We start from the raw sequence: 144,179 nt of genomic DNA on the forward strand, positions 1-144,179 counted from the left end.
ATAAGCACAAAAGGGCCATTCAAAGGAAAATAGAGAGAAGAAGAGCATCCAAGTGAATCCCAAAGCTTCCTCTCCATCCGTGTGCTGCCTCGGTGATCTTCTACTTTGGGCAAAATCAGAAGAGGGTCAAGTAAAGAAGAAGCCGAGTTCCTCCATCTACAAATCTGTTTGAGGGCTTCTTCCCTTTACTTTACTTGTTTATATTTGCTATATTCGCTTATTTGAGAAGCTTGTACTTGATTTAAACTCTTGCTCTAAATATCTTGTAACTTGATTCAATCAAGGGATTGAATCAAGGGGTTAAGGTTTGTTGGTGAGCCAAAGGGAAAAAACCAACGTTGTAAGGTTGTGGTTGGTGAGCCTTTGGGAAAACCAACTGGGTTGATTGTGAACCCGGAAAACAATCGTTGTAAGGTTGTGGTTGGTGAGCCTCTGGGAAAACCAACTGGGTTGGATTGTGAGCCCGTGAAAACAATCGGGTGGTTCTAGTCGGTGAGCCTGGAAAAACCGATCGAGTTCGTTGTGACCTCGTAAAACAACAAGTTGGGTTGTGAGCTTGTAAAACAACCGCTGTAATCTGTAGGATTATAGTGAAATTCCCAAGAGGTCTTGGGGAGTGGATGTAGGTGCTGGGGTGCACCGAACCACTATATGTTTGTTGTGTTTGTGATGCTTTTTGTCATTGTCTATCTTGCTCACTTACTTACCTAGATAAATTGCATGCTTAACTCTTATCCGCGCATCCTTTAGTTGCAAGCATATTAAATTTACTTAATCAAGTCTCATTCGATAAATCAACCTATTGCTAAGTTTAAATTCCACTGTGCAACTATACAACTTAGCATAATTAATTGAAAAGTGTTAGAAGTAGCTTAAAAGTTTTATAAGACCCAATTCACCCCCCCCTTGGGTTGTATCTACTGGGCAACATACTCGGGTAGGATTCCTAGAGTCCTAATTGGATTAGGACTGGGAATCCTAGTTGGAGTAGGACTGGATTCCTACTTGGAATAGGATTCCTAAATCCTAATGAGATTAGGAATTTTGAATTAAAATTGGATTCCTACTTGGAGTAGGATTCCTAGAAATCCTAATTGGATTAGGACTTCGGATTCAAATAGAGTCCTAATTGGATTAGGACTAAAATTAAACATCCTAATTGGATTAGGATTCCTTAAGTCTAAATTAATTATTAATCTAATGAATCAACATGACTCCTAATTGGATTAGGATTGAAGAGTTCAATTGAGTCATGGTTCATTCAAGTCCTAATTGGATTAGGACTAGCATAGATTGAACCCAATTTGGCTAATCCTAATTAGATTAGGATTAAACCATGAAGAGGCACCTAATCCTCTTTGGAAGAGGATTAGGTTAACCAAGTAAGAGGGGCATCAGCCCCTCTCCTTGTTAGGGCGACATGAAGAGAGAGGGGCCGGCGCCCCCTTTGGAAAGTTGTCAAGGGCTCCTAACTTGTAGGAGCCCTTGATCTTATAAAAGGACTAGGGCCGGCGCCCTAGGTGTCCTTCTTCCTCCTTTGTGCCGCCACCCCCTCTCCTCCTTGGTTCAGCCGCAAGCAAGGGAAGAAGTCTCAAGTTTGGCGGCCTCCTCCCTTCCCTTCCTTCATCCAACGCAAGGAAGAAAGAAGGCTGCAGGGGTTTTCTTCTTCCTCTTCTTCATCCTTCTTCTTCCTCCTCTCAAGCACAATCAAGAGTTGATTGAAAGAGAGGAGATCAGCCATCAAAGCTATCTTGCAAGGGAGCTAGCACCCCGGTGAGACAAGAGCTTGGATCGGATCCTGCTTCGTGTGGATACCCGTAGAGGCCGGACGTTTGAACGGCTTCAAGCGAACCCTCTTCCAAAACCACGAATTCAGATTTGCGGTGATCATCTACCCGCGCAAGGTGAAGATTTGATCTTCCTAATAGTTTTAAAAGTTTTAATTCTTACCTAATTACGAAAGGTCTCGAAACAACGTTCATGCGATGAACGTCGAACCCGTGCATGCCGATTCCGCTGCCATCTGATTTTTTTTGAAATATCAGCGGCATGGGCGGGTTCCCAACAGTGGTATCAGAGCCTAGGCTTCGTAGATTAAGGTAAGAATTAAATATCTAAAGGCTATTAGATCTGAAAATTGAATGATCATGCATGCTGAAAAATTCTGCATGCAGATTTTTCAGGGGTGCTGATTTTTTGCATGCTGATTTTTATGTGATAAAAAGATGATTCTAATTGCATTGTTAATGGGATTACAAAGTTTAGAATCATGATTAGCATGATCAGCGACCTATGTCATGATATAATCAGTTAGTTTTCAGATCTGAAAATTATAATTGTTGCATACGGTGATGATCATAGGATTCAAACCCTTTTGGTATCAAATGTAATGACCTGCGATGTGATCTGCGATGTCATGTAATTTTTCAGATGCTTGCATGCATCTTATTTGATGTTTTGAGAGGCCTGCGTGCCTCCTAAAAGGAGATGTAATTTATTTTTATTTTTATTTTACATCTGGTTGTATTTCTGTGATGTGATGTACATCAACGATCAAGTTGAAGCAAAGGCATGAGATGAAAGGTGATCTAAGCGGTTGATGGCGATGGGATCAAGAGTTGATCAAGGATCGAATCAAGGAGGCTTGGAACCAATTCAAGAGTTGAAGACCACTTGATCGATTGATGTGCATGTGCTTGTAATACGACCTAATTAGAATCCATGATCATCACCTATTAAAGTTTAGCTTTAATTTGATGCTGCGATTATAACTGCCTGTGATGTGCCGTTTGCATGTGATGTGAATGCGAGTCGGGTAGATAGGTTTACATGTGATGTAGCAAACCCAATTGAGACCTAAATCAAAACCTCCTCAATCAAGTCGAGAGTGAACCGACATGAGCAAGTCATATTAGATTAATTGATCTAATTGGTGTCTAGGAAAGCATGAAAGGTGGTTACTTAATTAGGACCTTACTCTCTGAGTAAGGGGAGCCTCCCACCTGCTTACCTGGCCAATTGTTCGATTACCTCTTATGAAGGGCTCAAGTTGCAAACACTAAGACCTGATTAACCAATATTAAGTCAATAGGTCTTCCACTGTAGTAGAGCTGCTAAGGCCTTTCTGATGTTGATTTGTCTCGGCTGGACACAGTGGTCAAGTTGCATCGGGGGGCTGGACCTCTCTATAGACATGAGATGTTGTAGGGTAAAGGTGGGGTTGGGCACCAATAACTGTTAGGTGAGGACCCAATGACGACTTTATTCCTACGGTTATACGGTGGGTCTGACTTAACTAAGAAATGGGACCAATAACTGTTAGGTGAGGTCTTCATGGCTTAGAGACCAAGTTGCACTGCAACATGCTTGAGAAGCATTGTACAAGAGTTGTACACTCATCCATCTATGTGTCACCAATAACTGTTAGGTGAGGTGGCATGTAAATCGGTGGGACCGCAGTACCACTAGAAACCCTAGAACCCTAGTCGTGTGGGATTTCCGTTTTCCTACCAGGGGAGTGTGAGAATTCGAGAAAATAGTGGGAGTTACATTTGTTCTAAAAGACCTTAGAACAGATTAGGATCAAGTACAAAAGTCTAACTAGAATCTTTACTCTCTGCAGATACAATGTCGCTTCAAACCCTTTGACCCGTATTCTTGAGACCAACCGACTGACCGGAACCAATTACAAAGACTGGCTTAGAAATCTCAAAATAGTTTTGGACTGTGAGAAATAGGCTACATACTCGATTCAGATATCCCCACACTACCAGCACGTCCTACTGATGTTCAGCGTGAGATGCATAAAAAGTGGTTGGATGATGACATTAGAGTAAAATGCTATATGATGGCATCCATGTCTAATGAACTCCAATGCCAGCATGAAAATATAAAGACTGCTAGGGACATACTGGCACACCTGCAAGAGTTGTATGGTGAGCAGAGTCGCACAGCTCGTTTTGAAGTGTCCAAGAGGCTTTTCAAAGCGAAGATGCGCGAGGGCAGTCTGTCCATGATCACGGTCTGACCATGATCAAGGACCTAGAGGAGCTTGAGAAGCTCGGTATGGACATGCACAAGGAATTACAAGTGGATTTGATCCTACAGTCACTTCCTGATTCATTTGGTCAGTTTATAGTAAACTACCACATGAATAAGATTGAATGCACTAAGACTGAACTAATCAACATGTTGGTAACTGCTGAGGGAGCCTTGAAAGGTTCAAGGGGCAATGTCCTTGCTGCTGAGTTGACTTCTGGTTCCAAGAGAAAGTCTACTTGGAAGAAAAAGAAGCCTGCTAAGAAGCAGAAGAAAGACAAGAAGCCAAAGAAGGAAGTTCAAAAGAAAAAGGCTAACGACAAAGGAAAATGTTTCCACTGCAATGTCGAAGGCCACTGGAAGAGAAACTGTCCTTCATACCTCGAGAGCCTGAAGAACAAGAAAGGTGACACACCTTCAGAAGGTATAGACTTGCTCATAATTGAAACTAATCTAACGGTTTCTTCTACTTCTAGTTGGGTTATAGATTCTGGTTCTAGTGCTCATTTGTGCACTACCATGCAGGGTCTAAAGGAAAGTAGAAGGCTGGCGGAAGGTGCGGTAACCCTTCGGGTTGGCAACGGGGCAAAAGTTGCTGCTGTGGCTGTGGGCACCTACCATCTGCGACTACCGTCTGGATTTAGTTTAATACTTAGAGACTGCTATTATGTACCTGTTGCTAGCAGAAATTTGATTTCTGTTTCATGTCTAGCACAGGAAGGTCATGTTTTTACATTTGACAAAGACTGCTGTTCTATTATTTAAGAAATAAAATAGTCGCACGCGGTTTCATGATTGACGAGTCTCTATCATTTAACATATGGATGTATCTGTGAATGTTACCGAGCAAGATGGTGAGTGCAAAGGATCCAAAGATCCAGAGATGAGATAAACAACAGATATTTGTGAACACCTCAGGCTTGGCCATATAGGAGAGGAAGAATGAACAAAATGGATAAAGATGGGCTTTAGGCTCATTGACTTCCGAGTCATATCCAGTTTGCGAGTCTGTCTTCAAGAGAAAATGGCAAGACTGCCCTTTGTAGGACATGGGGAAAGGACCACTGAATTACTTGCCCTACGTACATACAGATGTATGTGGCCCATTCGATGTGTCTAGCCAGGTGGACGTTATTCTTACTGTCATTACCTTTACCGATGATTATTCGCGTATGGGTATGTGTATCTTATGAGACACAAGTCTGAGTCTTTTGAAAAGTTCAAAGAGTTAAGAATGAAGTAGAAAAAACAAACTGGAAGAACCTCTAAGGCTCTTCGATCAGATCGAGGAGGAGAAATACCCTTAGTGGGGAATTCCGGGACTAATCTCAAAGAAAACGGCATAGTCTCACAATGGGACACCTCCGGGTACACTCAACTCAACGGGGTGTCAGAGAGGAGGAATCCGACCCTATTGGGATATGGTCAGGTCCCATGATGAGCTTCACTGATCTAGCCTATGTTCCTTTGGGGAGATGCCTTAACTCACAGCGATTTTATTTATTGAATAGAGTTCCCTCTTAAATCCGTTCTACCACAGCCGTAATGAGGATATGGCATGGTAGAAACCAAGTCTGTGTCATCTCAAGATTGGGGATGGTCCGGCCCACGTCAAGAGACTACAGGCGGACAAGTTAGAGGCTAGGGACCATAAGTGCCGCGTTTTAATAGGCATATCCCTAAAGAAGTCATTAGGTATACAATTTTTACGTCTCAGAGGATCCACAAGTGTGTTTGTGAGCCGTCATGCGCATCTCCTTGGAAAATCAGTTATCCCTTGATAGAGGCAGTGGGAGGAAAAGTTGAGCTTGAAGAGGAACGTTCTGCTGAATAAGCAGACGAGTCCATGGATCCTAGTTGACCCATTCAATAAGAGAACCAAGTACACGATGTCCCTCGAACGCACTCCTCGTAGATACTAGTAGGGCTTCCCATCTCCCTGATAGAGTAATCTTTAGGTATACTAGAAGAGGATACCGAGGAAATGTCCTAGTGGGAGATAGTGATCACATACAGGATCCCAAAACCTACAACGAGTGGCGATATCTGATATCGATTCCGAGAAAATGGCTGGAAGCTATGAAGTCAGAGTTAGACTCCATGCATTCCAACCAAGTCCTGGACCTTAGTATATCCACAGAAGGTATTGTACCTATTGGATCAAAGGATCTACAAAAGGAAGATAGGTTCGGATGGAGAGGTAGAGACCTATAAGGCAAGGCTGTGCGAAAGGGTATAGTCAGCGTGAAGGCATTGACATCAGGAGACCTTTTCACCTGTAGCCATGCTAAAATCCATCCGAACATTGCTGCCATTGCAGCATTTCATGATTATGAATTCTGGCAGATGGATGTGAAAACTGCTTTCCTGAATGGATATCTTGATGAAGATTATCTAAGTGGAACAGCCTTTGGGGTTTCACTTCCAGTGATAGAGATCAAAGGTTGCAAGCTGCAAAGGTCCATCTATGGACTAAAGCAAGGCATCTCGGAGTTGGAACACTCGTTTCGATGACGCAATCAAAAACGTTGATTTCATCAAAAACGAAGAGGACCGTGTGTTTACAAAAAGGTTAGTGGGAGTGCTGTCGTTTTCTCGTACTGTACGTAGATGACATTCTCCTGATAGGAATGATATTCCCATGCTAACCTCGGTCAAGGTCTGGTGTCAAAAGAATTCTCCATGAAAGACCTTGGGGAAGCATCCTATATTTTGGGAATAAAGGTCCTATAGAGATAGATCTAGAAGGATGCTTGGCCTTTCACAGAAGGATGGTACATAAAGGAGGTGCCTGAAGAGGTTCAGCATGGAAAACTCCAAAAAGGGGTCTCTTACCCCTTAGGCATGGAATCATCTCTCAAAGAAGATGTGCGCCAACACATCTGAAGAGATTCAACGCATGAGCAAGATTTCCTATGCATAGGCAATAGGAAGCCTCATGTATGCCATGCTATGTACACGACCTGATATAGTTCTTGCTGTGAGTGTCACAAGCAATACAGTCGAATCCAGGTGAAGAACACTGGGACAGCTGTGAAGAATATTCTTAAGTGCTTGAGAAGAACTAAAGATTTATTCTTGTCTTGGGAGAAGATCAGTGTTGAAGGTAGAAGGATGCACACATATGATTGATGAGGAAAGTCTACATCAGAATATGTTGCGCATGATGGTTCAGTAAATTGGAAGAATTCCAAACACCGATCATTATAAATTCTACCTTAGAAGCTGAATGTAAGCCATATCTAAGGGTGGCATTGGAAACCTTCTGGTACAAAGTTAATTGCAAATTAGGCTGTAAGTCATGAGGATGCCATAACACTTTACTGCGATAACATTGGCACATAGCACTAGCTATGGAGCCATGGTCTCATCAGAAGTCCAAGCACATAGAGCGGACGCTTCCATTTCTTACGCGACTATGTTGAGAAGAAATATGAGAGGTGCAGAGAGTAGACTCCGCGGATAACGTGGGCAGACCCGTTCACTAAGCAGCTAAGTCAGTAAAAGACTGAAGCCCACCTTGAGAAGATGGGCCTAAGATATATGACCAATTGGCTTTAGTGCAAGTGGGAGATTGTTAGATGTTATGCCCTAGAAGCCAATTTTGGCTGACACATTGTTGATTCTAGGACATATTTTGTACTTGACTGTTTATTATTGAATAAATAAAAGGCATCTTTTTTCATTCATATTATTTATGTGTCTATGAATCGTCCAAGAAATTAATAAGATGATGATACATATTCTCAAGAGTTGAGAATTTGAGCCATGTTATCATTGGTGATTAATTTCTAAATGCTCCTGATCAATGGATCATCACGAGGACGGTGATCGATCCGATCAGTGCACAGATCACTTTCCTTATGGGATGGACGAGACTTGAGGTCCACAGTGTAGGGACCACTGAAGTGATAGTGCAGTGCTTCGTTAGAGAACAAGGGTACTGAGCGTGACCAAGACAAAAGTCACTTGGATGTCTATCCACTCGTCAGTGACTTGCTTGATGTGCAGTAGTGTGACTGGTCCTTTGACCTGCGGTGCTTCGGCACTCACAGTGAGGTTATTGTAGTTTGACTGCACACATACATGGTCTCTAGCCCATATGGGTCCATGCAGTGTAGATGGCTGCAGTAGGTTCACTGTAGAGTAGGGTATGCACCTATAAGGAATCTATCGACCTTGATAGAAGAGGAGTGATCCTATGTGATTGTTAGACTGAGTTCTAAGACCTTGGCCAGGGCAGTAATAAAAGTGGAAAAAGAGTTTTCCACTATCGAACTCGAGTCGAATAAATCTTGACAATATGACAGACGATGGGGTTTTGACGAGTTGTCCATGACCTCCGTCCTGTAGGGATCCACGATAGTAGGACTGTATCACATGTTAACTGCACCTAGAGGTTCATCATTCCATTCTGCTGGGTAGCCACTACATGCTGCTAGGTGTCACTGGTGGATGGTGGGACTCATAGGGGATTATCTTGATGATCGATAAACCCTAATGAGTTGAGTTAGAATCGTTCCAACCCATTGAAAGGAGTTTCAATGATATTATGATAGAGATCATAATATATCTCACTACCAGTCAGAGTAGAACCTATGGGTCACACACACTAGAAGTATTGACCGATCCGATGGTTGAAAAGTGATTATGAATCACAAAGTAATCAATTCGATTGATAAGAAGCTGAAGAAGGAACAAAGGGAATTAATTAATTGGACTTAAACACAAATCCTACTTCGGTAGGATTCGTAGAGTCCTAATTGGATTAGGACTGGGAATCCTAGTTGGAGTAGGACTGAGATTCCTACTTGGAATAGGATCCTAAAATCCTAATGAGATTAGGAGTTTTGAATTGAAATTGGATTCCTATTTGGAGTAGGATTCCTAGAGTCCTAATCGGATTAGGACTCCGAATTTAAAATTAGAAGTCCTAATTGGATTAGGACTAGAATTAAACAATCCTAATTGGATTAGAATTCCTTAAGTCCAAATTAATTATTAATCTAATGAATCAACATGACTCCTAATTGGATTAGGATTGAAGAGTTCAATGAGTCATGGTTCATTCAAGTCCTAATTGGATTAGGACTAGCATAGATTGAACCCAATTTGGCTAAATCCTAATTAGATTAGGACTAAACCATGAAAAGGGCACCTAATCCTCTTTGGAAGAGGATTAGGTTAACCAAGTAAGAGGGGCATCAGGCCCCTCTCCAATTGGTTAGGGCGACAAGAAGAGAGAAGGGGCCGCGCTCCAAAGAAAGAAAGTAGTCAAGGGCTCCTAACTTGTAGGAGCCCTTGATGCTTATAAAAGGGACCTAGGGCCGGCGCCCTAGGGTGTGCTCTCTTCCTCCTTTTGCTGCCGCCACCAGCCCCTCTCCTCCCTTGGTTCAGCCGCAAGCAAGGGAAGAAGCTCTCCAAGTGTTGGCGGCCTCCTCCCCTTCCCTTCCTTCATCCAACGCAAGGAAGAAAAAAAGGCTGCGTGGGGATTCTTCTTCTTCCTCCTTCTTCATCCTTCTTCTTCCTCCTCTCAAGCACAATCAAGGGTTGATTGAAAGAGAGGAGATCAGCCATCAAAAGAAGTCTTTGCAAGGGAGCTAGCACCTCAGGGAAAGACAAGAAAGCTTTGATCGGTCCTCTGCTTCGTGTGGATACCCGTAGAGGCCGGACGTTTGAACGGCTTCAAACGAACCTTCATCCTAAAACCATGATCATCAGTTTGCGGGTGATCATCTACCCGCACAAGGTGAAGATCTGATCTCAAAGGTTTAGTTTTTTGCCTAACTACGAACGGTTCATGAAACAATGTTCATGCGATGAACGTTGATCCCGCACATGCCCCCTTTCCGCTGCCATCTGATTTTTGTTTTGAAATATCAGCGGCATGGGCGGGTTCCCAACATTCCAGAGAATCTTTTCTGTTACTGTTCTGCCATTACCTTTGGGTCGACCCTCTCAGGGTTTGGGTCGACTCAAGCTTGGGTCGACTCAACTTCATCTTGGGTCGACTCTCTCAGTATTTCTAGAGAACCATTTTTCTGAGTTGTTGAGAAGCTTGAAGTTTGGGTCGACTCATGCTTTCCTTGGGTTGACCCAACTTACCTGTTCATTCTGTGCCATTTTTGCAGAAGTGTGCCAAATGCTTTCTTGATGTGCCGGGGTCGACCCAATCATCCTTGGGGTCGACTCAATCCACACTTTGCTGCAACTCAAGGTTAGATTCATTCATATAAACAATGAAATGCATATTTATCTTGTTATACAAATATACTGAGAGTAACAGACTTATAAATGAAGTATCGAATTAGCTTATAGCATACTCTCGATTATTGCTTGTTAATCATCAAAATAACACTATCATCCTCAATGAGCTTCATTGACTTCTTATTCAATTATTAATGCTTTATTCACCATAGTTGTATAGGTAGTTAAGTAATATGGTGCCACTTCTTTCCTAATTTTAGCCTTTAGTCCCATTTTAAATTACTCAGTCATGCTCATCCCCAACCTCAGAACTAATTTGGCCAGCTCTATAAATTTAGCTTCGTATTTTGCAACTGTCATACTTCTTTATTTTAAATGAATAAAATTTTTTCTCTTTCTGCATCGTCATACTTTGTGGGAAGTACTTGGCATAAAATGCTCCTCGCAATCTTGCCCAAGTGAGTAGCTCTCTATCTTGTTCATATTTTCACTCTAGCATCCGCCACCAGTTAAATGCATCACTTTACAATATGTAGGATACATAAAGGAATATCTTCTTGTCATCACAGCATGTTTGAATAGCAAATGCTTTCTCTATCTCTATGAGCCAATTTTCAACTTCTAAATGTTCTGTAGGCCCCTTGAAAGCTAGTGGAGCCAACTTCTTGAACTCTGCAATGTTACTTCGCTACTCCTGCTACTCCCACATCCTTGCTATTGCTATGTTTGCTGCTGCTGCTGTGTCTCTTATTATTGTTGTATATGCTGCTGTTGGAGCAACAATTGCTGCATCTGCATCATCCCAACTAAGTATCTTGTTGTTCTATCTGAGTATACCTCATAGGATTAATGACTCCCTTCTGCTGAAAAGTACCATCGACTTGCTGGAGAGTGCTTCCAACCTACTAGTTTGATGCCTATCTAGTAGCATCTTTGGTAGCCCTATTCATCTAATGTGGAGGTATCTTAACCTATATCCATCAAATGCCAGCAAAATCCTTATTAAGATTATTAATTAAGTAGAAGAATTATTAAGATAACTTATGTTGAATTCATCAAAAAGTAACACCCCAATGCCCTTAGTGTCTAATCACGTACACTCATCCAATATCTGAGTCTGTGTTATGTCTTATCCACTTATACTCTTATACCATATTAATTGCCGCATCCTTGACCTGAAATTATGAGTTGGGGATAACTGCCGCACACTCATAGAAAACTCTTTTCATAAGCAGACAGGGTATCTTATCATAATATCATAAAACAAATCGTGGAATTAAATAATCTGCTAAATAAGTCTAAAATTTGAATAGATAGAAAAATCCAAACTTTAATGTCTTAAAAATCCAACAATATTTAAAGTTCTTACATCTGAGTTTAAGAAAATACTACTCTAAAATAAAGATACTAGACCTTGCTTCTAAAAGCTCTCCCTAGAGGCATATTCCCATGCTATCTTAGATCTTAGGATCTATAAAAATAGTAAAATATTAAAAATCAGCTAGAGAGCCCAACAAGAAATAATCACATTAACTAGATAAATCAAGTAATAAGATAATTAATAACTTAATAAAGGTAAGTATATGGAATACAATATGTTCAAGAAACTAGATCTAGATATACAACATCATCAAATTATCATTCGTACGAATCAAATCTTTCTCAAAATCCCATTTTTGTTCATAAATCTAATTTCTTTCAATATATCAAGTTTCTCTCGTCAGCCATAAACTGTGATCATATTTTTTTTTTGTATAGTAGGATTATTATACTGCGCATCTTCTTGCGGTGTGCTGTGTATCTTCTAGCAGTGAAGTCCTTTGGGATTGGGCATCTTCTTGTGGCATAACCCTTAAGGACTAATAAAGTACCAACTTATAACCCCTACTAGCAAGGTCTTTAACATAGTTAGACTAAAAGTCCAAAACAATCATGCATTTCCATATTCCTATTCAGCAAAAATGTATGTAATCATACAATATCAAAATTAATCGAGCATAATCCATAACAAGATCAATGCTTTTGATTATGCATCATCATAATAATAAAACATATTCAATGATAAAGTATCATTTATGAAATTCATGCATCATGAATAGTATGATTCAAAGTTTATTAATGTAATACTTTATAATTTACTGATAAATCTAGAAAAAATGAAATGTTACTTACCTTGCAAGTGGAATCAACTGACAAATCTAGTTAACCCCAAAAATCTTCCTTAGAGCCTAGTATTCAAAAATTATTTTTTTATTAAAAAATTAGTACTGATTATTTTAAGAATAAAAACTTTAAGTCTTAGCACCCTCATAGTGTTGGACAAACAAGAATGCCTGACATCTCGATCGGTGCAATCAAAGTAATTTTATCTAGTCATATCAAACTAGGATACAAGTGGCTCAACAAAAATTGAGAATGACCAAATCTAGTAATATCGTATAAGGACTAAAGTGGAGGTTGGTATGACGTCCGGTAGCATAGGTCAGGATCCTCTTCACTAGGATCGATCAGGGTCATTAAGGAGAGGCCCTTCTCTAGGATCCAACAAAACCCTAGAGAAATAGTACATAGTGAACCATGTAAAGAAAGAAACAAGATAGAGAAAGTAGGGAAGAGTAAGAAAAGAGAGAGAAAGAAAGAAAATGGAGCCTCTCTCTCCAATAGAGTAAAGGGAAGCTTGAGGGTGGTGACTATCGCCCTAAAGATCAATGGTCGGCTACCATAAATGACGACTGGTGTTGATTGATGGCTAGCAAGGAGTCAAATGCAAAAATCAACCAATGTAGGAGCTTCGGTCCCAAATCCTGAGATCCATGGCACCCCAACAACTAAGACTTCGGCCATGGCCTCGAACTGATGCAACAAATTAGACAAAGGCTCTGATGATGGGTGCTAATTGATGAAGATGGCCGAAAAAGTGAGAAATAGGGTCGGAGGTTCAAATATAGGGAAAACATGGCATCTTCTATTAAAACAAAACTGGAATCCAAGTTTCATAGGCTGAGGAAGAGGTGGAGGGTTAATCGAAATATTCTGGGCTCTTACCTGGCTTCTGGTGGTACTTAGGCTATGCCAGTCACGGAAATCAATCAAAGGCTGACGAACTCTACTCAAGGCCGAGGTATCCAATTAGGGATCAAAGGGGAGGTGGGAGGGGCTTTAAATAAAGCAAAGGGAAGCATCGGAATCCATGTTGGCATCAGATTCCCTCGGATGAATTGGAAAGTAGGATGCTCCAATCGGGAGTCTGCCTCCCTCACTACACATGCACTTTCCCAGCATGTGCCAAGCTTGTGCCAATCCTTTTTTCTTTTCTTTTCTTTCAATTTTGGGCAAATTCATCTATTTGAGCCAGTCAAGTGGACAAGGCCTAGTTTCCCATTATGGTGAAATGGGCTGGGTATTATAGAAATAGTGGAAACACCTTTTGAGGTTTCTACAGATTGCTTGGAGGTAATCCCAGCTTCTAGATGTGAAAGCAGACTCTCCTTTTAAAATGCATGGCCTAAAACAAATGAGGGGCATAGTTGCTAGTGGGTAAGGATGGGGAGGGGTTGCTTGTTTGGTTCAGACATTGTAGTGGGGCTCACTTTAGTATAGTTCTCATGATAGGTTCATGTGGGGAGGAGGAATGGGGTGTCTGCTTGTTTTCTGACTCGAGGTTATGGATGTCTTTTCTTTCTATCAGCGTCAACACAGCTTCTTTGAACTTGTCTCATATTTTTTCATATGTATCCCAATCCATTTTCAAATACTTCAATTTCCAAAGCTAGATACCCCCACTAACTCATCATTATGTTGGAGATATTGCACCATTTGTCACTAGCGATTTATGTCATTTGCCGCATCCAATGACTATAGTCTAAGCTCCTCTAGTGTTTTGTCCTGCCTCGCTAGCACGAGCGACCACATAGCAGATGGCCACATGCCTTGTAGGGTTTGACCTATAGGACATGCAAGGCCTAAGGAAGATTTCAGATAGTATCAATCCAGGTAAACTAGGATGCTTAAAATTTCTTAAAATGATAAATATCCATAATACAAATTTCAACATTATTTTCAAACTCCAACAATGTTGGCTACATAGCATTTAGTAAATAAAAGGGATAACTCCTAGGCCCTAGTCCTTTCGCTCATAGAGAGCATGAAAATCCATTATAAGAGTATTGTAACGTGCTTCACTCTCGATGGCATAAAGTTGTTCGAGAGCAAGGCAAACATCTCATGCATGTGGCAACCTGATGACATGAACTATCATCTGATCGGATATGTTGTTGAGAAGCCATGCCAGAGCGATCTGATTACGAAGAAGCCATGACTTATATGCTGGATTAGAGACTGGCTTCTCTGTTCTTCCATCATCTAAAGTTGTGACAATCGTTGGAGGTAAAGGTGAGGTCGTGCCATCTATAAGATTCCATAGTCGGTTGGCTGTTAAGAGGGGTAAAATACGTGCCTTCCGGATAATAAAATTATTTCGGTTAAGTTGAACAACAATTGAAGGCACAGTGGTAGATATAAACATGTAGTTAGAGAAGGATGCCATAGAGATAGCTAAGGTTGAAGGCTCTAATGCCACGTAGAAAAGAAGAGCATGTGGGAAAGAAATATTATGGGAGTCGTTTCCAACCTCAATCTTATGAGGCGATAAGTATGTATATTTGTAGTTGAGAATATATAAGATATTACAACTAGGACAATACAAAGATAGAAAAAAAAATAACAAGTGGATCCATAGGATAAATCCAAAATTTATACTATTCAAAATTCAAAATTTAAATTCAGAATTTAAAATTCAAAATTTCTCAAATTATGGATTCTTGATATATGGTTTGATATGGGGCTAAGATAAAAATACCGCAAACAAACGAAATAGATAAAAACCTGGTTGACGATTCTCAATATAGAGTATAAATAGGTGGAAGGCGCTGCAACATACAGTGCACTTCTGCATATAATAGTTGCGCCGAAGTGACTGCGCTATTGCTACAATTGATATGGATCCAACACTTTTTTTTTTCTCCTCTGAATATTCAGCGATTAAGACGGAACGGAAAAAAGGTAGTCATTCTTTTTACAACTTACCTTCGCCCGTCAGCACATGAGGTACACTTTATTGCAATAACTTTTTCATTTTGGCCGCAGGAGCGGCTCAACCCTTAGGTAACTAAGGCCTAAGACCTGGACCTAAAGACTCTTAGCTATAAATGCATTAAGGCTTCTAAAAGATTCTTAGCTATAAATGCATTGAGGCCTCCAAGTCTAAAGACTCTTAGCTCTATAAATATAACACTGAGCGCCCAAGCTTAAAGACTCTAAGCTATAAATATAGCATTAAGGCCTCCAAGCCTAAAGATTCTTAGTTATAAATGCATTGAGACCTCTACAAGATTCTTAGCCATTGAAGCTTTCAAATAATTTTTAAATATATTTATTATTATTATTATTAGTGAGTTCGGCCTTCCAAATTTATCATGCTGCTCTTGATTTTAGATATGTTTTGCAGCTTTCCTTCGGCGGTCAGGAGGTCAGGTGCACCCTAACATCAATAATTTTTTTAATTTGAGACACTTATTGTATATATATATATATATTATATATTATATATATTATATTATTTTAGGACACTTATTATAATTACTATTTTCATTTTTTTTCCAATCTAACTGGTTAGTGTGTCGCTGCCAGAGAATAGGCACCATTGCCTTTTAATTTTCAGCCAATCAAAGCCAGGTACATTCTACGATTAATAATTTTTTTATTTTGGACACTAATTGGATATATAATATTTTTTTAGAAAAATAGGCGCCTTTGCGGCACCCTGACAGGAATGCGGCCGCGAGCAAATCTGACACGCGTGGCTTGTAGATTTTTTATGGATCGCTCTTTACTGAAAAACGATAGATATGGATGAGACATAGCAACAGTTGATCGTGGAAAGTCTCGATCGCACACGTGCACGATCGTCTGTAGCCTTCCGTGTCAAAAAAAAAAAAAAAAAAAAAAAAAAAAAAAAAAGAGGCACGATTGCCTGCACGAGTAAACAAAAAGAGAATTAAAAAAAGTGGATGATGGGTCTGATTTCTAGTTTCTTTTGTCGGTGCATGCAAGATTCTGTTTAGCTTCGCGAATATCTCGGGTGCTGCCCCCAAAATGTCCAGAGAGGCTGGCTGGCTCGTCCAAACGAGCCCGAATGAGACGGAGAGTTCCAGAGACGAAGAGTTGAAAAGCAAGCAGCGGACTCGGAGCAACGCTCTTGTCGGTGGTCTCCGTCGAAGACATCATCCACCACCGCCGTCGTCAAAAAAAAAAAAAAAAAACTGAAAAATTAGCTCCTCCCTAGGGTTTCGATATTGCCCTTTTCTTCCCTAACCAGTTCCATGGAAATGCCCGGGAGGAGATCCAGCTACTCCCTCCTCAGCCAATTTCCGGACGACCCGCCGCCCCCCAAATTCGAGTCGCCGCCGTCCGACAAGAGCCGCGGCCGATCCCCCTTCGATTGGCCATTACCATCGGACTCCATCGTTGCCGGCGACCACCGCGCTGTGAGGATCGGGCCGTCGGCGTTTCCTTCGGTGGGGCTACAAAGGCAATCCAGCGGAAGCAGCTACGGGGAGAGCTCGCTGTCAGGGGATTATTACCTCCCCACTACGCTCTCATCGATCACGGCCACCATCGACGAGGATGCCTTCAATCGGATCGCGACCGCTGGAGAGGCACGGGCGAAGGAGGGGGCGGAGGTGACCGGGTCGTCATCATCATCCAAAAGCTGGGCGCAGCAGGCCGAGGAGACGTACCAGCTCCAGCTCGCTCTGGCTCTTCGGCTCTGCTCGGAGTCAGCCTGCGCCAGCTATCCGAATTTCTTGGATGCTGGTGATCAGATGGTCCCAGCAGAGCGTGCCTCGGCGGAGTCCATGTCCCATCGTTTCTGGGTAGGCATATAGACATTACTTAATATTATTTCTGAATTAATCTATGAAGATGAGGAATTGTGGGTAGATATATCTAGATAATGGATCCAGTTTTTTGAATTCATTCTGGTAGTGTTTGCACTAAAAATAAGAAATATCGATGGACCAAATAAATCAACCAAAATTCAGTTAATTATTCATGCATGACACAATCAAGGCTCATGGTTGACCACTTGTCACTTGTATACGGGTCTATGAAATTGACTTTCTAAAGAAAGTTATTTGGATAAAGGAGTACCAAGGGAAGTTATTGCTGAAAAAAACTTCCTCTTTCATGATAAAAGAAAACGAGAAGACTTCTTGAACTCTCTGATATCCTTATGCAAGACTATGATGGATCTACTACAGTGTCTATACTGAATGGGCTATTTCAACCTCTTATCTTAGAACGAGGATTCTTTTATATAGTGGAAGTGTGACCTTCTCTAGAATGCATCTTAGTGTTTTTGTATAAAGATGCTTGAAATTAGATTGAATGAAAGTCGAATGTTCTCTCTCTTTCTAATCTAACTTGCCTGTTTGGTGCTTATCTTGCTTTGTTCAATCATATGTATGAAATGGATCAGTATTGTATAAGTTCAGATTAAATGAAGATTGATTAAATCCCTGTCTTTTTATCTTATTCATGTTTTGGTGCATCTTTTACCTTATTCTTCATTCCAATCTCTTAGAAATATTTGGTCCTCTTACTTAAGGCGTGAAAAGAATATGCGCTCCTTTAATCAATCTAAACCAAAGATGATTATGAGAGGAAATTTAAAATATGCAAACATTTTTTTGGTTTGATTGCTAGGATGATGAGTGATTAATTTATAATGCTAACTATGGCTACACTTCCATAAGTGATTTGGCATCTACGAGTGAATGAAGCTGAGTATGACTATTTAGTAAAAGACTATTAGGATTCAACTGCTAAAACAATAAAAAGTTTCAAATCAGACATGATGTATAATGGCTAGATTATCTCAGATTGCGCAAAATTACTGTTAGACCAACACGATTATTCACCTAATGATTAGTCTCATATAAATGGGAAGATTGGAAATGGTCAGTTTCTTGAGAATACCAGATTTGTGGTCGTTATCAAAATACACCATCTAATCCTAAATTCGGGGTGGCATGGCCATTCAAAATATATGGTTGATTTACCTAAAAATTGACTCTATGAATATAGGACTTGTAGTCCTAAATTTGGAAGGCATGGTTATTCCAAACATATGGTCGGTTCACCCAAATATAAAAATCAAGATGTTTGTTACAATCTTGAACAAAGTATGCTGAACCGATCGGAACCAGTCCGTTTAGCCTGTACCGGACCGGTACCGACAGGCACCGGTCCGGTACAGCCCTTGAAATCGGTTTCGACCCCAGCATCGGTCTGATATAGCCCTTGAAATCGGTTCCAAGCCCGTATTGGTGCGAATCGGGTCGGTTCGCACTGGTACGGGTTACAAAAAAGAATTTTGCCGTGCTCCATGGCCTTTTTGAGCATAGTGTGCAGCCTTCTCCGCTGCCATGTGGCCACGCGTTGTCTTCGCTGTGGCCGAAAGTGGCACAGGTCCACGCATTTTTTCGACAACGCGTGGTTGTCCAATCACTTCGAATTTGGCCTCTCCTCCGCTCAGCTATAAAAGCTGAATGAGGAGCACATTTCAGATGCGAGGCAAGGGAAGGAAATGGATTAGCCAAAAAATTGAGGAAGGAAAGGAAATGGTAGGAATTAGCCCAAAAAATATTGAGGAAGGGAAGGGAAGGGTAGGGATTAGCCAAAAAAGACGGAGGAAGGAAAAAAAGGCATCCAGCAGAGGAAGGGAAAGCAGATCGAGCAGGGATCTTGTAGAGGCCGCGTGAAAAATATTGAGGTGAGAGAGCTTCATTTTTTTTAAAAAAAGGCAGATAATATGTATTACAAGTTTGTCATTTTCGCCATATAAGCTGCCGGTTCCGGTGTTGATCCTTCAGATTCGAAGGACATCTACGGTGAGCTACTTGACAACAATAAGAAGTTAGAGAAATGGATTGCCTCCTACAAGAGCAAGTGGCCTACATATGGGCTTACTTTGATATGTGATGGTTGGACCGGTCCAATAAGGCAGAGCATCATCAACTTTCTGACATATTATGATGCGAAGATCTTTTTCCACAAGTTAGTTGATGCTTTGGATAAGGTGCACGATGCCTCATACATCCTTAGACTTATGGAGGAGGTAATTGATCAGGTAGGAGAGGAGAATATCGTGCAGGTTGTCACTGATAATGGTCTGCAATATGAGTTGGCCGGAGAGATCTTGATGGAGCGGCGACTACATATTTTCTGGATTCCATGTGCTGCATATTGTATCGACCTCATGCGGATATTGGAAAGATCTGTAGGGTGCAGTATACGGTGGAGATAGCCTAGCGCATCACCAAGTATATTTATAACCATACATAGGTTCTTTTGCTGATGAGAAAATTTGTAGGAAAAGAGATTCTGAGACTAAGTGTCACACGATTTGCTACGAACTATATTGCACTTGATAGCCTTATTGAGAAGAATGGAGCCCTATGTCGGATGTTTGTTAGTCCGGAGTGGCAACAAAGTAGATATGCCCAGGCTGGCACTGAAGGAAGCAAGATGGAAGACTTGGTTACAAAGCAGTTATTTTGACAGCGGGCTACTGCGATAGTCAAGGTTATCAAACCATTATATGAAGTGCTGCGGGCCGTGGATAGCGAGAGATATTCCAGATGGGCTTTCTGTATCACATGATGGAGAAGGCAAAGGCTCAGATTATGGAGGTAGATCCAGCCCATGTCTAGGAGTACATCAACATCATTGAGCTGCGGTATGAAGCCCAAATGGGTAGAAAATTGCATTTAGTAGGTAAGCGATAACATTGATAATTCCTGATGGATGTATTTGTATAATTATTCTAAGACGGTCTTGTCTATGTGTAGTATACTACCTGAATCCTCGGTTCCAGTACGAGAGTCGAATTGGTATGGATGATAAACTTTTAGATGTTTTGCGTAATGTTATTTACAAGATGGAGCTTGATCCAGAAGTCGCTGCATCATGTATAGAAGAGGTAACTATGATTTAGTAGCATGTGTAAGTTATCGGATATTCTATTATTAATATAGTACAGCACGCTTCTTTTTCACAGACCAAATTATTTAGAGAGGGTAGCTACAGCTTTGGACAACAAGCAGCTGTCGTGAGTAAGACAACTATAAATCCAGGTATAATACAAATCAGCAAGATATTTTTACAGCTGAATTGTCTTCAACTATAAGGCCATCATATATGTAATTATCTTCAATATTTTTACAGCTAAATGGTGGATTCATTTTGGCGGATCTGCAAAAAATTTCAAGTAGATAGCTATCCAGATTCTTTTTCAAACGGTGTCCTCGAGTGGCTGTGAGCACAATTGGTCCACCTTCGCCCTCATTTATAGCAAACAGAGGAACCGTTTGACACAAAAGTGCCTCAATGATCTTGTTTATATGTACTATAATCTACGGTTGAGGCTAAAATAGATTCGGAAGGAAGTGAAGCTCAAGTATGCAGATCCCATTTATAAGACTTTCACAGATGATAACGATGATCCTATGCTCGGCTGGCTTGTGGGTCATCAGCAGGAGTCTGAGCTTGACGAGCTAGGATCGCTTCCACGACCAGCCGGCTTCATAGCCAGTGAGGCTAGGGTCGATCTAGAGTAATGGGCTGAGCGCAACATTCCACGCACTTCCACATATGATCAGCCACAGCCAGAGGGGAGCTAGTCACCACATGACTAGTACTACACACCTTCTCGGTAGATGATCGAGAGATGCTCAGACGAGGATGCTCTGATACCTAGTGGACTCGGTCAAGAGGGCGTCAATCCCAAGCAGAGAGGGGCACGAAGTGTAAGAAGGCACCTGGCCAGCAAACGAGAAAAGAAAAGGAAAGAGCCTCAATGGAGAGTGTCGAGAAGGAGACCTGGACCAACAACGATGAAGGTTTTGGTGGTGATGGGCCCCTCCATAGCCATGTTATCAACAACAAGACACCTCTCAAAGCTAGAGCTTCAACGAGAGATCCAAGAGTTCTTATGACCCGATGCACATTCCTCAGGAATTGAGCATACAAGACTACAACACCGCTTGGTTTGAGGGATGGGTTGATCTGCCTCCTTATTATGCTGATGATGCAGATATCGACGAGAAGCATCGCCACTCGACCCGAATTTAGATATCCGAGAGTGCTTTAAATGTATGTAATTGATTGTATCTTAATTTGAAGATATTTTATGTTCTTCATCTCATGATTTGAATCATTTGGAAGTAATAAGATGCATCATCTAGTTTTAAACCTTAAACCTAAATATAGAAACATCAAAAAAAAGATCCAAAAGGGAAAGAACTTCCCCCCCAAAAAAAAAGACGCCCGAACTAGCCGAACCGGTACGTCGGTACGGTGCCCACTGGTACGTCGGTACGGTCGGTACAGCGGACCTTACTGTCTTGAATTTAGAAGGTATCATTTAAACTTGATCGAAAAGGCCAATTAACAAATGGCAGAAATATTTTAGGAATGTATATTGAATTTGATTGGAAAAAAAATCAACTGAGAATTGTTGTTCCACCAAATTCAAAATAAATACATCAGCCAAGTATGGTCAAATGACCAAGACCAATAAAGGCCAATTAACCAACAATGACAGATCAACTAAGGCCAAGAAAGACTGATCAACCAATAATTGTGGATCGACCAAGGCCAAGATGGGTCAATCAACAAAAAAATAGTTGATTGATTAAGGCCAAAAGGGCCAACCAATCAAAAATATTAAATAGATTGAGATGAAGAAAGGTCAATAAATCTAAAATAGTTAATACATCGAAAAAGAAAAAAAAAACTATTCAGCCAAAACATTTCTTCATGCCAGCCACATGTAATAGCATGAATCATAGCAATCATCCATATACAATCGTTTTTCATGCTATTAGTAATTTAAACTATTCGGCTATTTGGAGCCTATTTACTAAGAATTAAAGGTAGGTGGTTGGTATTCATAGCACATATATTTGGTACTGAATAAAATAGTATATGCTTTTCTAATCAGCCCAGGCCATGGTCGATAGATATGAATATAGTTGATTGACCATAAGTAGTGGCCTATCACTTTGCATGACTTACCATATACTTTAGCTGGTTGATAAACATGATCAGTAGATGTTGGTTAGTATTTCTTATAGTTGATCGATCAAGTATTGGCTTATGTTTATCTAGCTTAACAAAACTATTCATTTTCATTGAGCGGTGGGGGCATTTGTTTATACTAAAACTAAAAAATATTGATCAAGCAACAAGATTCAATTAATTATTTATGCATGACACATGGAAGCCTCATGGTTGGTCACTTATCACTTATATATGAGACCATCTTTGTGTAATTTTTCTTTCCTAGAATTAACTTCCTAAAGGAAGTTCTTTGGACAAAGGAGAAGTTAGTCATGCAAGGAACTGCCAACGATCACCAAGAGAGTTACCAAGACAAGAAGCAATCATCCAAGGGAAGTTAATGCTGGAAATATCTTCCTCTTTCGTGTTAAAAGATAAATTGAAGATTTCATTTGGATTCTCTCAAATTCTTACACAAGACTATGACAGATCTACTAGTGTCCATATTGAATAAGCTTTGTCAACTTCTTATCTTAGAACTAGGATTCTTCTTTTGAGTGAAGGTGCAACCTAGTCTAGAGTGCATCTTGATAGTGGTGTATTAAAGATGCTTGTAATCAGAATGAATGAAGGACAAGTGTTCTCCCTCTTTATAATCTAATTTCCCTTTTTGGTTCCCATCTTATGTTGTCTTGCTTTCCTCAATAATATACATTAGATGTATCAATATTGTATGAATTTTCTAATCTAACTTCCCTCTTTGGTGCTCATCTTATATTTCTTGCTTTTCTCAAATATATGTATTAGATGTGTCAATATTGTATAAATTCAGATTGAATAAAGGTTGTTTTGATCCCTTCTATTTATCTTGTTCGTGTTGTTGGTGCATCTTTTACTTTTCTTTTCATTCAAGAACTGAACAATATTAAGTCCTCTTACTTGAGGTGTGAAAAGAATCCGCATACGTCTAAGGGCGACAAATTAGTGAAACAAATTATTTCTCTTTTTAAGTGAAATTGTAGATAGATATATCTGGATAATGGATCCAGTTTTTGATTCCTTTTTAGGGCAACAAATTAATGAGTACAATTTGATCAACTAATGCTACCTAAATGCTGAATTATGCTGAATTCACACTAAAGATTGTAATGGAAATTCCATATTTCTCGATATGCAATATAAGGATGAAGGATAAAGCATTATGAAGTTGGTGTAAACAAACTAGATTAAACCAAAAGAAATAAATAAAACCATGGAATAATTTACAAGTTCTACAGAAAAGAAAGAAATGGCAGCACATGAAGATGAAGAATTAAAGGAACACATATTCAGCATGATTTTTATACCTCAACTTGACATGTAATTATAAAGTTCAAAGCTGATTTGAAGAATGTAGTATACATTGGAGTGCAAATGCAATATTAGGTACAAAAATCATTAGATTTGTTGATGATCAGAATAAGTTTGTTGATGGAGTTTGTTAAGAAACAAGGTCTCTAAGAAAGTATGGTAGTGGTTGTTAAAGAATTGGATTTTTTTTTTTTTTAATATTTAGACTATATGGTACTATAACATTTTTGTACAAAGTCAGATGTTCGCCGAGTTGGTACTGGAACTCGTACCGGTCGGCAGGCGGGTCTGTACGGTCCTGGTTCGGTACTGTATTGAGTACCAACACATGGTATACTTGGGGAACCTGCATGCCTAATTTTTTTTAAGCTTTTCAAGTTTGATTAATTGGTAATCAATTTTTATTTAACTTTTTCAATAATTTGAAGTATAATTTGATGTTTTTTAATATTTTTATGATCTCGGTATAAGCTAAATGATACAAAATATAAAATGGATAGTGAGATGTTGCTTGCTACAAGAAGCAATATGAAATATTTTAAAATCAACTAGTGAGATGAAAAATATAATATCATATTATCAATTATATGTTTTAAAGTACAATATATATATTGATATTTAAAATCTCATCGAGTAGCAATGCCTCTCGTAGATATTTGGATCATTAGTATAGTTAGAAAACATATTAGCCCACCCCTCTAACCAAGCAGCATTGTAGTCCTGCATATTCATCTCCTAAGGAACGCGCTCTGGGTTATAAGCATTCTTGGATCTCTTGTTGAAATTCTAGCTCTGAGAGGTGTCCTCTAGCTGATAATACTGATGTGGAGGAGCTCATTTGAATATGCCGGTAGCAAAATTCGATCTGTAAGATGCTCCGAGTTGCGTAGGATAGTAGCCATCGAAAGACGATGCCTCAAATATACCGTATTCATATCTATATCCGTATGGATCGTAGTCTGCCTATGGCTGCGGGTAATAGGATCTAGTATATGACTCAAAATTTAATACGTCTATGGATTTTACTTCACGTCTGAGGTCATCTACAACTGCATCGTATCTTTTTGAATGACCTTGAGGAGTCCATCTTCTATATGCAATCGTATCCTCGTGGGTTATACTAGATTGTGCACTGTAGTCCCTATTCTGTATAGCATGCGTAAACTAGGACTCACTGGTAAATAGAAGACCACCCTCCGGCTGTCTCATAAATGGTGGTCGTATATCATCCACTCCCTAACTAGCAGATCTATGACCACTAGAATTGTCATTGATGCTGCCCGTGGTCTCTAAATCTAAGTAAACTGGTTCCTCCACACTCTCTATAGAGCATGCAGGTGCCTTTTTTTTCTTTTTTGGTGCACTGAGCAGCTACCTATTTACCCTTCATGCCTCTCTCTGCCTGGATATGCTAGAAGGATGGATGTTGCCCTTTTGACCGAGTTGATCGAGTAACGTGGTGGCTTCGCCTAAGCAACGTTCGATCATATCTCTGAGAGGATATCTCGGACAAAGAGTCATGTTATGATCGGTTTTTTAGTGATTTCTGTGGCTGTGGCTGATTAGCTGGAAGGATACGTGGAATGTTGCAATCTGCCCATTGTCTTGCATCGATCCTAGTCTCGCTTGCTATGAAATTGGCTAGTCGGATCACTCATCAAGCTCTGATTTCTATTGTTGGCCCACAAGCCATCTGATTATAGGATCATCCTCATTGTCAACGAAAGCATTATGGATCGGATTTGTGTACTTTAGCTCAATTTTCTTTTGAGTGCACTTCAGCCTTAACCTCAGATTGTAGTGAATATATAGAAGATCGTTGAGGCGCTTCTGTGTCAGACGATTCCTCTGTTTGCCGTGGATGAGGGAAAAAGTGGACTAGTTGCGCTCACAGCTACTCGAGGAGACCATCTGGGCAAAGATTTGGATAACTAGCCACTTAAAATTTTTCGTGGACAAACTAAAATGAATCCACGATTCAGCTACAAAAATATTGAAGAAAATTACATATAAGATAGTATTATATTAGTAACATCTAACGCTAAGTAATAGTTATCGTTGATGTGTAATATACCTGAATTCATACTTTTCTTACTTACGACAGCTGCCAAGACTCCAAAGCTATGCCCTCTCTAAATATTTTGATTTGTGAAAAAGAATCCTGCTGTAATATATTAATAATTGAAGAAATCAGTTAACTTACGTATGTCTCTTTTAGACATTGTGCTGCAACTTCTAGAATAGGCTTCATCTTGTAAATCACATTACGCAGAGCGACTAGAAGTTCTTCATCCATATCGATTTTAGGTACGGTGTACTGAAATCTTGGGTTCAGATAGTATGCTGCAGGTAGAGTTCGTAATTGTTTTAGTAAAATTGTACAAGTACAGGAGCAGTCTAAATTTCAATGTTCTTGTTTATCTGCTAGATGCATATTTCTACCTATCTGATAGTCCCATCGTCGCTTAATGATGTCGATGTACTCCTAGACATACGTCGGATCTGCCTTTCTGATTTGAATCTTTGCTCTCTCCATCATGTGATACAAGAAGCCCATTTGGAGGTATCTCTCACTGTCCACGATCCAAAACACTTCGTATAATGGCTTGATAGCTTTCATTATCTTCTCAGTCTATTGTCAAAATGTCTATCTCGTCCCCAAGTCCTCGACAATACTTTCTTCAGTGCCGACTCTTGCAAATCTATTTTTTTGTCACTTGAGACTGACAAACATTTGACGTAGGGTTGTTTTTTCTTTGAAGAAGGCTATCAAGTGCAATGTAGGGTCTTATGTTGTGGCCTATTATCAATGATGACCAGTATAACATTTTTCTCTCCTACTTGATCAATCACCTCCTTCATCAATCCGAGGATGTACATGGCGTTGTGCATCTGATCGGAAGCATTAACCGACTTATGGAAGAAAGTCTTCGTATCGCAGTATATCAAGAAGTTGATCATGCTCTGCCAGGTAGGATCGGTCCAACCATCACACATTATCGTCAGTCCATATGTGGGCCATTTGCTTTTGTATGAGGCAATCTACTTCTCTACCTCCTTATTGTTGTCAAGAAGCTCACCGTAGATGTCCTTCGGTCTTGAAGGATCTACACCGGAACCGGCAACCTGTATGACATAAATGACAGATCTATAATATGTATTGTTTACCGTATTTGTTGGGATGTAGCTAAAGTAAAACTAGGATTCAATAGCTCGCGATATATATTTCTTCTTATCCTTCTTTTGATTGTATCAACCTTTTGCTGCTTTGAATTCTTGTTCGAAAAGACATGCATCTAAATCATTGGTGACAGCTCCTGGTGGAATCTTTCTGGAGGACTTTTTTCTGCTACTAAAAGCTCCCGCGTAGATGTAATACGGACACCCTCTGGTGATGGCCTCTCTAGTTGAGGAAGTCCTCTTGAACTTTAGATCTGCTTTGTTGCTCGTAGAATCGGAGCTTGACTCGTAGTATGAGGGCCCAAATTGAGCCATATGCCTGGCCACTTTATTCTGCTGCCATTAATCATCCGAGTTCGCCTGAATGACAGCCTTGATCTATGCCTTCTTGTCGTCTGGAGCGGACGCATCTTCAGCCTTCTTGGAGTGTTAGGAAGGTGCTTTTGCCGTTTGACGGTCCACCTCTGCCTTCTTCTTGGCAATCCTCTCCTTTGCTGATATGAAATCAGCGAAGTACTTCTTCATTAGCTGCCGAACTTTCTATAGACTTTTTCAATACATAGATATGCCGGTGTAACCATTAGCTAAGTGCTGCTTCAACTTGGTACCTCTTCTCTTTTGAACTTTGTATTGCATTAGTTGTACTTCCAGCGGTGCCGACTTGAGAGCATTTACCCATGATCTCAATCAATATCATGCTCTGGCTCTTTTTTTCTTAATGATTTCATTCGTGTAGGTTTATCAAGTACGTAGTTTATCAATTATTTAAAAATAGCAAAATTTCGTTACGATTAAGATAATATTTTTTACTTCAGAAAATACCTCTGATTTATCTAATATATACTACTAATTTTTCATATTTTTTATTCATTTATATATTTTTAATATTTTTTAAATTAAGAAATATGTTTAAATATCATAAATTCAAAATATATATTTTTTACTTCAAAAAATACTTCTAAAATATGTATTGCGTATTACTAATTTTTTATAATTTTTTATTAATTATGTATTTTTAATAATTTTTAAATTTAAAAATAATTTTTAAATATAAATATTAAAAAATTAATTTGATTTTAGATTCATGTAGAACTCTATCATGGATGCTATATATATTTTTCTCGGTCCGAGAGCATGCATCAAAAGCTATTTATTTTTTAATTTTTTTAAAATTTAGGTCTAGGCCACTATACTCATGATCCTATTAAAATTTGAATAAGTGGACACCAAATTTAGCTGGAGAGTAGCTTGCATGCTCCTAAATACGCTTCTGATTTTACATTTTTTTGAATTTTATTTTATTTTTTATTTTTTAGTCCAAAAATATTTTAAATTTTAAAAGGTATATATAATTCAAAAATTAAAAATTTTTATGTGATTGTATAGATCATCCATAGATCTACAATATACCATGAAATCACGTGAAAGTCAAAAATTTTGGTATGATCTCTTCTTGTTTTGCAAATTTCAAGATATTTTTGGCGTCCGAAAAGGGAGAAAATGAGAGGAGAGATGAAGTACACCTTATTTAGGATTGAATTCTTCTTTAATCGTGCTGAATCAGCATATTTTTTGCCGTGGGGCAGGGGGTTATTCGGATAGATTGGGAAGGCCCGAGAAACTCTTTAGGCAATTTATATTTAAAATTAAAGGAAGAGAGAGGGGAGGGGGACTATTTCTGAACCGGTCTGACTCGGTGCGAAATAGGCTGGTTTGGACCGAGTCTGTGTGTATCGCGACTGATCCCAACCTGTTCCAGCCGGTTCCGATCGGTTCGGGACCGGTTTCGGCCAATTCGGAGTCGACTTCGAAAAAGTTAGGTGAATCAACCCAGCCCCCCACCGAGTCGGCTCGGTAATGGTTCGGCAAACCTTAGTATAAACAATGTTTCATTTGAAAAAAAATAAATGGAAGTTTTGGTCCAAAAATGATATGCCTACAGACTCAACATTGCTCTTACTAACATCATACATATTTAAGGAGCCAAGAGCTAGACAAAGATAGCTCCATACCAAGAAGACAGGCGATATACATTTTGTAGCTCCTTTAATTAATAATAGTAATTTTCATCCAATTTTGAATTTGAAAAGTGCAATTCTTTCACTTCTTTTTCTCTGAAAACTGGTAATCGTAATATACCAAAATCAAGTGAAAGCAACAAGCAAAGGAAAGGAAGCAAAGAACCTTTGATTCATTACTTAGATGATTACTATGTCTTTCCATCTAGAAAGAAGTTATTAAATGAGTGGTATAGTGGGACATATACTTTCTTGGGGAGAACCAAAGTAAAAATTGCAATGACTAGTAAAATCTGAAGCTTCTCAATTTAATGTTTCAAATTAATATAAAATGTTTTAGCAACAATCTGCCGGACCTCACCTGTCAGGTAACTTCTCCTTATCCAGTTTAGTTTCTCCCGTTCTTTACCGCCCACCATACAAATGCAGCAAAGTTTTTTGCGTATGAATACTTCTTTAGTAATGAAAGGATAATTGCAACTCATGAATGATGAATTCTTCAATATAATTTTTGTTAGGAAAAAAGAGTTAATTATGAGATTTTGACACCAAGTGTTTCAATTTACTTAGACATGTTTTAGCTATTTTTATGTGATATTATGATATGACTGCATTGACAAAGAGGCTAGTGTTTAAAAGGAAATAAATGGTATAGTTGGATTAATGGTAACATTCCATCACTTTCGAGCTCACTAAGCATATACAATCTCTATGCACAGCGTTGCCCCTTTTGCCTCTCAATTAAAATTTCCTCCACCCTTCGCTTTTTCCGCAACTTGGATGACCTTCCTTTCTACCCTTTGTAGAGTTCCAAACCTCAAATCTTCTAGGAATTCTTGCACCTTTTTGTATCCTTGTGTAACTACTTATTTGATATTTTTCATTACTTACTCCTTTAGTGCGACTATTGATCTTTTCCAGATATACTCATCCCCAACTATGTACTTGTTTTACTTTTTCCATATTAGCATTCCCCTCCACCTAACACTTATCTTATTTGCTTTCAAGTTTCCACTTCCTTTCAATTCAAAAAGAACAGAGGATATACCTGTTAATTAGCCAGTGTGTCATTTGGTTCCTTGCTAATGGTGTAAACTGGATATTTGTCATAATGGGCATTAGCTAATCCATTTGATGGAATGACAATGTTTCCTTAGCATCGCGTATTACTTTCATTTGTGAAAGTATTTCTTGCATTTGTAGCATTTTGTAGCTCATTTTTTCTATTTATTTTGAAAATTTTTCTTACTTTGTATTCCAGTTTTGCTTGCGTATTTTATTCTGCTTGTACTGTTATCTTACATCATAATTCATTGTCTCTACCAGGTAAATGGCTGTCTGTCGTATCATGATAAGATTCCAGATGGCTTCTACCTGATTCAGGGAATGGATCCATTTGTATGGATTCTATGCACTGATGTGCAAGAAGAGAGTCGGATTCCATCACTTGAATCGCTAAAAACTGTCCACCCCAGTGATTTATCTATTGAGGTGGTTCTCATAGATAGAAAAAGTGATTTGGATCTATGCAAGTTACGGAATTTGATAGCTGACCTTTCATGTAATTGTTCAACCGAAAAAGATATGGCGGAACAGCTTGCAGAGCTTGTATGCATGCAGATGGGGTGAGTTATGCTTAGTAGTCTGCATGTGAATGTGTGGAAATCATAATTTTCCTACCTGTTGCTTCCGTAATTAACTATCCATTTGTCTCACAAGGGGTGCAGCTTTTGACGAGGAAGAGAGTCTGATCCCTCGCTGGAAAGAATTCAGTGAGGTTCTCAAGGCTAGTTCCTGTTCGGTTGTGCTCCCGATAGGAAAGCTATCTGTTGGTCTTTGTCGGCATCGAGCCTTGCTGTTCAAAGTAAAGTGGTGATCTCTTTTTTTCAGATTCAATTTAGGAGAGTTTTGTAGGACATATACCCTTTCCTTTTTTATTCTGTTTGCTACGGATGGTTACTTACTTTGCATACAGTTCTAACCTCTTTTTCATCATGTGTTGAAGATGTTAGCTGACATGATAAATCTTCCATGCCGAGTTGCCAAGGGCTGCGCTTACTGTAGAAGTGATGATGCTTCCTCATGTTTGGTGCGCATTGGTCTTGACAGGTGCATGGTTTTCTTCCTCCATCCAACACATTAGAGAAGAAGGGAAAAAACAATGCCAATTTAATGCTTTGATCAGCATTTAGGGACTATAAAGCAAGTGTGCAGTGTACAGTGACTTGGAATAAGAAAAAGTAGCTGTAACTTCAGGTGCATTGGGCATTTTGTTGAGTGGTGGAATAGACCTGCTCACCTATGCATGCATGCATGTAGCGTAATATACTAAAATGCTTTGTTGACCTAGACTTGCATCCTATAATATTAGGATGGCTAGTGTGGATGGGGTATCACCGAATCAATGCCCATCCATCCCAATTCCGAAGGTTCCGCCAATTGGCTGTTCCCCCTGTTGCTCATAGCATAATCTTTTATCTATTTTTCCAACTTGTTTGCTTCATGGGGGGTTTTAATATGTTAAAGAAATTTAGTCCTAGACAAAATGTGATCAATGACATTACATCCATCTACCACCTGTATGCTATTCAGCCTACCTCAGCATATGTAGCCTTCTTCTAGCTTCAGCCTCTATAGGCTAAACAACAGATTAAGAGCCTCCCTTCCCCTCCCCATTCCCCATCTTCTGCTCTCTTTAAGAGAACAAGTTGGAGATGTATTCTCAAGTCCTCAACATAGAATACCTAAACCAGAGATACTGCAAAATGATGGAATGGTGTCTCTTCCATTAATAATCCACAATGGGCACTGCCACATATGTATACCTATGTTCTTTTTGCCAGTCTTCCTTGAACTGATAAGCTTTCCACGAAGTGAAAGGAATTAGGTCCAAATTAAACAGTATATATGAATTTTTATCTTTGCCGGACACTTCTGTGTATTTAGTTTTCACATTTAGTTCTCTTTTCTTTGGAAACTTTCTTCATGAAACAAAGATTTTGATTTTTGAGGGAGTTAAACATTCGTGTCTATGTTTGTAGGAATCAGAGCAGTCTGTATCATGACATGTCTGTGCATGATTTGCCCTATGTTTACATTGGTAGCTGCATACTTGTCTTAGTTCAAATGTCAAAACCAAGTGCAGAATTTTTTCTAAACTTTGATATACTTTTTTAGCTGATTATTGAAAAGCATAAAACTTCTCTGATTTCACAAATTTCAATTGTGGCAGGGAATATTTGGTTGATTTGATTGGAAAGCCAGGCCAACTCTGTGAGCCTGATTCTTTGCTTAATGGTCCTTATTGTATTTCAATTTCTTCACCAATGCGTCCTCCGAAATTTAAATCAGTTGAAATCTCTGGTAACTTTAGATCTTTGGCCAAGCAATACTTTTCAGATTGTCGATCTCTCAATCTCATCTTCAGCAATGCTTCAGCAGGTGACTCCATCTATGCCTTATTTATTAATCGTTGAACACACCATTATATGATCCTATTTATGCTTGTCATTTTATGTTGGTCAATATGTTAGTCTTTACTTGTTGAAATGTGAAATTCTTTTGAATGTGATTACTAGTATAATTCTTGGCTTTACACGATATAAAATTGATCTTTCCAGAGCAGATCAATTAAAGTTCAATTTTAGAATTGCCGTTGACAACTCTTTAACCTCAAGAACAAATGTTAAATGCAAGGTTTTAAGTGTTGGCCCTGTTAGTCTTGATTCACATTGTTGACCCTTTCCTAATCAGCTTAAGCTTTAGAACTGTAGTGGTAAGTTAACATGATATCATTGCTTAGGTTTGCTAGAGGTCATGAGTTCGAATTCTCGAGTTCAGTTATTTATTTAATTATCCCTGGTTATCTATTAGTCTAATTTTGTCCTGTTTTGACTCAGTTACCCTCCACGTGCGTTGTCCGGGCCACATGTGGAGGGATGGTGTTAAGCCTGATATGCATTATTGACCCTTCCTTATTAGCTTAAGCTTTGGGGTCTAGTGGTAAGTTAACATGCCCATGCTGGTCCATATTGGGCCAATACAGACACCATTACATGATTAGTATGGCACATGAATTTATTTTTACAATTTTTAACCATAATAAAGTTTTTCTTAAAATTTTTATCTTTTTTCACATTTTTTGTTTCAGCATGGCTGCAGCATGTATAATGGCATGGCAAGGTATGGGCCATGCCAGCCAATGACTGACACTCCCATCTGGTACCAATACTTATTTGTTAAATGCATATAATGCTAAGTAATCATGTTCTTTTGTAAGTATTGAATTTACTTTTGGTTTAGGAGTTTGCAGCTGTAAGGACCAAACATTGCTTAATGAGGTTCCTGAATAGCAGACAAAGGCTAGAAACCTAGAACTGTAAAGCAGATTATTTTCTGGTTATCAGGTTATTGCTGATGGGGTTTGATTGGATGTCTAGGGCCTCTAGGCTAACAAATCCTTATATTTTGGTTTAGTATTCGTTTTCTGAATGTTGGCTAATGGAAAAGCTTTAGTATCTGTTCTGTTTGTGCTTTCATTTGCTTTAAAATTAATTGAATCTTTTTCTGTTCTAGAAAAAGCTTGTGTCGTAAAATAAGGAACTTTCTTTTCTTTTGAGATGAATTTAATGTTTGATGGAGATAAATCCTACTTAAATTCATTGTTTTGGAACTACAAGTCCTATTATTTCTGTTATCTCATCTTTTTTATCTTTCTTTTTCTTTTCTTGAATACAAATAGGAACTTCAAATCATTGTTATTTTCTTTAGATGCAGTCCTTAATAATATTCATTTTTCTTGTTTGAAGCCTGATTTGAAATTGGCTACCTGAGTTTCTATACCACATAGGCTGTAATCTCTGAAATTTCAGACTTGGAAGAGGTGTCATGATACAATTTACTTTAGTCCTCATAAGATCTGCTTGAAGAAAGTGATGCCCTTTAAGAAGACAAAGGCTCAAGGTGCTAATTCCTATTGTCCCATGATGGAAAATTGTAATAGACTTAAAGAAGCCATGCAAGGGACCAAATTGCCAAATGTCATGTCAATGGTTCGCTGAAGGGATGGATACTACAATCTTTCACATGTATCAAGTCAAAACTCTGACAAATGAAGTCCTCTTTATTACTACGAGAAAATGTCAGGGAAATGTGTTTCAAGTAGTACTTCAAAGTAACATGTTTCTCCAAGATCTGGCCAGATACCTAAACACTTCTTAAGCCTTCTATCTATCATAAAGACCGACCCTTTGAGGCCTCTCTTTTAAAGGGCTGGTGTGGAGTTTAGTGATATGACTTGTATTCTTAGTTCCCTGTCTCCATTAAGTTATTCTGAATACAAATTTTATCAATAGTTTTGTGTATGAGGTAAAGTACTGGATGGTTGTCCTATGTCTACTGCAAAGATACTGTTATGCTCATTTATTGGAAATTAGTCTGGTAACTGTGCCCATCCTTTTGTTTACTGGTTCTCGATATCCTTTTTTGCTTGATAAAAGTTCTGGACATCCATTTTAACGTTGCAAAATTACTGTATTTGTTCACTGTGGATATCTCAAATTGTGCAACTGATTCATTTGGAACTGCTGCCTTGAGGAGGAAGTCCGCAAGTCTGTAGGTGAAGAATTTACCTCAGTGAACTCCAAAATCCAACAAGCATTTGCTTCTTGATGACATTTTTGCATTGGCTATCTCATGTTATGCATATTCTCCTTTCCCATAAATTCTAAAGGCAGCAATTTTCTCTCTTGATTTTTCTAATAAAATTTTTTGCCATCCTTCCTGCAGCTTGTGTTATAAAATCTCCTATTACCTGCCCATTAAGGTTTCATGTTAACAATTCTATATGCTGTTTGTCAGGTTGACTGCGAGAACTGCATTTACTCTCTTTACCTTATCTCATACTTGATAAAGTTTTGTATGATACCTGCAGATTGGGTTTAGGAAGCTATTTGTTTGGAAGCAAGTTGGTTAGTCATAACTACTGTAGTTGATGCAGTTGTTGATAGTTTATTCAATAATAGTTTAATCTGTTTTTACAGATTTTGATTTGACTTTGGTTATATATAGATTAAAGAGTACATTTAAATCTGTTAATTTTCAACATCTGAACATATATTCAAACCTACAAGAAGATTATTTATATTAATTTTTTTAAGAAGTGCACTGTCTGTGCCTCTATGGTGTTGGTAACTTCCTTTGGTTACATCTTATACGAAGTTATTGATTTCGAATGAGGGAACAAATCACACGTTTCAAATTTTAGCAGTACTTCCAATGAGTAAAATGTATATCCAGTACAAAGCTTTAACAAGAATTGCATGTTGCATGGTTACAGGTACCATAGTCGGTCAGGAAGATGCTGTGGAGCCATCTTCCTCTAAGCATTCTGATGAGAAGTATGGAGATGTGAAACCCTTTTCACCAGTAACAAGCAGTAAAATGAAACTCCCTGAGACACAGCCTCATGTCCAAATTACTGCTCGGCCAAATGGCCAAGAAGGGATTTCTCAGTTACAAAAGATGCACAATCTTCACCAGAATGTAAGAGGCTCAGAACCTATGAGACAAGAAGCAGCACAACAAAGACTCATCCCACAAGATGCACGTAGAGATGTTTTACCATTTATTGCCTTCTCTGATTCAAAATCTGAAAAAAGGAAAGATTTCTGGTTCATGGAGGAACATCAGCAAGGGCGAAATAAACCCAGCAGTGATATAACTCTTGCTATGGATGATCTGACCATTCCATGGGGTGATCTCGTTCTAAAGGAGAGGATTGGAGCAGGTAAATGTGTATATATTTTGAGTTTGGATCCTATCCAGTCACTGGAGAGGCCCAGTTCAGTCACCGGCCATGTGCGATACAGGGACTGAGGGTGATGTGGAACTGGACCTCCCCAGTTCAACTGTGAATTGGAGACAGTCTGGATTCATAATTTTTATCTAGCAGTATGTTGGTTCATCAACAAGCCATTTATATAGTTAAGACCTAGATGGTATAGAATCTATAGATAATGTTTGTCTCTCATGCTTGTCATAGAGTTCTGTCCTTGATTTTGTAAGCAGCTCTCCTTGAAAATGCTTAGTGTGTTCATTTTCAGGTTCTTTTGGAACAGTTCATCGTGCTGATTGGCATGGTTCGGTATGTAGCCAACTTCTTTTTCCCCAAGTTCAGAATGTTGTTTTTGCACTTTATATTCTAAAAATATCACCATAATATGTTATTGCTTCAAAAACTGCTATGCAGATTCAAGATGTTCTTTCTTTGCACTTTTATTGACCAAAATGTTTCCAAACATTACAATCAGCAGAAATGATTTGATAAAATGTGTTTTCCATTGGCCATGTGATTTGCATATAAGGTGGCTTAACGAGTTTTCTTACTTTGATGAAAGCATTTGAATGTGGATCAGAAGATTGTGTAACTATTACAATTTTGTTACTCCATGGAACTTTTTTCCTTTTTTCTCATGGGCAAGCTGGATTGCAGCCAGAACTCAGGCAAGTTCAGCTTCGTGAACCTTAATCTTGATCCTCAACCCTTGACATTTTAGGGTTGGCTTTGTGGACTTATTTTATCCAATCCTTCCTATTCTAGGTTATCTCTGATGTTCCTGTAAGCTTTTCCAAATTTTTCCTTACAATTTTCATCCTTGTGCTAGCAATGATACAGTTCATAACAAGATCTGTGGAACCATCCCGAACGCTTGGTTTGGGGCGTTCTGGGCCGTACCAGCGGCGGACCGGGACAGTTCCGCCATTGATATCGAGATGGCTCGCCGGAGGGGAAGAAGGAGAAGAGGAAAAGAGAGAGAGAGCGGGGAAGGGAGGGAGAGGGAGAGGAAGCAAGAGATGCCGACCGGCGGAGGCTGGGGAGACAGAGGCAGGGCTCTGCCGCCGGGCCCTGTTTCGAACGAAATGTTCGAAATAGTAGCCCAGAGGGGGCTCCTTTTATTTTTGCTTTTTTAAGTGAAGTCGGCAATGGATTTGCCCTCTCCGTGTCTCCCCAGCCTCCACCTCCTCTGTGCGGAGTCGCCCTAGCTTCCGCCGGCCGGCCCCGGCCACCCTCTCTCTTCCCTTCTCTCCCTCTCCCTCCCTCCTCCGCTCTCTTTTCCTCTCTCGTTCTTCCTCTCTCCCACCGTAGAAGATGTGTCGATACAGATCCGGCACGGCACGACGCGGGCCCGTACCGGCTCGTCCCGCCGGGCAACCGGTACGGTGTCTGATATCGGTTCCACTGTCCTTGGTTCATAGTATTATATTTTGTTGTCACTTTTAGATTCAATTATTTTTCCTATTACCATCATACTCCTTTTTTGTTGTTATTAAAGTCTGATGTCCTTAGAGTTAGTGGTGAATGGCCTATGGATATTGAAAGTTGTACCAAAATGTGATTTCTGATATAGATAAAGTAATTAGAGATTTATTAGGAGAACATAAAGCTGTGGGATTTATGTGAAGTATGAATCCAAAAAGTAATGATGTTAATAGTTACAAAACAATGACAACATAGATTGCTTAAAGGATGCATAAATGAAAAGATGGATACTAGATAGTTAACAATAATGATGTGCAGTTGGTGAATAGTAGTGTATTCGGCTTAGTGATTACCGAACCGACCCGAATTGGATGGTCCAGCCCAAGGTATGCCCTAGGTATCGGGTTCCATATAGTTGCCACTCTGTTACTATGTTGGTAGCTCGGTACGGAGGCCAATTCGGTGTATCGGTATGCCCCTCATACTGCATTACTGCTATCGAGCCGGTGCGGTATGGTACGCTCTATACCGTCCGGTTAGGTACAATATGCCTTAGTTCAGTTTGTACCGAACTGAATCGATGCTAAGTCGGAACGGTTTAGTTGGTCGGTTCGGTTCGGTTATGAAACCTTTCCTACACCCCTTATTCGGTTATAAAACCCCTCCCCCACTAGTTCGGTTATAAACTCCCCTCCCCTATGTTGGTGTTCGAGAGCACCTCTCCCCTCTCTCTTTCTCTCTCTCACTTCACTAGGGTTAAGGTTAGGGTTAGGGTTAGGGTTCAGCCCTCCCCCTTCCCCCCCCTCTCTCTTCACTAGGGTTAGGATTTAGTCCTCAGCCCTCAACCTCTCTCCTTCCCTCCCCCTCTCATCTTGACTACTTGTAATTATTTCAATATACCCTCTATGTTCACATTTGTTCATTGATGCCCAGTAAATTACCTATAATGGCACTCAATTGTACGCTGCTTCCAGGCCAAGAAAGACCGAATGTAGATTCTCTCCTTTTTTATATCATTTTGCTAATTGTTTTAGTAAGAAAAAGAGAACTTTATTTTGTTTACCTAGAGTAAATCTCAATTGTTCTCTAAAGTTTTCATTTTTCTCATTTTTATTCCATTACAGATATCATTATATGAAATATCCAGGCCCTTAAGGGCCAGATATTGAACTTGGCTTAGTCCACTTGACCTGCCTAGTAAGTGCACCATAGCCCAAATGGTTCCCCAAAGGAAAATTCTAAACTCAACACATGCGCGACATGTGCTTTGGTTGGGGGGGATATTTAACTGCACGTGCTTGAGGAGGGATGGACTCTCGAGTCATCTCCTTCAATCCGAGTGGGAGTTTGACATTGAGAAGGTCTCGAGCGCTTGAATTTGCCTCTATTTAAGTCCTCCGGCATCCGTCTGACGACCACCATCGATCACAGGTTCTCAAAGTCAAACATCGTTGGGGTTTCTTCATTTTCTTCTAGATGGCCGCCCACCCCCATCACTATGGTCGCAGCCTAACGTCGCGGGAATCAAAGTTTGATTCCTTAAATCTTCTAATTGATTCTCTTCCCTATATTCTTTAGCCCTAGAATCATGGTTTCTGGCAGGATTAGTCATTGGATTTAGCTGAGAAAGGGGTGCTCTGTTTTCCTTGTATTTTTTGGATTTATGATTTACTTCTTGCTTTTTTCGATCGTCTTTGTTGCTGGCGCTAGACATCGAGGCCTTGTCTGGTCCCTCGTGGTGACTTGTAGCTATCGTCAGTGCCTTAGCCGCCGAATACCACGGATTTCTTGGGTTTTGAGACTGAAATCCTTGTTCGAATGGACCCTTTTTTGGTTGTTTCCTTGCTGCCGACCATCTGCTATGATCAACTGTTGCTCACGGTGGTCAACCGTTGGTCCTCCAGCCAATAGTCACCACATCCCCTTCAAGGTTCGCCGGTACTCGTACCACTTATTATAGTGTGGGTATGCGATACGGTACAGTAAGGTTCAGCATACCGAGTGTTGGTACGGTATAGTTCCACATACTTATTCGGTACCGGTATGGTATGGTACTCGGTATGGTCTGGTACTCGGTATGATACAATACTGACTCGTACGACAAACCTTATTCTTCTTTCTCTGTTGGAGAGAGATTTTGTTCTCTTCTCTCTTTCCCACTACTGTTTTTCTCTCTTCCTCACTATTGTTTTTCTCTACATGGTTTCTCTCTACTCTCTCTGTGGTTTTGTTGGATCCTAGAGAAGGGCCTCTTCTGAATGACTTTGATTGACCTTGGTGAAGAGGTCTTGATCTATGGCTGTCGGGCAGCATATGCTAGCCTCTACCTTGGCCGTTGCCGGACACCATTGGTCACCCTTGCTCTCTATTGAGCCACCCATATGCTAGTCCAACCTTGATCAGAAGAAATTATCTTGATCGGACCAACCCAAGCTGTCGAGCACTGTTGCCGGGCCAGCCCCTGTTCCTCCAAATTTTTCTTATACTTTTCCATCATTATTATGCATTTCCATGAATGTTCTCTAATTGTTAGAATTGAATCTATGTAGGGGTAAAATTGTCTAGACAAAAAGATGTCCAGCGAGGGGATACTATGATATGGTCTCTAAATTAAGAATTTTGAGAATAAGTATTTGGAATTATTTGAATATATTAGTGTAATTGTGAGGTAAGTGATATAACTCTTTTTCTAGATTTATTGGTAAATTATTAATATTTTTTGAGTCGAATTATTCATGATTTATGAATTATTGCATAGGATTTTATTATTAGATATGCTATAGTCTAGAATATTATATGATGCATGGTCAACAAATTTGAGTTTGCTTTATTGATTTTGATGCCACATGGTTTTATGTATTTTTGTTACTTTGAAATATGAAATGTGTTTTCTAAGAAGTCTTGATTCTAGATGGCTTTGAATTCTCAGCATGTCTGTAGAGAAGATCTCGCCAATAGGGGTTGTATGTTGGCTCTTGATTAATCTTGAAGAATTTACGCCGTAAAAGAGACGGCAAAAGTGGCACGACACAAGGACCCTGCCAATGGTGGTTAGACACTAGCAAAGGACTTAGCCAATGAGGGTTAAACATTGCCATGTATTTTATCTAGAGGGATTATACCGCAAGAAGATGCATGGTATCATGACCCTGCCATCGGAAAAATATGGTCATAGATCATGGTTGATGAGATAAATTTGATGTTTTGAAAAAAAAAATTGAATTTATGAATGGAAAGTTGAATTTTGAGAAAGATTGGATTTGCATATATGATGACTTGATAATGCTGCATATCTCGTTTTGGTTTTGAATTGATGTATTTTGCATGTTTATTTTTAGTAAATTTTTATTTATTTTAATGCTTGATTAATCTAATTAAAGTGTTCATTACTTACTGAGCTATCTAGCTCATTACTCGATAACTTATTGTTTTTACAGATCCTGAGAACTAAGATGGCATGGGGATTTTTTTGGGAGTCTTTAGAAGCGGAGCTCTAGTTTTTTATTTTGGATTAGAATTTTATTAAAGTCTACATTAAGACTATTGGATACTATTGGAATTTTGTAATACATTAAGTTTGGATTGTAGTTATTTAAATTTTGGATTTACTTGATTGATTATTTATTTTGTTGTTTGCTTTATGATATCGTGATGAGATGCCTTTCATGCTTGTAGGAAAAATTTTCTATTATTACGTGGCGGCTGTCGTGACCTTAGCTCACAATTTTGGATTAGGGGCATGACAGTTTGTATGGGATTAGAGCATAAGTAGATAAATCGTAAGACAGAGAATCGGATATAGGATGAGTGTAGGCGGGTAGACCCTAAGAACATTGGGATGCGAATCTGTGTCGATTGCACTATAAATTATATTAGTGTTTTTTCTATTAAGCTTTTTTGATTATGAATGAAAAGATCCAATATGCATAGGGAGCCACTCAGTGGTGATAGATTCTGTGGAGTCTGTTATGATAAATACCTCCCTCGAGGTGCAAGGACTTAAAAAAAAAGAGCTTGGTGTAAGATCACTAGGATATTTTGGCAAAATTGTTTCATACATTTTTGATATATGAGGATGGAAAGCTAGACAATCTTTGTCAAATTATGACTAGTTGAAGTGACCTAAATTAAGTACAAGAGGATTAGCCATGGAACACTAACGTGTTGTGATTATTTGTTCAAGTGAATTTGGAAGCTCAAATTTGATATGAGGGTTTACTGTGATATCACTTCTAGTTTTGAAGTTAATTATTGGCAATTAGTATCCATTCATAAGAAGTTGTTTGAGGCTTGGGCTAAGAAAAATTGTTATGATATCTGAGTAGAATATTTTTTGAAGTTTAAACTGGTATGTATATCATGTGTGGAACCGGTATGGAAGAAAAATGTATTTGGGGATATTGCAAGTAGGTTTATTTTCTTGTTGAAGTAATTAATTTTATTTTAATATTGTGGAGTATTTTCTCTGGTGGAATTTTGATAATTTTAATTACCATCTTTGGATATATATTTTTGTCGGAGACTATGATGTGTGTGTGAAATCTAGTACTATATGGAGAATTTGATTTTCAGAGAGGCTTACATGATTATCATGGAAGGTGTTTGATGGATGCTAAAGATCCTGATGAAGGAAACTTTGAGGGAAATAACTGAGTTGATTTTCACTCATCTATATAGAGTTAGGGCTTTCTAACTCGGTGGAGCATCAAGAAAATTCTTCTAATTAATTTTGCTTATAGAAATTGATTTGGAAACATCTAATTGAATTGACAGGAAACTCAAGATTTAACTCATGTTTAGGTTGTAGTAATTGGCTCATATGACTGTTTGCAATGTGGCAATTGGCTCAAGGGTTAATCAAGATGGATGTGCTTAATGTAAATTGGGGATGAGACTTGTTGCTGGTGGTCCAAACCGAGAACGATTGGCACAGCGGTGTGAACGGGATTCCGTCTGAGCTGCCTTGGTCGATGTTGATTGTGCTCCACCTTCCACCGGGAAACCTGCAAGCAAGCCTCGCACCACCACTGGGGTAGTGGGGGCCCTCCGACGATCAAGTCAGAGGAGATTGGAGGAGGAGGAGAGATGATAATCGCAAGCAAGAGAGTGCTCTGGAAGATATTGCTTACCCCCCCTTCTCCCCCCAGCCGCATATATACCTGGCTGGGGGGTCTCTCAGGGGGGTTTGTCATCGTGGGGCGCGATGGAGTGGCCACTGACATGGCCGTTACAGGGCGTCGTGGAGCAGCGCTGGGTACGGCCATGACAGGGCGTAGTGGAGTTCCGCTTTGTACGGCTGATACAGGAGATCGTGGAACAGTATCGGATACAGCCGTTGCAGGGAGTAGTGGAGCAGGAGGCCTCGGCGTGCCTCTGGGAAGCAGCCTGTCGTTATCAAGAGATCTCCGACTCGGGGTCGGAGTGCTGGATCAGGGGGCAGCCGACTCGGGGTCGGGCTGCGGTGCTGAGGATACCCGACTTGGGGTCGGATTGCTAGATTAAGAGGCAGCCGACTCGGGGTCGGGCTGCGAAGCCAAAGATGTCCGACTCGGGGCCGGACTGCTGGATCGAAGGGCAGCCGACTCGAGGTCGGGCTGTGGAGCCGAAGATGTCCGACTCGGGGTCGGATTGCTGGATCAAAGGACAGCCGTAGTCTTCATGGGCGCGCGTGCCGGTCACGTGGAGCATGGCGGCTTAGTTCCCCCGTAACAGTAGCCCCCCACTTCCGAGCCTGGAACCAGAAGGGGAACGGGTGAAGGGAGTGATGCTTCGAGATTGCCGCCATCCCTCGGAGAGGCGCGCGCGCTTCGAGCTCCCCGCCTTCTTTATGGCGTATGGCGGTTGTTGCTGACCTGGCAGTCTGGGGATTTCGGCGGACATCCTTCCTTAATGGTGTCGATTCGCCTTTGGGGCGCGAGCGACCCTTCGGCGGCCAGGCGTCCTCTGGCGTCATCGAGGCATCACCCGCCTTTCCGCCTATTTAACCGGGGGCCCTCCCCCGTCCGTCTTCCTCTTTACAGACATTTTCGAGTTTCTCCTTTGCGCTGCCGTTGTTGCCGTCGGACTGTTCGCTTGCTTCTCCTTTGACGCTCTCGGAGCCGTTCTTCCTTCTCTTCCGGTGAGTTACCCCATTCTTCTACTTAGGGCTCTCCATACTTTCTCCTTTTGTACTAGTGTACCCCAGTCGTCCCGGTCTTTCCCCCCTTCTTGTCCCCGTCCTGACCGTAGGTTTATTGGCCATTAGGAATGGGCGAGGTGAGAGCAGACCACATTAAGTCGGAGCTGGTCGCCGAAGACTTAGACAAACTCGTGGCTCGGTACCACCTTCCCGAGGCCTGCAACGTTACGCTCCCGGGGCCTGAGGAGAGGATGTCCCATCCTCCTCCAGGGAAGATCGCCATCAATGAGGGCATTCTCCAGGCCGGGTTCCGCTTTCCCCCTTCGGACTTAGTCGTGCAGGTACTCCGGGGTTTAAGAGTTGCGCCGACGCAACTGGTGCCGAACTCGTGGCGTGCCCTGACGGTCTTCCAGGTTCTCTGCCGCATGCACGAGATTCCCGCCACTCTGAATGTTTTTTGGGAGTTCTACAGCCTGAGTGGCCACCCCCAGGACAAAGGGTGGTGGTGCTTTGCGGCGCGGCGAGGGTGCGGCCTCGTCAAAGAGGCTCCTTCCTCCATTCACGGCTGGAAGGAGCGTTTCTTCTTCATCGATGTAGATCTCTCTTGGGAAATCAGGGCGACCTGGGAGACGCCGATGAAGTCCCCGATCGGCCTATCGAGACTGTCGAGGGAGGAATTCGATGGCTTGGCCGCCTTGAAGGGGTTGGTTGCCGAGGGCCAGCTCCCCCCGGTGGCCCGCCTTATTTCCGAGGATACCTTGGTGAATGTCGGTCTGAGCTCGGTCCCCACCGACCGTGAGCCCGCCACCATTTCTTTTTTGACTCTTTTCTCCTCTTTCGTCTCGTTCTTTCCTTCGGTTTCTCAGCCCTCGACCATCTCGTTCTTGTTGCAGAGATTGACGACGTCATGCGGTCGGACAAGGGACCGGCTGTTGGTAGGTCGTCCCTACTGGAAGCGGTCCGGAGGAGGAAACGAGCTCCTCCGAGCGGGGCCCCGCTGGCGAAGAAGTCCCGCAAGGAGGTGCCTCCGACGCCGACCGACGAGTCCGGGCCCACCGATCAGGGAGACGCCGTGGGCACGGACCGGCAGCTGACGCTGTATCAGCCCTCCGGTGGTGAGACTGCCGCTATTCCGGAGGTATCATCCGAGCCCGCTCGAGACGGACGGGTCGGACGTGATCGGTCCCCGGCCCGGCCTTCGACTCAGCTGGCTCCTGATGATTCGAGGGACGCGCCGAGGCCCCGGCCGAGCGGGGCCCTATCAATTCCTGGAGTGACCCCCGCCCCGAGCACAATCAGCAGGACTCTTCCCCAGGCGATGGATAAGGGTAAGGCTGCAGAACCACCATCCGGCTCCGGGAAGAAATCGGGGTCGGCCTTCACTACCGATGGCGCCCGAAACCTCATCGAAACAGTGCTGCTGGAGAAGGACCGTCGGCGGGTCCGGGAGTTGGGGGTCTCTGACGTCGGGGCTGCCAGCTGCGTCTGTCTCATGTCGGTGAGTGTTCTTCTGGCCGCTTTTCACCATTTATTAGCTCTGTTGTTCTCCGCCTGACGCCCTCACTTTTCCTATCTCTTAGCTCGCCCAGTACATGATCCGTCTAGAGGAGTGCTACAAGGAACAGGCGGGGCTTCTGGCGAAGGCCGAGGACCGACTGAAAGCAGTGGAAGAGGGAGGCCAGGCTGTGGCGGGCAGGACGACCGGGGACCTCGAGGCGATTCTCCGGGAGGCCGAAGAGCGGGCACTCGGCTTCGCCGCCCTCGAGAAGCAACTGTTGGAAGCTCGGGAGCAACTCAAAGTCGCCTCGGGCCTCGAAAGCAGGGTTAAGAAGGCGGAGGAACGAGCTGAAAAGCAGTCCCGGAAGGTCGCGGACTATCGAGAGAGGTGGGAGAAGGCTCAGCGGTCTGCCGACAGCGCCCGCAACCGAACCCGGTCTCTTGAAGCCAAACTGGGCGAATTGGAGTCAGCCTTGGAGAGGTCCCGCGCGAACGACCAAGAACTCCGTTCGCGCCTGGAGGAAGCTGAGGCCGCTCGCACTGCTGCCGAGGCGAAGCATAAGGAGGCTCAGGCTAATCTGCTGAGGGTCTCCTCTGAGGCTGAAGACCGGATTGTGGCGAAGGTCTTGGAGGCTAAGGCTCAGATTACGGAGCGAGCAGAGGCGGCGCTGGCCGAGAAGAGTGCGGAGATCGGGCGCCAGGCGGTACAGGCTTATCGTCAGTCCGCCGAGTTCACCCGTGATATGTCGGAGGCGGTGCGGGCCTATCGTCAGTCTGACGAGTTCGTCCGTGACGCGTCGGACGCGGGGTCCGAATCCTTCATCTTAGGCTTCGAGGAGGGCCTGGCAAGGGTGTCGGCTAAGTACCCCGAAGTTGACCTGAGTGGGATTTCCCTTCTCGACTCCTCTCCGGCGCCATCGCCTGCTGATTCTCCTACCGCCTCCCTACCCCCTGCGGACGAGCCCGACGCTCCCGACCCGGGGGTTCCTCCAAGCTGACCTCTTGTACCTTTCGTTGTCCTCTTTTTTTTGTATGTCGGCGTTTTGCCAAATTGTATGGGCCTTGGCCCTGAAACAATGAAAATTAATACAAGTCGAATGTTTCTTCATCTCGCTTTCGTCCTCCTCTTTTTTTTTCTTTTTAACTCTTGGCAGCGTCTTGCCGACTCCTGACTCTCGAAGTTCTTCCGGCCCTAAGCCAGGCATCCGAGGGTTAGGCCTCAGGAAATTCATCCGGCACTAAGCCAGGCATCCGAGGGTTAGGCCCCAGGAAATTCTTCCGGCACTAAGCCAGGCATCCGAGGGTTAGGCCCCAGGAAATTCTTCCGGCACTAAGCCAGGCATCCGAGGGTTAGGCCCCAGGAAATTCTTCCGGCACTAAGCCAGGCATCCGAGGGTTAGGCCCCAGGAAATTCTTCCGGCACTAAGCCAGGAAATTCCGCTCGTTGGTCGGCCAAGGCTAGCGCAAGCCGAGGCGACCGGTCGGGGCTTCAGGCTAGTCTGGTCCCGGGATGGTCATCGGGTTAGCCTGGCATCCGAGGGCCGAGCCTCGGGAGATTCCGCTCGTTGGTCGGCCAAGGCTGGCGCAAGCCGAGGCGACCGGTCGGGGCTTCAGGCTAGTCTGGTCCCGGGATGGTCATCGGGTTAGCCTGGCATCCGAGGGCCGAGCCTCGGGAGATTCCGCTCGTTGGTCGGCCAAGGCTGGCGCAAGCCAAGGCGACCGGTCGGGGCTTCAGGCTAGTCTGCTCCCGGGATGATCATCGGGTTAGCCTGGCATCCGAGGGCCGAGCCTCGGGAGATTCCGCTCGTTGGTCGGCCAAGGCTGGCGCAAGCCAAGGCGACCGGTCGGGGCTTCAGGCTAGTCTGCTCCCGGGATGATCATCGGGTTAGCCTGGCATCCGAGGGCCGAGCCTCGGGAGATTCCGCTCGTTGGTCGGCCAAGGCTGGCGCAAGCCAAGGCGACCGGTCGGGGCTTCAGGCTAGTCTGCTCCCGGGATGATCATCGGGTTAGCCTGGCATCCGAGGGCCGAGCCTCGGGAGATTCCGCTCGTTGGTCGGCCAAGGCTGGCGCAAGCCAAGGCGACCGGTCGGGGCTTCAGGCTAGTCTGCTCCCGGGATGATCATCGGGTTAGCCTGGCATCCGAGGGCCGAGCCTCGGGAGATTCCGCTCGTTGGTCGGCCAAGGCTGGCGCAAGCCAAGGCGACCGGTCGGGGCTTCAGGCTAGTCTGCTCCCGGGATGATCATCGGGTTAGCCTGGCATCCGAGGGCCGTGCCTCGGGAAATTCCGCTCGTTGGCCATGCGCCTGTCGCTTGCAGCCCGACGGGGTTTCTCCGTGGCCAGCTGCGATCGTGTTTCTCCTCTTCTCCAAGCGTTGCCTGGGGAACACCAGAAGGGCATTAAACGCTAATTGATGCGTTACTTGGGAAATCGGATCGCCAGTTGCTGCTTGCGAGGAGTGTCAGTTAAGCGGCCGCGATGCGCGCGTTCTTCGAGGCGGATGCGGCCTGGGCGCGAGCGGAGATATGTGGACCTAGGGGTACGTGCCACCCGGAGTGTCCTGCACAAAGAATGCGATTAAGGAGAATGACGCTTAGGAAATCGCGGGAAGATACGCCTCGAGAGCCAGAACGGCTCCGGATTCAATGCGTCCGCATTTATGGGAGCCACCCGCATCGGAACGACCGGGGGGCTGCAGTTTGGCTATAAATACAGGTGCAGGTGCGATGGAGTTTGCCAAGCCGGAGCTGTTCAAGTTGCCATGGATCGTGGACCTTCTCTCTGGCGCATGGCTGAGAGACTCCTGCCGAAGGAACGGGAGGCGCGCCCCTCGCGACTTCAGCCAACTAGCCGTTTCATCTGGGATCAGCAAGGAGGGTCTCCCCGGCGGAACTCCGCTCTAGGCGTTTCATCCGGGATCACATCTCCCCTCCTTGAAGTTCAGCCTCCCGATTGAGCTCTGCACCAGACGCCTGATCCGGGACCGCGCCTCCATATGCTCTTCCCCCTTGTATTCCTTCTCTCCCCTAACACTGGGGAGGACCGGAATATCCCTTGGAGGTGGCGTTCCTCTGGAGGCAGCGGGAGCTTCGTCGGCGGCGGCTCCTCATCCTCTTCGTGGGGCGTGGATGGCGCCTCCGGTTGGAGGCAGTGTGGACTTCTCCTTCGTCCACTTCTTCTTCATCCGCGCCGGCTCTTCGTCTCTTTCGTGAGACGTCGATGACGCCTCCGGTTGGAAGCACCCACTTCCGACGGGATTGCAACCGCTTCAGATGGAGGTTTCGGGATCCCAGATCTTCAGCTCCTCGGAGTCTCCACCTCTTCTTTACTTTCTTTACACCCTAATTCCCCTCTGGGAATTCCTTGTAATCACACGAGCACGCCGTTGTAACCAGAAATTATTGAAATGCAAAGTGTTATACATTTTTGAACTGTCTTTCTGGCATCGTCGTTCTACTGGTAATACATCCGCAGGTTAGCGGAATTCCAGCTCCTTAGAATTTCTCGACCATCTAGGGCCTCCAACTGGTAGGAGCCAGGTCGGTTTACCCAGCGAACCTTATATGGGCCTTCCCAATTTGGCGCTAGCTTCCCACCTTCCGCAGGTCGAGATGCTTTAGCTCGCCTTAGCACCAGATCTCCGATTCTGAAAAGCTTCGGTCGGACCTTGGAGTTGTAATATCGGGCCACCCTCCGCTGATACATCGCCATCCGAACCTGCGCCATTTCCCTCGCTTCTTCCAAGAGATCCAGGTTCCCTCGGAGTTGTTCCGAATTGGCCTCGGGTCGGTGCGCGGCCACCCGAGGTGAGGGGAGTCCGAGCTCCACGGGGACAACGGCTTCCGTGCCATAGGTTAGGCTGAAAGGCGTCTCCCCGGTAGGGGTCCGATGCGTGGTCCGATACGCCCAAAGGACATTCTCGAGTTCTTCGACCCAAGCTTGCCCCGTCCGACCGATTCGCGCTTTGATTCCTTGGAGGATTGTCCGATTTGTGACCTCGGCCTCGCCGTTGGTTTGGGGATGCGACACAGATGTGAACCGATGCTCGATCCCGAACTCCTCGCAGAAGTCACGGAAATGCTTGTTGTCGAACTGTCGCCCATTATCCGAGATGAGGACCCGAGGTACCCCAAATCGGACAATGATGTTCTTCTTCACGAACTTCCGGACTTGCACCTCCGTGATAGTGGCCAGCGGCTCTGCCTCCACCCACTTGGTGAAGTAGTCGATTGCAACAATCAAAAATTTCCGCTGAGCTGAAGCGACGGGGAATGGTCCGAGGATATCCATTCCCCACTGGACGAAGGGCCAGGGTGCCGTGATTGGTGCCAAGGGGACAGAAGGGACTCTCTGGACGTTGGCGTGGCGCTGGCAGGCGTCGCATTTCCGCACATGATCCTTTGAGTCCTTCAACAAGGTAGGCCAATAATAGCCTTGCCTCATGATCTTATGCGCTAAGGACCTAGCCCCCAGGTGCGATCCGCAGATGCCTTCGTGGACTTCGCTGAGGGCGTAGGCCGCTTCCGAGGGGCGGAGACACCTTAAGAGGGGGGCGGTGAACGAGGTCCGATACAGCCTCCCTTCATAGAGTACGTAATGGGCGGACTTCATGACGAGTCGCCGAGCTTGATCTTCATCCTCTGGGAGGATCCCTTCGGCGAGGTAGGCGACGAGCGGATCCATCCAAGATGGCTCCGGATCAATCGCCATCACCGCTCCGGCCTCGCCGATGCTCGGGGCATCCAGGGTCTCCAGGTAGATCGCCCTCGACAAGTTGTGCGCGTCTGCGCCCACCAAGCGGGACAGCCTGTCGGCCCTGGCATTTTCGCTTCTTGGGACCTGCTGAATGTCAACACTGCCGAGGTCGGGAATGAGTGCTTGCACCTTCCAGACATAGCTCTGCATGGTCGGGCTCCGAGCCTCGAACTCCCCTCGGACCTGCCCGACCACCAGCTGGGAGTCGGTGAAGACCTTCAAACGCCGGATGCCGAGCTCCTTGGTGAGTTTGAGTCCTGTGACTAGGGCCTCGTATTCCGCCTCGTTGTTGGTCACTGGAAATCCGAACCTCAAGGCATACTCGGCTATCACTCCATCGGGACTGGTAAGGACCAGCCCGGCCCCTCCACCTTCGGGGTTCGACGACCCATCAATGTGAAGCATCCAGATTGGGAGGTCGAGGCTGGGTGTTTCCGGCGGCCTAGGTTCCGCCTCCTGCACAGTGCACTCAGCGAGGAAGTCCGCGAGCACCTGGGCCTTGATGGCGGGTCGGGGCTGGTAGCGGATGTCGAACTCACCAAGTTCTACTGCCCACTTCACCAGCCGTCCCGCATTCTCAGGATTGCTGAGGATCTGCCGCAGTGGTTGATCGGTCAAGAGGGTGACAGGATGAGCCTGGAAATAGGGGCGAAGCCTCCTGGCCGCGGTGAGCAGCGCGAAGGCGATCTTTTCCGCCTTCGTATACCGCGTCTCGGCATCCCGTAGGACCCGGCTGATGTAGTACACAGGCTTCTGGAGCTTTGCCTCTTCCCGAACCAGTACTGCGCTAACTGCGGTTGGGGAGACCGCCAGATAGAGGTAGAGCATCTCCCTCTCTTGCGGCTTGGACAGCAGGGGAGGAGACGCCAAGTACTCCTTGAGTTGGTCGAATGCCACTTGACATTCGGCCGTCCAAAGGAAGTCTTTCGGGCGCTTCAACACCTTGAAGAACGGTTGGCAGCGTTCGGCCGACTTTGCCACAAATCGTCCGAGCGCGGCGACCCTCCCAGCGAGCTCCTGAACCTCCTTCACTTTGGTCGGAGGGGACATATCTTGGATAGCCTTGATTTTGTCAGGGTTGGCTTTGATCCCCCGCTGGTTGACAATGAAACCGAGGAACCTCCCGGCCGAAGCGCCAAAGGCGCACTTCGCTGGGTTCAGCTTCATGCGAAACTTCCGCAGGGTGGCAAAAGTCTCCTCCAGATCCGCGATGTGCTGGTCTGCATGGCGGCTCTTCACCAGCATATCGTCCACGTACACCTCCATGTTCCGGCCGATTTGCCCTTTGAAGATTTTGTTGACGAGGCGCTGGTAAGTGGCGCCAGCATTCTTCAGACCGAAGGGCATTACCTTGTAACAGTACAGCCCCCGGTCTGTTATAAAGGCAGTTTTCTCCTCGTCCTGTGGAGCCATCATTATCTGGTTGTAGCCGGAGAAGGCGTCCATGAAAGACAGCAGCTGATATCCGGAAGTCGCGTCGACCAGTTGGTCTATCCGCGGAAGCGGAAAGCTATCCTTGGGGCATGCCTTGTTCAGGTCGGTGTAGTCGACGCACATCCTCCACTTTCCGCTCGCCTTCCGGACAAGTACGACATTTGCCAGCCATTCGGGGTAGCTGACCTCCCTTATGAATCCTGCCTCCAAGAGCTTGTCTACCTCCTGGTCGACCACTCGGATCCGATCCGGGGCACAGTGTCTCTTCTTCTGCTTTACTGGTCGGTGGGTTGGGTCGACGTTGAGGGCGTGAGAAATGACCTCCGGGTCGATCCCAGGTACATCGGCCGCCGACCAGGCAAATACATCGGCGTTGGCTCGGAGGAATTCCACCAACCGAGCCCGAGCTCCCGGGTCGAGATTGGTGCCGACCCGGACCGTCCGGTCCGGGCGACCTTCCTCGAGGGGAACTTCGATCACACCTTCGGCCGGCTCTCCGTGCCGCAAGGCCACCTCGTCTCTGGCGTCGAGGGACTCGACGCTTAAGGCTTCTACGGGCTTCTTCCCTTTGAGAGTTGCTAAGAAACATTGCCTTGCGGTCGGTTGGTCACCTCGGACCTCTCCAATCCCGGCCGCCGTGGGGAACCGCATGAGCAAGTGGTACGTTGAGACCACCGCGCGAAGGGCGTTCAGTCCGGGTCGTCCGAGGATAGCGTTGTAGGCCGAGGGAACACGGACGACCAAGAACCCGAGCCGCACCGTGGCCTCTGCGGGTGCAACGCCCGCAGTCACAGGCAGCTCAACGACACCTTCGGCCGAGATAGCGTCTCCAGTGAATCCTATGAGGGGGGTGGATGTTTTGTGCAACAATTGTCTGGACAAGCTCATCTTTTGGAAGGCCTCGTAAAACAAAATATCAGCTGAGCTTCCACTATCCACAAGAACACGCTTTACATCATAGTTTGCCATAGTGAGGGAGATCACCATGGCGTCGTCGTGGGGGGTCTGAACCCCCTTTACATCTTCATCACAAAAAGTGATTACATTACCGACCCTCTGCCTCTTTGCGACGGCTGCCCTTGATGCTTCAGTCGAGCCCCCCGCGTTCCTCTCGGGCCGGGGGCAGCCCCCAGTGATAGTATGGATCACGCCCGCGACGGGTCGATTCTGCTCCCGAGGCTCCGGAGGGGCCGGGTCGGCCGGACGCGGGTCTGCGGGGGGACGTCGGTCGTTTACATATCGACCGAGACGCCCTCGGCGGATGAGAGCCTCGATCTCGTCCCGAAGCTGGAAGCAGTCTTCGGTGTCGTGGCCGTGGTCTCGGTGGTACTCACAGTACGCCCGAGAGGGCCTCCTCCCAGGGATTTTCTTCATCTGTCTCGGGACCGGGAGGTTCTCCCGCCCCTTGACCTCCATAAGGATCTGGGCCCGGGGGGCCAGGAGTGGGGTGTACCGGTTGAAGCGTCGGTGCGGAGAACGAGGGCGTGGGGCGCCGTGGTTCCTCGCCGGTGATGGGCTTCTGCGCCGATGTTGAGGCGTCGGGCTCCTCCTCTGGGGTGCCTCTTTTCGCCTTTTCTTCCCGAGCTTTAGAGGGGCCTCGGCGGCCTCCTTGTTCCGGTGGGCGGCTGCCTCCTCGGCGTCTGCATACTGGTTCGCCCGAGACAACAGCTCCGGGAAGCTCCGCGGCAGGCGTTTGTCCAGGGAGAAGGTGAGTCTGCCCTTCCGGAAGCCACGCTTCAGGGCTGAGAGAGCCACCGCGTGGCTCAGGTTCCGGACCTCCAATGTAGCCTTGTTGAAGCGGGTAAGGTAATCCCGCAGGCTTTCTCCCTCGTTTTGCCGGACATCAAAGAGGGAGTCGGAAACCAATCGCCGCCGGCTACTGACGGCGAAATGGCTGATGAAGAGGCGAGTGAACTGGTCAAAGGACTGGATAGAGTCAGCCTCCAGGCCGGCGAACCACGCCCTGGTTGGGCCACGGAGGGTCGCCGGGAAGGCCTTGCAGAGGAGAGGATCTGATGCTCCATGGAGGAGCATAAGAGTCCTGAAACTCTCCACGTGATCCCGCGGGTCCGCCGCCCCGTCATAGGGCTCGATCGCCGGCATTTTGAATCCCGGCGGATTTGGGGTCCGCAGGATCCTCGAGGCAAGCGCCGGTTGGGAGGAGATCTCCAAGTCGGCGAAGAGATCTTTGGAGTGGCCCTTCAGGACCTGGAGTTGTCTGTGGAGATCGTCCACCCGCCGGTCCAGGGAGCGCGACCGGTGGGTGGGAGACAAGGAGCGGCGCGAGGGGGACCGACTGGAGTGCGGGCCCCTCGAGGACTGGGGGGTCTGAGAACGCGCCCGGGTCCGCCTCTCGTACCCCGCGTAGCTTCGATGAGAAGGTCCTGGCAGAATGGACCGTGCTCGAGAACCTTCCTCGCGCCGGCGCTCCTCCCCATGGGAGAGGAAGGAGCGCGGGTTGAGGAAGACAGGTGAGCGCTCGGGGGGCAGCGGCTCCTGGGCCCGCTGTGGCGCTCGAGACATCACACCCTGCAGGTTCTGCACTGCCTCCGCGAGGGTGCGAACCTGCTGGGCTAACTGGTCGAACTGAGCGGCTTCGACCATCTGAATGGGGGGTGGAATGGTGGAGTGTTGCTGAGAATGTGTTGGAGACGTAGCGGCCTCCCGGCCGGAGGCGCGAGAGGCCCCGCGACCGGAGGCATTGGAAGCTCCACGACCACCTCGCCGTGCCATTACGATCGCTCTGAGATCAGGCCCTTCCTCTAGCGCCAACTGTTGCTGGTGGTCCAAACCGAGAACGATTGGCACAGCGGTGTGAACGGGATTCCGTCTGAGCTGCCTTGGTCGATGTTGATTGTGCTCCACCTTCCACCGGAAAACCTGCAAGCAAGCCTCGCACCACCACTGGGGTAGTGGGGGCCCTCCGACGATCAAGTCAGATGAGATTGGAGGAGGAGGAGAGATGATAATCGCAAGCAAGAGAGTGCTCTGGAAGATATTGCTTACCCCCCCTTCTCCCCCCAGCCGCATATATACCTGGCTGGGGGGTCTCTCAGGGGGGTTTGTCATCGTGGGGCGCGATGGAGTGGCCACTGACATGGCCGTTACAGGGCGTCGTGGAGCAGCGCTGGGTACGGCCATGACAGGGCGTAGTGGAGTTCCGCTTTGTACGGCTGATACAGGAGATCGTGGAACAGCATCGGATACAGCCGTTGCAGGGAGTAGTGGAGCAGGAGGCCTCGGCGTGCCTCTGGAAAGCAGCCTGTCGTTATCAAGAGATCTCCGACTCGGGGTCGGAGTGCTGGATCAGGGGGCAGCCGACTCGGGGTCGGGCTGCGGTGCTGAGGATACCCGACTTGGGGTCGGATTGCTAGATTAAGAGGCAGCCGACTCGGGGTCGGGCTGCGAAGCCAAAGATGTCCGACTCGGGGCCGGACTGCTGGATCGAAGGGCAGCCGACTCGAGGTCGGGCTGTGGAGCCGAAGATGTCCGACTCGGGGTCGGATTGCTGGATCAAAGGACAGCCGTAGTCTTCATGGGCGCGCGTGCCGGTCACGTGGAGCATGGCGGCTTAGTTCCCCCGTAACAAGACTCAAATGCTCTTCTTTGGGTTTACCTGGAATTTCAAATTTTGGATCTTATTAGTTTACAATATAGAGTAGTATTTTAATTGAAAGTCATTTAGTGAATCCAAAGAATTTTGGTGGTCTAAATTAGAGTGCGCAACCGAACTGTGGTGATCTGAATTATTTTTTTATGCTAATTAGAAATATTAACTATCTGATTTGAAAAGTTCTATTATAGGTGCCTTTATTTGATTTTTATTGTAAAGGAGGATTTCATTGATAAAGGAAGGGACAATGTTTTTGGTTCTTGGCTGTCTGGATGTCACTGTGCCCATTTCATTAGTAGGTTCTCCTATCTTATGTTGTGCTAAAGCAATTTTTGGTATAAAAAATCTAGGGTTAGTGGATCGTTGGTTCTTGGGTTAGTTGTCCTCGGACCTAGAATGTTTTGGTGTGGATATCTTTTCTCCTAGTTTTGAAACTTATACTCTGCAATCAATATTGTCCTTTTATCTATTTGAAAGAGTTTGTAGCTATCTATCGAGAGATTAGGATAGTGTACCCTAAAGTTTGAAAATCATAGATGCGGAAATTTTGGGGATGAAATTTTTTTAAAGGGGGAGAAAATAATACCCAGGCTTTTTAGGCCCTGATACTGAACTAGGCTTGGTCCACTTGACCGGCCTAGTAGGCACATTATAGCCAAAATAGCCCCCCTCCCCCGCCCCCTAATTAAAAAAAAAATCTAAACACGACACGTCATAGCACGTGCTTTGGGGGCGCGGGGGTATTGAATTGCACGTGCATTGCATGTGCTTAAGGCACGGACTCGTGATGGGAGTTGTCTCCTCCGACTCCGAGTGGGAGTCTAACATTGGGAAGGCTCGAATTCCTGATGGGAGTCGTCTCCTTCTTTGACTTCGAGTGGGAATTTGATATCAGGAAGGGCTTGGGCGCTCGAATCTGCCTCTATTTAAGTCCTCCGGCATCCCTCTGACGACCACCATTGATCACAGGTCTCCAAGTCAAACATCGTCGGGGTTTCTTCTTTTTCTTCCTGACGGCTGACCGCCACCATGAAGCACAACCTAACATTGCTGGAATCAAGGTTTGATCCCTCAATCTTCTAATTAATCCTCTTCCCTATCTTCTCTAGCCCAAGAATCATGGTTTTTGATGGGATTAGTCGCGAGATTTAGCCAAGAAAGGGGTGCTTTGATTCCCTTGTATTTTTTGTATTTTCTGGTTTTCTTCCTTTTTTCAGCTGTCTTCACTGTCGACGCACGTTGCCGAGGCTTTTGTCTGGTCCCTCACAATGGCTTGTAGCCATGGTTGAGCCCCAACCATCGGATGCCATGGATTTCTTAGATTTTGAGACTAAAACCCTTGTTCAGACGAACCTTTTTCGGTTGATTTCCTCGCCGTCGGCTATTTGCTATCACTTGTCACCGCTCCCGATGGCCAACCATCGATCCTCTAGCCAACAGTCACCACCTAGGAGCTTCCCATTTTTTTGTTAGGGAAAGGTTTCGTTCACTTACTGTTTTCTCTCTTTGCCACTCTTGTTTTTCTCTAGATGACTTCTCTCTCTACTTTAGTGTTTTGTTGGATCCCAAAGAAGGGCCTCTTCTTAATGACTTTGATTGACCTTGGTGAAGGGGGTCCTGACCCATGGCTGTTAGGCAGTATGCCGGCCTCCACCTTAGCTTTTGTCGAATACAATTATATTTGGTCACCCCCGATCTCTATTGCCACTTGTATCCTAGTCCGACCTTGATCAGATGAAATTATTTTGATTTGACCAACCCGGGCTGTCGGGCACCGTCGTCGGGCTAACCCCTGTTCCTCCAACTTTTTCTCATATTTTTCTATCATTGTTATGATTTTCCATCAATTTCTCTCTAATTATTAGAATTGAATCTATATAGGGATAAAATTGTTTATACAAAAAGATGTCCATCGAGGGTATACTATGATATGGTTTGTAAATTGAGGATCTTGAGAAGGAATTTTAGAAATTATTTGGATTTATCATTATACTTGTGAGATGAGTAATGTCATCCTTTTTTCTAGATTTATCAGTAAATTATTAATATGTTCCAAGTCGAGTTATTCATGATCTATGAATTGATGCATAGTATTTTATTATTATGTGTGCTATAGTCTTGAATATTATATGATGCATGATCGACAAAATTGAGTTTGCTTGATTGATTTTGATATTGCATGATTTTATGTATTTTTGTCGATCTGAAATATGAAACATATTTTGTAAAAGAGTTTTGATTCGAGATGGTTTGAACTCTTAGCTTGACTATGTAAAGGATACTGCCAATGGGAGTTGTACATTAGCACTTTATTAGTTTTGAAGGGGCGGTTTGCTGCAAAAGTAGCATGACACAATGACTCTGCCTATGAGGGTTAAATGTTGGGATATATTTTATCCTGAAGGATTGTACCGTAAGAAGTTGCACGATATCGTGAACTTGCCATATGGAAAATATGGTCATATCTCATAGCCGATGAGATGAATTTGATGTTTTGAAAGAAAATTGGATTCATGAATGGAAAATTGAATTTTAAAGATTGGATTGTATTTATGATGCCTTGGTAATGTACATATTTGGTTTTGGTTTTAAATTGATGGATTCCGCATGTTTATTTTTAGTAAATTATTATCTATTATATTGCTTGATTAATTTAGTTAAAGTGTTCATTGTTTACTGGGTTGTCTAGTTCATTTCTTGATATCTTACTATTTTTATAGATCCTAAGAGCTAAGATGGCATGGGGATTCTTTTGAGAGAGTGGTTAGAAGCAGAGTTCTGATCTTTTTATTTTAGATTAGAGTTTTATTAAAGTGTAACATAAGACTATTGGATACTATTGGAATTTTGTAATATATTAAGCTTGGATTTTAGTTATTTAAATTTTGGATTTACTTAATTGATTATTTATTTTGCTGCTTGCTTTATGATATCATGATGAGATGCCTTGTATGCTTGTGGGGAGAGTTTCCTATAAGTATGCAATGGTTGCCATGACCTGGCATGTGATTTTGGGTTAGTGAGGTGACATTATGCTTCTCACTTTGCAGTTTTATTAATTCTCAGGAACTCGGTAAATTAACTAGTTTAACCAAATTAAGTTTCCTCCATGATTTTCTTTTCGAACTTTCCCTAGATTCAGTGGTGGGTGTATGATTGACATCTAGCAACCAGAGGGAAAGGTGCAAGGGAGCGAATCACAGTGAGATAGAGACTAGATCTTGTATGAAGCCAGGGGATACAGGAGAGGAAGGAGGAGCCATATATGGATAAAGAGATCAGTGAGATTTGGTTGGAAAGATGGAATCTCTCACTATTTGCCAGTTTTTTCTGGGTTTTTTTGATGGCATTGTAAAACTAATGTAGAGGGCAGTACCTATAACTTTTGGGAGCCAATAAAGTACCCAGGGGAGGGAGGGGGTGGTGGGTGACAGAACACTTATTGGGGATCCACAGGAGATGTCCATTAAGGTATTAAGGGATGTTTCAGGACTGGCGGAGGAGAGGGGGGAGGGGGTGTTTAACCGACCCTCATTCTCATGTGGCTCCGCTGCTATGATTGGGCTTGCTGGGGAAGGCCTATCCTTTGTTCTGTAGCCCCCTAGAAGCTGGCAAGCTGATCTAGTCTAGCGCACAAAAATGTAAAATGGTTCCATGACATAGGGTTGATACATGTTTGTGTCAAACCATTGCCAGTACCACTCCCAAGCCCTAATGGAGTTGGTGGACTGGCATTTAGTTGACATCTAGTTGTTAAGGAAGACTTGTAGCTCTGAACTGCATCCTCATTTGCTTATCCATACTTCCGAATTTAACTGTAGTACCCCTAAAACTAAGAATTAATATTTTTCATCAATACCTGGTCATTTATGGTTTAGGATAATTTTCATTTATAAAGCTGGATATGTGAAATTTGTTTTTTTTATTATCTATAAAATGAATATAAACTGCAGGATGTTGCTGTGAAGATACTCATGGAACAAGATTTCCATCCAGAGCGTTTTAAGGAGTTTCTGAGAGAGGTATGCTCAAGATAATCTTTCTGCAGGTTATTTTAGATACTTCCCCTGGCCTTCTTCTATTAAGCTGGTCAGGTTCAACCTCCTGTGGTCTTTTTGGTTTACCAGGCCCTTGTTAACAAAATATGCATGCATTGAACTTGGAGCAAGTTGATGAACTTAAGTTATTAAGTACATTAGTTGTTTCAAATAATTTAGCTGGTTCCAGCATGTACATAAGCTTTTTGCTGATTAACAGCCTTGGCAGTGTTGTAATTATTGAACTTGTTAATGTTCTGCCTGGCTCGTGTTTATGGCCATCTCTAGTATGGTCATACTGCTGCAGTTCCTTAGCATCTCAATTTCAAAACATTGTGTTTGCTTATTCAAGTTCTTAGGTAAGCAGAGTGCTGTAACTGGCTGAGTTAAGTTTATATTATTCTTTGGATATCCAAGTGTACATCTAATACTTACAGTCAGACTTTTGTTGGTTCTAATTGCTCTTCATACAGAAAATTGTCAATGCAATCTTCTTAATGATTTGTTTTTCTGATATTCAAATATTATTGTATAAACCATATTTTACAGACATTGAAGACTACATGCTAGAAATTCAAATACTACTTAGGATAGACAAGTATGTACCTGGAAGCTGGAGCATGAAATCAATTTATTATAGATATCTCAAACCGTCTGATGTGCCCCTACTAGGGCTTATCAAGTGACTCTAGCAGATTCAGTTTGGGTCAAATATAAGCTCAATCAGGCTGCCACACCAAGTTAATTAAGCAGAAGTTGAAGCTGGTTGCTCGAAATTATTTTTGAAGAGCCTAAGAGAAACCCAATTTGATAAAAGCTTGGCTTGACAAGGCATGGAAATGTATGTCTAATATACGCTTGATAAAGTCATGATATATAAAAACATCGATTGATGGCTTAATTAGAATATAATGCTCCATAAAGTGATGATATAGTTGATCAGTTATTTATTTATTTTTGAATTTATGATTTATGATTAAGGGTCTAATTAGTAGATTATTTGAATTTTGAACTCATAGGATCAGGTTAAACTTTAATACAGCTTAAATCGATCTCAAACCGAGCTTGGTTCGAGCTTAACGTAAGCTTGAGCGGATATTGGCTCTGTTTAAGGTTATGAACCAACCAAAACAGGCGTGTTAGCTCAGCTTGAAATTGAGCTCAACTAGGCTCAGTCAAATAATTAGTGAGCTAATCTTGATCTTAAACTTCACGCTCAAAATAAATTTCAAGCTGATCTTGATCAAACCAAGACCAAATCAAGCTTGGTTCCCCCAACTTCATAAATGTAGATCATGGCTGTATGCACAGTGAACTTCTAGGATGGGGATTAATTTAAACTAGAGCAAAAATTTGTGATTTATCAGAAAAAGGGAAGGCATCATAGGCTCGAGCATATCGATATATGCAAGCATTGTGTTTAACATTGTATTGGGATAACTTAAGTAGAAAGCTTTTACCAAAGTGTCATGACCTGGAACCTAGCTTTGCCAAGTCCCTGGGATGAACATGTTGAATACATGAGAGCATTGCTTTTAACATTGCATTGGGATGAATTAAGCAGAAAGTTTTTACCAGAAGTATCGTTACTTGGAACCTGGCTTTTCCAAGTCCCTAGGGTGACTACAATCTTGATAAATCAATAGCCTGAATTCTATATTTGTTGATGCAGAAGCACAAAATTATCAGTTGAAACCTTGAGGCTAAAGGCCATTTGTTCAAACAAAGTAGAGATAAATCTCATCCATTTTTTTTTTTTTACAACACATAACTTTGAAGTCAAACCAAGATTCACTACATTCCATCATCTCGTAATGCACGAACTAGTGCAGCTAAAGACACATTTCATTTCCTTTAAAAGCCCCTCCACACTTTACTAAAACGACCACTTCTATGATTACAAGCCTTACCTTAAAAGGCTCAAAAGGTTCAAAGTCTTTCTAGTGGCAGCTTCATTATATAAGCTAAGAACACTCCAACAAGCTGCCAGCAGCCTAACATCGATAATAAATAAGTTGGTGAGCTAGACATCTTTGTAGGTAGTCAGGCATAGCAAAGAGTATAGTATTAGTAAAAAAATATGAGTATGGTAGGGGTAAGGGATTCACACTTCTTAAAAGTTAAAACTAAATATTTAGTAAACAAATCATATAAGAGATATCAATTGGGTATATTTACCACTGCCACTTTGTTTGAAAACACCTAAATGCTTTTAACATGATTACATCACTAAGATAAATGCCTTTTTATATAAAATTATTGAAAACATTCATTTGGGGAAACACTGAAATACCCTTAGAAACAGTTGAAGACACTGGGATACACTTAAAGGCACTTGAATACACTGAAACTTTAAAACACTTATTACAATAATTCTTATAATAACCGGTCAGTAAGCAGCTATTATATCTGTTGATCAAGGATTTCACTGAAACCAACTATTATATCCACTGCAGGGGTTTCATTGGTCAATAGTGATCATAGCTAAGAGTTCCCTCAGACCAACTACTATACCCACTGGTCAATGGTTCACTGATACCAACAATTGTACCTGCTGGTAGGATTCACTGAAACCAACTATTTTACCTGTTGTTTGGGGGTCCACCGACTGGTCAGAAGTTTTTATTTCAATAAGGTCACTAGCTTGTAGGCAGTACAATTACTGAGGAACATTTTGAATGACTCTAGTCAAAAGCAATCTCTTTGATACATTATCATGATAACTTAACAGTTGATAAATTCGTATGCCACACAGTCATTCAAAACATATATATTTCAAAATTCACTTGCTACTAAACATTTGGGAAAAGATCAGAAAATCATCAAAACTTTGTTCATTTACAAATAGCATACAATATAATATATAATAATATTAATGTAACTGAACACATCTCAAAAGCCCTCCTTTACTAATACAACCGCTCCTCTGATTACAAGCCTTATCTTAAAGTACACACAAGGATCAAAGTCTTTGTAATTGTAGCTTCAATTATATACACGAACAACACTTCGAGCTTGCTACTAGCCTATTGTCGATCCCTCTTACACTCTGAAATATAATAAATAAGTGGGTGAGCTACATAACTCAGTAAGTAGTCAAACATAGCTAATAATATAGCATTAGAAAAACTAGAAACTAGAAGTGGTCTAGGATTCACACTTGTTAAAACTCAAAAAGTCAAACAATATCATATGAGAGAGATCGGTTAAGTACATTTACCGATGCCATTATGTTTAGAAAATCATCGAATGATTTTGAAATGATACATCACTAAGATGTATACCCCTTATGTAGAATTATTAAGAATACTTCTTTGGAGAAACACTAAAATACACTTAGAAATACTCAAATACACTAGGACATGCTTGAAGACACTTGCTTCATATGATCATTTCAATACCAACTGGTCAGTAACCAACTATTATACTCACTAGTTAGGGATTGACTAAAACCATCATACTTGCTGGTCAGGGGTTCAGTTATCAATAGGCCCAATAGCTAACGCTTCACTGAGACCAAGTATTAAACTTGCTGGTCAAGGGTTCAATGATACCAACAATTAAAATGGATGGTTAGTGGTTCACTGGCTCGCCACAAGTTTTCATTTCAATCCATAGCAAAAGAAACTTTTAAGTTTTCGGTGATATAATGATTAATGAACATTTTGAAAGACTCGAGTCAAAAGCAATCACTTTAATACATTTACATAAATTTTAAATCATGATAGCTCAACACTTGATAAATTTGGATGCAAATAGTCATTAAAAATCATACTTTCAAAATTCACCTACTATAAAACATTAATGAAAAAAATCAGAAAATCATGAAACTTTGATCTTTTACATATAACATATATGGATAATGATACGCCTCATAACCGACCATAGTTAATATAGAAGCCCGACCCATGAGAGCTTGCCACATGGCCGAAATCCTAGGATCAAAGATGACCTAGAGTTCTCGATCGAGCCGCCATTTGCATAGAAGATCATGGAGGAGCCTCTTCCACCGTGATTCAAAATGCCGTAGTTGGAGACTTATGATAGGACCTTGGATCCCCTAGACTACTTGGAGAGCTTCAAAGCTCTTATGATGCTTTTGGGGACCACCAACATAGTATCATGCGCTTGCCTGGACACACTTCAAAAAATGGCTTGGCTTTGGTATATCGGTCTTCGGCCAGGTTCCATCCACTCTGCCGAGCAGCTTGTCTGGCAGTTGCAGCCCACTTCATTTGCTGCTGAAGGCAAAGCAAGGGCTCGGAGTGTTTGTTCACCATGAAGCAGTAAGGGCGATTTCTTCAAAGACTACATTTCAACACGGCGACCTAAGAGCTCCGTAACTTGAATCCCTTGATCGCGATGACTGCTCTGAAGAGTGGATTGAGGCGTGCTTGGTTTCTCCTAGTTATAGATGTACGAGGTCAGGTGGTTTCTTGAGCCTCTGCGGGTACTTCTGGATTCAAAGGCACAAGAAGAGGTACACCCTATGCTGGTCAAGCCGCAGCGGTAAATGCTATTCGTACAGTAGTTGATCAGGGTATGCAACGGGCATTTGGAGAAGTTTTTAAGGGATTTCGTTGAGCTTCTCGCCTGAGTCAAGAAGTACATGAATGTCGAGGAGGCAACGACTAGCAGGATTAAGAGGATGCTAGGTGGGACCGATGCACTCTTGAGCAGTAGATCAACAACCGACCTACAACAAGGGTTATCAACACGATTTCTGACGGACCTATGGCTGAAGGGACTAGCTCGTTGGCTCGGAATTATGCTTGGGCTGCTCAAGCAGGAGACACGACACTAAAAAGCCAAACGACCGGAGACATTCTCGGATGCCGACCTTGGGGGAGTGCAAACTCCCCACAATGATGCTGTTGTAATCTCCCTCAATAGTGAACTATGATATAAAAAGATTCCTTCTAGATAATGGAAGCTCGATAGATATGATTTTATGATGCTTTTTGTGAATGGATCTACTAGTAGATCAGCTAAAGAGGATCAATTCTCCTCTGATTGGATTCTTGGGAGATCTTGTTTTCGTGGAAGGCACCATCACTCTTCTGGTCAGTGTCATAGATGGTTGAGAGCCTCGGCTGATGGTTGTAATGTTGGACTTTTTGGTTGTAAAGGTCCCTTCGACGTATAATGCCATCCTAGGTTGGCCCAGCTTGAACACGTTGCAAGCTGTGGTGTCGACCTATCACCTCCTGTTGTGGTTCCCAACTGAGTGTGGAGTAGAAGTTTGAGGTGACCAGATACTAACTCGGCAGTGTTGACCACGCTCTGAGGAAAGAATTCAATCGAGATCCTGCCCATTAAAGGCTTTGATGCTCTAGACGAGCAGAAGTAGCAACAAGAAGAATTGACTGAGCTGATTCTCCTCAACGACTGAGATGTGAGTAGAATGGTGCAAATTGGCTCCCTAATGGACAAAGCAACCTAAGCTCGGCTCTTCGACTTCCTTTGAACTCATGGACATCTTCGCTTGGTCGGGCTCGGATATTAGTTCTAATGTTATTGTTTATAGGCTAAATGTGGACTTGATGTACTGACCAGTGCAGTAGAAGAAGAGGAGCTTCGCCTGGAGAGGTAGTAGGCCATTGACGACGAGGTGGACAAGCTCTTGAAAGCTGGATTCATCCATGAAGTCAACTACCCCAATTGGCAAATGAAGGGTTTGCATCAACTATGCCAACCTCAATAAGGCCTACCTAAGGATAGCTTCTCGCTGCCGAGGATTGACTAGCTCGTGGATCAACTTCAAGGTACTAGTTGCTGAGCTTCATGGATGCATTCTTGCGTTACAACCAGATCCAAATGGTCTCCGAGGATGAGGAGAATCTCTTTTATAACTAACAAAGGTCTATACTGTTATAGGATTACACCCTTCGGCCTAAAGAACGCAGGAGCGACATATCAATGGTTGGTCAACAAAATTTTCAAGAAGCAAATTGGCCGCAATATGGAGGTCTATGTCGATGACAAGCTAATGAAGAGCATAGAAGCCGAATAGCATGTGGCCGATTTGGAGGCCTTCACTACCTTGAGGAGATACCACATGAAGCTCAATTTGAGCAAGTGCATGTTTGGGGTCAGGAAGATTCCTAGGGTTTATGGTGACCTGGCATAGAAGAGAGGCCAACTTGGAAAAGATCTGAGCTATGCTAGAGATGTCACCGCCGAAGATGATGAAGGTGCAACACTTGGTGGGTTGGATCGCAGCGCTGAGCAGATTTGTGTCGAGGTCAGCGAATATGTGCCTTCCCTTCTTCAAGGCACTTAGATGAATTTTTAATGGATTGAGGAATGTTAGATTGCCTTTGACCCGCTTATAGAGTATTGGTTCGCCACCTTTCCTCACCAAGCCAAGCTTTAGAGAGATGCTTTACCTTTACCTCGTAGTATCTCCCACAACTCTAATCTCGGTCCTGGTCTAAGAAGGAATCTAGAAGCCGATCTACTATGCAAGCAGAGGCCTTCGAGATGTTGTGGTACTTGAAGTTTGAAAAGATGGCCTACGCTTTTATCATCTTGGCTTGAAGATTGCGACCCTACTTTCAAGTGTACTCCATCTTGGTGCTGACCGACCAACTGATAAGGCAGATTTTGTAGAAGCTAGACATGCCAGGGAGATTGACCAAGTGGGCGGTTGAGCTTGGGGACTTCAATATTCATTATTGACCTCGGCCCGCCATCGAAGCTCAGGCATTAGCGGATTTCCTTGTGGAATGCATTCTTGTTGAGGCAGGGGCCGAGGATAAGCAGGAGGAGGATGACTTGGAGGACTTTTGGATCCTTCACGTTGATGGATCCTCCAGCTCAGGCAGAAGTGGGCCAGGCTAACCTCATAAGCCTGGATGGAATCTTGGCAGAATATGCTCTGGAGCTCAGCTTCAAAGCTTCCAACAATGAAGCGGAGTATGAGGCTCTCATCACCCATCTCAAACTTGCTAGGGAGCTTGAAATTCATCATCGGAGGGCTTTTAGTGAGTCACAGCTTGTTGTTGGCCAAGTTCGAGGAGAGTACAAAGCAAAGGGCCCTACTTAGCAAATTCTCCAAAAGGTGAAGGATGTCTCGGTTTTTAGCAAATTTGATATTCCGTAGATCCTAAGGTCCGAGAATGCTTGGGCCGACTTACTATCAAAGTTAGCCACCTTGGAGTGTGTCGACCTGAAGAAGATGGCCTACTTCGAAGTGCTCGAGAACCTAGAATCAAGGAGTACTTTGAAGTGCTCGAGAAACCTAGCTTCACAGAGGAATCAAGCTTGGTGTTGTAAGTGGATTTCGAATTAGATCCTCTTGTCAACTACCTCTAGGGAAGAAGCTCTCCGAGGACAAAGGAAGCTCGAAGACTCAAGTACCAAGTAACTCGTTACATCCTCCTAGATGGAAAGTTGTACAAAAGATCCTTTTCCTTACCTCTTCTCAGGTGTCTTCGGCCATCTAAGGCGAACTTCGCTCTTCGAGAGATTCATGAGGGGTTTTGTGGCAATCACCTGGGGAAGAGCACTGGCCTACAAAGTATTATGACAAGACTATTGCTGGCCGACCTTACAAAAGGTTGCAGCCGACTTTGTGAAGAGATGTGACTAATACTAGCGATCTGCGAGCATCCAATGACAGCTAGCGGTGTTGCTGAAGTCGATCACCAACCCTTGGCCATTTGCCCAGTGGACGATGGATATCCTCAGGCCCTTTCCGCCAACAATCGGGCAAAGAAGATTTTTGATATTTGCCATTGACTACTTCAGCAAGTCGGTTGAGACCGAGCCCTTAGCTCGGATACCCCTATGTTGACTTCCCTGGATTGCTCTTGAGATTACCCCTTGCATGTCAAGACTCGAGCAATGTCCGGGATTTCATTTGGAAGGCAATCGTATGCAAATTCAGGCTTCCTTCGACGATCATCATGCACAACGGCCGGCTATTTGACAATGTCCGCTTTAAGGAGTTATACATCGAGCTTCACATCGACCATCGGTTTACCTTGATTGGTCATTTACAGATCAACGGAGATGCTGAGGTCACTAACAAAACAAATTTGTAAGGCTTGTAGATGAGGTTGGACTGAGCAAAGGGACTCTAGGCGGAAGAACTGCACAATATCTTTTGGGCATACCGAACTACATATCGGATCCTTATAGGAGAGATACCTTTCAGCCTCGCTTTCGGCATGGAAGTAGTGATCCCGATAAAAATCAGCCTACCATCTCTTCGAATGGACACCTTTGACGAGCAGAGGAAACCACACGACCTTTGAGCAAATCCGAACTTGCTTGAATAGACAAGAAAGCGAGCTCAAATACGTATAGCGGCCTACAAGTGAAGAGAAAAGGTCAAAGGGAATCGAGACCTAATACTTAAAAATGCTGAGATGGCACAGTCAGGAGAACAAGGAAAACTTGCTCCAACTTGGGAAGGGCCGTATAAGTGACCAAGCTCGTCTGTCTGGGAACTTATTGCCTGGAGCATCTTCATGGGGTGCTTGTACCTCGGACATGGTATTCTGCTAATCTTCGAGCATATCACCAATAAGATGTACAGTTATATCTTGTAGACCTGACTATTAATGAAAAAAGCATCTTTTCTCCAAATTTTGTCTTAGTGTTTCAGGTCGGGCACCCTACTCTTAAGTGACTCAACATGCCAAACGTCATTGGTCGATGCATCTTGTAAAGACCACCAACCTCCAAGAGAGAGGACAACCTAGAAATGCATGGGACCTTCGACTTATGAGCCCATGAGGCTAGAGAGAAACCTTTGGGTACTCCATGGAGATACCCTAGAATTGGCTAGGACCTCCGTTCTACAAGCGTACATGGCTAGGGAGGTAAACCTCCAGGTACTCTCGTGGAGACAATCCAGAAGCAACTGGGACTATTGTTATACTGGCCAAGAGTTGATAAAAAGACCTCGTAAAAAGCTAGGCTCGGATGGGAGGAAGCACCCTTGGCCTAATCACGATGTTAGCTCTCCAAAAAAACCCAATTGAATAGAAGATCCGATAGACTAAATTCCTAATGCCCACGTCTTCAGTTTAGGAACCGAGACCCTGGGACAAGGAGCTGATCTCCAAGCGATGAGTTGAAGGCCATGATGACCTAGGGAGGAACAAAGTCTGAGCTAACTGCAAATGCTCAGCCTCATGCGTAGTTGCTATGGCTCGCCACCTTGACCAGCAATTATATGATTTTTGATCTCCATAGCTTGGGAGTTAAACCTTCGGGTACTTCCAACCTACATGGTCATGCTAATGAGGATCCAAGTCCTCTACCTTGGCCTGGAAATGGTGGGGAAAATCCCCGACAACCTCCCGAAAAGATCTCTTACCTCGGCCTTAGGGAGAGCCGACTTGAATGACCACCGAGACAACTGCACCTAAGCCTTCTGAGGCACTCCAGCATAAGCTCGATTGATCAAACATCTGCTAGATGACCTATGCTACTTAGCAAGAGAATAATTATTCATTACAGGCAAATCTGACAAAAATGAAGTACAGACAAAAATACTTTCATTCATAACTTCGATTGCAAGACAAAGTTAGCTCAACAACTAAGCTATTTTACAAAATTGGTACAAGGAGACTAGGCTTAGGAAGACACCCTCCATCTCGTCTAGCGCCTCATCTTCACTGGAAAGTAGCTCAAGGATGGACAAACCCTCGTTGATTACAAAAAGGGTCTACTTTGTTTGTTCTGATGAAGGCTTGTTCACTGAGCTTCACCCCCTGGCTTCGTTCTCGTTGGGGATGAAGTGGATAAGCTTAGGATGGAGCTTCGCTGCTCCTTTCTAGCACTTCCAGAAGCCCTGGAGGAAGGACTTGGTGATCTCCCACTCGAACTCATTCTAGGACTTGTATTCCTTCGCTACTCAGAGAGCTCTTCCTTCATCCTCGATGACTTGCCACTTGCCCACCTGCAGCTTCTTTTCGATCTATGAAGCCCGGGCTTAGCTTCCTTTGTCCTATCCTCATCGCCTTAGCTCGGGTTCCATCTCTGACATCCTCTGATCAATGCCCATGGGAACCATTTCGGCCCCAGCCTACTCCGGAGGAGGCCTAACTCGGCCTCAACCTCAGCCACCTTCTTCATGGCCCTTTGTAGAGCTAGTTGAAGAACTTCAATGCGGTGATGAAGCCCTCTTTCTAGCGAAGAATCCAAGGAAGTTTACCTTGAAGCCGAGAAGGAGAAAGGAACAGGAGGGACATTCAGAAGTTCTCCAAGAATGGATGAAGAATGTCTAATGTGGGGGGAATATGCTCCTTTCTATTTATAGGGCTTTGGACAGCCTGGATCGCCTCGTCCGCACAGATCGGCGGACACTTGTCACGACCTCTTTGCTCCAAATGGTTGGCATCCCTTTGAAACTAAAAAAGTCAACCTGAGGTCAAGACTCATCAAAGTTCAAAGTTTTGTCCTCGGAGGGACAACCCTCTTTAAGGCAACACAGAAACTGACAAAAATATGTTAATTCAGCCATTGAGTGATCAGAGTCAAAGTTCGTCTGTCGAGGGACCATCGTTCGAGGAAGGCACCATGGAATGATCAAAGTGACATAATGTGATGAAGTTCGTCAAACCCACTATCCATGTGGTATCCATTATGAAGATGCTCCAGAAAGGTTAGTGGATGCCTCAAGGCAATAAATGCAGACTCTAGAATCTTCCGAAAAGCTCCCAAAATGTCAACTTCAGCTGGTTGGCCTTGTGGTTCACCCCGACTGGTCAGCTCGGCTATTATGACAACTATTTCCTTCGCTCGAGCCAAGAAAGCTAGCTCGGCCTCGAAAGTAGGAGGCAAGTGTTATGCCTCAGAACTGACCATAGTGGCCGTGACAACCTGATCCATGAGCTCGCCATGTGGCCGGAATAAAAGCGCACGGAGGTATTTAAATTTCGAATTCTCTCTAGCTGGTTTGTTATAGCTTGCCCCAGGATCGTGAATGGTTAATCTGTGGCGGTGAGGTGCACGGCTTAACACATGGGCGAGGTGAACAGGGTAACGCATGGGCGAGGTGCACAGCGTAACGCATGGGCGGGGCGTGTTGGCATAACTTGTAAGCGTGATGCTCAGGCGAGATGCGTGGGTCGTTACCAAACCATTAGCATGTATGCTCGTTTTGCTTAACGATGGGTGCCGACCCTCACCCATATAAACCACATCCGGAGGACCTCCAAATATGTTCTCTTGACTCCATTGTTACCTCGAACTCTGCCACTCCAAACCTCCTCTGTTTTTTTGAGATCACCACTTGATTTAGGCATCAGAGGGTCCCCCACCGGACACAATCCGACAACTTGACTTCTTTTTTCCTATTTCATGTTAGATTCGATGTAGGAGTTGTTGTCCGAGTATAATCACCGCCATCCAACCCTTCTTCCTCAGCTCGGAGACCTACAACAAGCCCCAAGACGACTTTTCCAAATCTAAAAACCCTTGCCAACCTGTCCAGCAACCTTAATGGTTCGGTGCCTAAGGTCGGGCCATATTTCAGTGGCAATAGATAACATATAAAAATTTTCATATAACCAAATGCATTGCTGAAGTTAGAATCGATAAGCTACATAACTTTAGTTGGAAATAGTTAACAAGGTTCACCGTCTCGGTACCAAATCTCGTACTACTGCCACACTAGCATTGTGTTAATATGGTATGGTATAGAGTCTTTTCGACGTATCGAGGGTCAATACACTTCTTGTACTGGATGCCGGTACCGAACTGATATGGTATGGTACATTCCAAGGTCCGCCGTACCGGTCCAGATCAGCGTACCGGTGGCCGGCCGGACCGGTACGGTACCGGTCCGGACCGGTACCGTACCGGTCCGGACCACTTTCTTTCCCATCAAAAAAAAAAAAAAAAACCACAGCGAGGCGCTGTGGTTCCCCCCCCCCAAAAAAAACACCGTACCGGTGCGAACCGGCCGGTTCGCACCGGTACGAGGCCGGTACCAAGCGGTACCGGCCAGTACGGTCTCCGTACCGGCCGGTTCACAGAAGAAAACCGGAAATACCGGTTTTCATCTGTGTCCGGTACCGGTCAGGGACCGGACCGGTACGTACCGGCCCGTACCGGCTGGTACGGACCGGTACGTACCGGCCCGTACCGGCTGGTACGGACCGGTACGGCATTCCTTGGTACATTCTGTACTGCCCGGTTTGGGCTGGTGCAACGAACCCTAGAAATAAAGATTCTGGATAGTTCAGTAGATAGTGAAGAAAAGAAAATAAATCTGAATCCATATAAAATCTGTCAATTTTTTGCCAAAATATAGGTCATCAACTATGTAAGGACACTTACGAGAATATATTCCAAAGCTTCACACTGCAGCTTCTCTTTTTCCTCTAGCTTGCTGCTATTCTCTACTGTATTTCTTTTCCTCACTAGCTACTTGCTACAGTTGGCTGGGGTTTCTATAGTTGCAAAACAGTAGAAGGGGGCACCACCATTCTATTTATAGATGGCTTCTAAGCATGAGGTTTCTAGCTTTCCCAATTTAGTAGCTAGGTGTCAAGTCCAGGTTGAGCTAGTTGGCTGAATATCTAGCATGAGGTTGCTTCTTTACCATGATGTGTAACAAACATGAGATGGCAGCTTAAAGGAAATTAGCACGAGGTGGCTGTTCCTAAGAAAGATGAGGTAGCAGCTCAAGCACAAGATGATACAAGCTGGAGGTGGTAATTTTATGGTATACATAAGATGGTACCTCAGTAAAGAGAGCAGACGTGCCAGCCACTAGACAAGAATGAGGTGGTCATAAGCATGTGGTGGCATTAAGCACAAGGTGGTCATTAATATATTGGGAATTTAGTCCTTAAACCTTTTTAATTCATGCTTAGGGTCTTATCAATCATTAAATTCAAGTCTTTGCTATTAAAATTTCCATATGAAGGATTTGTTTTGATGATCTCATTTACAAATGATCATATAATAGGCACTAATATTTTTGGGTATTACAAGCAGAGTCAAGATTAGTTGGAGTGTTTCAGTTGGTAAGTTGAAGAACTTGGTCTCTAGGTTTATTTCTTGGCTTCTCATATTAAGTGATTTCAGAATAAAATGTCTTGTGCTGCAGGAAGCCACAGAAACAATGATTCTCATTTGGCTTCTATAAGCATTAAATAACACTGACTGAAATTTGTACTTTTGTTCTTTTCTGTTTTGATTTTAATGCTATGACGTTATATGTCAGGTTGCGATAATGAAAAGCCTGCGGCATCCTAATATTGTTCTCTTCATGGGAGCTGTTACTCAGCCTCCAAATCTCTCAATTGTCACTGAATATTTATCTAGGTATTTTTTTAATCTAATCTTCTTATGCTTCATTTCTTTATACTACACTTTTTTTCAGCACTGGAGCAAGTCCATTCTGCCTCTGGAGATTTTTACGTGTAGTTTGCTTCTCTACAAATTGCAGAGGCAGCTTGTATAGGCTTTTACATAAACCTGATGCCAAGGAAATTCTAGATGAGAGGCGTCGATTGAATATGGCATTTGATGTGGTATATCTTTCTATGAATAATATATCTTGATACTGTTTATTTTAAGAAATTTCTAATTTATATAATGTGCAGAATGCTTTGTCCAAAATTTGGACAATTTAAACAGTCATCCAAACTTGGTAACGGCTTACATCTTATGAGATCATAATGAAGTTACTTGATATATGTATATGTAAATAATTTCCTTTTACAGGCAAAGGGAATGAACTATCTTCACAAGCGTAATCCCCCAATTGTTCATCGAGATTTGAAATCTCCAAATCTTCTTGTGGACAAAAAATACACAGTGAAGGTAAGACTTGTAAACTGCTTCCACTTGCGATATTGGAACTGTACTTGCATCTGTTTATTTTTTGCTTTGATTTGTTATGCTTTCTCATAATCATGATGCCTCTGCACCCTTTAAATAACTTCTGGCGATGAAGTTTAAGTATCCAATAATTCTAAATGTAATTTTAAGGAGTAGCCTGATTTTCCTGTCTTAGATGGGCTTTATATCATTTATGAGTGATATAAAGAACTAAACAAATTATTATTCAGGTTTCTATTGTTCAACTGGTTCAGTGAACGGTCTAGTATATATATGAATAACAAGCCTCATCCTGTCAATTTGGGCTCAGAATTAATGATCTTAATTTGCATTTAGTGTTCTTCTAAGGTGATTTTAAGGATTAATTTTGATTCTGGATTAACTATTTCAAGGTCCGTGTTTTACTACATGGAGAAAAAGGGAAAAGGTCTGTGGTTTTAGTTACATCTTTCTTCCCCCCTTCTCTTTTTTTTATAGAGAGAGACGAGGGGACCCATCTAGAGTATAATCACCCAATGTCCAGATTCTTTGAGGCTGCACCACCAAAAAAATCAAACCCAGAACCTTGGGTGTGACCAGTAGAGCAAGCCCCCGTTCACTTTCCCTTCTATATTATGAAAGCACTTTTAGCTAAGCTGTAGGGTCTTTTAAATTCCCGTATGTCTCCTATATGCTGTTAGCCTTCTATATCTTTGGAATTAGTGTTATCATTTGGTAGCCTTAGGGAAAAATTTGATGGTTTGTGTATCAAAGTAGATTTGCTTCTTGTAGTGTCTTAGAATTTCAGTGCCATTTTTTTATTGAACTTCGTTTATCATCGTTTGCTTGTGTGAGCAAGCTGGGGTTTTTATCAGTTTTAATTAGAAATTAATTTCTGATAATTAAGGTATGCGATTTTGGTTTATCACGATTGAAGGCAAACACATATCTATCCTCTAAATCTCTGGCGGGGACTGTAAGTTATTTCAAACTAATTGTCGTTATATCTTTTTCCTTTATTTTATATGTTTATGCGTTATTGAATTTTAAAGTTACCTATTATTTTATGAATGTTAGCCTGAGTGGATGGCCCCAGAAGTTCTACGTGATGAACCATCGAATGAGAAATCAGACGTTTACAGCTTTGGTGTGATCTTATGGGAGCTTATGACGCTTCAACAACCATGGAGTAATTTAAATCAAGCTCAGGTTATAAATCCAAAGTTGGAGTTCATTAGTTTATGTATAATGTATGATATTTGAGACATATAGGTGATTGATGGCATATAGTTATACATCAGAAAAAATGCTGGTTTATTGGAAAATTATAATTCATAATGGCAATGCCCAGTGCTTTTTCTTGATATGAGATTGCTAATAGCATGCCATTTGGATTGCTAGTGGACTTCTTTGCAAAGTTTATATAAACCTGGACTATCAGTGAGCTGCTTTGAATGACCAGTATGGTAATCAATAATAGTATCACATTTAATCCATTGACTTACTGACAATGGCTCTGATTGTGGTTACTAGGATGCAGCCCATGCAATTTTGTGTTTTTTATATGCAACTTGCAATGTTGAATCATCTTGTCAGTTTAACTGTCTTGGTATCCTCTTGCAGGTGGTCGCTGCTGTTGGTTTCAAGGGCAGAAGGCTTGAGATTCCGAATGATGTAAATCCACAGGTGGCTGCCATAATTGAGTCTTGCTGGGCCAAGTATGTAGGAATTCATTTATTTTAACAGTTCTGCTTCAAAATGTTCCCCTCATTGTGCTTTCCTTAATGTGAGATAACCCATCAATCTGCAGTGATTCATGGAAAAGACCTTCTTTTGCCAGTATCATGGAATGCTTGAAGCCTCTGATTAAGCTTCCGCCAACTCAACCAGTACGTGCTGAAATGTCACGGTTTACCTGAAAGAGCATATGTTGCAAGATTGTGCATTCTGTAATGATATAATTTGGAGGCAGAGTTTGTAGTGCTATCATCTAAGGTGCTGGTCTCTGATCTGTGCTGCTTAGTCCTATTCTTTCTAATTATCAATATTCAGTTGATGGCACTAATGTATACTAAAAGTCTAAATATGCTTTAAGTTTAAGTTAAGTTTATAATTCAAATTTTTTTTTATCGTTCAGTATGGTTAAATAAGGAAACAAAGTACATGAACCTGGAACATCCTTGCGATATAACTTCAGACTTTACTGCTGTAAAATCAATAATAGTTAATTTTTTTGATGAGCTATGATGACTGTAGGGAATAACACTCTTGATTTGGTAATACTTTTCAATCATGAATCCAAATATGCATGTATTCACAAGTTTACTTCATACTGATGTGCTTCTATGTGGCAGGTACTTCACACTGTATGATGATGATCATCATTCCTCTAGTCTGCTCCATGGGCTGGATATGAAACCAAATGATGAAAAGCTCATATGGCTGAATGTGTGTTATTGTACTGGTTTTGACTCTTGTTAAGGACCAGTTTGCTTTGATTCATAAGACTCAATCTCTATCTGTGGATGCTTAATTAAAAAAATGCATAGTTTGATCTATTAACTTAACAACTGAATATGCAAAGATTTCCTTTTTCAGTTAATAAGTTGGTTTGATGCCATTATCCGAATAGCTATTAAAGCCAATGCTATCATCCCACAATGGTGGTGATATTAATTAAAGGCATGTTAAATTATTTCAGGAAATGCTGGTCAAGACTGAATCAATTGATTAATAGATCCATATCCTTGAAGGCCAAAGTACAAGTTAAATTGCAGCACTCTTAAAATACATTACATCTCAATTTATTGGCAGGATCATCAGCTTGCTGTCGTTTCATGCTAAGATTGAGAAGACAGATTTCCAATGCAATGGGAAGCTACCAATGGTTATTGTGCTGCTGGACTGGTCCCCCACCAATCTTATGTTGATCAAGTAAATTCTAATGTTTATCTATTTGTGGTGCATTCACGTACATTATCTTGTAGTTAAATGCAAGTCATTGTAGAGAATGAGCTTATTTGCAGGAATCTGACTGTTTGAGCTTCAAAGCAGTTAAGGGTATGGGCATGTTTGTACGTTGTCTGCACACCCACCAGTCTTCTTTAATTTATATTTGTAAGCGGTTCCTCATTCAGCTTTATGTGTAATGATAATTTGCTCACTGGTATAGCACATCAGCATTGTAGAACACATTTGTATGGTAAAAACGACTGCATCATGCTAAAATCACTGGACATTTGATGTTCATTGGGCATGATTACTATTTATGGGTGTTAGAGAGTTATTTTTGATGTTTTTATTTTTGAAGTTTCACATTTTATACTAAAATCTTGTTTTTCGTTTCTTGTTTTCATCTCGGCTAAGATCTCAATTTGTATCGGTGTTAAGCACGTCGTGATATGAAAAATCTCAAGTTCTATTATCTTGGCTTATAGGAACAGATAGCTTCCAAGGTAACCTATTCCAGTCATTCTTTTTTGTATTTATATGAGATTAATATTCATTTCAGTAAATTATAAATGGTAAATTTGAAGTTCTTTTTTTGATAAAAATAATTTTGAAGTTTTTAATATTATGAAACAAGATTGTGAGTGATCGATACATTCTGATATAGAACTTTAGATTGACCTCTAATTGAATATTGACACTTTATTATAAATAGTAGGGTCATTACTTTCAACCATGCTTGAGAAGCCTTTATGGTCGAGGCCCAAAAGAAATTGCAAAGTCAATGCCTAAAGTAAGTTGCTAATCTTGGCATTACCATGTGAGTCGAAATTTTGACTCGGTTCAAAAATATTGGTCGAGCTGCGAGAGATTGGGCTTTCAAAAGATTCCATACTTTCTATCTCAGCTAAGGTGGATGGAGGTCTGGGTTCATCTGTGGTTTTAAGGAACTCGTATTTCTCTACCTGACAAGGACGTATGTCTTTGTGAATGCAGGAATTAGAGCTGCATTTGGTTGGGGTTAACAGAGGGTTAAGTGGAATAATGCTCGTTTAGGATGCTTATTCCGTTTTAAGCTATCAAATACTAAAGAAGTGACTAACTTATTTCGAGAGAAAACGAGACATTTTAAAAGGATAGTTAGAGTAAAGTTCAAGGGAATCAAGGTTCCTTTAACTGATTTATTCCACTTTGATTAACCAAAACTAGAAAAGCATCAAAGTGAATGTTTTTAGAAGTTAGAAAAATATTGATCCAAAATAAACTATTGGTCTTATAAAGTGAAGTTGTTTATTCCGAATTAAAATGCCTTAACAGTGTGTTTACATATTGAATTTGGATAAACTTGTTTGGCAACCAAATGTCAAGCTGGTGCTCAAGATATTATTTTGTCAGTGACAAGTACTTTTTAACATGTCTCGGTTTCAAAAATTAAAATTCAGATGTAAGTTTGAGGGGAAACTAGAGAGTTAATCTATTCCACAATTCATATATGTAAATTATTTTTGAAATGGGGATAGACCAGTTAGAGAAAATGTATAGCATTTATTGTATACCAAATTTTGGGAAATATCTATTATGTCTTCTTGAACAAGTAATTTAGGCCCTCTTTGAGAGAGTTGTTGGCCGTAAAACTGTTGGAAGTAGAGCTTTCTGAAGTAGAACTTTTATAAAAAGCTATTTGCTGTTTTGTAACTATAGTCTAAAATGCTGTAGCACTTTAACATGTGCTTGGAAAACAAATTAAGAAAGCACTTTTGTATGACAAAATTACTATAAACGACATTGCATAGTATTATACCATAAAACATAATAAAATATAACATATATTTTACATAAATATATGATATAGTATAATAATACTGTACTGTAATTTAACATTATTATAATATAGTAATATAACATTGTATACTATAGTATAATAATTTAATATAATATTAAATTATTTAGCATAACATATCAATGTATTATGATAAAGTAATATAATATTATATTTATAGTATAATACAATAATAGAAAACAAAAATACCTTTTCTTGCATGGAAGGGAGTCTGATCTACAGTTAGGGTTATTTGTTAGAGCTCTAGCAGATTTTTAGGTTTATAAAGGAACAAAGTATGTAATTGTTATATTTTATTATGGATATTTTGGTTAAAAAAACAGCTTTCCGATAAAGCTCAAAACAGTTTTTTTGGAAAGCTCCAAAATGGAGCTCTCCCCCAAAAGTTGTTTTTAACTTTCTGAAAAAGCTAAAATAGCTTTCCGAAATTTTTACCAAACACTTTTTTTTATCCAAAAATATTTTTGGAGGGCCAGAAAGTGCTTTTTGGCTCTCCAAAAGCTTCCCAAATGGGGTCTTAATTTAAGAGCTTAATGCTGGAATAGGCGGGAAGGATGCCCCCTAAATGGGGGGATATCCTGCCTAACATCCTAAAACCCACTTGAATAATTTATCTGATCAAGAGAGAAGAAATGATGTCAGACAAGATAAAGATATTAGACCTTCTCAGTCGAATCGTTTTATTATGTGGAATTGGTGAGCAATTATCTCATCCAATCACCATTTTACCTTAGCCTTTTTAATACATAATAAAGGGCAATTTGTCAATTACCTATAAAACAAGAATTTATCCTCCCAACCAAATAGCATTAACTTTATTTTCAATGGAATAACCTGTGCACAACCAAACACACAACATCCTATCCCACAGAATATTTCTACAATTATCCGAATAAAATCAAATTTATTTGAATCAAATTCTATTATGTTGTCCCCTCAGTCTATTCTTTGATGAAACACAATCTAAACCAGTGTTTGGCTGAAAATGGAATAAAGGGTTCAAAGGCTTTTACTTCTTTCTGTTCTCCAGCCAAACACGCTGAGAGTCTAGCGAGAAAACTAGCCACTAGTAATGAAAGTGAAATTGCAGGTGTCTTGCCAAGCATATGCAAGTGTGATAGCTTTGGTATGTGAAACTATACTAATAGTGAAAGTTTCATTACTTAATCAAGTAGATCTCTTATTCCAAGTCATTTCACCTGTATAAGACTCCCACAAATACCATGTATCTAGCACCTCATTAAAAGCATGTCAGGAAAATCCGATCTGGTCTGCAGGATCCAGCAGGAGAGGCTGAAGAGAGGGAAGGGAGAGGATGGATCATGGAGCCTAATCCCCATGGAATGATAAAAATGTTTTGAGAGTTTTTTTAAAAAAATTTGTATTTTTTAATGTTGTTGGAATGCGCCCTCCCTTTCTTTATAGGACCGAAAATAGATCATATATGGAATGAATATTAGGATATCCATATTTGTATCCATTATTTTCATCATATATGGATCTAGATATAGATATTAAATGGATATCAAAATTAATATCTATATTTGTTATAAATATATATCTGAATCAGAAATTAATTATATTCATTTTTGTTCTAAACCGATATGGATACAAATATGAGATTAAGCATATTGATATTTTTCTATCTGGATACGAATATAAATCAAATATTATTTCAATTATTAATCAGATTTTTAAGCAGAATTTAATAATGAAACTATAATACCTGAACCCTTTTAGTGCTTGATTATGAATTGGGCCAGGTCCATTTGATTGGCCCAAAAGTATGCTTCGGCCCAAAAAGGAAACCGAAAAAAAAGGGTCGCATGTGCTCAGCATGTGCGACAAAAGAAGAAGACTCCCAATCCTCCTAACCTCATCGGAAGGAATCTGACCAAGGGCCGGATTCCAGCCTTCCTTAACCTTTTTTAGAGCTCCTTGGATCCTCTCTTTGATCTCACCGAAAAGATTGGGTCCCCTAATCGAAGTCATTGCCAAAATCTCCATTTTCTCCTCTCTAAATGCTAGCTGCCTTTTGCACTATGTGGCAGCCAACGTCGTCGGAAACCAGTTAAGGGCCCGACCCCTTCGATTTACTGCTCTCCACTTTCTTTCGACCCCTTAAACTCTTGATGCTGGTGCTGGATGGAAGCCACGGCCGAAATACCGGCCACCAGGATGCCATGGATTCATGATTTAGGTGGAATTGAAACCTTTGTTTTTGTGAGTTTTATCACCGTTGACTGCTCGCCACCACCGGCCGTGGTTCTCCGGGCCTCCTGTCTTCCCCCAGCAGCAGCCACCTCTCCTCTTCTTGGTTAGAGAGAGAGTTTTGTTCTCTTCCCTCTCTCATTCCATCCTTTCTCTCTCTTATTTCTCCCTCTACAAAGTTTCTCTCTCTATCGGACTTTCATTTTCTAGAGTTGATTGGATTCCGTAAGTACGACTATTAGTGATTTTTGCATCAACTTAGGTGAAGGGTCTTGATCTAAGGTCGTCATGCAGCATGTCAGCCCCCACCCTAGCCCCAGCCAAACACTATTATATTTGATCGCCTTATTCTTTGTTGAACTATTTGTGTCCTAGTTCGAGCATGATTCGATGAATTTTACTTTGATTGGACTGGTCGGGATGTCGGGCATTCCCACTTGGTCAACCCTACGAGGGTATTAGAATTTAATATTTTTATTTTTTAAAAATATTTATGATAAAAATTTAATAAAAAATATAATTTTTAGATATTAAGCTCAGAAGAATTTTTGGGATTAATTAGATTTGTTATTTTTTGGTAAAAAACTGTCACTCACGATAATTTGGCGTGAGTACAACCAATTGAGTCAAGATACAAAACGTGGCCTAAAAAAGGGGTACAATATCAGCCCATATCCATGGGACCTATTCGGACTGATGGGCAACAAAGGGTGCCACCCAGTTAGCCGCCCTATTTATTAGATTTGTTAGTTGGATAGCATTCGCAAGATAAGTAATCTTTCATTTTTTTTTCAAATTTATCTGCGATCATTAAATTATTATATTCATAACTTTTGAATGGTATTTGTCATGCTCCGGATCCGGATCCGTGACACGGTCTTGCTATTGCCGACTACCGTGCACAATAGCACGAAGCCTCATACAAGGGTAATAGGCAGCCAAAAGTAGTCAAACTTTCATGTATTAAAATATTTGCAATACAACCTTTAAGGCTGATACAAAATGTAGAACTTCCATACTATTTATGTATATAAAAGTATGTATGCTTCACCCAAAAATAAAGAAGCCCTGTTGCAAAAGAAAAGTACTTCTGATGGCGATCACTAGTGATGATCTGAAAGAAAATGTAAACAAACGGGTATGAGCTACACGGCTCAGTAAGTAATCCTGCATAATCTTATCGGATCAACTAAAATGCTAAACAAGTTTAAACAAGGTTTGAGAAGCTGACATGTATATTATCTAACAATTTATCATGACAACATATTTATACTGAGTAAACAAATCAGTATTTTATGTTGTTGTCGAATTCCTGTTTACCTGAAAATGCACTAAACAGATCGTTGTTAGAACCGACAAACAAAGTTTTAAATTAATTATACTCTTACTTTTTCTACTCGAAGAATAGTGGTCGTAAGAGGTCGATCCACAGGAAGGCGATTGGAGTTGCATAAAGATCAAAACATTCACTCGGATTCAATGCCTATTTTTGAATAATAAGAAAAAAATATTACTTCGGGGATGTTGAATGATTCTCTAGTCTACCAGAGAATGTTTTCAATTTGAAAATAACGAAAAGACAGATACTTGGAATCGAAGTCTAATGCAGAGTAGCGGTCAAACAACAAAAAAAAATATTTAAATAAGATTTCCAGTACACATAAAATAAATTGCAGAAACTGAAACTTATAATATAGATTGCATAAAAAGAGATTTATGGATTGCATAAAAGGACAAGTACAAAAATAAAGTGAAGATTGGAAGCCTAATGCTTCCTCCTTCTACAAAATAAAATATAAAAACAAAGGAAGAAAGAAAAAAAAATTAGAAAACTCCTCCTGTGGCATGCTCGGTGGGCTTTTTTTTTAATATTTCTCTTTCTGTCAAAAATAGAGCATGGCTCTGTTTTCCTTTTTCTTTCGGATATCCTCCCCTCTTTGGACCAGCCGGGCACTCCACCCTCCCCCCTTAGCCCCTGCCGATGGCCCTCTTTATATAGCCAACTCTCACTCGGTGATGGATACCCTGGGAGCGTGCTGGTGGATGGATGCGAATCCAGAAGAGGGGGATGGCTAGATGCTTGGGCTCATGCCTGATCTCAAGGGATGCTAGAAGCGTTGATCACGGAAGAGATTTGGTTGCGGTTGGAACGGCTCCAGAAGCTTCATCGATTTCCCTCTTTGGACCACGGAAGGGGCGCTCTGGGAAGGAGGCTAATCCGGAAGAGAGCTGGCTGCGGGATGCTGGGAGGAACGGGATTCGGATGAAGTCGAATTGGAAGGAGTGGTTGGATGCTGGGCAGATCGCTCCGGACGACTTCCTTCTTTGGACCACGGGAGGAGCGAACGTGGGATCGTTGGGATCACAGAATCTTGGGCACCGTGGGATGCTGAAACAGGAGGCTTGATTGCGAGCTGGCCGTGGGATGCTGGGAATGGAATGCTCGGAACGGCTGCGGGAGGCTGGGAGGAGGACGTGGATCCACTAAGGAGGATGGCTTGGAGGTGGCTGGAATGGGGAGGCTGATTTGGAAGCCTGGATGCGGTGAGATGTTATGTCAAGATGGGTTGATATGGAAGGGTGTGGATGCCGGTCCATGGAGATGCGGGCGCATGGAATGCACGTGGGAGGACTCCGAAAGGTTGTGATGAACTTGTTCAATTGGACACACGGGATGCTGGATCAAGGGTGCTTCGTGGAAGATAGACGGCTCGGCTTGGGTTGGCATCCTTCTGAAGTCAATTTGTACTCAATGTGCATTCCATCTCTAATTTATGATAATCTGTGCCAAACATAAATATAATATTAATCCAGTGAGTTTATCATGATATGTTAGCAGTAATACTAATTTAAGCAGCGTGTAGATCGTACTTTTGTGCTCTCATCACACCCCCCCAACTAGCTTATTGCTAGTCTCTAGCAATTAACAAGCAAATGATAAAATGAGAGTACAAAAGATGTAGTCTAACCCATGACTTTTTATTGAAGCTAAGTACAAAAAAAACTAAGATTTGTACCTACTTTCGTAGAGCATCACGATTGTACTTAGCACGTGCAACAAGCCTTTAAACCCCTACGTTATCCTAGTGGACGAGTGTTGTCTCGTGAGGGTTTGCAGTGAAGTTACCCACAAACTTCATCAGTCAGGAATTTCCAATTTTTGACTCGAAATTTGAACAAGTATTATTGTATGAACCTAAAATTGCAAGGACAATAGAAACTTATTGCTATCATATTTAGGTAGATTCTAACTCAAGTTTCATTACAACCCATCTATCTGCTAACAAATCAGAAATGTAGTGAGGTGCAAGATGGTATCATATGAATGAGTAGCTTTCACCTACTTCCAACATGATCACTCTAATTTTCAAGACTTTCTAGAGTTAAATGGTAAGGAACGCCCGAGATTTAACTTTTAATCAGACTGAATGCTAAGAAGAATGACTTGTGCAATATCTAGCCTCATTAAGCTTTCTAGCTGACCCATGTAGCGAGTGTTAGGCCAATGACTCCCGATCCAGATAGCTTAGGGCACTAGGTGCAGAAACACCTTAACAGGCTTGATAACTCAAGTCAACTAAGCTCCAAGGCCGAATTAGTCACTCGGAGTTTAATCTAAGTCATCTTCACCTTTTTACGCGAACACTCGCTGCTTGCCAGGCAAGAGGCCCGGTTACTCAGTGAGAAGACTTAAAATAAACCTTTTTTTTTAGGGTGTTCATCACACATAACTTTAAATTATTCAGAAGATTAAAAGTATTCATATTAGTTGCAAGTTTATATACCCCACTATTCATGTGCTTACATGTAGGTGCTAAATCATCTTCTATCATGTTAGCATAAGATAGGTAGGACGAAAACTCAAGCTAGAACTGTTATCATATTCCTTAACTCAAAGTTATTGTTAAAACAATTCCTAGTTTATACAGCCAAAAAGATTAGATTTTGAGTTAAAAATTTGAAATCTCCTTTTTTTTCTCTTTTTTTTGAAATCTTTTTAGGTAGAAAAATCAAAAATGTTCTCACCCCCATACCTAAATTCAGCATTGTCCTCAATGTTGAGAAAATTAAAACAGTAATAGGATAGAGGAGACATTACCTGATTTTAGACCTTGATATGGCAGGATAACTTGAAGATTGGGGAAAATACCCCCAAACCTATATATTAGTAAAATTTTATAATTTATATAAATTGGGTTGCCTCCCAAGAGCGCTAAGTTTTATGTCTTCAGCCAGACAATCTTAACTTAATTAGTATAAACAGGATCTACCAGAAGTGTTTCTTCAACTTTTGGATTCAGATAATCGAGGTATGGTTTGAGGCGATGTCCATTAACTTGAAAAGATCTGCCATCCTTGGTATTGCCACAGTTTTTTCAAGGATGGTCTTGATTTCTCGATTGGAAATTTCGACTTATCCACTTATTTGTGGATGATATGGTGTACTGACCTTGTGATTAATGTTGTACTTTCTCATAAGGGCTTTAAAGATTTTATTACAAAAATGTTTTCCCCCATCACTAATGATAGCAAGAGGGGTGCCAAAACGAGTAAAGATAGATTCTTTAAGGAACTTGATCACCACTTTGTTATCATTGGTCTTACATGCGATAGCCTCAATCCATTTTGATACATAGTCAATTGCCACAAGAATGTACTGGTGCCCAAACGACATAGAAAAAGGACCCATAAAATCAATACTCCAAACATCGAAGATTTCTATAATTAAGATAGGGTTCAGGGGCATCTCATTCTTTCTCGAAAGTTTTCCTAATCGTTGACATCGATTGCAAGATTTACAATAGTCATGCGCATCTCGAAAAAGTGTGGGCCAATAAAATCCGCACTGCAAAACTTTTGTAGCAGTTTTCTTCCCACTAAAATGACAACCACAAGCATGGTCATGACAAAAGAAAAGGACATTCCTTTGATCGTGTTCAGGGATGCATCGTCTGATGATTTGATCAGGACAATATTTGAACAAGTATGGTTCATCTCAAAAATACCATTTTACATGAGCTAGGAAGCAGAATTTCTCTTGTTTGGTCCATTAACTGGGCATTCGTTCAGTAACTAGATAGTTGACTACATCAACATACCATGGAACATTGGTATGGAAAATCATCATTAATTATTCATCAGGGAAGGTCTCGGACACAGGCATGGATTCTCCAGATGATTCAACAATTAATCTGGACAAGTGGTTAGCTACAATATTTTCAGATCCCTTTTTATCTCATATTTCAAGATCAAATTTCTGGAGCGATAGGATCCAATGAATGAGTCTTGCCTTGGCATTCTTCTTTGTGAGAAGGTACTTAAGGGCAGCATGATCAGAATAAATAAGGACCTTGGATCCTATCAGATAGGGACGAAATTTGTCAAGAGCAAAGACAACAGCCAACAACACTTTTTCAGTGGTAGAATAGTTGAGTTGGGCGTCATTCAGAGTTTTGCTCGCATAATGAATCACAAGGGGAAGCTTCCCTACTAGCTGACCTAGGACGGCATTGTTGCCCAGATAGACAACCCAAGAGGGGGGGGGGGTGAATTGGGTTTTAAAATAATTTGAATAATTAAAACGATGTGGTTGACTAATTAAAAACTATTGCAAGTTATTTAATTAATGCTAAGTGCTGTGAGTGATGTGAGGGGAAGAAGAAGAGAGACAATCCAACGCAAACACAAGGTTTTATAGTGGTTCGGAGCTAACCCTTGCTCCTACGTCCACTCCCCAAGTCTCACTTGGGAATTCACTATAACCCCCTTGGATTACAGCCGGTTGTTTTCCAAGCTCACAACCAAACTTGTTGTTTTACGAGCTCACAACGAACTCGGTCGGTTTTCCCAGGCTCACCGACTAGAACCGCCCCGATTGTTTTCCCGGGATCACAATCAAATCCTTACACACGTTGGTTTTAACTCGGCTCACCAACCAACCTCAATCCCCTTGATTCAATCCCCGATTGAACCAAGTAAATACAAGTTGTAGAAAGAAACAGAAAATGAGCTTCTCAAAAAGCAGATGAAAACAATATGAACAATAAATGAAGTTAAGAAGCCTCAAACGCTTTTAGATTGGAGATGAGGAATGGCTTCTTAAACTTCTGGTCTCCTCTTGAAAGAGTAGTCGACTTGAATGCAGGAGAAGGAGGCTTTAATTGCTGGGAAGATGTAGTTGGAAGCAGTAAATGCAGATCTTCCTCTTTTTCGTTGAAGAGCACGTTGCAGAGCTTGAATGCTTGATTAGTTGGAGTGGAATGGTTGTTCTCTGCCTTGCTACAGTCCTCTGTGGCTATTTAAGCCAACCCCCACGGAAACTAGCCGTTAGAGTGCTTTTTCTGCCCGTTCTGAACACTCTGCGCAGCCTGACAATATGACCGTTGGTGGGTTGGAGTCGACTCGCGCGATCAGGAGTCGACTCGGCTGTAGCGGGAGTTGACTCAAGCTTTTCCGGAGTCGACTCGGCAACTATTCCAAATTTGAATTAAAGTTGCCTTCACGACTGGGAGTCGACTCGTCTTGACCTGGAGTCGACTCGCCAACTTCTGGAGCTGACTTGGCAATTTTGGAGTCGGCTCATCCACTGAAGTCCGTGGATCCAATTTTGAATTTTGTCCACTCGAGTCGACTCGACTGTCCTGGGAGTCGACTCGAATCTCAGAGCCCGAACTCCCGATCCTCTGTCTTTTGGCTCGTCCAGTCTTGGAGTCGACTCGAACTTCCTTGGAGTCGACTCGGCTCTCAGTTTCCGAAAGATGGTCTTCTGCCTTTTGACGTGAAGCTGTCTTGGAGTCGACTCGAGCTGTCTGGGAGTCGACTCGAATCTCAGAGGCAGTAACTTGGTTTTCTGTCTGTCTTGGGGTCGCGGTGTCTTGGAGTCGACTCGCGTATTGCGGGAGTCGACTCGAATCTCAGAGTCCATAAAATGCTCTCTGACTTTTTCTTTGTGTACCGCTGAGAGTCGACTCTTGCTTTCTCTGGAGTCGACTTGCCACCTATCGGAGTCGACTCGCGTTCCACTGGAGTCGACTCGAATCTCAGACCCGAAAACTGTTCTCTGACTTTTCTGCCTGTGACTGCTTGGAGTCGACTCTTACTTCCTTGGAGTCGACTCGGTGAACATCGGAGTCGACTCGCGCACTTCGGGAGTCGACTCGCTGACAGGTTCTGAGTTGAAGCTTTCTGTCCTTCTGTCTGTTCTCAGTCGGAGTCGACTCGTACTTATCTGGAGTCGACTCGAGCTCGTGCCAGTGAACTTGATACGCTTGGAGTCGACTCGTGATACTCGGGAGTTGACTCGAGTCTCAGACATTGGTTCAAACAGACTCCTTAACTTATCCAAAAATTATGAACCAAGTCTTGGGACACTTAGACAGGATTTTCACTGAAACACTCAATTGAATTCATTAGTAATCAAAAGATATACTCAAATGCTTTGAGCTCATCAAAATCAAATGGGGTTTTAATCAATCACTCCACAATCTCCCCCTTTTTGATGATGACAAAACTTTGAGTATATGTAAAATGAATTGCTCAATAAATAATGAAATAAAATCCATAAATGAATTCAATGTCTGGTAATTCAATTTATCCAAGCTTGAAAGGAGTGAAACAATAAATTTCGGAGTTAAAGCTCCCCCTTTCATTTGGAATTATACAAGCCTTCATATTATGCAATCAATTGTTTGGCTTATATGTCATTAATGATTTAGTTTGATTAAAATTCAGATTCTCCCCCTCAACATATGCATTCAACTATGTTTTGATTCTCTGAATTTCCTTTTAATGCTTTGAAGTTTTTGAACTGAATTTTTTGTATTTAGAGGGAAAATCTGTCAATTTGTTCTTGTGTAGGATTCAGCTAATCTCCGAATATCCCTTGAATAGATTCTGGAGATTACTCCATTAGGAGCCCCAAAAGAGAGATAATGAGCCTCGAGGTACCGAATCCACTTAGAACAAATTTGTGTGTTTTTAAGAGTTTTATGTTTTTATTGATTTCCATTGATTTCTTTTACATATTTCGCCCCTTTTACATACTTTATACATATTTTATTTCTCCCCCTTTTTGTCATCATATCAAAAAGGAGGTAATCACACACAATCAATGGCACAACCAATCATCAAATGGCACATAATTAAAGATAAAATGTCTACTCATTGTATTGATATGAATGTGAATACATGTGAGAATACAATAAGTAAAGTAAAACAAGACAAAACACAAAAACATCTATGGCCTCCTCGAGGATGAGGCACCTCCTCTCGAGGATGTGGGTCCTCCTCTCGTGGATGTGGCTCCTCCTCTCAATCGGCTCTGCTCCATGAGGAGGGTGACTGCATCTGTAACATGGCCAAGCTGCGTGATAATAGACGTAGTGGCTCTGCTATGTGTAGTGGAGAGCTCAGTCACCGACGTCTGAAGCCCAGTCACCGACGTCTGAAGTGCGTCCAGCTTGTCGATGAGTACATTCGACAAGCGCTCGGCCCCCTCGGTGGTGGTGTGCATGTCACGACCTATGTCCTCTCGCATCTGTCGAGTGGTGCTCGTGACCTCACTCATGCTGTGGAACTGGGCCTGGACCAAACTCCGGACATTGTAGATCTCTTTCCGTACATGAGCCGTCATGTCAGTCACGGCTGTCAAGGAAGGGATCAACTGAGAAGATACGGGTGCAGGAGTGGGAGCAGGCACCGCACCTCGGAGCTCCCGAAGCAGCTCATCCCTCACATCTCTGACTATCTCCTGTCGCAGCTCCCGGAGCTGCTCAGGATCAATCCGGACTTCCATGGATGGTGGAGCCGAGGAGGAAGGTCCGGCGGAGGTGGTAGGAGCAGGAGGAGTGGATGGAAGGTCTGGATGGTCTGGAAGGTCTGGGTAGTCTGAATCAGGCTTAGGACTGGGTGAAGGTCTGGTGGTCTGAGCGGTGAGGGTAGACTTCCTAACCCATACCCCCTCTCTCTTCCGAAACCCCATCCTGTGTAGGGTCCCCGCACGCGTGCGATCAGTCCATCGCAAAGCGCGAAAGGGCTCCCCCTCAGGAATGGAAACCTCGTACTCCCTAAAAAGAAGGGTGAAAATCATGCCGGATGGGAGGGTGAGCCTAGGTCTATCTAGGGGCTCACACATATACCTATAGATGAGCTTAGGGAAGTTGATTGGGGTGTCCTGAAGGATATAGAACATAAGAGCTAGGTCTCTCTCATTTACAAAATCAAATCTCCCTGTCTTAGGGAAGATGGACCTAGACAAAATACTCAAGAGGATCCGCACCTCAATCGGTAGTGAGCTCGCGGATACCTCGTCTAGAGGTGACTAGGGTGGATGTCCTAGAACGGCCGTAAGGGCCTCAACCCTATCCTCAGGGTGTGCGGGAGCCACCCCTGCTAATGGAAGGTGGAGGATGTGGGCAATAAGATCCTCCGTGACACGCAAAGGGACACCGGCTACTGTGCCCTCGATACCTCCATCTCCCCGATGGACGGTACCATAGAACTCTCTAATAAGGCCCGGGTAAGTGGGGAGGTCCAGTGTAAGGAAGTACTCCAGGCCCTGGGCCCTAAGTCTATCACCTATGGTGAACCCTTTCCGGGAGAGGAAGTCGAAATCGACATACCTCCCGATGGAGACGACCTTCCCGGCCAATGGCCCCGCGGGACCCGTCCTAGGCGGGGAACGAGCCGGAGGTGGTTGCCTCGCGGGATCGTGCCGTGCCTTGGAGCGCCGCTCGGGACCGGCCTCGGGTCGGGACCTCTTCCTAACTACGGTCTTACGCGGCATTTTGACCTAAACTGAGAGGAAAAACCTTGAGGACGGTGAAGGACCGACGGAAAAGACTCGGAACCGACCGGGAATGACCTAGGAAGGGAGGAGAACTCAATGTCCGGCGAAGAATCGACGGAAAAATGGCTTGGAGACGATCGGGGACGACCTAGGAGTCGGCTCTAGGGCTTTTTGAACAGTGGCGGCTTGAAAGAAAAGTGTTTTCGAAACGACAAATCTAGGGTTAAAAAGTCGGATCCCGACTGCGAGTCGACTCGACCTCGAGTCGACTCCAGAATATGCGCGAGTCGACTCTCCTTATGCGCCTGTGGACCTCGAGTCGACTCCCGACAGTATGCGAGTCGACTCCCCCTCTGCTGCCATCTTTGCGAGTCGACTCCCGCCAATGCGCGAGTCGACTCCTCCTTAGGAGCCGGCTCTGAAACTTACTCGAGTTGTCTCTAACCTTGGCACGCACCTAAAAATCATGCTATAATCGTGCCAAATGAGGAAAAATCACCTAATTAAGATCTGATTTGATGATCATTGAAAAGGAACTCTATTTTAACCACATTGTAATCATCAAAATCAATGAATCTAGTGGAAACTACCACTAGGATGGATCAATCACTCCTAATCCCCTCCTAAGCACACTAAACCTCTCTTCACTTCGGGGTTTTGTAAAAATATCTGCTAATTGATTATCAGTACAAACAAATTGGAGTGTCACATCACCATTCAATACATGATCTCTTATGAAGTGATGTCTTATCTCAATGTGTTTAGTTCTTGAATGTTGAATTGGATTTTTAGTTAGGTTTATGGCACTTGTATTATCACAATTAATGGAAATTTTATCTTGTTTAATGCCATAATCTTCTAATTGTTGTTTAATCCATAAGATTTGAGCACAACAACTCCCGGCTGCAACATATTTAGCTTCTGCAGTGGATAATGCAACCGAGTTTTGTTTCTTGCTAAACCATGAGATAAGGTTTTCTCCTAGAAATTGACACGACCCGCTGGTACTTTTTCTATCAAGCTTACATCCAGCGAAGTCTGAATCTGTGTACCCTATTAAGTTTAGGCTAGATTCTTTAGAGTACCATAGCCCTATGTTCTTAGTTCCTATTAAGTATTTAAAAATTCTCTTAACTGCAACTAGATGTGATTCTTTAGGATTAGCCTGATATCTAGCACACATGCACACACTAAACATAATATCAGGTCTACTTGCAGTAAGATACAGTAAAGATCCTATCATATCTCTATAAAGTTTTTGATCTACAGATTTACCTGATTCATCTTGGTCTAACTTGCATGATGAGCTCATGGGGGTGCTGATTGACTTGTTTCCCTCCATGTCAAACTTCTTGAGCATCTCCTTGATATATTTGGCTTGATTGATGAAGATGCCTCCTTCAGACTGTTTGATTTGAAGCCCGAGAAAGTAGTTCAGCTCTCCCATCATGCTCATCTCAAACTCACTCTGCATCAAATCAGCAAACTCTTCGCAGAGGCGATTGTTAGTAGCACCGAAAATAATATCATCAACGTAAATCTGCACTAATAACATATCTTTGTTTTGCTTTTTCAGAAATAGTGTTTTATCTACATTACCCCTAGAGAACTCATGTTCTAATAGGAATTTGCTAAGCCTCTCATACCATGCTCTAGGTGCTTGTTTCAAACCATAAAGTGCTTTGTTCAATTTATATACATGATTAGGGTATTGATGATTTTCAAAACCAGGAGGTTGTTCTACATATACCTCCTCATTAATATACCCATTTAAAAATGCACTTTTTACATCCATTTGAAATAGTTTGAAGTCTTTAGAGCATGCATATGCTAATAATAATCTAATAGCCTCAAGTCTAGCTATAGGAGCAAAGGTTTCATCAAAATCTATACCTTCTTCTTGATTATACCCCTTTGCTACTAGTCTAGCCTTATTCCTTATAACAATTCCATTTTCATCAAGTTTATTTTTATAAATCCATTTAGTACCAATAATTGGATATTCAGAAGGTCTCTCTACTAGATTCCACACTTTGTTTCTAGTAAATTGGTTTAGTTCTTCTTGCATTGCATTTATCCAATTTACATCATTTTCGGCTTCTTCTATATGTTTGGGCTCAAAGTGTGAAACAAAAGCTAGATGGTTATTCAAATTCCTAAGGGATGCTCTAGTCCTAACGGGTTGAGATGGATCATCTAGAATTAGTTCCTTAGGATGCCCATGAGCATACCTCCAAGCTTTAGTTAGCCCATGATCCATAATAGCCTCTTGGCTTGATGATTCTCCTTCAATCAACTTTTGATTATTATCTTGTAATCCCATCTTATCTATCTTTTCTTCAAGTATTTCAACATCATCATCAAAATTAACCTTCTTACTAGACGAGATGTCACTAGAGTCATCAAAAACAACATGTATAGATTCTTCTATAACTAAGGTTCTTTTATTAAAGACTCTATAGGCTTTACTAGTTGTAGAATAACCTAAGAATATTCCTTCATCAGATTTAGGGTCAAATTTCCCTAGATTATCTTTCCCATTATTATGCACAAAACACCTACATCCAAAAACATGAAAATAATTAACCTTTGGTTTTCTGTTTTTCCACAGTTCATAAGGTGTTTTCTTTATAATGGGTCTCAATAGAACTCTATTTAGTATGTGACAAGAGGTATTAATGGCTTCTCCCCAAAAGTACTTAGGGAGGTTACTTTCACATAACATAGTTCTAGCCATTTCCTCTAGTGTTCTATTCTTCCTTTCCACCACTCCATTTTGTTGTGGTGTCCTAGGTGCTGAGAAATTATGGGTTATCCCTTTCTTACTACAAAATTCATTAAATGACTGATTTTCGAATTCGGTACCATGGTCACTTCTAATGGCTATGACTGAAGACTCTCTAGCATTTGTTACTTCCTTATGGAACTTCTTAAACATAGAAAATGCTTGATCCTTATGCACTAGGAACATGACCCATGTGTACCTAGAGTAATCATCTACTATAACTAGACCATATTTATTTCCACCTAGGCTTGTTGTTCTAGTTGGACCAAATAGGTCCATGTGTAATAATTCTAGAGGCCTAGAGGTAGAGACACATTTTATGGATTTAAAAGAGTTCCTAGATTGTTTGCCAAATTGACATGCTTCACATATTTTGTTCTTTTCAAATTTTAATTTTGGCAAACCTATCACGGAGTCTCTTTTAACTAGTTTAGTTATTGTGTCCATGCTTGCATGACCTAACTTACGGTGCCATAACCAACTAGCATCATTATCTTTAGTTTCATTTACAACTAAACATTGGTTATGTTTTGCAAGATCTTCTAGGTCTACAACATATACCTTTCCACGTCTAATCCCTTTAAAAACTAAACTATTATCATTAGGGTTTGTTATAATGCATAGTGATGGCTTAAACATAACATCATACCCTTTATCACATAATTGACTAATGCTTAATAAGTTATGCTTAAGACCATCAACATATCTAACATTATCAATAAAAGTAGAAGGGATGATTTGAACTTTACCAATACCAATGATGTGACCTTGGTTGTTGTCTCCAAAAGTCACAGCACCTCCCTTCTTAGCTTCAAGGGTGAAAAATTGATCTTTGTCACCCGTCATGTGCCTTGAGCAGCCACTATCCAAGTACCAGCAGTTTTTGTTGACCTTGGCTGCAAGACACTCCTACACAAGCAAATCATGTTGTTGCCCAAGGTGACAAGCCAAGAGGGGGGGGGGGGTGAATTGGTTTCTTCTAAATTTTGGTGCTTTAAACGTTTTCTTAATTAAGTGCGGTGGATGCTTCCTTAAACTATTTGAATGATTTAAACTAGTGCAAAGATAGAAGATGATGCAAGAATAAACGTAAGCACAAGCACAACACAAACACAACAATATATAGTGGTTCGGTGCTCTCCTTAGCACCTACGTCCACTCCCCAAGCGTCCCCTGGGGAATTCACTATAATCCCGCGGATTACAGTTGGATTGTTTTTCGGGCTCACAATCCAAAAACCTTTGTTGGTTTTACGGGCTCACCAACGAACCTATACACTTGGTTTTCCGGGTTCACCAAAAACCTTTGTTGGTTTTGCGGGATCACCAACGAACCTATACACTTGGTTTTCCGGGTTCACCAAAAACCTTTGTTGGTTTTGCGGGCTCACCAACGAACCTTTACAAAGTGTTTAACAAATAAAAAGAAAAGATTCAAACTCCTAAATGAGCATATAAAACAATATGAACTACAAAGAAGAGTTAGAAAGTATTTATCGCTTTGAAGTCGCTTTGCTCTTCTTTGTCAAGGATGCTTCACTCTTCAAGGGAGGATGGAGCTCTTGATGACTCTTTGAATCTGCTCAACCCCTTTCTTTTGACTCTTGAATGAAGCACTTGGATGAAGCTTGCCTTGCTAGGGTTCTCTCTTGAATGCACTTGATGTATTTTCCCAAAAGCTTGCTTCCTCTGATGAATACTCCCTCTTAAATACTTCTCCAACCTCCAAATAGTCCTTTCTGACCGTTGGATTGAAGAAACTAGCCGTTTATAGCCGTTGGGAGTCCAAAAAGCATTTCTGCACAACTAGCCGTTATGTTCAGCCCGTGTTTGGGTCGGCTCAACCTGTCCTTGGGTCGACCCAACCTTTACTTGGGTTGACTCAAACATTCCTTGGGTCGACCCTCTCAGAAACCACAGAAACCTCAATTTCAGCCTTCCTTCCCATGGGTCGACCCAACCATTCTTTGGGTCGACTCAAAGTTCACTTGGGTCGACTCAACTTCTTCTTGGGTCGACCCTCTCAGTAATTCCAGAGAACCATTTTCTGTCTGTCTTTCTATCTTGCCTTTGGGTCGACCCTCTCAGAATTTGGGTCGACTCAAGATTGGGTCGACTCAACCACTGTGTGGGTCGACCCTCTCAGTAAATCCAGAGAGCATTCTTCTGTTGTGTTTTGAGGTTCTTTGGAGGTTGGGTCGACTCATGCTTACCTTGGGTCGACCCAACTCACTGTTCATTTGTGCCATTTTTGCAGGAGTGTGCCAGATGACTTCTTGATGTGCCGGGGTCGACCCAATCAACCTATGGGTCGACTCAAACCACACTTTGCTGCATTCTCAAGGTTAGATTCATCCAAATGAACAAGGCCATTTATCCATTTTCAATTAAACAAATATACTGAGAGTAATGAACTTATAAATGAAGTATCAATTTAACTTATAGCATGCTCTAGATAATTGCTTGTTAATCATCAAAATAACACTATCATCCTCAATCTCCCCCTTTTTGATGATTACAAAATAAAGAGTATAAGCCTATTGATACTTGTCTTTAAAATCAGTTTATAAAAGGGATTAAACTGCTGAATTTCAGCTTTTCATATATACTTGTGAAATCTCCTCCTATATCATTTAAATGTTGCCAATTTGACTCTTTGAATTGCTCCCCCTTTCATTTATAATTCATTAGCGATGAAACTTCAAAAATTTGAGATAATATGAGTTTCAGGCTATGTATCGGGGTGCGAGAGGTGCGTGCCAAATTCTGAATTTATGTGTGCCAAATTCTGAAATTTGATATAAATTTTTGAGTTGATCATTTTCATTGTTGCAAATTGCTCCCCCTTGGATGTATATGCTTTCCTATATGATTTTCAATTTGTTTTACAAATTATTTCTCTTTCTTTCTTTACTTCTCCTCTTATTACTCTTTCTTTACTTCTTCCCCTTTTTGTTACTCTATTTACTCTAAAGATATCTTTACTTCTCCCTTTACTTCTCCTAAGATACTCTTTCTTTACTTCTCCCCCAAGATGATCTTTGCTTCTCCTAAAGTACTCTTTCATTACTTCTCCCCCTTTTTGTTATCATCAAAAAGATACATGGGAAAAAATGCAATAAATGATAAACTTCAAACTTCATTGATCAAAGCAGATACAATGTTCCTTAATCAAAGTTTAAAGATGCATGATAAACACAAAATACATATGAGAACTAGATACATATCCTAGGCTCTAAACAAGATCATGAGACTCTCTCGGATCGCTTGGCTACGACTCTCTTGGGTCCCATTTCTCCAAGATCTTGAAGTAATCTACTGTGTGGAGATGATTGGAGAAGATTTGAGAGTGGGGAATAGGGTTTTCAGAAGAGGACAAGGGCAAACAGTGCCCTAGATAGCTCACGGGTCCCCCTTTTAACAGTGGGATCCCGACGTTGGGTCGACTCAAGAAACTTCTTGGGTCGACTCAACGTTGGGTCGACCCTATTCTGGGTTGGGTTGACCCAAGTGCAGTATTTTTCTTTTCTCTTCCTTTTTGCTTCTAAAAATTTTCCTGGCTTCCAATCCTTATAAATTCTTTCTGGGACAATGATACATGAGTAAGGAATCTATAGATAACAAGTTTGACTCATGTTTCATGGATTTTTAGAAATTGGAGGAATGTATCATGAGACTACTGGCTCCCTTTTATATTTCTTCAATAAAAAGGATCACATATACCCAATTCTCTCCTTAGCGTGCAGAATCTATCTTCACTTAAGGATTTTGTGAATATGTCGGCTAATTGTTTTTCAGTACATATATGCTCAATACATATGTTTCCATTTTGCACATGATCCCTAATAAAATGATATCTTATTTCTATGTGTTTGGCTTTAGGAATGAGATATTAAGGATGTAAGCCAGAAGTGATCTCTAAATGTAGATTCCAAAGATATTTTTCAAATCAAGTGTAGATGGAATCTTTTTCAAGTTATTTCAAGGAGTATCAAGAATAATATTCAAAGAAGGCACGAATGAAAACTCAACATCTTTATATATATATATATATATATATATATTAAGTATATAACAAGATGAGAGCAATCTAATTAATTTTCAGAGTATAGTATAAGAGCAAATAAAGATCAAAACTTATATACTCGAAAAACATAAGATTATGTTGAATCCTTAATTCTTAATGACTTCAAAGTTCTTTCATGATATAAAAGTATTGGAGCATAGATACCAAAATATGAATTTATGCAATGTAGGATACATAAAATTCAGGGCTTTGAAAGTTCTTTGAAAGCTCTCTTAAAGACTTTCTTTTACTCCTTTAAAGATCATATCATCAAAATCAATTAAAATGAATTGGCTCATGATTGAAACACTAAAGTGCAAGCCAATAAGAGCTCATTAGTAGATTCCAAAGTAAATTTCTAATACTAAGACAAATGGAATCCTTTTCACTTAGTTTTCAAAACAAGTGATTTACCAGTTAAGTACAGATGAAAATCCAACTTTCAAAAGATATTCAATGAGGCACAAAGTTTAATACCACTTTACATTTAGTATTCTTTCTCTCATCTTTAGTTGTGAATTTACATGATTAAGTTCTATATGATCTCTCCCTCTGAAATTTTCTTTCTCCCCCTTAATTAATCATTCCATTTGAGAGTTTAGAGTTTGAAGATAATTTTCAATAAAGAGATTGAGTATTTAAAGCTCCCCCTCAAAAGATGCATTCTTCTTTAATTATTCTTATCTTTTGTTGAATTTCAGATTTTAATGATAAATGTGAATAAAACTGAAACTTTATGATATCAAGAATGTAGAGTGATCTAGAATTATTCAAAATTTATAGCAATCACTCTTTTTAATCTTTTAAGAACAAGTTATGCTTCCTCTTAATCTTTGAGAAAATGTACTGAAATATTAATCAGAAAATAATTCATTTGAAGCTCAAATTCTTTCAAAAGCATTTACATTTTCTTTCTTTTAAGAATCATTTGAGTGAGCTGAAATATTTCTAAACTTAAGATCATTCACTCTTTTAATAATATATATATACATATATATTTTGATAGAAGTCTTTAATAAGAGAGGAAAAAAAAAAATTAATTTCTTAGTCACAGTTTTTCAGCAATGTATATATGAAGCACCATAAATCTTTTTAATATCAAAATAATATCATATGTTTAGAACCATTTATTTGCAATCAAGATCATTGAAAAACACATCATTTAGACCAATTTCAGTACGCTTATAAGATAAAAAATGATATGTTTCATATGCGTATCGGAGCAACCAACCAAGGTATCCAAAGTAATTCTATTTTTCTTAAACCGTAGATTTCATCTAGAAATCATATTGAGTTATTCCCCAAAATGAGGCAATCATTGAAGTATATAATGAAAGTTACAAAAACGCAACGATAGAAGCATTTTTAAATTAAATTTAAGCTTTTATCCTTAAGGTGTGTTTTCAAGTGATCGAAACTTCATTTGGCTTTTCACAAGCTTTTTATATACTTTCATTTATCTTGTCATTCATTTCCTAATTTTTAAATTTCTTCCTTTAACCACTCAGTGAATATTCTAATCTTCATTTCTTTTGATTTTACTTTTCTATGCTCTATACTCTATTTGCTCCCTATCCGGTGGAGTTGGAAGGGGCACGAGGTACTACCACTAGCCTCCCTCTTGTGCCGTCCCTAATATGCCCTACACCGAATAGTTGGGTCAAATAGTGCCGGGTACTACCACTAGCCTCCCCATTAGCACCATCCCTATGATGAGCAATATAGAAGGGTTAAAATGTTCACTTCAAACTTTTTATGTAATTAATTACAGATTTTATCTCTTCCAAAAGGAATGTTCATATTAGTCTCACAAATGTGCCAAATATATTATGCTTGTTTTGCTTTTCCTAAAGATTGGAGTATTCCCTTGAATAATTGTTCATTTTCTTTTCTTTATCTCTCTTTCTTTTTATTATTTCAAGTAATTACATGAAAGAGCAGAATAAAAAATTAATCTAATATGCTGCATATAAATATATACCATGCAAACAGCATTTTCATTATGCCCAATGATTCATAGCTTATCACAAGTTATTTTGAATTAGAGGTTTGAGGCATAAGCTTGTGTATTTCATGGTTATGCATTATATAGAAAAAGGTAGTTTAATCACACCATGAAACAATTATTACTAGCATGAGAATGAAGCATGATATCAAGATGATCAACAATTAAAGGTTTAATCATGCAACCATATAATTTCACACTATTGATTTTGCTCAACTAACTCGCAAGAGAAGAGTTTAGATTACCAGTGCATTTAGCATTCTTCAAGCCAAATACCTTTTAGATTCTTTACACCCTTGGCTGAAGAAAATCTCTCTCTTTTTTTTGTTTGCAAGAGAATGTTTATTGTATCTTTCATCGATGTGTCCTTCAAGTTGAAATTTCTTGCTCATAAATCCTGTATCATTAATAAAATCTTTTTCTTTCTTGAAGGAAAGTCATTAGTTTCTTCAAGATACAAAACATTCATACAATATATTTCTTAGCTAGATGACTCAACATAAGATATGACAATAATTGAATATTAAGTCACTTTACTCAAGAGATTGTCTAAATATAAGCAAGCACAAGTCACTTGAACTAAAGAGATAACTTCATTAAGTAAAATGGTTCAAGGACAAGCATGTGAGGCAATATAAGGATTCATCAAGGTCAAATCAAATTTTTTTTTTATTTTCAGAATTAATTTAGCTTAGATTCTATTTGCTTAAGATAATTATCAATAAGATATACAAGTTGAGTTTTAATCAAATTATCTTAAACAATTGTTTCTATCAAAATTCAGATTTTTACATAGAATCAAAGTGATAAACTATATTCTCAATAAAAGATCTAGTTTTAATAAGAATAATATAAATTGATCTTTCTACAACTAGTATCTTTTCATTGAATATTCTATATGCATTGCTTAAAGAGTAATATCCAAAGAAATACTTGTTTTATCAGATTTGGCATATATTTTATTCTTGAGAACATAATATGTATAACTGAAAAACATGAAGGTATGCAACATTTGATTTTCTGTTTTTCATGAGTTCACATGGGGTTTTCTTTAAAAATAGATTTAATAGAAACCTTATAATATGACAAGCTGTGATGATAGTATTAATCAACTGCAATCACAAAGCATTGTCCTTACACAACAAAGGTTCTATTTTTATATTTTTATAACCCCTATATGCAATAGTGTTCTTGGTGCAAGCACAATTGTATTCAATACCATTTTCTGTACAAAACTTATCAACAAATTGGTTTTCAAAGCTGTGCCATGAATTTTCACAGTTTGCAAACCTTTTGCATTTGAAACCTTTTGTAAGTTTGTGCCAAAGCAGAAAATATTTCAATTTAAGTGCCAAGAATAAAACCAACATTAGCTTTGAGAAATCATCCATAATTACAAAATTAAAGAGCTTATCTCCTAGGTTCACAATCCTAGAGATCCAAATAAGTTCTTATGGAGAATTTCCAACGGCTAAAAGGTGGAAACAATGTTTTCAAATTTAGAAATGATTCTAGTTTATTTTTCTAGATGACATACATAGCAAACTTTGACCTTGCAAAAATTAATCTAAGTGAACCAATGACAAGGTCTTTTGAGATTAAGTCCATACTAGTATGAGTTGATTTTATATACCAAAACTAGACTCTTTAATCTTGGTATTCTTAATACATATATTTAAAAAAAAATATACCAAGTAGACATTCTTATGTTTATGATCAATAAAGGATAATGCCATGGATAAGAACTCTCAATCAAGCATATAGATAATTCAAAGAGTTATTCTAAGAGTATTGATTAAGCAAATTATCCATCAATAACTGAAGCATAATATAGGAAGATGGAGTGATTTGGATATATTTTCATTTCATACCAAAAGTATCACCTATATCACAGAAATGATTAATACTAGCTACAATTTCAATATGAGAGGATGCAAGGATTACTAATTTCATTATTTCTTCCATTTTGGTCACTCTTCTTAATTATATTTTAAGTTCTATTCTTTAACACGTGTCTAGAGAACCCATTGTCCAGATAACTTGGAATCTTGGGTAGCTAGACACATTTGCTAACAATGATCATGTTTTCAACTTAGAAACCCAAGCTCTTTTGGGTCCTTGCAGGTTAGCTATAATTGTTCCTTTTGGAACCCATATTCTCTTAATTACCATTTTGTCTATTAGTTTGCAGGTTTTAGGAGTACAAGTAATATACTTCTGCATACTCTTGCTAAATTTAAACAACATAGATTTAGCAAAAATAGATAATGAATTTTCAGTTTTCTGTTTTTGTTTATTAGTTTCACCAGATTTGTGAAAAATCGTTTTAGGATGAATAGTGGAGGATTTAAGAAATATATTCTCGAAAGATTTTTGAGTGTACCAAGGTTGATATCCCAATCCAGCTTTGTCATATACAGCTCTTGAGTTTTCTGTCATTAAATTCAGTTTTTCAGAGCTGGGAGTGAATCTTTCAACAGTAGGTTTCAAATTATCAACTTCTTTAGTTAATTTTTCATTATCTTCTGAAGGCAATTCATTGTTTTTCTTAAGTTTATCATGGCTTTCAGTGAGAAGTTGATTTCTCTGATTTAGTTCTTTATTTTCTTTAATCAAGATTTCAATTTTATTATTTAGTTTTAGTTTTTCATCTATTAGAATTTGATTTTCATTCTTCAAGTTCTTGTTCCTACAAATAAGTTTCTTATGTTCTAAATACAAATCAGAAAAAGCATCATGAAGTTCATCGAATGTAAAATCAGATTGAGCTTCAGTATGTACTTGATTTTTGAATGAGAAATCACTTTGTGTTCGAGTACATACCTCATCTTCATGTGCTCCAAAGCATAGATTTTCAGTTTCAGTTTGATGCTCTTCTTCTTCGGAACTAGTTTCAAATTCACTAGAAACGTTAGTGCATTCATATTTAACTTCAAGCATATTCCATATTTTCTTAGCAGTTATGCAAAAAGATATGCTATTAAGTTCACTATCATCCAATGCACAATATAGAATATTCATGGCTTTTGCATTTTGCTGAGCCCTTTCTTTATCATGATTAGTGTTTGTGTGTAGCCCATTGACTATGATACTCCATAAATCGTAGTCATGTGCTTGAATGAAAATGCGCATGCGTGCTTTCCAATATGTGTAGTTTATACCATCAAATAGTGGAGGTCTATCAATTAATTGTCCCTCACTCATAGAATATCCCACTTGGGTTGTCATGATCTTTAACTCTTGATTGTGAGATCAATGAGTACTATTAGAGAACCTGGCTCTGATACCACTTGTTGCCCAAGGTGACAAGCCAAGAGGGGGGGGGATGAATTGGTTTCTTCTAAATTTTGGTGCTTTAAACGTTTTCTTAATTAAGTGCGGTGGATGCTTCCTTAAACTATTTGAATGATTTAAACTAGTGCAAAGATAGAAGATGATGCAAGAATAAACGTAAGCACAAGCACAACACAAACACAACAATATATAGTGGTTCGGTGCTCTCCTTAGCACCTACGTCCACTCCCCAAGCGTCCCCTTGGGAATTCACTATAATCCCGCAGATTACAGTTGGATTGTTTTTCGGGCTCACAATCCAAAAACCTTTGTTGGTTTTACGGGCTCACCAACGAACCTATACACTTGGTTTTCCGGGTTTACCAAAAACCTTTGTTGGTTTTGCGGGATCACCAACGAACCTATACACTTGGTTTTCCGGGTTCACCAAAAACCTTTGTTGGTTTTGCGGGCTCACCAACGAACCTTTACAAAGTGTTTAACAAATAAAAAGAAAAGATTCAAACTCCTAAATGAGCATATAAAACAATATGAACTACAAAGAAGAGTTAGAAAGTATTTATCGCTTTGAAGTCGCTTTGCTCTTCTTTGTCAAGGATGCTTCACTCTTCAAGGGAGGATGGAGCTCTTGATGACTCTTTGAATCTGCTCAACCCCTTTCTTTTGACTCTTGAATGAAGCACTTGGATGAAGCTTGCCTTGCTAGGGTTCTCTCTTGAATGCACTTGATGTATTTTCCCAAAAGCTTGCTTCCTCTGATGAATACTCCCTCTTAAATACTTCTCCAACCTCCAAATAGTCCTTTCTGACCGTTGGATTGAAGAAACTAGCCGTTTATAGCCGTTGGGAGTCCAAAAAGCATTTCTGCACAACTAGCCGTTATGTTCAGCCCGTGTTTGGGTCGGCTCAACCTGTCCTTGGGTGGACCCAACCTTTACTTGGGTCGACTCAAACATTCCTTGGATCGACCATCTCAGAAACCACAGAAACCTCAATTTCAGCCTTCCTTCCCATGGGTCGACCCAACCATTCTTTGGGTCGACTCAAAGTTCACTTGGGTCGACTCAACTTCTTCTTGGGTCGACCCTCTCAGTAATTTCAGAGAACCATTTTCTGTCTGTCTTTCTGTCTTGCCTTTGGGTCGACCCTCTCAGGATTTGGGTCGACTCAAGATTGGGTCGACTCAACCACTGTGTGGGTCGACCCTCTCAGTAAATCCAGAGAGCATTCTTCTGTTGTGTTTTGAGGTTCTTTGGAGGTTGGGTCGACTCATGCTTACCTTGGGTCGACCCAACTCACTGTTCATTTGTGCCATTTTTGCAGGAGTGTGCCAGATGACTTCTTGATGTGCCGGGGTCGACCCAATCAACCTATGGGTCGACTCAAACCACACTTTGCTGCATTCTCAAGGTTAGATTCATCCAAATGAACAAGGCCATTTATCCATTTTCAATTAAACAAATATACTGAGAGTAATGAACTTATAAATGAAGTATCAATTTAACTTATAGCATGCTCTAGATAATTGCTTGTTAATCATCAAAATAACACTATCATCCTCAATCTCCCCCTTTTTGATGATTACAAAATAAAGAGTATAAGCCTATTGATACTTGTCTTTAAAATCAGTTTATAAAAGGGATTAAACTGCTGAATTTCAGCTTTTCATATATACTTGTGAAATCTCCTCCTATATCATTTAAATGTTGCCAATTTGACTCTTTGAATTGCTCCCCCTTTCATTTATAATTCATTAGCGATGAAACTTCAAAAATTTGAGATAATATGAGTTTCAGGCTATGTATCGGGGTGCGAGAGGTGCGTGCCAAATTCTGAATTTATGTGTGCCAAATTCTGAAATTTGATATAAATTTTTGAGTTGATCATTTTCATTGTTGCAAATTGCTCCCCCTTGGATGTATATGCTTTCCTATATGATTTTCAATTTGTTTTACAAATTATTTCTCTTTCTTTCTTTACTTCTCCTCTTATTACTCTTTCTTTACTTCTTCCCCTTTTTGTTACTCTATTTACTCTAAAGATATCTTTACTTCTCCCTTTACTTCTCCTAAGATACTCTTTCTTTACTTCTCCCCCAAGATGATCTTTGCTTCTCCTAAAGTACTCTTTCATTACTTCTCCCCCTTTTTGTTATCATCAAAAAGATACATGGGAAAAAATGCAATAAATGATAAACTTCAAACTTCATTGATCAAAGCAGATACAATGTTCCTTAATCAAAGTTTAAAGATGCATGATAAACACAAAATACATATGAGAACTAGATACATATCCTAGGCTCTAAACAAGATCATGAGACTCTCTCGGATCGCTTGGCTACGACTCTCTTGGGTCCCATTTCTCCAAGATCTTGAAGTAATCTACTGTGTGGAGATGATTGGAGAAGATTTGAGAGTGGGGAATAGGGTTTTCAGAAGAGGACAAGGGCAAACAGTGCCCTAGATAGCTCACGGGTCCCCCTTTTAACAGTGGGATCCCGACGTTGGGTCGACTCAAGAAACTTCTTGGGTCGACTCAACGTTGGGTCGACCCTATTCTGGGTTGGGTTGACCCAAGTGCAGTATTTTTCTTTTCTCTTCCTTTTTGCTTCTAAAAATTTTCCTGGCTTCCAATCCTTATAAATTCTTTCTGGGACAATGATACATGAGTAAGGAATCTATAGATAACAAGTTTGACTCATGTTTCATGGATTTTTAGAAATTGGAGGAATGTATCATGAGACTACTGGCTCCCTTTTATATTTCTTCAATAAAAAGGATCACATATACCCAATTCTCTCCTTAGCGTGCAGAATCTATCTTCACTTAAGGATTTTGTGAATATGTCGGCTAATTGTTTTTCAGTACATATATGCTCAATACATATGTTTCCATTTTGCACATGATCCCTAATAAAATGATATCTTATTTCTATGTGTTTGGCTTTAGGAATGAGATATTAAGGATGTAAGCCAGAAGTGATCTCTAAATGTAGATTCCAAAGATATTTTTCAAATCAAGTGTAGATGGAATCTTTTTCAAGTTATTTCAAGGAGTATCAAGAATAATATTCAAAGAAGGCACGAATGAAAACTCAACATCTTTATATATATATATATATATATATATATTAAGTATATAACAAGATGAGAGCAATCTAATTAATTTTCAGAGTATAGTATAAGAGCAAATAAAGATCAAAACTTATATACTCGAAAAACATAAGATTATGTTGAATCCTTAATTCTTAATGACTTCAAAGTTCTTTCATGATATAAAAGTATTGGAGCATAGATACCAAAATATGAATTTATGCAATGTAGGATACATAAAATTCAGGGCTTTGAAAGTTCTTTGAAAGCTCTCTTAAAGACTTTCTTTTACTCCTTTAAAGATCATATCATCAAAATCAATTAAAATGAATTGGCTCATGATTGAAACACTAAAGTGCAAGCCAATAAGAGCTCATTAGTAGATTCCAAAGTAAATTTCTAATACTAAGACAAATGGAATCCTTTTCACTTAGTTTTCAAAACAAGTGATTTACCAGTTAAGTACAGATGAAAATCCAACTTTCAAAAGATATTCAATGAGGCACAAAGTTTAATACCACTTTACATTTAGTATTCTTTCTCTCATCTTTAGTTGTGAATTTACATGATTAAGTTCTATATGATCTCTCCCTCTGAAATTTTCTTTCTCCCCCTTAATTAATCATTCCATTTGAGAGTTTAGAGTTTGAAGATAATTTTCAATAAAGAGATTGAGTATTTAAAGCTCCCCCTCAAAAGATGCATTCTTCTTTAATTATTCTTATCTTTTGTTGAATTTCAGATTTTAATGATAAATGTGAATAAAACTGAAACTTTATGATATCAAGAATGTAGAGTGATCTAGAATTATTCAAAATTTATAGCAATCACTCTTTTTAATCTTTTAAGAACAAGTTATGCTTCCTCTTAATCTTTGAGAAAATGTACTGAAATATTAATCAGAAAATAATTCATTTGAAGCTCAAATTCTTTCAAAAGCATTTACATTTTCTTTCTTTTAAGAATCATTTGAGTGAGCTGAAATATTTCTAAACTTAAGATCATTCACTCTTTTAATAATATATATATACATATATATTTTGATAGAAGTCTTTAATAAGAGAGGAAAAAAAAAAATTAATTTCTTAGTCACAGTTTTTCAGCAATGTATATATGAAGCACCATAAATCTTTTTAATATCAAAATAATATCATATGTTTAGAACCATTTATTTGCAATCAAGATCATTGAAAAACACATCATTTAGACCAATTTCAGTACGCTTATAAGATAAAAAATGATATGTTTCATATGCGTATCGGAGCAACCAACCAAGGTATCCAAAGTAATTCTATTTTTCTTAAACCGTAGATTTCATCTAGAAATCATATTGAGTTATTCCCCAAAATGAGGCAATCATTGAAGTATATAATGAAAGTTACAAAAACGCAACGATAGAAGCATTTTTAAATTAAATTTAAGCTTTTATCCTTAAGGTGTGTTTTCAAGTGATCGAAACTTCATTTGGCTTTTCACAAGCTTTTTATATACTTTCATTTATCTTGTCATTCATTTCCTAATTTTTAAATTTCTTCCTTTAACCACTCAGTGAATATTCTAATCTTCATTTCTTTTGATTTTACTTTTCTATGCTCTATACTCTATTTGCTCCCTATCCGGTGGAGTTGGAAGGGGCACGAGGTACTACCACTAGCCTCCCTCTTGTGCCGTCCCTAATATGCCCTACACCGAATAGTTGGGTCAAATAGTGCCGGGTACTACCACTAGCCTCCCCATTAGCACCATCCCTATGATGAGCAATATAGAAGGGTTAAAATGTTCACTTCAAACTTTTTATGTAATTAATTACAGATTTTATCTCTTCCAAAAGGAATGTTCATATTAGTCTCACAAATGTGCCAAATATATTATGCTTGTTTTGCTTTTCCTAAAGATTGGAGTATTCCCTTGAATAATTGTTCATTTTCTTTTCTTTATCTCTCTTTCTTTTTATTATTTCAAGTAATTACATGAAAGAGCAAAATAAAAAATTAATCTAATATGCTGCATATAAATATATACCATGCAAACAGCATTTTCATTATGCCCAATGATTCATAGCTTATCACAAGTTATTTTGAATTAGAGGTTTGAGGCATAAGCTTGTGTATTTCATGGTTATGCATTATATAGAAAAAGGTAGTTTAATCACACCATGAAACAATTATTACTAGCATGAGAATGAAGCATGATATCAAGATGATCAACAATTAAAGGTTTAATCATGCAACCATATAATTTCACACTATTGATTTTGCTCAACTAACTCGCAAGAGAAGAGTTTAGATTACCAGTGCATTTAGCATTCTTCAAGCCAAATACCTTTTAGATTCTTTACACCCTTGGCTGAAGAAAATCTCTCTCTTTTTTTTGTTTGCAAGAGAATGTTTATTGTATCTTTCATCGATGTGTCCTTCAAGTTGAAATTTCTTGCTCATAAATCCTGTATCATTAATAAAATCTTTTTCTTTCTTGAAGGAAAGTCATTAGTTTCTTCAAGATACAAAACATTCATACAATATATTTCTTAGCTAGATGACTCAACATAAGATATGACAATAATTGAATATTAAGTCACTTTACTCAAGAGATTGTCTAAATATAAGCAAGCACAAGTCACTTGAACTAAAGAGATAACTTCATTAAGTAAAATGGTTCAAGGACAAGCATGTGAGGCAATATAAGGATTCATCAAGGTCAAATCAAATTTTTTTTTTATTTTCAGAATTAATTTAGCTTAGATTCTATTTGCTTAAGATAATTATCAATAAGATATACAAGTTGAGTTTTAATCAAATTATCTTAAACAATTGTTTCTATCAAAATTCAGATTTTTACATAGAATCAAAGTGATAAACTATATTCTCAATAAAAGATCTAGTTTTAATAAGAATAATATAAATTGATCTTTCTACAACTAGTATCTTTTCATTGAATATTCTATATGCATTGCTTAAAGAGTAATATCCAAAGAAATACTTGTTTTATCAGATTTGGCATATATTTTATTCTTGAGAACATAATATGTATAACTGAAAAACATGAAGGTATGCAACATTTGATTTTCTGTTTTTCATGAGTTCACATGGGGTTTTCTTTAAAAACATGAAGGTATGCAACATTTGACCCGGCTTCTTGCACTCGTAACACCCAATCCCCTCATTTTCCCTTTCCTTACCTTTGTCCTTGCGGTAGGAATTTGAGGGGCCTCTCCTTTGATGATACGCCTTCTTGTGGTTGATAAATTTCTTGAACTTGCGCACAAGAAGTGCCTCACCATCATCTTCCTCATCTTCTTCTTTTTCACTGCTGCTGCTGCAAGATAAGTCCTTGTTAGATGAAGTAGATTTTAGTGTTAATACCTTTTTCTTATGAGAGGACTCTTCCTCGTTGTGTTGCTTCATGGTTAGCTCGTGCGTCATCAAGGATCCAAGGAGCTCCTCGAGTGGTAATTTGTTCAAGTCCTTAGCTTCTTGGATTGCCGTCACTTTAGCTTCCCAAGACCTTGGTAGACACCGAAGGATTTTCCTGACAAGCTCACTGTTAGTATAGTTCTTGCCAAGGCTTTTTAGGCCATTGACAATATCAGTAAACCTAGTGAACATGCATGTAATTGTTTCATTAGAATCCATTTTAAATAGTTCATATTTATGAACCAATATATTAATTTTGGATTCTTTAACTTGATTTGTGCCCTCATGGGTCACTTCAAGTCTATCCCAGATCTCTTTTGCAGAGTTGCAAGTAGAGACCCTATTAAATTCATTTCTATCTAAGGCACAATAAAGTACATTCATAGCTTTAGAATTAAGTTGTGCCTTCCTCATGTCATGTTCATCCCAATCCTTTTCTAGTTTGGGTACCTTGACACCCTCTACATATATGGATGGGATGTATGGGCCATTTACTACAATGGTCCACATCTCATAGTCTTGGGCTTGGATGAATATTCTCATCCTAGCCTTCCAGTATGAGTAGTCGGATCCATTAAAGAAAGGGAGTCTTTGGGTGGACTGACCCTCAATGTGGGAAGATCCAAATGGGGTTGTCATTTTGATCTTTTAACTCTTGGGTGGAAGAGTTTTAGGCTCTGATACCACTTGTTGCCCAGATAGACAACCCAAGAGGGGGGGGTGAATTGGGTTTTAAAATAATTTGAATAATTAAAACGATGTGGTTGACTAATTAAAAACTATTGCAAGTTATTTAATTAATGCTAAGTGCTGTGAGTGATGTGAGGGGAAGAAGAAGAGAGACAATCCAACGCAAACACAAGGTTTTATAGTGGTTCGGAGCTAACCCTTGCTCCTACGTCCACTCCCCAAGTCTCACTTGAGAATTCACTATAACCCCCTTGGATTACAGCCGGTTGTTTTCCAAGCTCACAACCAAACTTGTTGTTTTACGAGCTCACAACGAACTCGGTCGGTTTTTCCAGGCTCACCGACTAGAACCGCCCCGATTGTTTTCTCGGGATCACAATCAAACCCTTACACACGTTGGTTTTAACTCGGCTCACCAACCAACCTCAATCCCCTTGATTCAATCCCCGATTGAACCAAGTAAATACAAGTTGTAGAAAGAAACAGAAAATGAGCTTCTCAAAAAGCAGATGAAAACAATATGAACAATAAATGAAGTTAAGAAGCCTCAAACGCTTTTAGATTGGAGATGAGGAATGGCTTCTTAAACTTCTGGTCTCCTCTTGAAAGAGTAGTCGACTTGAATGCAGGAGAAGGAGGCTTTAATTGCTGGGAAGATGTAGTTGGAAGCAGTAAATGCAGATCTTCCTCTTTTTCGTTGAAGAGCACGTTGCAGAGCTTGAATGCTTGATTAGTTGGAGTGGAATGGTTGTTCTCTGCCTTGCTACAGTCCTCTGTGGCTATTTAAGCCAACCCCCACGGAAACTAGCCGTTAGAGTGCTTTTTCTGCCCGCTCTGAACACTCTGCGCAACCTGACAATATGACCGTTGGTGGGTTGGAGTCGACTCGCGCGATCAGGAGTCGACTCGGCTGTAGCGGGAGTCGACTCAAGCTTTTCCGGAGTCGACTCGGCAACTGTTCCTAATTTGAATTAAAGTTGCCTTCACGACTGGGAGTCGACTCGTCTTGACCTGGAGTCGACTCGCCAACTTCTGGAGCTGACTTGGCAATTTTGGAGTCGGCTCATCCACTGAAGTCCGTGGATCCAATTTTGAATTTTGTCCACTCGAGTCGACTCGACTGTCCTGGGAGTCGACTCGAATCTCAGAGCCCGAACTCCCGATCCTCTGTCTTTTGGCTCGTCCAGTCTTGGAGTCGACTCGAACTTCCTTGGAGTCGACTCAGCTCTCAGTTTCCGAAAGATGGTCTTCTGCCTTTTGACGTGAAGCTGTCTTGGAGTCGACTCGAGCTGTCTGGGAGTCGACTCGAATCTCAGAGGCAGTAACTTGGTTTTCTGTCTGTCTTGGGGTCGCGGTGTCTTGGAGTCGACTCGCGTATTGCGGGAGTCGACTCGAATCTCAGAGTCCATAAAATGCTCTCTGACTTTTTCTTTGTGTACCGCTGAGAGTCGACTCTTGCTTTCTCTGGAGTCGACTTGCCACCTATCGGAGTCGACTCGCGTTCCACTGGAGTCGACTCGAATCTCAGACCCGAAAACTGTTCTCTGACTTTTCTGCCTGTGACTGCTTGGAGTCGACTCTTACTTCCTTGGAGTCGACTCGGTGAACATCGGAGTCGACTCGCGCACTTCGGGAGTCGACTCGCTGACAGATTCTGAGTTGAAGCTTTCTGTCCTTCTGTCTGTTCTCAGTCGGAGTCGACTCGTACTTATCTGGAGTCGACTCGAGCTCGTGCCAGTGAACTTGATACGCTTGGAGTCGACTCGTGATACTCGGGAGTTGACTCGAGTCTCAGACATTGGTTCAAACAGACTCCTTAACTTATCCAAAAATTATGAACCAAGTCTTGGGACACTTAGACAGGATTTTCACTGAAACACTCAATTGAATTCATTAGTAATTAAAAGATATACTCAAATGCTTTGAGCTCATCAAAATCAAATGGGGTTTTAATCAATCACTCCACAGGCATGTTAGATGTATGCCCTAGAAGCCAATTTTGGCTGACACATTATTAATTCTAGGGACATAATTTTGTACTTGACTATTTATTATTGAATAAATAAAGGCATCTTTTTATTCATATTGTTTATGTGTCTATGAATCGTCCAAGAATTAATAAGATGATGCGTATTCTTAAGAGTTAAGAATTTGAGCCATGCATCATTGATTAATTTTTGAATGCTCCTGATTAATGGATCATCACAAGGACGGTGATCGATCCGATCAGTGCACACATTGCTTTCCTTATGGATGGACGAGACTCGAGTCCACAGTGTGGCGACACTGAAGTAGTAGTGCAGGTACTTGTTAAGAACAAGGGTACTGAGCGTGACCAAGACAAGAAGTCACTTGGACGTCTATCCACTCGTCAGTGACTTGCTTGATGTTGCAGTAGTGTGACTAGTCCTTTGACCTGCGATGCTTCGGCTACTCACAGTAAGGTTATTGTAGTTTGACTGCACATATACATGGTCTCTAGCCATATGGGTCCATGCAGTGTAGATTGGCTGCAGTAGGTTCACTGTAGGAGTAGGGTATGCACCTATAAGGAATCTATCGACCTTGACAGAAAAGGAGAGATCCTATGTGATTTATAAGACTGAGTTCGTAAGACCTCGGCCGGGGCAGATTGCATAGTGGAGAAAGAGTTTTCCACTCTCGAACTTAAGTCGAATAAATCTTGACATATGACAGACGAAGGGGTTTGACGAGTTATCCATGACCTCCGTCTTGTAGGGATCCACGATAGAAGGACTGTATCACATGATAACTGCACCTAGAGGTTCATCATTCTATTCTGCAGGGTAGCCACTACATGCTGCTAGTGTCACTAGTGGATGGTGGGACTCATAGGGATTATCTTGATGATCGATAAACCCTAATGAGTAGAGTTGGAATCGTTCCGACCCATTGAAAGGAGTTTTCAATGATATTGTGATAGAGATCACAATATATCTCACTACTAGTCAGAGTAGAACCTATGGGGTCACACACACTAGAGGCATTGACCGATCCGATGGTTGAATCGTGATTAGGAATCACAAGTAATCAATTCGATTGATAATAAGTTGAAGAAGGAACAAAGGAAATTGATTAATTGGACTTAAAACAAGAGTCCTACTTGGAGTAGGATTCGTAGAGTCCTAATTGGATTAGGACTAGGAATCCTACTTGGACTGGGATTCCTACTTGGACTGGGAATCCTATTTGGAGTAGGACTAGGATTCCTACTTGGAGTAGGATTTCTATAATCCTAATTAGATTAGAAGTTTTGAATTAAATTTGGATTCCTACTTGGAGTAGGATTCCTAGAGTCCTAATCGGATTAGGACTTCGAATTCAAATTAGAGTCCTAATTGGATTAGGACTAGAATTAAACAAGTCCTAATTGGATTAGGATTTCTTAAGTCCCAATTAATTATTAATCTAATGAATCAAGATGACTCCTAATTAGATTAGGATTGAAGAGTTCAACTGAGTCATGGTTCATTCAAGTTCTAATTGGATTAGGACTAGCATAGATTGAACCCAATTGATTCATGATTTGGACTAAACCAAATAGGAGCCCTAGATGCCTTTAAAAGGCTTTGAAAGGAGGTGCCCTAATGATAGGTGAAGCCCTCCTCCTCTCCAACTCGTGGCCACCCTTCTCCCCTCTTGGTTTCAGCCGCCATCAGCAAAAAGGTGAGAAGAACAAAGCTTGGCGGTAGCCTCCTCCCTCCTCCTTTGCTTCATCCAATGCAGGGGAAAGAAAAGGGCTGCAAGGTGCTTTGATTCTTCTTCAAGATCCCTCCTTCTTCTTCCTCCTCCCAAGCACAATCAAGAGTTGATTGAAAGGGAGGTGATCAGCCATCAAAAACATATCTCTGCAAGGGAGCTAGCACCCCGGGGAGATTGAAACGTTTGAATCGGTTTCTGCTTCGTGTGGATACCCGTAGAGGCCGGGCACTTGAACGGCTTCAAGCGAACCTTCATCCAAAAACCACGATCATCAGTTTGCGGTGATCATCTACCCGCACAAGGTGATGATCTGATCTTCTAATGTTATTTAAAATTTTTTAATCCTTATCTATCTACGAACGGTTTTTAAACAACGTTCATGCGATGAACGGTTGATCCCGCGCATGCCTCTTCCGTTGCATCTGAAATTTTTTTTTTTAATTTTCTGCGGCATGGGCGGGTTTTCAACAGTGGTATCAGAGCCTAGGCATCGTAGATTAAGGTAAGGATTAATTATTAATAAGCTTATTAGATATGAAATTTAAATGGTTATGCATGCTGAAAATTTTCTGCATGCAGATTTTTTCTAGGGTGCTGATTTTTGCATGCTGATTTTTATGTGATAAAAAGATGATTCTAATTGCATTGTTAATGGAATTACAAAGTTTAGAATCATGATTAGCATGATCAGCAACCTATGTCATGAAATAATCAATTAGATTTCAGATCTGAAAATTATAATTGCTGCATGTGGTGATGATCATAGGATCAAACCCTTTTGGTATCAAATGTAATGACCTGCGATGTGATCTGTAATGTCATGTAATTTTTCAGATGCTTGCATGCATCTTATTTGATGTTTTGAGAGGCCTGCGTGCCTCCTAAAAGGGAATGTAATTTATTATTATTTTTATTTTACATCTGGTTGTATTTCTGTGATGTGATGTACGTCAACGATCAAGTTGAAGACAACGCATGAGATGAACGGCGATCTAAGCGGTTGATGGCGATGGGATCAAGAGTTGATCAAGGATCGAATCAAGGAGGCTTGGAACCAATTCAAGAGTTGAAGACCAATTGATCGATTGACGTGCATGTGCTTGTAATACGACCTAATTAGAATCCATGATCATCACCTATTTAAAGTTTAGCTTTATTTGATGCTGCGATTATAACTGCCTGTGATGTGCCGTTTGCATGTGATATGAATGAGAGCGGGGTAGATAGGTTTACATGTGATGTAGCAAACCCAATTGAGACCTAAATTAAAACCTCCTCAATCAAGTTGAGAGTGAACCAACATGAGCGAGTCATATTAGATTAATTGATCTAATTGGTGTCTAGGAAAGCATGAAAGGTGGTTACTTAATTAGGACCTTACTTTCTGAGTAAGGGGAGCCTCCCACCTGCTTACCTGGCCAATTGTTCGATTACCTCTTATGAAGAGCTCAAGTTGCAAACACTAAGACCTGATTAACCAATATTAAGTCAATAGGTCTTCCACTATAGTAGAGCTGCTAAGGTCTTTCTGATGTTGATTTGTCTCGGCGGGATACAGTGGGCAAGTTGCATCGGGGGGCTGGACCTCTCTATAGATATGAGATGTTGTAGGGTAAAGATGGGGTTGGGCACCAATAACTGTTAGGTGAGGACCCAATGACGACTTTATTTCTATAGTTATACGGTGGGTCTGACTTAACTAAGAAATGGGACCAATAACTGTTAGGTGAGGTCTTCATGGCTTAGAGACCAAGTTGCACTGCAACATGCTTGAGAAATATTGTACAAGAGTTGTACACTCATCCATCTATGTGTCACCAATAACTGTTAGGTGAGGTGTCATGTAGATTGGTGAGACCGCAGTACCTAATAGAAATCCTAGTCGCGTAGGACTTCCGTTTTCTTACTAGGGGAGTGTAAGGGATTCGAGAAAATAGTGGGAGGTACATTTGTTCTAAAAGGCCTTAGAACATGTTGACCCCCTAATGGATTTTGATGAATACAAAACACTAGAGTATAATTCCATTTATCTTAACAATTTACTTGAGGATTTCATGTGTTTAATTAAGAATATTGTTAAGAAATGTCTAGGCAAGTTCCCATAATTTTTATGAATTTATTGAAGAATTTTTGAGCTGAAGAAAACAGATCAGGGACAGCCGAGACGTCTCCGGGTTGTCTCAGAGACATCTCTGGCACAAACAGGAAGAACTGGCACGACTGGAGACGTCCTCGGCACCTGCCGAGTCGTCCCCGCGATAGCGGAGTCGACTCTCTCAGTAGCGGAGTCGACTCTCTCAGAGGCGGCAGAAAGGCCGATTTCAAGTGATATGCGCGAGTCGTCTCCACAGTAAGCGGAGTCGTCCCCGCAAGTAAAAAGTAAACCTCCCGAGTCGTCCCCGAGGTAGCGGAGTCGGCTCTCTCAGGATTTTTCAGAGGATGTCTTTTTCGGTGATAAGGCAGCGGAGACGTCCCCTGAAAGAGCGGAGTCGACTCTCTCAGAGAATTCCAGAAGACATGTTTTTCGGAGATATAACGGCGGAGTCGTCCCCAAGGCAGCGGAGTCATCCCCATGCAAAAAGCGCAAACAAGCCGAGACGTCCCCGCAAAGTGCCGAGGCGACCCTCTCAAAAAACAGAAAAACAAGGATTCAAACCGTTCATCATCAGAGTCGTCCCCGTAAAGCGCCGAGTCGACCCCAAACAACGTCAAAAGTAAAATCTTACAGCCGAGATGTCTCGCATTGAAGCGGAGACGTCTCCGGAGCGCCTGGGACGCGACTGACACCTTTTTGCAGGATGTTTTGAATTTCAAATCTCTTTAACTTTATCTCTAACGGCTATATTTGCTTTTTGGGCTATAAAAGGGACCTCTTAAGTGCTTCTCAATAACTTCTCACCAACCCAACACAAGATCATTCAAGAGAGAAGCAAGAGAGAGAGGTTCAAGGGAGTTAGTGCATTCAAGTGAAGAAATCAAGTGCCTTCAAGCTTCCCAACTGATTTCAAGCTCAACTACTCTCTTCCGCTCGGGATTCAAAGCTCACACTCAAGCCAACGCGATCCACATCGGAAGAACCATCATCTCCCACGCTTCCAACGGCTAAAAGGGTTCTTCCGGGTTCTATTGCTTATCATTGTTATATTTGCTTATTTAGAGCTTTTAAATCCTTGTAAAACTTTTTCAATATTGTGCTTGTTCCAGTCAAGGGACTTGAAACAAGGGAAAGGCGTCCCAAGCCTAGGTTAAATTGGGGGTTATAGGGTTCGTTGTTAGCCCGGTGTAAAACAACGAGTTGGGTAGTGCACTCGCAAAACTACCGGACTGTAATCTTGGATTATAGTGGAAATTCCCAAAGGTGCTTTGGGGAGTGGATGTAGGAGCAGTGGAAGCTCCGAACCACTATAAAACCTCGTGTTTGCGATTGACTGTTCTCATCCCTCCATCTTTACTTTAGTTCATACATCTGCGTGTTTTATTTTTTAAATAGTCAAAAAGTTTTAAAACACCCAATTCACCCTCCTCTTGGGTGACCATCTCTGGGCAACAAGTGGTATCAGAGCAGGTGCTCTGTGTATTTCTTGAAAGACCTAACCGTCTTAGCCAAAGATCTAGATGGCAACACCCTTTAACAATGTTCCTGCTGAGGGGCAGGCAACCAATAGACCTCCACTCTTCAATAGGACAAATTATACCTATTGAAAGACTAGAATGAGGATCTTTATTCAAGTACAAGATTATGCCTTGTGGAGGGTTATAATCAAGGGACCACAAGAACCATCACACATGGTGAATGGCATTCAAGTTCCCAAACCTGAGGAGGATTGGGATGAGAATGATAATAGGATGGTTCAACTCAATTCTAGAGCCATGAACTCATTATTTTGTGCTCTAGATGTAAATGAGTTTAATAGAGTCTCCACATGTAGTTCCGCTAAAGAAATATGGGATAGGCTTGAAGTTACCCACGAGGGTACAAATCAAGTCAAAGAGTCTAAAGTGAATATTCTTGTTCACAAATATGAGTTGTTTAAGATGGAACCCAATGAAACCATCACATGCATGTTTACACGCTTCACTGATATAATTAATGGTCTAAAGAGTTTGGGTAAATCTTATACTAATCCGGAACTTGTGAGTAAAATTCTCAGGTCTTTGCTGAAAGCATGGGAAGCAAAGGTCACGGCAATCGTAGAAGCCAAAGACCTCAACACCTTGGGACTAGAACAACTATTGGGCTCATTGATGACGCATGAGCTCACAATGAAGCAACATGAAGAAGAGTTGCCAAAGAAGAAGACAATCGCACTCAAGGCTACCTCGAGTGTGTGTGAAGAAGAAAGTAGTGAGAGTGAAGAGGAAAGCGAAGATGAGGATTTGGGTTTAATAGTAAGGAAGTTTAAGAAATTTATGAGAAGGAAGAAACCCTTCCCAAGAAAGAAATTTGGAGGGAGAAATGATTGGGAAAAAGAAAAGAAAAAAGAAAGAGACCCAATTATATGCTATGATTGCAAGAGACCGGGACACATTCGTTCCGAATGCCCTCAACAAAAGAAGTACTTTGGGAAGAAGAAGAAGAAGGCATTAAAGGCAACTTGGGACGATAGTGACACATCCTCCTCCGAGGAAGAGAAGGAAGAGACCGCCAATTTGTGCTTCATGGCGTTCGAAGACGACGAGGTATGTCAAAACTCAACTATAAACTTTACTTTAGAAGAATTGTATGAAGCTTTTCAAGAACTTATGAGTGATTGTAGTATGTTAGGAGCAAAGAATAAAGAATTAAAAGCCTCCAATCTAAAACTAAAGGAAGATATTAAAAATCTATTGATTGAGAAAGAGAGCGTTGAAAATGTTAACACCATTGATCTAGAAAACAAAAATTCAAAACTTAGCATTGAAAATGAAACGGCAAAAACACTAATTAAGGAATTGAATCTAAAAGTTAAATCTCTACTCAATAATAATACCTCACTTGCACAAAATGTTGAATCCCTTAAAAAGAACAAGGAAGAACTAGTTAAAGAAAATTTGAATCTTAAGAATGAGATACATAAGTACAAACCAATTGTTGAAAAATTTACACAAAGCTCTGAAAAATTAAATCTTATTCTTTCAAATCAAAAAGCTGTTTTTAATAAAGCCGGATTAGGATATAAAACTAACAAGCAACAAAAGTATCTAAAGAATTTCTTTGTGAAAGCAAAAGATGTCAAAACTGAAAAACCTACATGCTTTCATTGTAAAAAAGGTGGACATAAAGCCTACTCTTGTATTCAAAGAAAGATCCAGACTAACAAGAGTACATTTGTAAAAGCTAAAAACATAACTAAAGTATGGGTGCCTAAGGGAACCAACTACACTAACCACGAAGGACCCAAGAAGACTTGGGTACCTAAGAGCCTCACATAATCATTTTGCAGGTATGCCTTGCAATCGAGAATAAAAAGAGAATGTGGTATCTTGATAGTGGTTGCTCAAGGCATATGACCGGTGACAAGAGTCTCTTCGTCACCTTGAAATCAAAAGAAGGAGGAGTAGTCACATTTGGAGATAATGCTAAAGGTCAAATAATTGGTGTTGGTAAAATCTCCATATCACCCTCCTCTTTTATTGACAATGTATTGTTAGTTAATGGACTAAAACATAATTTATTAAGTATAAGTCAATTTTGTGACAAGGACTTTAAAGTGTCATTTGAATCATCACTATGCATAATTAGTAGTCCAATTGACAATGAGATCATACTCACAGGACATAGGCATGGAGATGTTTACATGGTAGATCTTGATGATCTCACCATGAAGGATGGCCAATGTCTTGTAGCCATGGATCCCAAAGTCAATGAGACTAGTTGGTTATGGCATCGTAGGTTAGGACATGCTAGCATGGATTTAATTTCTAAATTGATTACAAAAGATCTAGTCAAAGGACTACCAAAGATAGATTTTGAAAAGAACAAAATTTGTGCTGCATGTCAATTAGGGAAACAAACGAGAAGCTCTTTCAAGCCTAAAAACATAGTCTCAACAACAAAACCCTTAGAACTAATTCACATGGATTTATTTGGACCCACTAGAACTGCTAGTCTAGGGGGTAAGAGATTTGGTCTTGTAATTGTTGATGATTTTTCACGCTTTACATGGGTTTCATTTCTTGCACATAAAGATGAGTCCTTTTCCGCTTTTATCAAGTTTCATAATAGAGTTTCGAATGAACTCAATCTTAAACTAAAAGCAATTAGGAGTGATCATGGTACCGAGTTTGAAAATCAGCACTTTGAAAAGTTTTGTGACGAAAATGGTATCAATCACAATTTCTCGGCCCCTAGGACACCCCAACAAAATGGGGTGGTAGAAAGGAAGAATCGCACACTAGCAGATATGGCTCGTACCATGTTGTGCGAATCGGATCTACCAAAATATTTTTGGGCTGAAGCAATAAATACTGCATGTCACATTTTAAACCGTGCATTAGTTAGATCTATTTTAAAGAAAACACCTTATGAGCTAATAAAAAATAAGAAGCCCAATATAAGTTACTTTCATGTGTTCGGTTGTAGGTGTTTTATTTTAAACAATGAAAAGGACAATCTAAGCAAATTTAGTGCTAAATCAGATGAGGGGATCTTCTTAGGTTATTCCTCATCTAGTAGAGCATACAGGGTCTTCAACAAGAGAACTCTCGTTGTTGAAGAATCTATTCATGTTGTTTTTGATGAAGCTAATGGAGATTCTTCTAGAAAAGAAGAAGATGGTGATGCAGGTATACTTGAAGATCGAATGAAGGAATTCTCCATACAAGACAAACAACATGAGGATGAGATCAAAGAAGATACAATTCAACAAGATGAAGAAGATCAACCTCCATTGAGAAATCAAGATCTTCCTAAGGAATGGAGGTATGCACATGGTCATCCAAAGGATCTAATCCTTGGTGATCCCTCACAAGGGGTAAGGACAAGATCCTCTCTAAGAAATACTAGTAATTATCTTGTTTTCGTTTCACAAATAGAGCCTAAATCACTAGAAGAAGCCGAAAAAGATGATAATTGGATGAATGCTATGCAAGAAGAATTAAACCAATTTGAAAGAAATGAAGTTTGGACTCTAATGAAAAGACCCCCTAATGTTTCAATTATAGGCACCAAGTGGGTGTATAGAAATAAACTAGATGAAGATGGAATAGTTATAAGAAACAAAGCCAGACTAGTTGCCAAAGGCTATAATCAGGAGGAAGGAATAGATTTTGATGAAACTTTTGCTCCTGTTGCTAGGTTAGAGGCTATTAGACTACTTTTGGCATATGCATGCTTCATGGATTTTAAACTCTATCAAATGGATGTAAAAAGTGCCTTTTTAAATGGTTATATAATGGAGGAAGTTTATGTAGGACAACCTCCAGGTTTTGAAAATCACTTACATCCAGATTATGTATATAAATTGCATAAAGCATTGTATGGACTTAAGCAAGCCCCTAGAGCATGGTATGAAAGATTAAGTAATTTTCTAATTGAAAATAAATTTAAGAGAGGAAATGTAGACAAAACCCTCTTTATTAAAAGAAAAGGAAATGACTTATTGCTTGTGCAAATTTATGTGGATGATATAATTTTTGGTGCTACTAATGATAGTCTTTGTCAAGAGTTTGCCAAGCTTATGCAGGGAGAATTTGAAATGAGCATGATGGGTGAGCTCAACTTCTTCCTTGGGCTACAAATAAAACAATCAGAGGAAGGCATCTTCATCAGTCAGTCCAAATATATCAAGGAAATGTTGGAAAAATTCAAGATGAAGGATGCAAAGGAAATTAGCACACCCATGGGCTCAAGCTGCAAGCTTGACAAAGATGAAAAAGGTAAAAGTATAGACTGCAAATTGTACAGAGGTATGATAGGCTCTTTACTTTACCTTACTGCTAGTAGGCCAGATATATTATTTAGTGTTTGCATGTGTGCTAGATACCAAGCATGTCCTAAGGAATCACATTTGCAAGCTGTTAAAAGAATTTTCAGATATCTAGTAGGGACACCTAATGTAGGCTTATGGTATTCTAAACAATCTGACATAAATTTAATTGTTTACTCCGATGCTGATTTTGCCGGGTGCAAACTCGACAGAAAAAGCACAAGTGGCACATGTCAATTCTTGGGTACTAATTTGGTTTCTTGGTTTAGCAAGAAACAAAATTCAGTTGCCTTGTCCACAGCTGAGGCTGAGTACATTGCAGCTGGAAGCTGTTGTGCCCAAGTTCTTTGGATTAAGCAACAACTTGAAGACTTTGGTATCAAAATGGACAATATACCAATTAGATGTGATAACACAAGCGCAATTAATTTAACGAAAAATCCTGTCCAACACTCAAAATCAAAACATATAGAGATTAGGCATCACTTTATTAGGGATCATGTGCTGAAAAATGATGTGATGATTGAATATGTATGTACTGAAAATCAATTGGCCGATATCTTTACAAAACCCCTTTGTAAAGATAGGTTCAACTTCTTAAGGAATGCCTTGAGCTTGTATGATCCTAGCAAATAAATTCAACTTGTATTGCAATACTTTGCTACTCAAGCTAGTAATCCACCTCAAGGTCAACATAAGTGAAAGCATGAATCCATCTAAGCTAAATGACGAACTGTTTGACTTTCCGGAGGATGGTTACCCTCCCTTGGACTCTTCGTGGAGATATTTTCAGAGCCTATTTCATAGGTATTCGAAATTTGGTCAAACATTCCTCATTTCAATATTAATGATTCAAAAATCATTATCAAACTTTTATAGGATGTATTATTAAGGGGGAGGATCACAAACAAACTCACTCTATATTCACAAAAAGAAATCATGTTGATTAAACTGATTAAATGAAACAAATTGGGAAAAGATAAAAATCAGTCTGAAATTTTTCAGTGCCGGAGACGTCTCTAGCAAATCGCAGAGACGTCCCCCCGGCGAGACGTCTCGCATTAGTCGCGGAGACGTCTCGGGGACCGAACGAGGGTTTTTAAAATAAGTCGAAACAGCTCGAGCCGACCCGAGCTATACCTTTCATCCCCGACAAAAACAAAAACCCTAGCCTCCATTTTCTCTCCAACACAAACCCTAGCCTCTTTCTCCTCATTTTCCTAGGATTTCCATTCAATGGCACCTAAAAGAGCTAGGAGGACTGGTGGGAGGCGTCCTAGGGCAGCGACCGACGGTGAGGAACGGAGGGAAGAGCCTTCCGCGCTGTCTCCTCCGGTTGCTCCGCCAACCATGACCATTTCCTGTGCGAATCGCACAGTAACCACTGGGAGGTACATAGATTTCCATTTTCTAGATAGTGAGGGGTTCTCTATTGGAGAGAGACTCCATGCCCAAAGGTGGGATTATCTTTGTACACTCAATACTTCAACCTACCCCGGCCTAGTTAGAGAACTATTTAGCAATATGGCCTTAGGGGACTTAGGGTACACTGCATATGTTCGGGGGACGTTGGTAGAAATTAATGAAGATGTCCTATCTAGCATCTTGCAAATCCCTAAGGACGGTGAGGCTCCGACCTCACATCCCCAAAGGGAAATAGCCCTAAACTTGCTTTTAGGACGAGAGGACTGCAGCCCTCTCGATGTGGTTAACTCCCAAGACCTAAATACCGAGATGAGACTCCTTTTGAGTATTGTCAACTGAGTCTTATTCCCTAAAACCGGCCGCTTCGATTTTGTTTCGGAGCGAGACCTAGTTATCATGCACCACATCCTACTAGGGATTCCCCTAAACCTCTCTAGACTTATGTTGAACTACATTGCTACATGTCATAGGTATTCTAGGTTTAGCATACCTTATGGGATGATCCTTACCCTACTCTTCAAACATTTCAAAGTACCCATTCCAAAAAATGAGCCTGCAAAACCCTTGAGAAACACCGACTATTATAATGAGAGCACAATGCGTAGAATGGAGTTTCACAAGGTAGATGGGTCATGGGTCAAGGTACCAAAGAGAAAAGCTCAAACCCTAGAGCCTGAGATCCCACTTCAGGAGCCTGACCACCACTCTCCTCCACATAGCCACATGGACTTTCCTGATGTACCCTCCAGCTCAGCTGGACCTTCCACATCCATGCCACCACCTCCTCCAGTCAGTGGGCCCTACTCCCTATCAGAAGACCAGATGCGCACTTTAGCATCTGTAATTTGCCAGCAGATGAGGGAGGAGATGAGATCGATGATCTCTACTGAGTTGGCCCCCATCAGAGCCTCACATGAAGGGATTCTACAAGAGCTGAAGGAAATTAGAGCTCAGATAGAAGCTACAGCGCAAGAACTAGTTAGTGTGAATGCCACCCAAACCTTCAGATCAATTGAGCTACAAGACAGCTTGAGGACCATTTCAAATAGCCTTCAAGAATTGACAAGCCCTGGAGGCAATGTGGGCACTTTGGTTGCCCAACTTAGAGGAAGAATTGATAGGGCAAGCATTGAATTTGAAGCACTAGTGGCAGCCTTTCATCAGTCACAGGGAGATCAATTCAGAACACTGCTAGATTCCATCAATGCTTTTATAGATGCAGCTGCCAGAGTTTATGAGCAACGTCGCCGATGAGGGACACCTTGTAGACAACTAGGGTTCTTCCTTTTGTAAACCCTAGGCTCATTTTGAAACACTTTTTGTATTAGAAATCAATACTTGTAATGATTTTCTCTTTTAACTTTGTAATGACTTCAAAGGTTTACAATGATACATGAATGACATACAATTTCTTTTGAAACCTTGTATACATTGTTGCTAACTCTGTGTATGTGATTCTGTGATTGTGCATGTGATTCTGTGATGTGCCATAAAAATCTCATAACATACCTTAAATGTTCAAATTTGACATAATTTATCAATGCATATAAAACAGGGGGAGAAAAGAGGAGTCTGAAATGAATTCCAAAACAAAGGGGGAGTAAAATGAATGCAGAATTCATTAATAGAAATAACTTGAATATCCTTGAGTGGTTCATGGTAATATGCTGAATTTTACTAGAACTTGAGTTTTAAGTACCTAAGGATAATTTGTCCCCTTCATTGTTGATGACAAAAAGGAGGAGTAGAACCAATATGGATATTGGATATATTGGAATGCAAAATTTATGGTGGAATGCAAAATTGAAGAATTAGAAGAGATAAAATTGAAGAATATTGGCTTTTAGATAATTGCCCTTCTGGAAAAGAAAGGGGGAGTCAAAAAGAACTTAGCTTTCAATTATCTTGAACATCAATATTTCATTTTAACTTGATTCAAATTCAGTTGATATGCTAAAATTGCTTAAGAGCTATTAAGATCAATCTTATGCATAAGGATAGAAATGAAAGTTGACTATTTTGAATTATGCACACTGTATCTAGCTCTAAACAAAACATTATACTTGTACATCTGATCAAATACTGTGTATATGTTTAAATTTCGAATTTTGCATATACTCAGTGTTTTGTCATCATCAAAAAGGGGGAGATTGTTGACCCCCTAATGGATTTTGATGAATACAAAATACTAGAGTATAATTTCATTTATCTTAACAATTTACTTGAGGATTTTATGTGTTTAATTAAGAATATTGTTAAGAAATGTCTAGGCAAGTTCCCATAATTTTTATGAATTTATTGAAGAATTTTTGAGCTGAAGAAAACAGATCAGAGACAGCCGAGACGTCTCCGGGTTGTCTCAGAGACGTCTCTGGCACAAACAGGAAGAACTGGCACGACTGGAGACGTCCCCGGCACCTGCCGAGTCGTCCCCGCGATAGCGGAGTCGACTCTCTCAGTAGCGGAGTCGACTCTCTCAGAGGCGGCAGAAAGGCCGATTTCAAGTGATATGCGCGAGTCGTCTCCACAGTAAGCGGAGTCGTCCCCGCAAGTAAAAAGTAAACCTCCCGAGTCATCCCCGAGGTAGCGGAGTCGGCTCTCTCAGGGTTTTCCAGAGGATGTCTTTTTCGGTGATAAGGCAGCGGAGACGTCCCCTGAAAGAGCGGAGTCGACTCTCTCAGAAAATTCCAGAAGACATGTTTTTCGGAGATATAACGGCGGAGTCGTCCCCAAGGCAGCGGAGTCGTCCCCATGCAAAAAGCGCAAACAAGCCGAGACGTCCCCGCAAAGTGCCGAGGCGACCCTCTCAAAAAACAGAAAAACAAGGATTCAAACCGTTCATCATCAGAGTCGTCCCCGTAAAGCGCCGAGTCGACCCCAAACAACGTCAAAAGTAAAATCTTACAGCCGAGACGTCTCGCGTTGAAGCGGGGACGTCTCCGGAGCGCCTGGGACGCGACTGACACCTTTTTGCAGGATGTTTTGAATTTCAAATCTCTTTAACTTTATCTCTAACGGCTATATTTGCTTTTTGGGCTATAAAAGGGACCTCTTAAGTGCTTCTCAATAACTTCTCACCAACCCAACACAAGATCATTCAAGAGAGAAGCAAGAGAGAGAGGTTCAAGGGAGTTAGTGCATTCAAGTGAAGAAATTAAGTGCCTTCAAGCTTCCCAACTGATTTCAAGCTCAACTACTCTCTTCCGCTCGGGATTCAAAGCTCACACTCAAGCCAACGCGATCCACATCGGAAGAACCATCATCTCCCACGCTTCCAACGGCTAAAAGGGTTCTTCTGGGTTCTATTGCTTATCATTATTATATTTGCTTATTTAGAGCTTTTAAATCCTTGTAAAACTTTTTCAATATTGTGCTTGTTCCAGTCAAGGGACTTGGAACAAGGGAAAGGCGTCCCAAGCCTAGGTTAAATTGGGGGTTATAGGGTTCGTTGTTAGCCCGGTGTAAAACAACGAGTTGGGTAGTGCACTCGCAAAACTACCGGACTGTAATCTTGGATTATAGTGGAAATTCCCAAAGGTGCTTTGGGGAGTGGATGTAGGAGCAGTGGAAGCTCCGAACCACTATAAAACCTCATGTTTGCGATTGACTGTTCTCATCCCTCCATCTTTACTTTAGTTCATACATCTGCGTGTTTTATTTTTTAAATAGTCAAAAAGTTTTAAAACACCCAATTCACCCCCCTCTTGCGTGACCATCTCTGGGCAACAGAACAGATTAAGGATCAAGTACAAAAGTCTAACTAGAATCTTTACTCTCTGCAGATCATAATGTCAGCTTCAAACCCTTTGACCCGTATTCTTGAGACCAACCGATTGACTGAAACCAATTACAAGGACTGGCTAAGAAACCTCAAAATTGTTTTGAACTGTGAAAAAATATGCTACATACTCGATTCAGATATCCCCACACTACCAACACGTGCTACTGATATTCAGCGTGAGATGCATCAAAAGTGGATGGATGATGACATTAGAGTCAAGTGCTATATGATGGTATCCATGTCCAATGAACTCCAATGCCAGCATGAGAATATGAAGACTGCTAGGGACATACTGGCACACCTGCAAGAGTTGTATGGTGAGCAGAGTCGCACAGCTCGTTTTGAAGTGTCCAAGAGGCTCTTCAAAGCAAAGATGCGCGAGGGGCAGTCTGTCCATGATTACGGTCTGACTATGATCAAGGACCTAGAGGAGCTTGAGAAGCTCGGTATGAACATGCACAAGGAATTGCAAGTAGATCTGATCCTTCAATCCCTGCCTGATTCATTTGGACAGTTTATAGTAAACTACCACATGAATAAGATTGAATGCACTAAGACTGAACTGATAAATATGTTGGTAACTGCTGAGGGAGCCTTGAAAGGTTCAAGGGGCAATGTCCTTGCTGCTAAGTTGACTTCTGCTTCCAAGAGAAAGTCTACTTGGAAGAAAAAGAAGCCTGCTAAGAAGCAGAAGAAAGACAAGAAGCCAAAGAAGGAAGTTCAAAAGAAAAAGGCTAATGACAAAGAAAAATGTTTCCACTACAATGTCGATGGCCACTGGAAGAGAAACTGTCCTTCATACCTCGAGAGCCTGAAGAACAAGAAAGATGACACACCTTCAGAAGGTATAGACTTGCTCATAATTGAAACTAATCTAACGGTTTCTTCTACTTCTAGTTGGGTTATAGATTCTAGTTCTAGTGCTCATTTGTGCACTACCATGCAGGGTCTAAAGGAAAGTAGAAGGCTGGCGGAAGGTGCAGTAACCCTTCGGATTGGCAACAGGGCAAAAGTTGCTGCTGTGGCTGTGGGCACCTACCATCTGCGACTACCGTCTGGTTTTAGTTTATTACTTAGAGACTGCTATTATGTACCTGCTGCTAGCAGAAATTTGATTTCTGTTTCATGTCTAGCACAGAAAGGTCATGTTTTTACATTTGACAAAGACTGCTGTTCTATTTATTTCAGAAATAAAATAGTCGCACGTGGTTTTATGATTGACAGTCTCTATCATTTGCATATGGATGTATCTATAAATGTGTCTGAGCAAGAAGTGAGTGCCAAAGGATCCAAGAGATCCAAGGATGAGAAAAACCAAAAATATTTGTGGCACCTCAGGCTTGGCCATATTGGAGAGGACAGAATGAACAAAATGGATAAAGGTGGGCTTCTCGGCTCATTGACTTCCGAGTCATATCCAGTTTGCGAGTTCTGTCTTCAAGAAAAAATGGCTAGATTGCCCTTTGTAGGACATGGGGAGAGGACCACTGAAATACTTACCTTGGTACATACAGATGTGTGTGGCCCATTCGATGTGCAAGCCAGGGGATGTTATTCGTACTTCATTACCTTTACCGATGATTATTCACGGTATGGGTATGTGTATCTTATGAGACACAAATCTGAATCTTTTGAAAAGTTCAAAGGGTTCAGAAATGAAGTAGAAAAACAAACTGAAAAACCCCTTAAGGCTCTTCGATTAGATCGAGGAGGAGAATACCTTAGTGGAGAATTCCGGAACTATCTCAAGGACAATGGCATAGTCTCACAATGGACACCTCCGGGTACACCTCAACTCAACAGGGTGTCAGAGAGGAGAAATTGGCCTCTATTGGATATGTTCGATCCATGATGAGCTTAACTGATCTACCGATGTTTCTTTGGGGAGATGCCTTACTTACCGCAGAATATCTACTGAATAGAGTTCCCTCTTAAGATTTGGGGATGTCCGGCCCACGTCAAAAGACTACAGGCGGACAAGCTAGAGGCTAGGACCATAAGTGCTCGTTTTATAGGATATCCTAAAGAGTCCTTGGGATACAATTTTTACGTCTCAGAGGATCACAATGTGTTTGTGAGCCGTCATGCCATGTTCTTGGAAAATCAGTTTATCCTTGATAGAGGCAGTGGGAGGAAAATTGAGCTTGAAGAGAAAGTCTCTGAAAAGCAACGAGTCATGGATCCTATCGAACCCATTCATACAGAGCCAGTACACGATATCCCTCAACCACCTCGCAGATCTAGTAGGGTCTCCCATCCTCCCGATAGATACTTAGGTATACTAGAAGAGGATACCGAGGAAATGTTCCTAGTGGGAGATAGGGATCACACACAGGATCCCAAAACCTACGATGAGACGATATCTGATATCGATTCCGAGAAATGGTTGGAAGCTATGAAGTCAGAGTTAGACTCCATGCATTCCAACCAAGTCTGGACCTTAGTAGATCCACTAGAAGGTATTGTACCTATTGGATGCAAATGGATCTACAAAAGGAAGATAGGTTCGGATGGAGAGGTAGAGACCTATAAAGCAAGGCTAGTGGCGAAAGGGTATAGTCAACGCGAAGGCATTGACTATCAAGAGACTTTTTTACCTATAGCCATGCTTAAATCCATCCGAACATTGCTTGCCATTGCAGCATTTCATGATTATGAAATCTGGCAGATGGATGTGAAAACTGCTTTCCTGAATGGATATCTTGATGAAGATATCTATATGGAACAACCTTTGGGTTTCACTTCCAGTGATGGAGATCACAAGGTCTGCAAGCTGCAAAGGTCCATCTATGGACTAAAGCAAGCATCTCGGAGTTGGAACACTCGTTTCGATGATGCAATCAAAATGTTTGATTTCATCAAAAACGAAGAGGAACCGTGTGTTTACAAAAAGGTTAGTGGGAGTGCTGTCGTGTTTCTCGTACTGTACGTGGACGACATCCTCCTGATAGGGAATGATATTCCCATGCTAACCTCGGTCAAGGTCTGGTTGTCAAAAGAGTGCTCCATGAAAGACCTTGGTGAAGCATCCTATATTTTGGGAATAAAGATCTATAGAGATAGATCTAAAAAGATGCTTGGCCTATCACAGAAAATGTACATAGAGAAAGTGCTGAAAACGTTCAGCATGGAAAACTCTAAAAGGGGTCTCTTACCCCTAAGACATGGAATTCATCTCTCCAAGAAGATGTGCCCCAACACATCTGAAGAGATTCAACGCATGAGCAAGATCCCTTATGCATCGGCAATAGGGAGCCTCATGTATGCCATGCTATGTACACGACCTGATATAGCCCTTGCTGTGAGTGTCACAAGCAGATATCAGTCGAATCAAGGTGAAGAACACTGGACAGCTGTGAAGAATATTCTTAAGTACTTGAGAAGAACTAAAGATTTATTCTTGGTTTTTGGAGGATCATCAGAGTTAAAGGTAGAAGGGTACACAGATTCAGACTTCATGACTGATGTCGATGATAGGAAGTCAACATTTGGATATGTGTTCTTGTGCAATGGTGGTACGGTGAATTGGAAAAGTTCTAAACAACCGATCATTGCTGATTCTACTACGGAAGCTGAATACATCGCCGCCTCTAAAGCTGCTAAAGAAGGCTTCTGGTTCAAGAAATTCATTGCAGAGTTGGATGTAATGTCATCAGATGCCATAACACTCTACTGCAATAATAATGGCGCCATAGCTCTTGCTAAAGAGCCAAGGTCTCATCAGAAGTCCAAACATATAGAGCGGCGCTTCCCCCTCATACGCGACTATGTTGAGAAGAAGTATGTCGAGGTGCAGAGAGTAGACTCCGCGGACAACGTGGCAAACCCATTCACTAAGCAGCTAAGTCAACAAAATACTGAAGCCCACCTTGAGAAGATGGGACTAAGATATATGACTGATTGGCTTTAGTGTAAGTGGGAGATTGTTAGATGTATGCCCTAGAAGCCAATTTTGGCTGACACATTATTAATTCTAGGGACATAATTTTGTACTTGACTATTTATTATTGAATAAATAAAGGCATCTTTTTATTCATATTGTTTATGTGTCTATGAATCGTCCAAGAATTAATAAGATGATGCGTATTCTTAAGAGTTAAGAATTTGAGCCATGCATCATTGATTAATTTTTGAATGCTCCTGATCAATGGATCATCACAAGGACGGTGATCGATCCGATCAGTGCACACATTGCTTTCCTTATGGATGGACGAGACTCGAGTCCACAGTGTGGCGACACTGAAGTAATAGTGCAGGTGCTTGTTAAGAACAAGGGTACTGATCGTGACCAAGACAAGAAGTCACTTGGACGTCTATCCACTCGTCAGTGACTTGCTTGATGTTGCAGTAGTGTGACTAGTCCTTTGACCTGCGATGCTTCGGCTACTCACAGTAAGGTTATTGTAGTTTGACTGCACATATACATGGTCTCTAGCCATATGGGTCCATGCAGTGTAGATTGGCTGCAGTAGGTTCATTGTAGGAGTAGGGTATGCACCTATAAGGAATCTATCGACCTTGATAGAAAAGGAGAGATCCTATGTGATTTATAAGACTGAGTTCGTAAGACCTCGGCCGGGGCAGATTGCATAGTGGAGAAAGAGTTTTCCACTCTCGAACTTAAGTCGAATAAATCTTGACATATGACAGACGAAGGGGTTTGACGAGTTATCCATGACCTCCGTCTTGTAGGGATCCACGATAGAAGGACTGTATCACATGATAACTGCGCCTAGAGGTTCATCATTCTATTCTGCTGGGTAGCCACTACATGCTGCTAGGTGTCACTAGTGGATGGTGGAACTCATAGGGATTATCTTGATGATCGATAAACCCTAATGAGTAGAGTTAGAATCGTTCCGACCCATTGAAAGGAGTTTTCAATGATATTGTGATAGAGATCACAATATATCTCACTACTAGTCAGAGTAGAACCTATGGGGTCACACACACTAGAGGCATTGACCAATCCGATGGTTGAATCGTGATTAGGAATCACAAGTAATCAATTCGATTGATAATAAGTTGAATAAGGAACAAAGGGAATTGATTAATTGGACTTAAAACAAGAGTCCTACTTGGAGTAGGATTCGTAGAGTCCTAATTGGATTAGGACTAGGAATCCTACTTAGACTGGGATTCCTACTTGGACTGGAAATCCTATTTGTAGTAGGACTAGGATTCCTACTTGGAGTAGGATTCCTATAATCCTAATTAGATTAGAAGTTTTGAATTAAATTTGGATTCCTACTTGGAGTAGGATTCCTAGAGTCCTAATCAGATTAGGACTTCGAATTCAAATTAGAGTCCTAATTGGATTAGGACTAGAATTAAACAAGTCCTAATTGGATTAGGATTTCTTAAGTCCCAATTAATTATTAATCCAATGAATCAAGATGACTCCTAATTAGATTAGGATTGAAGAGTTCAATTGAGTCATGGTTCATTCAAGTTCTAATTGGATTAGGACTAGCATAGATTGAACCCAATTGATTCATGATTTGGACTAAACCAAATAAGAGCCCTAGATGCCTTTAAAAGGCTTTGAAAGGAGGTGCCCTAATGATAGGTGAAGCCCTCCTCCTCTCCAACTCGTGGCCACCCTTCTCCCCTCTTGGTTTCAGCCGCCATCAGCAAAAAGGTGAGAAGAACAAAGCTTGGCGGTAGCCTCCTCCCTCCTCCTTTGCTTCATCCAACGCAGGGGAAAGAAAAGGGCTGCAAGGTGCTTTGATTCTTCTTTAAGATCCCTCCTTCTTCTTCCTCCTCCCAAGCACAATCAAGAGTTGATTGAAAGGGAGGTGATCAGCCATCAAAAACATATCTCTGCAAGGGAGCTAGCACCCTGGGGAGATTGGAATGTTTGGATCGGTTTCTGCTTCGTGTGGATACCCGTAGAGGCCGGGCACTTGAACGGCTTCAAGCGAACCTTCATCCAAAAATCACGATCATCAGTTTGCGGTGATCATCTACCCGCACAAGGTGATGATCTGATCTTCTAATGTTATTTAAAAGTTTTTAATCCTTATCTATCTACGAATGGTTTTTAAACAACGTTAATGCGATGAACGGTTGATCCCGCGCATGCCTATTCCGCTGCATCTGAAATTTTTTTTTTAATTTTCTGCGGCATGGGCGGGTTTCCAACAGTGGTATCAGAGCCTAGGCATCGTAGATTAAGGTAAGGATTAATTATTAATAGGCTTATTAGATATGAAATTTAAATGGTTATGCATGCTGAAAATTTTCTGCATGCAGATTTTTTCTAGGGTGCTGATTTTTGTGCTGATTTTTATGTGATAAAAAGATGATTCTAATTGCATTGTTAATGAAATTACAAGGTTTAGAATCATGATTAGCATTATCAGCAACCTATGTCATGAAATAATCAATTAGATTTCAGATCTAAAAATTATAATTGCTGCATGTGGTGATGATCATAGGATTCAAACCCTTTTGGTATCAAATGTAATGACCTGTGATGTGATCTGTAATGTCATGTAATTTTTCAGATGCTTGCATGCATCTTATTTGATGTTTTGAGAGGCCTGCGTGCCTCCTAAAAGGGGATGTAATTTATTATTATTTTTATTTTACATCTGGTTGTATTTCTGTGATGTGATGTACGTCAACGATCAAGTTGAAGACAACGCATGAAATGAACGGCGATCTAAGCGGTTGATGGCGATGGGATCAGGAGTTGATCAAGGATCGAATCAAGGAGGCTTGAAACCAATTCAAGAGTTGAAGACCAATTGATCGATTGACGTGCATGTGCTTGTAATACGACCTAATTAGAATCCATGATCATCACCTATTTAAAGTTTAGCTTTATTTGATGCTGCGATTATAACTGCCTGTGATGTGCCGTTTGCATGTGATGTGAATGAGAGCGGGGTAGATAGGTATACATGTGATGTAGCAAACCCAATTGAGACCTAAATTAAAACCTCCTCAATCAAGTCGAGAGTGAACCAACATGAGCGAGTCATATTAGATTAATTGATCTAATTGGTGTCTAGAAAAGCATGAAAGGTGGTTACTTAATTAGGACCTTACTTTCTGAGTAAGGGGAGCCTCCCACCTGCTTACCTGGCCAATTGTTCGATTATCTCTTATGAAAAGCTCAAGTTGCAAACACTAAGACCTGATTAACCAATATTAAGTCAATAGGTCTTCCACTGTAGTAGAGCTGCTAAGGTCTTTCTGATGTTGATTTGTCTCGGCTGGATACAGTGGGCAAGTTGCATCGGAGGGCTGGACCTCTCTATAGACATGAGATGTTGTAGGGTAAAGATGGGGTTGGGCACCAATAACTGTTAGGTGAGGACCCAATGACGACTTTATTTCTACGGTTATACGGTGGGTCTGACATAACTAAGAAATGGGACCAATAACTGTTAAGTGAGGTCTTCATGGCTTAGAAACCAAGTTGCACTGCAACATGCTTGAGAAACATTGTACAAGAGTTGTACACTCATCCATCTATGTGTCACCAATAACTGTTAGGTGAGGTGCCATGTAGATTGGTGAGACCGCAGTACCTACTAGAAACCCTAGTCGCGTAGGACTTCCATTTTCCTAGAATAACATGGCGTCATTCAGAGTTTTGCTTGCATAATGAATAACATGGGGAAGCTTCTCTACTCGCTGACCTAAGACAGCACCTATGGCATAATCGGATGCATCACACATGATTTCAAATGGCAGATTCCAATCAGGGGACCTTATGATGGGTGCTGAGGTTAGTTCAGACTTCAGTCTTTCGAAAACAGTTATAAAAATCGGCGAAAAATTAAAAATAGCATCTTTCGCCAACAGATCACATAAGGATTTCGACAATTTACTGAAATCCTTGATAAAGCGGCGGTAAAAACCCGCATGCCCTAAAAAGGATCTGACTTTTCTAATAGTTTTGGGAGGTGGTAACTTAGCAATTAATTCTACTTTGGCTTTATCCACCTCAATTCCCCTTTGTGACACAATGTGTCCCAAAACAATACCTGATTGAACCATAAAATGACATTTTTCCCAGTTAAGAACTAAATTTTTCTCTTTACATCATTCTACAACAAGGGTCAAGTGATGCAAACATTCATTAAAATTAGATCCAAATACAGAAAAGTCATCCATAGAAACTTCTAAAAATTTCTCCACCATGTCAGAGAAAATGCTCATCATACACCGCTGGAATGTAGCCGGTGCATTGCATAACCCAAAAGGCATGCGACGATAGGGAAAAGTGATATAAGGACCGGTGAATATGGTTTTCTCTTGATCCTCACGTGCAAATGGAACTTGGTTATATCCAGAATAACCAATAAGAAAACAGTAATGAGAGTGGCCAGCTAGTCGTTCTAACATTTGGTTAATGAAGGGTAATGGGAAGTGGTCTTTCTAGTCATGGCGTTCAGCTTTCTGTAGTCGATGCATACTTGCCATCTAGTTTGGATTCGAGTTGGGATTAATTCATTGTGGTCATTCTTAATTACAGTAATTTCAGATTTTTTTGGTATGACTTGAACTGAGCTCACCCACTGGCTATTAGAAATAGGATATATAATCCCTGCATCTAAGAGTTTAATGATTTCAGCTCGAACCACATCCTTCATGACTGGGTTAAGTCGCCTTTGTGGTTCTCTAGAGACTTTTGCATCCTCTTCTAGATGAATTTTATGTTGGACCACAGAAGGGCTAATCCCCTTGATAACAGCTATAGACCAGCCGATCGCTTCTTGATTTTTTTGAAGGATATTTAACAACTTCTCTTCCTGTTCTTCAGTTAAATTTGATGCAATAATAACAGGTAAGGTGTTGTTGTCCCCGAAAAATGCATATTTTAAGTTTTCAGGCAGATCTTTAAGTTCAAGCTAGGGAGGTTTGACACATGAAGGTACTAGCTGGGATTCAGGTATAGATAATGATTCAAATTTAGTAGCCCATCTGCTAGTATCCATTATAGGAATGGAATCTAACAATGTGTTAACCTCCTGATTCGACTCTCCTTCCTCACAATCTTGACTGAATTGGGCCAAACATCTTTCTAGTGGATCAGAATAACTTGATTCCTCGAAGGACTTGCTGATTATATTCTCAATCATGTGAATTTCTTCTAAATCGTCCATCTCAGATGGTTGATTACTACTGTGAAAGACATTGAGCTGGACGGTCCAAGTTTCCAAATGCTAAGGTCATTATCCCATTTCTGCAACTGATCACAGCATTTGAAGTGGCCAAAAATGGTTTGCCTAGAATTACCGGGATATAACTACCTGGATTTTTCACTGGTTCAGTTTTGAGGACTACAAAATCCACAAGGTAGTAAAACTCATTCACCTTTACAATTACATCCTCTACAATTTTCTTAGGATACTTCACAGTCCTATCTACTAATGACAAAGTAATGTTTGTGGACTTTAATTCCCCCAAACCTAGTTCGGTGTAGACAGAATAGGATAACAGGTTTATACTTGCTCCTAAGTCTAATAGGCCTCTCTGAATGATCGTTTCTCCTATTTTTATTTCAATGGTAGGGCAACCAGGATCTTTATATTTTGGGGCAATCTGTTGTTGAATGAGAGATGAAGCCTGTGCAGCCATAACAGCTTGCCTAGGAATGCTGGTTTTTTTTTTACCGTGGTAAGGTCTTTCAAGAATTTTGTATAGAAGGAAATTTGTCGTATGGCATCAAGAAAAGGTATATTTATTTGAACATTTATAAAAACCTCCATTATTTCATCAAAGTTAGATTATTTCTTTGAGTCCTAAAGTCTACTAGAAAAGGAAATCTTAGGTTTGTATGTTTCTATGGGTTCTTTCTTTTTTTCTGGTTTGTCCTGTTCTTGACCCCTCTTTTGAATAGGGTTCTTATTGGGTTCATGTTTATTTTCTTTTACGTGTTCAGAAAGTTGGACTTTACTGTCCACTTGCTTGCCAGACCTTAAAGTGGTAATTGCCTGGACTTCATGGGTCGGATTTTCATTAGAATCGATTTGATACTGACCTCTCTGACCTTATTGTCTACTAGGGTTAGGCACTGGTTGACTAGGTAGTTCACCTTTCTTCCTATCCCCTAGAGACTTTGCTATTTGGCTCAGACTAACTTTAAGTTTTGCAATTGCTTGCGCATGGAATTGGTTAGTCTGGGTTTGGGTCATATTGGTCTGTTGTTATTGTTGGATAAAATCTTGTTGTTGTTTCATCATATTAGCCATCATGGTTTCTAATGGTGAAGATTGTTGTGGGATAGGGGTATTTATTCGTCCGGTTCCTGTTCACCTAAAAATATGCTAAACAGATCGTTGTTAGAACCAACAAACAAAATTTAAATTAATTTTACTCTTACCTTTCCTACTCGAAGAATAGTGGTTGTAAGAGGACGATCCACAGGAAGGCGATTGGAGTTGCTTAAAAATAAAAACGTTCACTCGGATTCAAAAGCGATTTTTGAATAATAAAAGAAAAATATTATGTTGGGGATATGGAATGATTTACTAATTGAAATTAACGGAAAGACAAGTACTTAAATTCGAAAAGCATTTATATATTTAATGGAAAAGAAAAGCTTTGGCATAAATTAAAACGGATGAAGACAAGAAGATTGAAGCGAACACAAATTGCATAAAGGAACATTTAATGTATTGCATAAAAAGCAGAAATTAAACGGAACCTAGAACAAGGATTGCACGAAAGGAAATTGCTTGACTTCATGAAAAGAAAACTAATTACAAAAAGTAAAAAGGAAGATTGGACATGAAGCCTGATGCTTCTTTATTCTGCAAATAAAAAAATAAAATAAAAATAAGAAAATTCCTTTCTCTCCCATGATGGAACATAAACTACTCTTCTTTTTCTTTTTCTTTTTTTCTTCTTTCCAAGAACAGAGCATCCCCTGTTCTTGGCCAAACCGAGCTTTCCCTTGGACCCGCCGGCCACCACCACTCTGAGCTCACCTTCCTCCCCCTCTTCCTTGTTCCTGCCTTCTTCCCCTCTTCTTATAGCCCTTGGAGATGCGTTGGGGACGAGCTGGCAGCACGGTGATTGCGGAGCGCTGGGATTTCGGGAGAATCACGGGCGGAAGGGATGCTGCAAATGGGATCCGCTGGCTGGAGAAGAAACGGAAGGATGGCCGCGAGATCGACGGGGAAGAGCCGATCGTGGATGGGTGTTGGATTGGAAACGGAAGGAGGGAGAGGGCGGATGCTGAGGACGTTGATCCGGAAAGGAGGAAACGTGGGATGCTGTCGCGGAAGGAAGGAGGCGCGCGTGGAGGCAGAGGGCGTCAATCCATGGGATTACGGGTTGCATTTGAAATGGGCGGAAGAAATGGCTGGAAAATCGCTCGGGATCCTTGGATGCTTGAGCTCACGGGAGAGGCGGACGCTGGGAGGAGGCATTAATGAAGCGGAAGGAGGGATCTGCGGGATGAATGCTTCATGGATGGAAGCTGGGAGGAGGCGATCACACACGAACTCGGTTGGATGCCATTCGAACGGGCGTTTGGGATCGATGTAGCGGACGGGTTGGCTAGGCGCTGTGCTTGGATTACGCTGCAGTGGGAGAAGGAAATGAAATCACGGGTCATCTGTTCTGACTGGAGGTCAATTGCAAGTCTTTCAAGTCATGGGTCACCCAGCACCTCATAGTTATGATATGGCCAAATTAAATTTGCCCAAAATTATTTCCCAAAAGCACAAAAGAAATGGATCCGATTCGGATCCGAACCCGACTCGGACCCGACCCGATCTTCAACCGGGTCGGATCTGGGAAGGGATCGTTCTGAAGTCAAATTGTACTCAATGTGCATTTTATCTCTAATTTATGAAAATCTGTGTCAAACCCAAATATAATATTAATCCAATGAATTTATCATTATTGGTTAGCAATAACACTAATTTTAGTGACATGTAGGTCGCACTTTTGTGCTCTCATCACACCCCCCAACTAGCTTATTGCTAGTCTCTAGCAATTAACCAGCAAACGATAAAATGAGGGCACAAAAAGATGTAGTCTAACTTATGATTTTTTCTCTTTTTATTTATTTATTTATTTATTTTTAAATTGAAGCTAAATACACCAACTAAGATATGTACCCATTTTCGTAGGGAGTCACGATTGCACTTAGCATGTGCAACAAGCCTTTAAACCCCTAGGTTACCCTAGTGGACGAGTGTTGTCTCGTGAGGGTTTGTAGTGAAGTTACCCACAAACTTCATTAGTCAGGGTTTTCTAATGTTTACTCAAAATTTGAACAAGTATTATTGTATGAACTTAGAATTGCAAGGACAATAAAGACTTATTGTTGCCCAAGGTGACAAGCCAAGAGGGGGGGTGAATTGGGTTTTCTAAAAATTATGTTCCCTAATTTTTACTTTGAATAGAGTGCAGCGGAATAATAAGATGTTATTTACTTAAGCTCTAGGCAATTACAAGTAAAGCAGTGGAAAATTAAGCTAGAGCAATTATACTATGGCTTTAGGGTGCAATTGATCTAAAATTAACTTATAGTTGTATGATCAATTTTAATCTATGTGTATGGTAAGAATGGAGTGGAAGCTAAGCAAATCACTTATAACTCTATAGAAAACAAAGCTAGAGATATTACACAATCAAGCATGAATGTAAGGCATGAAATAGAAGAGATAAGACATCACAAACACAAAGATGTATAGTAGTTCGGTGCACCCCAGCACCTACATCCACTCCCCAAGACCTCTTGGGAATTTCACTATAATCTCTTAGATTACAGTCGGTTGTTTTACAAGCTCACAACCCAACTTGTTGTTTTACGAGATCACAACGAACTCGGTCGGTTTTCACAGGCTCACCGACTCGAACCAACCGATTGTTTTCACGGGCTCACAATCCAACCCGGTTGGTTTTCCCCAAAGGCTCACCAACCACAACCTTACAACGTTGGTTTTTCCCTTTGGCTCACCAACAAACCTTAACCCCTTGATTCAATCCCTTGATTGAATCAAGTTACAAGATATTAGAATAAAGGTTTAAAACAAATCAAAGCTTCTTAAACAAGCAAATATAACAATATAAACAATGGAACCCGCAAGAACCCTTTTAGCCGTTGGAAGCGTGGGAGATGATGGTTCTTCCGATGTGGATCGCGTTGGCTTGGATGTGAGCTTTGAATGCCGAATGGGAGTGAGTAGTTGAGCACGAAATCAGTTGGGAAGGCTTGAATGCACTTGATTTCTCCTCTTGAAAGCTCTAACTCCCTTGAACCTCTTTTTCTTTCTTCTCTCTTGAATGATCTTGTGTTGGGTTGGTAAGAGGTTGTTTAGAAGCACTTAAGAGGTCCCTTTTATAGCTCAAAAAGCAAATATAGCCGTTAGACACAAACAAGAGACGTTTGAAATTCAAATCAAACCTGAAAAAGTTGTCAGTCGCGTCCCAGGCGCTCCGGGGACGTCTCCGCGCTTTACGGGGACGTCTCCGCGCTTCGGGGACGTCTCCGCGCTTTACGGGGACGTCTCCGCTTGTTTGCACTTTTTGCATGGGGACGACTCCGCTGCTTCGGGGACGACTCCGCCGTTATATCTCCGAAAAACAAGTCTTCTGGAATTCTCTAAGAGAGTCGACTCCGCTTTTTCAGGGGACGTCTCCGCTGGTCTGCTTTTTACTTGCGGGGACGACTCCGCAGGTGCCGGGGACGTCTCGGCTTGTGCTAGTTCTTCCTGTTTGTGCCAGAGACGTCTCTGAAACTATCAGGAGACGTCTCGGCTATCCCTGAACTTTTTCTTTAGCTCAAAATATTCTTCAATAAATTCATAAAAATTATGGAAACTTGCCTAGACATTTCTTAGCAATATTCTTAATAAAACACATGAATTCCTCAATTAAATAGATAAGATATAATGGAATTTTACTCTAGTGTTTTGCATTCAACAAAACCCATTAGGGGGTCAACAATCTCCCCCTTTTTGATGATGACAAAACACTGAGTATATGCAAAATTTGAAAAATAACATATACACAGTATTTGCTCAGTTTTACAATGTGCATTAATTCAGAATATTCAATTTTCAGTTCTTTCCTTATGCATAAGATTGATCTTAATAGCTCTTGAGCAATTTTAGCATATCAACTGAATTTGAATCAAGTTAAGATGTAAATTGATGAAATATTGATGCTAACAACAATTAAAAACCAAATACTTTTTGACTCCCCCTTTCTTTTCCAGAAGGACAATTGTCTTAAAGCCAATATTCTTCAATTTTATCTTTTCATTTTGTTGATTCTAATTAAAATTTCAAGTATGAGTTTAAATTTTGCATTTTGCATTCCATATTGGTTCTACTCTCCCTTTTTGACAAAACTTGGAGTAAATGCAACACATAAAGCATTATGAGCATACATATACTGCAACACATAAAGCATTATGAGCATACATATACTCAGATATTTCTCCCCCTTTTTGACAACATCAAAAAGATAGTGAAAAGGATAAATGAGCATAGATCAGAGCCATTTTGGATAATTTTAGAGCAAATTATGATGAGAGCGCATCTAATGTGATTCCAAGAAGTTTTCTAATTTGATACCATAGATAGTTTTCTAATCAAGTGTAGGTGTAATCTTCCTTAGGTTAATTCAAGAAGTCCCACAAATGATACTCAAAGAAAACACGAGTGGAAATCTAACCTCTCTTCAATAATAAGTGTGAAAGCTTGTTCATTTAAGATCTTTTGCCCAATCTATTAAGTATTTTATCAATCATGAGAGCAATTTAATTAATTTTCAGAGTAAAAGATCAAAAACTTATATACTTGAAAAACATATCATTATGTTGGATCATTAATTCTTAATGACTTCAAAGTTCTTTTATGATAATAAGAGCATTGGGGCACAAATACCAAAATATGAAATCATGCAATTCTTAAAGCTCTTTTAAAGACTTTCTTTTATTTCTTTAGAAAATAAGCACAATTTGATACACAGAAAATATGAATTGGCACACAATTTAAGTTCTAAAGATCAAGTCAATTAGGACTCATTAGTGAATATCAAAAATAGATTTTCTATGAGATGCTCAAGAAAATTCAACACATTATTCTCCCTCTTTTTCATTAAGTTAGAGGCTCTTTAAGATCAACTTGCAATTTGGATTGTAATTTTGGTTCATGATTGATGCATAGGATATACTAGCCAAAATAACAAGCCTCAAGGTGTATCGTAAAGATTTTCAGATTTAAGTTTCAGATGATACATATTGGAGAGTATTGGGATCACTTTTCATTTAGTATTCTTTCTCTCTCCTTTAGTTATAGATTTATGCAATTAAGTTCCATAAGAACTCTCCTTCTGAAATTTTCTTCCTCCCCCTCAATTGATTATTCCATTTAAGAGTTTAGAATTTGAAGATAATGTTCAATAAAATTGTCAATCTCAAAAATATATTTTCTATAAGTTTCAGCTTATTTTCATAAGACTCAAGGTTTGAGATAAGACAACCTTTATAGAACTCATCTCAAGGTAATTAAAGCATGTCTTTCAACATAAGGAGGTTCATCAAAATCAATCCATAAAAATCAAGGTATGCATCAAATTAAAGTTTCTTTAGGATAAGATACTGAATATCTAAAGCTCCCCCTCAAAAGATGCATTCTTCTTTAATCATTCTTTTCTTTGGTTGAATTTCAGATTTTAGTGATAAACGTTAGTAACACTGAAATTCTATGATATCGAGAATGTAGAGTAATCTAGTATTATTCAAAATTTGTAGCAATTACTCTTTCTAATCCTTTAAGAACAAGGTATGCTTCCTCTTAAACTTTGAGAAAATGTACTGAAATATTAATCAAAATGATTCATTTGAAGCTCAGTTTCTTTCAAAAGCATTTACATTTTCTTTCTTTTAGACTCATTTGAGTGAGGTGAAATATTTCTAGCTTTAAGATCATTCACTCTATTAATGGAGGTCTTTAATAATGTAGGAGAGAAAAACATATAGATGATCATTGAGGTATGTATATTTATAGAATTCAATTTCTTAATCACAGTTTTTCAGCTATGTATACATGAAGCTCAATAAATTTTTTAAATATTAAAATAAGGTCATATATTTTAGAAATATTTACTTGCAATCAAGATCATCGTAAGACATATCATTTGGATCAATACTAGTATACTTTGAAGATAAGAAATGATATGTTTCGGATGCGTATCGGGGCAATCAAAATAAATTCTGTTTTTCTTATATTAACATTTTATTTAGTAATCATATGGAGTTTAAACTTTTATACAAAATCAGATCCTGAATTGCATAGGATTTTCAATAGAGGCTTTCTAAGTCATAATTTGAGACATGTATCTTCCACATTGTGGCTCATCTTAAATTATTACGATTGAAAAATACATATTTCAATACCATTAAAGCACCTTCAGAATCTTTGTATTTATGTTGAGTTTTGGTATGAGTTAGCACATTATATATCAAAGTCTAGCAAGTTGAAGGATAAAACAAATTCAATTCATTTTGCCTAAATAGAGATATCCTTTTCTTCTCCTTTCTACAATTTTATTCGACTTTCAGATTTTAGAGATGATTATGAATGACAAATCTGAAATTTCTTTTCAATAGAACCAAACAAAAGATGTTATGTAGTAACTCAACCATTCAATCAAATTGTCCAAGTATGTAGCATTACAAAATATTGAGAAGCCATAAATCAAGACATCATACCATATGCAAAATATATCATGTGTTAAATCATGCATTAAAATATTAAGAGCAAGCATGTCAAGGATCCAAATCAATATTTTTCAAATAAACTCCCCCTATTTAAATATACTTTTGCACTGATTTCATCCTTAAAGTGTGTTTTCAAGTGATTAGAAAAATTGACTTGATTCTTCTTATATACTTTCATTAACTTTGTCTTTCATTTTTACTTTCTTATGCTCTATATTCTATTTGCTCCCTATCCGGTGGAGTTGGGAAGGGGCACGAGGTACTACCACTAGCCTCCCTCTTGTGCCGTCCCTAATATGCCCTACACCGAATAGTTGGGTCAAATAGTGCCGGGTACTACCACTAGCCTCCCCATTGGCACCATCCCTATGATGAGCAATATAGAAAGGTTAAAATGTTTACTTCAAATCCTCCCTGTTTAAGTGTAATTAATTACGAATTTTATCTCTTCCAAATGTGCTGAATATATTATGCTTGTTTTGCTTTTCCTTAAGATTGGAGTGTTTGCCTCTACTTGGATTTTACTTCTCTTGAATAATATCCATTTTCTTTTCTTTATCTCTCTCTCTTTTTGTTATTCTCAAGTAATTTACACGAAAGAGCAGAATAAAGAATTAATCTTGTGTATCATATATATGTGTATCATGCAAACAACATTTTCATTATGCTCATGGATTTATAATTTCACACAAGTTATTTTAGATCAAAATTTTAAGCATAAACTTGTGTATTTCATGGTTATGACATATGCAAAGATATATTCTAGTTTTGGCGAACCATGAAACAATCTCTAAAAGTATAAGTCAATCAATTATAGACATGATATCAAAAATTAATAATTAAAGACCTTAATCATGCCATAATAAGATTTAAGTTATTGACTTGGCTCAATTAATTTATGAGAGAAGTATCTAGAATTACCATTTCATTCTGCATTCTTCAGTCAAATACCTACTAGATTTCTTATGTATGAACTTTTAGCTGAAGAAGGTCCTCTCTCTTGTTTGCATGTGAATGTTTGTTATATCTTACATGGGGATATCCTTCAAGTTGAGATCTCTCATTTTCTTGCTCAAGGATCCTGCATCATTAACAAACTCCTTTTCTTTCTTGAAAGAGAGTCATTAGTTTCTTCAAGATACAAAACATTCATCCAACATATTTTTTAACTAGATGACTCAATATAAGATATGACAATAGTTGCTTGTTGAGTCACTTTACTCAAGAGATTGCCTAAATATAAGCAAGCACATATCACTTGAACTAAAGAGATAGTTTCATTAACTAAGATGGTTCAAGGACAAGCATGTGAGGCAATGAAAAGATTTATCAAGGTCAAATCAATTTCTTCTTTCCAAAATTGTTTTAGTTTAAATTTTATTTGCTTAAGATAATTATCACTAAGATATGTTAGCTAAGTTTTAGTCAACTTATCTTAAACGGTTGTTTCTATCAAAATTCAGATTATGATTTATTTGTTATCAATGAAATATGATTCATTAAAGTTGGATTGAAGTCTTGCACAAGGACACATAATGAGCATACATTCTGGTCTACTAGCTGTATAATAAAATAATTATTCTATCATGCTTCAATACAGCTTTTAAAATAATAGATCTACTTTGCTCATCCTTTTCAAATTCTACAAGATGGGGTCATAGATATAGCTTCTTCATGCCAATCTTCTATAAGAGTTTTCTTGTGGATTAACGTTGGTCAATGAAGATCCCCTTTCCTGTTTGTCTTAATTTGGAGTTTGAGAGAAGATGTTAATTCATTCATCATACATATTTCAAACTCACCTTGCAATATAACTCTTCATTAGTAGAACCAGAAGTGATGTCATTAATGTATACTTTGAGCAAGTAAGATTTCACACATTCTTCTTTTTGTTGCAAAGATTTATCACTAATAATTTCTATCAAAAAGGTTGCTTAAGCTTTTGTATCATTCTTTTGATGCTCGTTCCAAATTATATATTGCTTTAACATATTCATAATGAGTGTTTTCAAATATGGTGGTAATTTAACATACATCTTCTTTAAGTAAGCATATAGGAGTCCATTCTACGCACTCATTTGTTAGAATA

General features: G+C 40.8%; 1 protein-coding gene across 7 annotated transcripts; it reads left to right on the forward strand.

Moving 5' to 3' along the window:
- The first annotated feature begins 16,411 nt into the window (after positions 1–16,411).
- Positions 16,412–75,749, forward strand: LOC103695480 (serine/threonine-protein kinase CTR1). 7 transcript variants are annotated; one of them, XM_008776820.3, is made up of 18 exons: positions 16,417–17,177; positions 30,243–30,541; positions 30,636–30,780; positions 30,922–31,025; positions 32,149–32,357; positions 35,254–35,703; positions 36,020–36,060; positions 58,545–58,613; positions 71,821–71,921; positions 72,046–72,130; positions 72,324–72,422; positions 73,327–73,395; positions 73,497–73,628; positions 74,043–74,137; positions 74,230–74,414; positions 74,774–74,867; positions 75,121–75,353; positions 75,446–75,749. In XM_008776820.3, the coding sequence occupies exons 1-15, from the start codon at positions 16,626–16,628 to the stop codon at positions 74,336–74,338; spliced, it is 2,559 nt and encodes an 852-aa protein (XP_008775042.1). In that variant the 5' UTR covers positions 16,417–16,625; the 3' UTR covers positions 74,339–74,414; positions 74,774–74,867; positions 75,121–75,353; positions 75,446–75,749. The 7 variants fall into 7 exon arrangements, with proteins under 7 accessions (XP_026656342.1, XP_026656341.1, XP_008775042.1 ...); XM_008776821.3 differs by having other exon boundaries at positions 74,774–74,877; positions 75,121–75,749; XM_008776819.3 differs by having other exon boundaries at positions 75,121–75,749.
- The last annotated feature ends 68,430 nt before the right edge of the window (positions 75,750–144,179 follow it).

This window comes from Phoenix dactylifera, unplaced genomic scaffold (assembly GCF_009389715.1).
Source record: "Phoenix dactylifera cultivar Barhee BC4 unplaced genomic scaffold, palm_55x_up_171113_PBpolish2nd_filt_p 000803F, whole genome shotgun sequence".
NCBI classification, from domain to species: domain Eukaryota; kingdom Viridiplantae; phylum Streptophyta; class Magnoliopsida; order Arecales; family Arecaceae; genus Phoenix; species Phoenix dactylifera.

What these genes read in the sequence shown, in the direction of transcription:
- LOC103695480 (XM_008776821.3), top strand. Translation starts at nt 16,626, where the DNA reads ATGGAAATGCCCGGGAGGAGATCCAGCTACTCCCTCCTCAGCCAATTT. An exon ending in CCATGTCCCATCGTTTCTGG is followed by an intron (nt 17,178 to 30,242) that starts GTAGGCATATAG and finishes TGTCTCTACCAG; the next exon opens with GTAAATGGCTGTCTGTCGTA. An exon ending in AAAGGAGAGGATTGGAGCAG is followed by an intron (nt 35,704 to 36,019) that starts GTAAATGTGTAT and finishes GTTCATTTTCAG; the next exon opens with GTTCTTTTGGAACAGTTCAT.